The sequence below is a fragment of the Apteryx mantelli genome, chromosome 5 (genome assembly GCF_036417845.1).
Source record: "Apteryx mantelli isolate bAptMan1 chromosome 5, bAptMan1.hap1, whole genome shotgun sequence".
Classification (NCBI taxonomy): domain Eukaryota; kingdom Metazoa; phylum Chordata; class Aves; order Apterygiformes; family Apterygidae; genus Apteryx; species Apteryx mantelli.
Window position 1 is genome coordinate 25,231,670 of NC_089982.1, and position 144,179 is coordinate 25,375,848.

A 144,179-nucleotide genomic window follows, 5' to 3' on the forward strand; every position below is an offset into this window, starting at 1 on the left:
CTGTGCGCTTTATACACAGGCAAACAGATTATTTTTAACCTGAGGACAGTTTTAGTGCTATTGTTCTTAGAGGGTATTACTATTTGTGATTCCAGTAGAAGTAAGTTGACATCCCCTGAATATTATTTACTGCAGTATGTGAATACTTACTCTTCTGAGTGAAGATACCTATTTTGGGGCTGTTTACAGTTCCATCGATATCAGCGTGATTTAAAGCACGGCATAGAAACACTCTCAGTCAAAGGAGCAGTTCAAACACTTTTTAGAACAAGATTTGCCATTCCCAAAATTTACAAGGAACAAAAATATTAAACTTAGATATGGCAGGCAGATTTGAGATTTAAACACTGCAAATTACATGAGCGCCTGGCAGGTACTCAGGCACCCAAATGTATTTAAAAAGAAACTGAACAATGAAAGCAAGCCCAAAATATGGTAATTTCTATGGGGTAGATGATTTTTTTTTAATCCATTTAACTGTTCTGGGTACTAAGAAACTGGTATTTAAGTGCTAACCCCTGAATACTGAGAAGATTCATGTTTGTATAATCATTATAGGAACAGGTCTCAAGCGTGGTATCTTACAACACTGGGCAAAAAGTCTTTGAGTGCAAAATGCCGTTCTTTATGCCTATGCAGTAAAACTGAGAAACTAAAGGGGAAAAAGATCAGCAAACATCTAAATGGCTTGGCTTGGGGCATTCACCTTCTGTTTCTGCTCTCTCTCTCCAAAGATTTCCAAGGAATTGAGTTTTACCAGAAAAAATAGGCACAAAAATGAATTTCAAAGATGCATGGTAAACACTGGTGAGAACCAAATTCTTCATTCACTTGTACTTACAATCTTTTTTGTAGCTGTGGATCATTTACTCAGGGTCTGAAACTGTTTTGACTTAAGTGAGCAAATAAATATCCAAAGTTTGGAACATCTGTACTTGGTCGACAAAGACGACTGCAAACCGTCTGGGTAGCAATTGCTCTTTTTACTCTTTCACCGCACTGTGAGACCCTATTAGAATGGATAGGTGCTACCAGAAAACAAAAAGTATGTTATACATTATCGACAGAGAGAGAAGGAAATGTTTAATAAGCTATCCATGGAATAAATCTGAATAATAGATGTTTCTGAAACAAAAATGAAAATCTTCAATTGGATATTCCAAGAGCAGAAAAAGAGGGCTCATTCATCATATAAATAATTCATTGCAAATTTTAGCACCCAATCTTGCTGTGCTTTCAGTATGGAGGGCAGATGACACTGTGTGTGCATGTGTGTGTTTAACTGTGTGCATATTTAATCTTTTTCCCCAAGTCTGTGATTCTCACCGTGATGGAGATCTGCAAGTCTGTTATCAGTAATCCATTGATTAACATGTGCTGCCAGGACAGGGTGTCATTATTTATTAACCTCAGAAACAGAGGAGATGTTAAACTGGATGTGTCAATCAGTTATGTCTCATACACCATTACGGGCTTCAGCTATGCAGGGTCGCACAGGGATCCCTCTCCTAGAAGAGGAAGGAGTAGGGGAGCAGAGGCCTCAGAGGTGCATAGGACGCGTACGGCTGCCACTGCCGCCTTCGGCTTTGACGAATGAATAAACGCCCAGGTGGAGTCTGAGCAGATACTAACCTTCCAGCAAAGGCTTACGGATAAGGAATAAAACTGAAAATGTTTGTTATAAGCACAGAGATGACACTCTTAACAGCAGCAGAAATGCTGATGTTGCTTACTAGATTTTGCTCGCCTGAGGCTGAGCCATTAAGTTTTACTTGAGTAAAAGGTCAAGTTTTTCTTCCGACTGCTACACAAGCGGGTGCTGCCTGAAGCGCGGTGACTTGCGTGTGAAAGGTGACTGCCTTTCAGGGGTCGACAAAGCAAGAGTGGTTGCAATATTTTCCCTAGGTGCACTACTATTTGGACAGGCAACTCCGCGACAGAGAGCACGGAGCAGGGTGCCCTTGCACACACCCCCTAAAAACACAGCGCTTCCAAAGAGCTACTGCAACCACTAGCAGGGCGGTGAGCGTCCTAGAGACACTGTTGGCTCTCTTCTCGCTTCAGTCATGGCTTCTTGTTTTAATAAGAGACTTTTTCTTTACCCTATCTCAAGAAAAAGAAAAATGAAAAGCATATGCAGCAGTTGGAGTGCAGCCTGTGATTTAACTCAGTGTTTCCTCTGCATCACTTTAAAGTGCTGGTGTGAGAAGGATAAAACAAGACACCTCAACAGTAAACAGTGATTAACACAACTTCACAACACCCTGTTGTTTGCCCACTAGGCTTTATCCAGCTGTGGTGCAAACCAACACTGCCACTGACTCCAAGAGATTATACATTTGGGCTGCTCTTCCCTCATTACTTGCCTATTTTATCCAGTTATGTTTTATTTATTAAGCTGATCTTTAAAATCTCTTGGTGTTGACTGTTCTACACCTTCAGTTCATTTTTTTTAATCCTACTCTTTTATGAACTGATTAACAAGACTTTTTTGCTCCAACAGAAAAAAAAATCAAATCTACGATATGGTATATTGAATCAAGTTGTAAGCACTGGAGTTTACCATATCTCTATTGAAAAATACCTGGTGTTAAACACCATCGTAGCACTTGTTTTAGTGTGCCAAATTTAATTATAATATTATAAACCAGATTAAAAAGGAATGATTTTACTGTAAAACCCAAATCTCCATATGAAAAATAATGACAAGCAGATCTCTCTCATGCTCCAATCAGTTTCTTAATCATAATTTTATTCTTCTAAGAAAAAAAGATACTATTTCGTATAATTTAATCTACTTTCCAGATAAAATTGTTAATGAAACATTGATTTAATCTCAAATATTCAATAGACCCCTTAAATTCTGATACAAAATATCTAATTAAAACAAATGAATTCCTTAAAAGAGAATGGTATAATAATTAGATGTATTATAAAGTATAGGCTACTCTGGTCTAGAACACACGCTCTTTAATTCTTACGCGTCTAGGTGTTCCCATTGACACATTCCAGACCTAAATTCTTTTTATATTCCTGTCTTCAAAAAATAATTGTTTTAGACATGTCATCATGAAGTGTTTATTCAAGTCACTATTTTCAATTATAATTTCAATATTTCAATATGTTTCAATTTCAATTATATAATTTCAATGCTCACACAATGGAGCAACAAATTCCTTTCTTGGCAACAAGCATCACTTGTTCAAAAATGGTATTTAAAACTAAGCACTAACCTTTTTGCATTTAGTGCTTCATGTGTCCAAAATTTCAGCTATATGTAGAGCTTCTGCACACAACTTACATGGGCAAATACAGCATTCTGCTCACCATAAAACCTCAGTGCAAAAATAATAATTGCAACTTTGAGGGCCAATTTGAGGACTCCTTAAGCATTTCTCTGAAAAACACAAGCAATTACAACTTATTTGGCAGAAAATTAGAACAGAGTTGAAGAACTGAATTTATCTGATAACACCTGACTGAATGATTTGCTTTCATACAGGACAGGTAAGCGGATTCTGTACTGTCCTGTGCAACTCCTTCCAGGCCACGGAAAAATTCTTATCAACTTCCTCTCCTCCTCCTCCTCCTCCTTTCCTTCCTCCATCCAGGTGAGGAGCAACCTTTGCTATCCTCAGCTCCCGCTTCAAGACTGAGATTTCCCTTCTGGCTATCCAGCAATAAGAAGAAAATCTGTACAAACTATATTCAGCAGAACCACCCAAGCCCCCACTGTGACAACATTTTTCCTTTTATACTTTCCCCAGAAGATCCAGGAGCCAAAACTGAGAGTTTAATATGATGTTCAGAATTTTTAATATTTTTAAAAAACACATTTACTCCATATAACGTCATATGCCATAGGCATGAGTGTCTCTTGATAGAATAGCCCTGAATAAGCATCAAGCCACATCACTCAGTTATTTAATCAGCAGACAGCTGTGACTCCTAAGAAGTTCAAATATGCAATTTACTTAATAGGCAAAAAAACATGGAGAAAGCAATAGATAAAGAGAAATAGTCATTCAAAGGCTAGATCACTGGAAGCAGAAATACACGGCTGTTGGGAGAATTTGAAATACATCTGAGCTTGCGTTTGATCCTCAGTAGTTCCTGATGTGGACCAACAAGGAAGGGAACTCGTAACGTGAACAGACATTGGCCTATTCTCCTCTAGCGAGCCCCAGGTTCCAACTTGATCTGTGTTCAAAGTCTGCACTATGGGCTTTAACAATACAAAAAGAGATTAAGTTAAGCAGGGTACTACATCTGGCTACTATAAAACTGTAACTGGCAGCCACACAGCACTTAAAGTATACTTGCAGATACATTAACTCACACGTGCTCCTTTTCTCTTACCCAGGTACGCCCAGCAGCACCTAACAATTAGCAGCAACATTTTGTGCGCTGGCATTCGCTTACACAGAGTGGAGGAGAGCTCCAGGCAAAGGCAGGGTGGGATGGCACACCTTAAAATGGTCCTGCTAAAGGCATTATTGAAGGGAAAGTTCATCCTATGTGATTTAGAATAAAAGATCATCCGACGGGTTATTCTTTCATAAATCCTGAAATCCCATGCTACAAGGCAGTAGGTCTACTTCATATTGTCTGAAGCTAGCAGGCATTCAGTATGAATGTATTTTTTAGGTTGATTGGTGGAGTTTAAAATAAATCCATCAGCAAATGAGTCAAATTCTGCTTTACATTACCCCAGAACATGCTTAGTCCTGTCAGGACAGTTACGTTGCATTGCGGAGAATGGCATTTGGCCATAATGACTTGATGGTCTCTTTAGAAGGCAGAATTACTGGTGTCCATTCATTTCCCTTTCCCTGAAGAATGTAGCTTATTACTACATTACGCTACAGGGAGCAGGGGCCAAATCTCATTGTTACTCGTACCACCCATGTTGAAGATAAGCATAATGTCTTTGTAGGCGGAGTGTTTATGTTGGTCTGTGATATATAAGTGTAGTTGTTTGATACATGAATAACAAATGTGCTTCTAAAAATGTGTTTTTAAAAGGGTTTGAGACACAGTTCTGAGAGGTGAGGTGCATACCAAAATATCACATTCACAGTGGCAATGATGTGTAGCCAGACTTCTGAATTCATGTATTATTTCTTTCAAAAAACTTCACAGACCTAGACACACTTAAGTCTGTTTTCTTTGCCCCACTTGGAAGTTTTATTAGCTTTCTTCTGGGTAAGTGTAAGTTTGAAGTTGAATACTTTTCCTCCTCACCACTCCAATTGTACATTTTTTCCTCTAAACCATTAATCAAGTTTTCCAATGCCATGATTTTATATGGGTTTAATAGCCAAGGATTTGTAAATATTATAATTAAATATGGGAAGCATACTAAGGGACAGAAAGATTTGAGAAAGTGAATGCTAAAACAGATCTGCAAAACAAGCCAGCAAGAAGTAAATTAAAACATCAATGAAAGCTTCAAACACTTTGAGCTGCAAAAATACATTTCCTTTTTCACATCTTCAGTGCCAAACGTTGCCTGTTAAAACCAAGTGTTTGGGAAGCCAGACTTGCTCAATTCAACTCCGTTATGTGAAAAATCTAATAAAAACGAGGTCTATGTCCCATTTTCTCAGCTTTTCCAGTAGCCTGTTCGAAGAACTTTATCCCTCAAAACAACAGCTCCATCTAGTGGACTTTCACAAAATGTCAGAGCAGCCATCCAGCTGTCCTGGGGACCAAATTCAAGTTCCCCAATAATGAATGGTAATTTTTGCTGTACCATACTTCAGGGCATTGATTTTGGCCCTAGGGGTCAAATAAAACCCCAACGCCCTCCAAAGAGAACTGTGTTCCCATTCGCACGCTATGCTGCAGGATTGCTCCTTCCTTGCTCCACCCTGACTGTACGTGCAAAAGATAACTAAAAGCTCACCCTTTCCAGCTCTTTAGCTCTTGCAGAAGGAAGTCGTGAACAGAGGTACGTCAGAGACATTCTCCCACTTTCTGCACTGTGAAAATAACATATGTAGTTACTTTAAATGCATTTTGCAATGTCAAGCCTTACGATATCCCTGCACAGTTGGCATCACATTCATTATTGCTGGAGAAAACAGGGCACAGGGAGACCGAAGGTTAGTTCAGTTTCCTGGGGACGGGCACCTGCCCCCCTCTGAGAGGTGTCTGGGTGGCCTGTCAAGCCAGAGCTGCTGGTTCGGAAGGGCACAAGTCTCCCCTCATCCTGTATGAGCAGATGTTTTGGATATCCAGTGGCATCTCAGATGGCATTAGATGACTGTCTCGGACAACTGAATCAAGCCAGGTGTGAATTGTTTCGGGTCACACAGGAAACCTGCGACAAGAGTAGAAGGCAGGAGTCCCAATCACTAATCGCCTTCTCCAGCTGCTGCGTGCAGTCGCATCGATGGGAGACAGCACAGCTCACAAATTCCAAAGGTTCCAACTTTGCACCTAGGGATGTTACTATAGTTTTAATCCTGTTATTAAACACTGGATCACTATCCTGTTAAAGATATTTGGCTGAGTCTAAGTAGGACATCTATTTCAAAGATCTATAATTGCCATCTCAGGTGAACAGATGATAAAGACCAATGAAGAAGCTGAAAAGTTAATTGTAATAAATTGCATTGGCCAGGAAATCAACAACTTAAAAATATACAAGACTGAAATGATACAATTATAAAAGTATTTTTTATAATGGTTATTAAAAGTATAATTATGCAAAACTTAAATCCAACATCTTATACAACAGCAGAAGTTTGCCTGTGGTTAAAGAATACAGCATGCGGGAATTCATGTAACTTGTTTGCCTTCGGAAGCACTCACTGTGTTCTCTCTCTTCGGAGCCTCCACAAACTGGGCAGGGCAGCAGGATTCACATGGCTCTGTGAATGGCTTGCATGCATTCTGGGATGTGCATGTAGAGTCAGTAAGCTTGCCTAGTTGGCCTGGTTTTTCATAGTATTCCTATGTTGTGAAGAGCAAAAGGCACAACAAAGACACATTCTATTTACAGTTTCCTTCTAGCTAAGTACATCAGAGCTATTCAAAAGCAGTTATTTGCAACTCTTGATAAGACCAAGGATTGCTTGTTAGAAGATGGGCAATTAACAGAAAAATGCAAGAAGAGGACTGAATGTTTGTGTGTGGTCCTAAAGAAAGCCCATGGGAGAGTTTGCCTCAACACATCAAGAAATCTGTGCAGATGAGCTTACTACCAAAGCCATAAGGGCCAAGGAGGAATTGACTGGATAAATTTATTTAATCTTTCCTCTCCTTTTTACAACACCAGCTGGAAGATCACAGCGAGTCAAATGAACCAGAGATTCAGAGTGGAAAGAGCACCCTTGAACTAAGTGACTGGAAATACTTTGGGGTATTACTATTCCAAAAGGAATTGTTTGCTTAAAGATAGATTATTGCTCTCAGCACCAGCTTTAAGGGTTTTGTACAAGCCAATGAAACACTTTCCAACTCGTTTCTTCTCCCACTCCTCCATGCAGAACCAGTATTTATTGTCTGTAAACACCACTACCTGCTGTGCCAAAGGATTCTGAGGAATGTTACTAAAGTTACTTCTTAGAAAATTCCTAAACTAAATACAAGAAACATGCAGGCAAAAATTTCACAAGACTCCAGCTTCTAACTGGAATCTACAATCCTCTAGCATCCATGTATAGCTGGGTTTTTTTTGTTTTGTTTTGTTTTCTTTTGCTAAGGTTTCTAGGGATAATTAGAATCCAGCTTAGAAAAGGAAGCCCTTTTTGGCAAATGTGTACCCTCTAGGAGAGGCAAGCATTGCATCACACTACATATAGAGTATTTGCACAGTGTTAACCCCCTGCCACAAGCAGAGAGAGGGCAGAGTCATACCTGACCCCACGCCAGCACTGAATCAGATGACTGTGCAGTGGAGCACATCCATAAGAAATGCTCCTCGAACCTGGGATACATGAAACTACATACACGATTTGAAGCACCGCTGCCTGAGGGCTGCATACCATGCTGAAGCCTGAAGAGTTACCATTGGGAGTGAGGCAGGGGTTCTACTGGTTAATATGCAACATCTTAGCATATACCCAGCAACTGATGCGATCAGTTGATAGCTGCCAGTCCTAAACAAAAAATAAAAATTAAAAAAAACCTAAAGCACACACAGTCAAACATGTAAGCTGTAGCCTGTTCCAAGGACAGGTACATGTAAAATAAGGACACCCCTGTCTGGCACTATCCCCAGCATTGCTGAGAGAATGGGTTTTTCAAGGGCTTAGTGCTGCTTCCTAAGATTTGTGAAAATTTGTTCAGCAAGAAGAAAGGGAAAAATAAAAGCATTTTAAAATAAATCAAAACCCAAAGATAGAGAAAAAGGGAATGTACAGCTTAGAAGCCACTCATCTTCCCCATCACCATCATAATCCCTGAAAGCAGGAAGAGATGTGGCATATTTGTTTTCAAATGGGATGATATTCATGCTAAGGAAGAGATGGGATGATGAAGGACTAAAGGGGGAGACAGCTTTAACATCAGTCTAGCGACGGCCACTTAATATCCCTTCAGTAAAGGTCTAGCACTACACAGATAAGGCAGCATCCTTGGATGCTGCTTATTATGTTCCACTTTTTCAGAGAGGGCAGTGTGGTTTCTCTGTGAAGCCATCATGAAGATGACGACCGTGTCATGGAAACAACTTTGCAAAAATCCCCTTGCTAAATCACAGGAAGACAATCCTCAAAGCACTTCTGTCTTCACCTATGCTAACTTCAGCTTTTTCATTTTCAAAGCAAGAATTCTCATTATGTCTGGCATCAATAATCTAGATTTAACTGCCAGAACATCAATGATACCAACTCATTTATAACATTCTTCTGCTTTACTGATAACATTACAGATTTCCTCTGAATTAACCTGGATCTGAATTAGGAATGTCTCATATTTTACATGCACAGTCCCTCTGAAGTCCATAAGTTACTTCCCACAGGAAAGTTACATTCGCGATTAATTGTTTGAAGAGTTTGACAATGTTCACAGCAGAGATCAATCTGTACAGCAGTGACCCTATTTTGATATTCTTATTCAGGCAAAGTTTCCACTGATTAAAACTGAGAGATTAGACTCCATTGTTTGAACCCACAATGCATATGGCCATTACATTCTCTGTCCTTATTTTTTATGTATGAATACATGAATGCACACATATATTACTGACATTTTACATTTCTCATTTTGCTGCTCTGTCAGTATACAATTTCAGAGATGAAATGACTATCAAAAATATAAAATATGAAGTGCTAAACCCTCTAAATATGCATGGACTGGGCTTAATTTTACACATGAGATTATATTGTTTTGGTATAAATTCCCTTTGTGATATATATTCAGAGTGCTGAATAAAGATGGAGCTTTCTTTCACTGAAACACAAATCAATTGTAAATACTAGAAAATGAACCTCTCATATTACTTGCATGTAACCTTATGTAACCCTGTCTTGTGTTATACGACCATAACGGAAACAAATATTGGTCACTCTTACCCACTTCTGTGTTTTATGGCATTATCAGAGAGCCTTCTGCAAGACAACAACTGTTCCTACATGAAGTAGAAAATATGAAACATAATATTCTAATGGAAACAATACATTTATCAGAAAAATATCTATACGGTCTGCAGTAGAACCACTCGGGCAGAAGCTGGCCATATAACTAACTTTACAAGATTTAGATCACACAGACTGTAACATCAAAAAAAAATTACATTAACTTCAAAATTATCTGAATGTCCACAATGCACAGGATTTACGGCATTTGACAACACAGATGACCTGCATTTATTCTTTATGGTCTGCTGCCCTCCCTCAGAATAATTTCACCAGTCCTAGTATCTTAGGGACCAGGGACAGAGCTCAAACAAGGAGTTACCTGAGCAGTGGAAATGCTGAAGCCTGGTTTCCTATGGACTGGTCTTGTGTGGATTCTCTAATGTCTAATAAGCATTGAGTTCATGCTGAGATTTTCTTGATCTAATAGGCTCCTCTGTCTTTTACCTGTCTACCTTTAGGCAACTAAAACCCTTGAGATGTCCTGGCTTACTATCAAATTTGAGTCAAAGTGGCAAATATAAAAATTTCATAAATGTTATAAAGTTATTGGGGAAGGCCTGCTAGACACCCTCATATATGCACATAGCCAGCTGGGCCCTTTACCTCCCCATGAAAGGGTAAGGCAGGGTTGTGCCTCGCTGGGGGAACTCCTAATAACCATTCACTCCCTGGAACAAAGGGCTTGTGCCTTGCACAATGGAAATAAAGTCTGTGAGATGAGGTAATGGCCTGGGAAGCATTTGGGAAAGTCCGTTTTTATACTGTCCTTTGTCTGTCTTACTTCAAATAAAAGGTCGTTTAAATTGCCAGGAGTGTTTTTTCAGACTTGTTTGAAATTATGTAATCCTGCTGGTCCAGCCTTCCTCCTCATAGTGAGCACAGCCGTGTTACACCAGCTCTGCTAGAGAGGCATTAACCTTCTCTGTTCTGGTGAAACACCTCATGCAGTGGGGTGAAAGAGTCTAAGGAAGCAAAAGACATCCGATGGCCATGGCCCAGCACAACCTGAGCAATACTCAAAGGTACACAACAAGCCCTTCTGCAGCCTTCAGGCAAAGAGGAGACTGCTGTTTAGCTTTGGAGGCCCCTAATCCCAAAAGGAAAAACAGAAATGGAAAAACAGTACACTTTTGTAAGCAGAACAGACTGCTTTGGAGCCCAATTAAACTGTTTCAATAAACTGAAAATAGTCTTATAAACAAGTAAATAAAATAAATGGAAATGCACTTTTCCCTGACTAGTGTATAAACAGAAAACAAGCACTAAGAAAGCAAGCATGGTGGTAGCTTTCTGAAAAGCTAGGGGGAGGGAATCAGCCCACAATATAAAGCATTCTTACCACAGGTAAAGTTTCTCAAGGCTGCAAAGACTTAAAGTAGAGCCTAATGAAGCTTGAAGTTCAGGTTAAAAAGAAATCTCCATTTTCTGTTACTGCAGCACTAGCCCCTGGGTACACTGATACTTCTGTTATGAGACTAGGTTAAAAGTTTTCGTAATCCTGCTCTGTTCTTGGTTTGGGACTAACAAACAAAGATCAGCCTCTAACCAGTGCTCTTGTGTGTCCTAGGCCATGGGGGGGTAGCTGTACCTCAAAATATAAGAGGAGGAAAAACATGCTCTTAGGGGAAAGAACACGTATATATTTTGCTGTTCTAATCAAACCAGCATAAGTGAACATTTGTTCTATATGATATAAATATGCAACTATGCAAGCAAACGTGAACTGGGATGTGTTCACATGTCTATCAAGTTCAAAACTTGCATGTATAGTCTATAGACTACCCGGAAGAACCTGCAGTATCTACATGCATTTCCTTCTACAGGTCAAGGAAAACCTGTGCAATTTAACAAAGCTGGAATTAGCATGGCTTTACAGACCTCCACTGTATTTCTATGGATTGTAGAACTAAAAAGTCTGTAGAATTTCAGAGGATGATCTGTAGAAATCTAAAGTAACCTGAAGAATTTAATGGAGATTATATGCTTGCAATTGAAATGTAGTATTCTTGAAAAAGATGACAAAAATGAACAGCATCTACTTAATAGTCATGATACACTGTGTCAGTGATATGCACTATCTAGCACACACAAATCAAAGTGCAATATGTTTGTATTATTGTCTTTTCAGATGAAGAAAGGCTCGTAGTCTTCATAAAATTAAGCAGTTTTAAAACATAATTAAATACTGCTCAAAAACAATGTTTACATTGTTTTGCTACAAAAATGATGCTTACATTTAGAACTAAACAAAATTGGGCAAAACAGACTGAATGAATCAGAACAAACATGAAGGTTTTAAAGGCATGTTTCCTTCTTATTAGTATCCTCCTCCCTTGTACTAATCAAAGGTAGTTTCTTTGCTTTTCCCATGTCTCTTATTTGTGTTTTCAGATACAGATAGCCTCACATGCTATCGCTTGAATGTTATCATTCATCAAGGAAAAAACCTCTTATTAATCAGAATTCAATTATTTGGAAGTTTCCTGTTGGTACGGCACTAGTTTTACAAGTTCTCTTCAAATGGGAATTTTACTTTCCACAAACCTCACTTGACTCATAAAATGCAAATAGATGGTTTTCTGTGACTCAAAAGTAAAGGATTTCAGAGGAACGAGCATGAAAACTGGAGCCCGTCATAAGCATCTGTGGAACAGCAGGAAGTTATGGTAAGCTTGTGAATAGTAGCACTGTCTAAGGCTCTCCATAGGAATACTATTAAATTAACAGCACATTCAGATTAATTTTTTTTTCTGGAAATATTTTTTCAATTGCCCAACAGGTATCTTGCAATGCAGAATTGAGGTTCACAGAGGTCACCCTGTAATGCACTAGGTTTGATTTTGTGGTGAGGTTTTCTGTTTTTGTAGCTTTTTCTTAGCTGTGCATCAAAGACCTGAATTAATAATCTATCAGACAGAAACAGAAAAACAGCTACAGTGCTCTGACCCAGCCTCACCCAAATCCTCAGAGAAGTCAGATGTCTCTTCAGAAATTATGGATAGTGAGATATTAATATCACACTGTTTGAATTTTAATTGTTGTTATTATGGATTAGGAACAATCCCTGTGAGCAACTTCCTTTGCTGGCATGATTGGGCCAAACTCAAGCCTGGTTTAAATTAATTATAATGCAATATTCATGCCTCAGACTTGAATTTAGCTAGTTCTCTTCCTTTCTACGGTGAGGACATCACTGGAGTCTCCAAGTTTCCTTTCCGGTACCCCCATCTTTACTAACCCTTGACTACAGGGCAATTATAACAGGGAATAAAGCAATCCTTCACTTGCTACTGAGAATAAAATAGAGCAGCATCATAGCAGTTCATAAATGACAGGGTTTTTTTCTGCACAGGCATAACATTCCTTTCTAAACAGAAGCTGAAAATATGGGAAATTAATTGGTCCTCCAAAGATGTTCTGGTGTCTGAACGGGTCATTTATGCAGAAAGAGTTTACTATGAAATATCCTGCTTTTTGATTGTTGAGGACCATGTTTTTCTGGCATTATTGCTAGGCCGTCAGGTCAGCACAACAAGTACTGTTTCTTCTGGTATTTTATTCCTACAGATTCCACATTGGATCATGACTAGAAAGAACACACAGCAAATGTGATGTTGTAGAGAAAGAGGGGAAAAAATAGGAATTACAAGATGACCAGTTCATATTTCAGTCTTTAGAAACATACAGCTCTTACCCAATTCTTATCACAGCAAATAATCTGGCTGGTACTATATACCTAACCTTAAGTAGCAGTCCTAAGTGACTGCTGTATTTAGTTAAACAGCTGGTTTTCTGAATAACTTGCAGAGGACCTGCATTTGTGCCAGTTCTACACAGCGCAATGTCATTGCCTCAGATGGATTAACCTGGGATTTACACTACAAAGAGCTGAGATTTAGGATGCCTGAATACAGGGAGGCACAAAATGGAAACTTCTTCCAAGACTGTTAAAACATCTCCCTCTCTCTTCCCAACAAAACCAAATAATTGAATGAAATGAACCAAACTGATGAGGAAAATGCCAATAAAAGACCTTTACTCTTCCATCAAAGCTGTAACTTCTCTCTTAATTTATGCTATATAAGCACTGGTGGCACATATCCTGCCTTCTAATCCATGAGTTTTCCCTTCTCAAAATCTTGTCCATCAGCTATAGGAAGATTCCTGAAGCTTACTGCTCTGATACCTTTCATTAGACCAACAAATTTACAGTCTACATTCTTGGCCTTACAAGATCTTAATTCATATATGGATCAACAAATTGCACCAGTAAACATGTTTCATCACAGACCCTCTCTGTCTGCCCTCATTACCCTCAGCCTTGCTCTCCCCAAGTGCACAACTGTCACCACCAGCGTACTTCATGGTCTGTGGCTAGCATGAGCCCTTTGCTCTTGCATAAGCAGCCCTTGACAGGAAGCACCTGGGTGTTCCCCATTTATAGGGCAGGTGGAAGAGAAGCTGTTGCTGTTGTAAGTGAAAACACAGAATTAGCCAGCATCCTGGCTCCTGGTGAGAAAGTGTTTTATTAATCAAAAAAATACTTTACATCCTGTGGTGTCTTATAGACCTTTAAACTTGCATCTGCAAAAATCAGAGAGAAATTCTTCTGTCATTCTCATAACAAAGTTAAAATACAGAAACCTTTTTTAAATCTTGAGTTTGTTTTTTTTTTTTTAAACAAGAGAGAGAACTTCAATTTGAGTAGAAATACTCTCCAAGCTCAGTTGCAGGGTGGTATAGGCAAGGCAATGCTAGCAGTATTTCCAGCTCATTAGGGTAAGGCTCTGCTCCCTGTCTGTTATGGGGGGCGAAAATACAGGGAGCTGGAGCAACTGAGCTTTGCTTGACCAAAAGTTAGAGTCATATGATAACAGCTTTTTCTAAGTCTATTCTAGAATACAGAAGGGGAAAGGAAGATGAAGACGGGAAAATTTGGGCTTCTCATAATCCTAATTCCCCTAAAACGTGGTGTAAAGGAAAGTTAGATGCTGACCGAGTAATTACTGGGTGGAAGTTGGAAGTATGACAGGGATCTAATGAAGTGCAAGTCTTTGGGTGTGGGGAACCTGAGCCAAAGGGGAGAGTGCCTTCTTTCATCCACAGTATTCATGATGCATTTCTAGTTTTATTATTTATATAATTCACTTCATCTCAGAAAAAAATATTTTTGCTAATGAGGTGTTCTTGCTATAATTCATGAAATTACATATAACAACATAACACTTTGCATTGCAGAAGATAACACACTAATTCCTCTTATGGGATTTTAGAATGACATTCCTTGCAAGGAGATCTAGAAGACAAAGCCTTGAATTTCTCCAGGAGATATTCATTTAACAAAGCAAATAAGAATGGTACATCAGATTATGAAAGGCCACTGCAAACAAAGAAGTGTTTAGACATCAATCATACAGAGAAGAAGTTTGGAAGTGGGAAGAGATTTGAAGGAAGAGGAAAGTGTGTCTGATAGGTAGAACTTGAAGACTGTGCAATAGCAACATTTTATCATGCAAGATGCAATAGCTATGAAAAGAAAGGGGAAAGATAAGAAACTGTGAGGGACCAAGAGAAGTAAATACCAAGTGGGAGATAAAATGAGAGATGTAGATTGGTTATTTGGGCAAGAACTATAATACTGATGCAGTAGAAGATCAAAAACAAGTGAATGTATTAAAGGAAGAAGGTAACGTGATCCAAGATTTTGCCTGTAATCTTTCAAATCATCCTGAGTTGTGGTATCTAGCTTTCCTACTACAGGATAGGAAAATGTGTGTATTTGAGACACCCCTGTGTGCTTTGCCTGCAGTCTAATCAAGATTCCACATCCGCTTGTATCCAGAACGGAGACAATTAAAACAGCTCCCAACTTTTACTGACAATTTCAAAGTAGTAGTTCGCCTTTCCTAAAATGGATGACAGCCTGAGACTAAAGAGGGATACTATTTAGTGATTTATAATCACAGACAACTTAGTTATTATCAGTGAAACCTTAATATCATACCACACAGTACATATGTACAGAAGTAGAAAGAAATATGTATAGAAACAGAAGGTAATAAACTATGGCACTACTGTCACTAAATAGCACTTCAGGCCTTCAGAAGATAAGCACCGTTTTAAAACAACATTAATTTTTTGAGAAGCACAGAGTTTGAAATGCCTAGGAACTGAAACAGTGGTGAATCAAAACAAACAACTTATGTCAGTAAAACACTGGTGTCGCATTAGCCTAGCTCCATAAAAAAATTAAAAGATAGGACAAAGATTCCTAGCAGACCCCAAGCTTTCAACTACCACATTTGTTTTAACGACTCCATGAGTTCAAACATGTGTTCATATTTTAATGTTGGATAATTACTGTTATGGTAATCAAAACATCATTTAGTGAACCCAGCATATGATATTGGAAATAACATGAAGATAATACTGGAGGCAGATAATTTAACCTCGCATATGATTACTTGCTCTTATTTATAGAAATGAAAAATTCTCCACAAGATATTTAGTATATAATGCTGCATCCATATGGAAAAGTTCAATTTAGAAAAATAGTCAACAGAAACCCATGCCAAAATGAACATTGAATGTTCTCTCAGACTTGTTATACAGTAAAATTTCATGTATCTATTAGATATCATAACTTGTCACTCAGAATCCATATGAATTTGTATCAACACGTATGCTTTCGCCAGAAGTAACAAAGCTTTCCAAGGACAAAAAGACATTTGGGACCCCCCCCCGTCAGTTTAACACTCTGAGTAATCAGTTTCATTAAGGGTCAGTTCTTCATTATTTATTTAAAAATGTAACACCTTTTCAGCATTCTTGAAATGGCAATTGAGTTCTTATAAAAAAGTAGCACTTGGATATTATTTAAGTTCCTGTTGCATCACACCTAGTAAGAAGACTGGCCAGCACTGACATAGGGTATGTGTACATGTGCATCACATTAGGAGTTGTGCTAGACAAGCAAAAAACAGCAGCTGATATGGTAATATGCATTTATCAATTGCCTTGTGGGAGGAGGAAGGCTGGAAGTCAGAGCTCTATAGTGAACCAGGAAGTTTTAGGGCTAGTACATATCCCTTTAAAATACTGAAAGGTTTTGACATGAGACCACTCTATGCTTGTCCTGCTTCTTCAGTTCTCTCCCAAAGCATTCAGCACTGGCCACAGCGACAGACAAGGGCAACCAGGGGGTACTCACACCCCTCTGGTGTAAGCCCTTACTGCTTCAGGTATTCAAGTAAGTTCCTCGCCCAGTTAAACCAAAGTTTTACCAAGTTTTCCTTCACGAGAAGTCTCTGTGAATTGCTCCACTAGCAATTTGCCTAGTAATCCTAATATTCCCAAACCCTGAACAGTTCCTACAAAAAATGGAAGAGGAAAAAAAAAAAAAAATCTTTCACAAACATATGCCATGAGCCCTTACTGTAAAATTCATATCCTTACTCACCACTGATACACCAAAATACTGGAGAAAGCTAAACTGAAAGGCTCATATGGCCAATTTGGCAGGTGTTTGGAAAACAAAACATAAAACAAAGACTGGGAAATGCCCAGAAGATTCCTTAAAAGGTTACAGGAAGAACTGGGAGTGTTGATGCTCAGTTTCAGCAAAGCTAGGGAATGGCAAAATTCTTATTTTGAGTACTATAGTTGCTTCTAACTAACATAACTCACCCCCTCAAACTTGCCTGGGCCACTGAAGAAACCAAATCCTTTGGACTATTCGAGTCTGACAATGCTAATTCAAATAGATGACAGCACCTGCATTTGGGAAACATACATCATTATAAGAAAATTAAGAGGAAAGAGCTATAAAGACCTTTTGTATTAATTAAAAACACAAATTTTCTAGCATACTGTGCAAGCGATACCTGACAATTAGCATTATTAGGATCCGCATGAGTCCAGGTTTACAGCATTGGGCCCAAGCCAGTTAAACATTAAAAGCCTGCGACTAAACCAAGAAAACAAGATAGCCCTACAAACTCTGTTTTCTGACTGTGAATGGCTCATGTTGAATCATCTGCTCGGCCAGATAATGCTTGCACAAATTATAAGAAGATGAACTGAGCTCCGCAAATGGAAGGCAAAATCTTCACAGTTAATTGGGGAGAACAGTTGAAGGAAATGAAATGGGGGTTTGTTGCCTCTCACACCAGCTACACAGAGGCTCGTCTGTTTTGAGACTTCACTACATCTTTGAGCGTAGAGTGCTCTACCCACAACACTGGTCACGTGCTGAGAGCTTGCACTGAATTAGGTTACGTTATAACTGGATTTTCCGAAGGCACTGCATTAGCATTTTCCATGATCTCACCCTTATTAGCCAAATCACTAATCAGGAGTAGCACAGTTATATTGTTTGCTAGTTAAACTGTCTGCTGCAATAGTGTCTGCTAGCCAACTCCATATTCATGCAGAGATAAAACTTGTATCTCTAATGGTGACTTGGGAGTTTATTCTGTTGCTAATGTTGCTGTCAAATTCCAAAAAGCAATTTCTTCCTGGAGACTGGTTCACTTGGTCCTTTGCTCATGTTCTTGATTTCATGTCACATGTTAGGAGTGCTCCATTTCTGTGATCAGTGTAGGCAAAAGCAGCATTGCTGTGAAGTTTAACAGCACAAAAATTCCTTCCCATGGACTGTTCCCCACTGCGTCCAAAATAAAATGTTGAAAATGTTTAATTCTTTGAGGTTATTATTTAAATGGAGAGGCCTTTGTATGTTTATGGGAATGGAAGTACCTGTTCTAAAGGCAGAAATCGCATGTGCAGACAATCTCTGACCACTCTGTCTTTGCACAGCTCAGGTGTTTTTAATGGAACTTCAAACTCTCATTAACTACTTCGTTATCAGGAAACTACAGAGGACATCTCACGTGGCTTTCTCCTTCTGGTGCAAAAATCTCGGTTCCTTCTTTCAAGTGGGATTCCAGTTGGTTCTGGTACCTACCTTCCAATAACTGTCCTGTTAAAGCCTGAAGGGAAGAGAAAATCCTGCAAGCAGATTATCAAGCAAGGTTTACTGAGCATCCATCACCATGACTTTCTGAAAAGTTTCATAGTCTAAATACAGGTTCATTTAGAAACCCAGGTTTTATTCTCAGATTACAGGTCACACAACTGTGTTCAGATTCACTACAATCAAATTCTTTACTAGATTCATCTGGAAATATAAAGCCATTTTCACTGAGAAGTTAAACCCATGAAATATTTCTATTAACATTCTATTGATACAAATAAGTACACAGAAAAAATCTGATTATGTTTTTCATATAATTTTGGAGCCAAATCAAAAGCAGAGCTGGCCTTGACTCAAAATGGAAGTAGGCACCTTTTATCTGGCATGACATCTGTAGTACCCTGATTACAATTATACAAGTGTGTTGTAACATTAAACAGTAAAACTGTTTTCCTTTTTATCAAACAACCAAGAAAAAAAGTACAGAATTCAAGATGGTACATCAACAAATCATTCCCAGGAATCAAATAAAAAAGGCTGCAATTCTCAAACAAAAAATATCACAACACTATAGGGCTTAAAGCTCTTGAATTCAAAACAGATGTGACAGTCTCTGAATCCCCAGCAATAGCTGCATCTTTTATCATAAGGCATTTTAATAGATTCTCATAGCCAGCACAAACAGCATCTTCAGAACAAAGGGCGGTAACGCTTCCCAGCAGAGTTTAACTGGATCCTGAGGATCACTAGCCTGAATGATCTGCTTTTCTATTGTTCTCGCAAGGATTTCACCAGGCATAAATAATATGTACTGCAGAGATAAGAAGCTAGGGGCAAAAAAAAACCAGAACAAAACAGAATAATGAAGTTGCAAGACTAGTTTGCAGCCTTTGGTCTACGCTTCTCCAGGTCAGAGGTGGTCAGGGATGGGCTCCTTTCTCCAAGGATGTATCTGCAAGTAAATCAATACAAATTATTTTGGCATTAAGAAGCACAACTCTCTTATGATTAACTTCCCCCTCTTTTCTGCTTTTTTTCTCCCCCTTTTTGCAGTCAGTATTGTACATCATTGCAAGCCTGCAATCAGGGCAACACAAATTATAGTAAGTATAAAGAAGCAAGAGAGGGTAGGGATATCACACAATGAGCCAATAGTCTCCATCTATCTCTTTACTGTGATCTGTTCCTGAGGATACTTGATATGGAGCAAACAGTAGGGTCTAATAACCAAAAGTCCTCATGTAACCCTTTTAGACCTCTAAAAAGAATGGCTGACATTTGGAAGTGCTTGTTAAATATAGATTAACACTAGCTGCACCCAAGAGAGCAGATAAGGAATGACAGAGGGAAGAATTAAGTAGTACTACCTACTGTTAATTAGGTGTCTGTGGTTCAAACATGTTTTTGATAGTAACTCACTTGAGCTAGGAAAACAAAATATAATTGAAAAAAGGAAATATGCTATTGCCAATGTAACACATACTTCCTTCCTGAAGTTTCAAATGAAACTCTTGACATGCTGTAACACATCACTAATACACACACACACACCACACAAGTGCAGAGTACTTTGCTCACAAGAGAAACAGTAAGAGTAAAATATTTCCAGCAGTATTCTGAATTTGCCTAAGAGAATTGCTCTGCAGCTGCTACACAGTAACCCCATCATTCACTTCTGAATGCACCATGCTGATGATATCCAATGTTTGATATATGAAAGAAAATTTGATCCAAAACATCCACATTTGTAGCAAATAGCAGTACCACCTGAATTATTGATTTTGGTGACATCTTTTTCTTTGCAGGTAGTATCTAGAGCTATAATTCATGTTATTTGTCCATGAAAGCCAGGAAGAGCACCAATTAGCAGACCCATTCTTTGTGCATGAGTGAGATAGACAAAGTGATAGAAAGACACAGGTATTTACATACATGCATATATATATATACACACACACCCCTGAAATAGGAAGATTTTCCACAGTTCACATATCCATTGGACTACTATATGTTTACACCATGGCACACATCTCAGTCTTGATTGCCACAGAATTATTTAGAAAATAAAGCTTTTCCAAAGCAACCAATGATTTGATAGAAGTATGAACAGGTACACTTAGACCCTGTAACTCCAGTTTTGCATTTACAGAATTCCAGATAACTCTGATCATATACCTTATGAAAACTCCTTCTGTTTATTCTCAGCTTCCAAATTACAAAGCTCTGTGGTATCAGCACTGACTGCCATAAAAATGAATATGCAACAAAAATGAGCAATGGCTTTCAGGAAGCAAATAGTAAGAACAATACACTATTCTGGTCCTGATTTTCCAGCATCTTCTCTCTTTTACTTCTTTTTCAGTCCTTTCCCTGCCAGAAGGGGGTCCGTAGCATCCCACTGCAGAAATTTGAATCAGCATAACAAATGCAGAGCCAGCTTAATTTCATTTCAAATTAATAGCCCCCCATAACAGAAGACAGGGTGAAACAAAACCTTTCTAGCTAAGAACGTGTTCCAAGTTTCACACCAAATGACAGTATTCATATAACAATATAATCTGAAAAAAGTAGGGGACCTTGATTTTCAGACTCCTCAAGCAGCACTGCAGCGGGGGCAACCTGCAATTAGTTTTGTTTCTTCCCAGTCCTGAGGCCCACTGGGTTTCATACCATCTCTGGGACACACTCAAGTCACCCTTCTTATGGACCTAATTATGCCAGGATGCCACTGGCCCCAAAAGTTTTTGTCCAGCTGGTACAAACCAGCAGATACCACAACATTACAGGCATGGTCTATCACAGAGGAAGGCAAATATGAATATACCATGTAGTTCCCACAAACAATCTGTCTCACCTAAGCAAACATTAAACATTAAGATAACCTTCTGGATATTTTGCAATAGGAGATGGTTTCAGAACCTAGCACAAAGTACTTTTATTCTTAAAATATGTAAAATAGGCAAAGGAATTTGGACTCTGTATAACTAGGATAAGCAGAACTTGGCAATTACTTTAATGAACAAATGGGATGGAACTAATTTTTAAATCTCTTCCTTAGATAATCAATGAGAAACTAAAGATATTTCCAGATAGCAGATGCATGCTTCATCAAGTCAGCAGGAAAGAGAATGAGCTAATCAAAACAACCACCATGTAACCTATCACTAGAATGCCACAACTAACGTTGCCTTCATAGCAGAGAACTCCAAGTTCCCTTAAATGCCTTGATTCTTCCTTACATTTCATTCTCAAAGAAAAAAAAAAAAAACCTGCTGGTGTGTTTGAACCTTTTAGAAATCTAAACATCTACTGAAAAAATAACAAGATATAGGTAAATCCTGATACATTGTTTCATAGAAATAAAGTCATACTGTTGTTTAAATTACATATCCTGTTCCTCTTTGCCTGGTACTCTGGAAAACTACAAAATTTTCTGTGATCTTTAGCTCAACTTTATTTTTGCCTTTCAAAAAAAAAAAAAAAGGCAAGTTCTCATGCTTCTGGAATTAGAAATTGTGCGCGCTGAGTGGTCTTTTTGTTGCATTGCAGTAGCAGAAATCAAGTTGGATCAGGAAGAATCCTAAAAATAATCAAATTTTCATTCCCAGTGGGACAGTAAGCTGCTAATTAAATACCTGTCTTAACTAGCATGGAGTACAGATGATTTCTACTGTAATGTATGCAGTGAGGGCAAGCTAATACCACAAATGTTTAGGATTTCCCCCCCTGCCCCAGGAAAATTAAGATGTCAGTTTATTAAGTTTCTTCTGTCGGGTTTTCATTGAAGACCTCCATAAACCTTTTTTTTTTTTTTTTTTTGCAGCTTTTCATTCCTCCCTCTCTTCCCCCACCCCAGCCAACTATTATTATTTTCAGTGGAAAACAACACACTTCCCCCTCTTCTTTTTCCAATTAGTTCTAATTATAACAATATTAGCAGTAAAGTAGGTACCTTGAGGGCAAAAATCTGGAAAGCAGCAGAGCATGAAAGAGAACAAGAGACAATATTATAATGAAAGTAGCATCATGCTTCTTAAAGTGCTCATGTCAGCATCCCTAGGGCTTTACAGGTTGAGTGCTGCTCTTCTTAGCTGTGCCAAGATGAGCTGGTCACCAGCTGCCCTCGCCTCTCTCTCAGCCCTCCACCAGGGCTACCCCTCGAGCTGAGAGAGAATTGAAGGGCTAAGTTTTGGCTTCTCCCTGTACCTGGCATAACTGGATTCAAAGTCAAAATGTACAGTTTAGGTCAAAGAAATTCAGTAGTGATATCAAATATTCTGAAGAGATAACTATAGTTCTTGAATACATGTATTGAGATCAGTAACTGTTTCTGCTGAGAAAACAAATACAGTAAGATTAATTTTGCAAGTGAAAGAGGTAATACATGCCAGCACTTATGGCATGCAAAAAGGTTCTTGTTTTCTGTAAGCTTTGAGCAATAAACTTCTTTTCCAGATAATTTTTGATTAAAAGAATGGGTTCAGGGAAAATCTCCAAAACCCAATCTTTTTTCAACTGTCTTTTCAATTTTGCACAGTTGGATAAGGAAGGAAGTCAATACTGCTTGCCAAATAAAGTGTCATTAAGTACACTTGCTGGAATTCTTTATGCTTTGCTCCAAAGAAAGAAAGAAAGAAAAAGAAAGAAAAAGAACAAAAAGTAATTCCAGCTATGCTGAGTGATAAGAGCACAGAGGGATTGAGGAGCTGATTTCCCTCCAAGAAATAATACCAGCATAGCTGATGGAACAAGGCTAAGCTGGAAGAATTTGAGTACATCTTCAGACTAGGTTTTCTGCATAGCAAAGTATATGGGGAAAGACCAGGCCCAGAGGCAAGAAGAAAAAACTATCCTGTTGGAAATACTCTGCTGGTGCAGTGAGACAGCATCTCCCTTCTTCCTTAAACTCTATGTCTTCCATCATTTACCTTTATACATTGCCCTTCTCTCTTCATTGTGACCTTCAAAGAATGCCCTTTTTGCTTTTGAGAGCCTATAATCCTCTCTGCAGCCTGGTGGTTTCCCTATGAGGACCACCTGAATGCTCCTTCCCTGGCAGCCTGATCACTGTTGCAGTCCATCTTTGGAGCATGACTGGACATGCTTCCACACAAAATGTCCCCATCCATCTCGTTGCCTGCTTTCAGCTAGAGTATTTCATGTATGAGGAGATCAGTAAACCTGAATACAGCCCACACTCTTCAGTTTGCAACTGCCTGTTGAATATTTCTGGATTCAGTTCAGATCCCAGTGGTGGAGTGGAGAACTAACCTCTTCATTAGACTGCACTGTGAAAACACAGGGAGAGCAACAGGTAAAGAGGACGCAGGTTAATCCCTTGGCTTCCTGTGGCTATGCAAAGCATTCAGATGGCATATAACTTAATCCTGTAGTGCAGCCTGGCATGAAAGCCACCCCAGCCCATGGGCATGCCCTCAGACTGCATTTCACCGCAAATGTGCAAGGGCATGCAATATATCAACTCATTAAACACATTGTGAAGGAGAGAAATCTTCTCTTATCCTTTTTTGAAAATTATATTCTATGTGATCAGTAACTCTCCATTGTCTTGTGCAACACCTGGCAGCTCAAAGTGTCTCCAAGTTTCCATGTTTACCAATGGAGAGGCTGTGATTTTTAACCTATGGAGCCTAAGGAGCTTTGGGTTTCTGGGGTCCCAAAGCCACGTAACTGATGGATTCTTTGTTAATATTTAAGTAAACTCCCCAAAGCCATAGACATGATTTTATAAAACAAGTTGGGTGATCAATATAAAGTAGCCAAAAGATGATTACAAAAGAAAGCTTGATTTAGGCCAGCACAGATCTCTATCACAAATTCTTGCAGCAAAGGTAGCGTCATTTCATGGCAGGCTTGTGCTGTAGTCCTGTTCCACTAGGCAAGCAGCTTTTAAGGAGCCCAAAATTAAACTGGACCATCTCTTATTCTGTCCCTGTTAGGCAATGTATTCATCTTGCGTGGAGAATTAGAAGTATTATCAGCCAGGCCTCTCACTGATGCTCAAAAATGCTTTCATTTTCTGGAACTCTTTTCCAGGACATTTTGTGCCAAGAAGCTGTTCTTCCTGTTTCTGGCCTTCCTATGGGAAGTCTCACTTCTCTCATTTTAACTAAGCAAGTGCAGTTCAATTATGGTTTACTCTGCTTGAAGTTCCTCCTCCAACCCCTTATTATGATTTCACCTTAAATTCTGAGATCTCGAGTCTTTTCTTCTGCTCTCTCTTTCTCAGCTGGGAGTTCATATTTTAGTTATTTTTCTCTAAAGGTTCCCATTTTCCCTGATCCATTTCCTCCTTCAGGAGACACACATACATTGTCTTTTACTAGCTTAAGAGTTCTTTACTGCCACAATTCCAATAGGTTGAAGTATTCATTGTTTTGTATTTTGACTGCATTTGACTATATTTGATGTATTTGATATATTTGACTGTATATTCTGACTGTAATTTTCTTTGGGGAGAACTAACTTCTGGTCAAAGAAGGCATTTCAAAAAAAAAAAAGTGGGCAACTACGGACAAAAAAAAAAAAAAAAAAGATAAAGGTATTTAAATCTTAATTACCAAAACTGAATATAAAGAAAAGCCAAGCCTTACCCACAGAATCCAGTCCTGGGCCCCAGAATGTCTACAGATAGCCAGCAGTTTTTATTTTACTTATTTATGCATATGTGCAAGTAAAAATTGTAAGTAAATGCAAGCATAAAATGTGTACCAAGAAAACTAGTTGTGTTTGGACACCTGCACATATTCACACATGCACGCACACTCCTAACAGTAAATTTCCAGGCTATACTTGAATCAAGGAGGGGATAAGATACTTGAGCATGCTGTTGCGCCAAGCTCTAAACTCTGTTCAGGGACTCCCAATGCTGACATGATTTCAAGGCTGAAGACTGGTCTCCCCAGTCCCAGGTGTCAGCCTGTGGCTTCTCTGGGAGTAACTGGCTCTCTTTATAGAGTATCTTCATCCTTAAGTACTGAAAGGCCTACAGACCCTTCTTTTCATCAGGATTAAATCCTTAAATGGCCCATAGATACTTAGCTGTAAAAAACAGAGACCGATCACTAAAACCAACACTTCAGGATTAAGACCTAAAGACCCCTTTCAGCAGGAATAAATGCTTAAATGTCCTGTAGATACTTAGCTGTCGAAGACAGAGAGAGACAGGTTACTAAAACCAACAAGAAGTGTAGAGTAGCTCCAAGGTGTTTCAGTCAAAGTACCAAGGACTGCACAGTCCCTCACTGAACCTCACTTCACTGAAACACTTCTGTGAAAGGAGCTGATATAACCCTGTTTAAATAAGTAGCGATGTTCACTGTTCCAAGCTCTAAAGTTTGGGTTTTTTTGCATAAAGCCACATTTCATAGCTGTAATCTTAGCTGCTTTCTCCCTTTAGCTCCGCTTTGTTCATGAAGCTAAACTGCAAGGATTTCATTTAGACAATTACCATGTGTTGCTACTGTGGAACACTGCTTGTTCATCTTCATTTTGTAAAAAATGGCTTAACAGAAAAAAGGGTAGAGAAGGGTTTTTTTTGATTTTTTTCATTTTTCCCTCCCCCCCCCTTCTTCTCATCCTTCCTTTATGCTGAAGCCTCTCCTAGTCTAATTAGAAAGGGCTCCAAACCAGAAAAGCACCAGATCCAAACCATCACCCCACTGTAAAAGTTCAAAGCTAGAAACAACACCGTTTCTCAGGTCTATGCATAAGTGATCCTCTGCCTACTACCAAAACACAGGTATGTGGGGAAAATAAGAGACTAGAATAGAAAACTTGGAAAATAAGGAATGAAGTGGGGAGAAAAAAGTAGGATAGATCAAATTTCTGTGGCAGTTTTAAAAATATTTCAGTAATTATCCTATTTCTGTGCTAATACAGTAAAAGGTGTGTTTCTTACAGAAAACAAAGACAAAGCAGTTTGTATTTTAAACCAGGCTTCACAGAGGCAGCAGGCCTCTAAGCCTTCTTTGAACTTGGCAGCAGCTAAGAAAAGTAGTGCCAGTGACACCAAAAGTACAGAAATGGCTACATGAGAAGCAGAAAACATGAAATTACAGCTAGCAATATTAACAGAGCATTGCTTAAGGAGATGGAAGTAGCAGCAATGTGAACAGAGGCTAGATTCATAGGGTTTTTTGTTTTTTGTTGTTTAATGAGTGCATATTTATCTTTATTCTTTCCCTCTGACAGTTTCCACAGTCTTTTACCATGAAATGATCTGCCTGATATCAAGGAGGATCACACTGCATAACTTTAGGCACCTTTTTTTGATCTCTAAGAGCCTCTCACTGTAGACAGCTAAAAGATCACTCTGAGCACACAGGCCCCTAACTACACATGGACAGATCTGTCCTCCTCAGAGGAGAAAGTCCAACCCTCTGCATGCCATGAAGTAAAACAGATTTGGATTACAAAGCTGTGGCTTAAGTTTGAATGTCAGCTCAAATGCTCCGAATCGCCTCTGGACACTTCCTTCATGCCGGTTATAGGAGAACCTGAAGATCCTAAGTTAGATGCCTAAAGAATTTGGTATAAATGCATTCCTCCCATGCAAAGGTGGGGGGGGAGGAGGGGGGACAAGGTGGCCACAGACTAGGTGTGGCCACACAAAGCTGCACAAGAAAGCCATGAATCCCTCCTTGGTGACATATGACTTTGCAGTCCCAATGGCATTTACAGCAAACTAGATATTGAGTCCTTGGCCCACAGCTAACTAGAGGCAGTGTAGAGGCTCTCATAAGATTTCAGTGATCTTTAAAACAGGTTTTTATATTTCATTTGTGTTCAATTCTAATGTTACAGTTTGTGACCCATGTTTTGTAATTATTCCTTAAACAAAATACCCATCGTCAAAGGGAAATTTGTTCAGGTAAGGAAAACTAAAGGGTTTACCCTAAAAACAATCTATGGAACTAGTAATTCTAAAAGAGACTGCCTCATGCCTAAAAGTTACTCCATTGGTGTTTAGTTTTTCAGTAATGAAGCCCTGGCTCAGAAGAGAGAAGATTTAATGGTCAGTTTATCATCTAATGAGAAAATGAAAGCTGAGAAATGACACTCAGGAATGCTGCTAAGCATACTAGCTGATTTAAACCCACCATTGTAATTAACACTAGTCCAAAATAGAACAAAGAAATGGAAAAAATATTAAGAATACTTTCATCATGTATTCATGGAGTTTCTATCTTTGAAATCTTGCTCAAAATAAATGTCATAAATAAAGATTTAACATAGGTTACTATATATAATACATAACTAAATCCAGTCTAGTACATTTGAATTTATAGTAGAACTTTTCTGTGATCGATGTCTAATAAAATCATTGTTGTTTTGTTAACAAAGAAATAAAGAATATGAGCCCTGAAGATCGTAATGTAGACATACTACACGCTGCTGTATTATGGGACTACTTGAAAATTCCTCTTAATGGGGACTGAAGAAGGAAGAGAAGGGAAAAAAATCTGTGAATTTCCAACACACTATTCCATTGAGAAGGAGGTATTCACATGTTCTGGACAAGGAACAATAAGAAAAAGATAGCATATGGATTTTAAAGAGGGTGTTTTTTTTTTTTTTTTTTAGGGAGCCAGAAGTAAGGCATATAATGAAACAGGGTAAAAGAATTCTCTTTTTTTCATATCCTGTAAGTGTACTGCCCTGGACCACTGGCAACTGGCTGCTGGACTTGTTTCATGCACTGTTATAAACATCCTCTCAGTATCTTCTGGTGCAGTAAGTCACCCTGAGTTAAGTAGGAGGAACTACAAAACTGATCTTCTGCCCACTCCTCCAATCACAGCATTACTTTCCCTACAACCACATCAAAACCATCCAAACAGTTCCCATATAATTTTAGGAAGCTAGTGCTTTATTTCAAGGTGAGGTTCTACTACAGCAAACTACATTCCCACCATATCCTCTTTTCTGTGTGAATGTGGTGGACAACAAACAACTGCAAATTTTCTCTGTAGCCATTTTTTTTGTGTGGATGTTACAAGGTAGTCTCTCTACCACGCTATATGGTACCCACTCACGCTATGAAATGACACACATATGGAGTGCATACAGTCACTCATGTAGTGCACACGGTCACAGATTTTGCTGGTCCCCTTGCACAACACAGGATGGCGTATTATTCATTTGGGATGGTATCTCTATAAAAAAGGGCCATGAAACATGAGAATACAGCAAAATGCAAACCTTTAGATGCCATCATTCTTAACTCCTTTTGAGAGAAAAGGGGTGGTTTAGGGGAGTTTCTGAAGAAGACGACTGGGAGGGAAGGATTCCCACCCAGAACCACATCCCTTCTTTCTTGTTCTCTCTAGCATCTGTCTTTAGAATGGCCTGAACCAATTACTTTGAAACACCCAAGAACTTTGCAGGATTTCAAATCCAGGCGCAAGGATTAAATACTCCTGGTTTTCAACAGATAGTTTGCACTTGTCTATTTAAATGGTTTTGTTTTCAGAGCTGGCACCTGGAACTATCAGGGCAGATCAAGGCTAGCAATGGGCATTTTTTCTTTAAAGTGAAAGAACATCTTAAAGTCTGTATTTTGTTACCAAGGACTTTGTCTAAACTTTGATCCACCTTGGCTCCCAAGTTCAGCACATCATTAAATATAGCCCTAGCTAGTTCCTGTTGCTTAGGAGCAACAGATGCTCTAACGCCAACTCTGAGAATATCCTTTCCTTCAGACTCTTACTAGGTGCTTAATGAGGCATTGATTTGATCCTATAATATATAATAGGGGTATTTCAAGAATTGCAATGAAGTTTAAAGCCATAACATAGATGGCATCACATTAGAACCCTCGCTTCTGTTGCGTATATCCCAAACTAAGCTCTCTGAAGCAAAACTGTTAAGTAAACACTCAACTGAGGAATAGGACAGTTTAGTATATGTCCCTCAAAGGCCCCCATTAAAAAAAAAAAAAGTACATTTAAAATATGCTCTGTACAGCTGTTGTCTTACCATTTGCCTTGTGCTGCACATCTGGCGGAAACTGGTCAGGAACATACCACTGATAGTCTGGCTGCACAGAACAATAAAACATTATTACAGCAGTATGGACTTCATAGACACTTCAAACAAAAGAATAGTGACATGTTAAAAATATAATTGTACTGTGAAGTTTTTTTATTAGTCATACAAAAGTAGTTTACAAAAATCTTATATTTGGCTTTAAATTTCCACTGATCAAGTTTTTCAGCTTGCTTGTTTTTTTGTTTGTTTGGTTTTTTTACAACATGTGGCTTAGATGCTGCACTCAGAAATATTGGTATAAACCTTTCTATATTCCACAAATCAAAACAAACATTAACAGAAACAAATCAGATTTTAAAAGGGCTTTATAGTGTACTGTGGCTAAGGAATGAGGAGACAGGGAGAAATAAAATGCAGATACTATCAGATGTCACATTTTTAACTGGCTCCGTCCTACTTAAGAAGCCCAGAGAAACCTGGTATGCATCGATCTGACAGGTGAAGCTGTTCCAGTTTGAATGCATGTGTAACAGTTTTTTTGGTATCTCAGAAATAGTCCTTTGAATAAAGGTCTCTCTATTCCTCTCTTCCCCACAGATGAGCATTAGTGTTACAATTATATGAGCTGATATCAAGCAACTTCTTGAAAACGCTGTGGGATGGGAACATTCCCCATCTTTCTTAGAAGAGGAAGTACTGGGAAGGTTATGTCCACATAAATGTAGTTTTGTCCAGCAAAATCCTTCATGATTAGCAACAGCAAGGGAGAAAGAAATATTGCACTATAGCTTATACCACACACTGCAATAAATGAGTAGAAAATTACCCTAGAGAAAACAATTTTAGGACCAATCAATTCAGTTGAAGCTGCATTAAGTTGTCTGTCTGATTTTAAAGGTACACACAAGTTTATAAAATTACAAGTAATTACTGCTTTAAATTAAACCATGGAGAGAATTCCTGTTTTGCAGAAATTACTTTGGCAAAATCCCAAGTAATCCCAAGGAGACTCTTAAAGATTTCAAGTCATAGAGAAGAAATTTCATTGACTTCTAAAGAAGTTTTGCCTAAATTAAGATGGCAGGATGTGGCTGTAGATACAGAAAACAGATTTAAGCTTCATGCACATTGTCCTTGGTGGTTACATAACAATAATCAACATTATACACTGTCAGGAAAAAGGACTGCCCCCTTTTCACTGAAATCATACCATTCACAGGAATTAACTAATTCTGTGCTTGCAGGCAAACAAAATAGGCTTTGATACAAAACACTTAAGATTGTGCTTTGCTTTAAGCACAGGTAGTTTTTGCACTGATGGCTCAAAATACACTTACTTGCATTGCTTTTCTGAGTTTCTATTGAATCTTCTGTTCTTTAATCTATTCTTCCCTATCATACATACTTATAAAATGCAAACTTGAAAGAAATTCAAAAGACAGAAGAGATGTATTTCATGTCAGACTAAGCAAAACACTTCTATGGCAACGTAAAAAAAACTAAAAGGTGCAAGATACAAAAAGAACGAAAAAGCAAAAACACAGACTAAACACACGCGATTACATATGTTAACTCAGGACACTCATTAAATCCTAACACCTTTCTTCATTGCTGACAAATTGCTCAGGGAGTTATCAAAAGCTCAGAGCAGCAGTGCTACACTTGCACAGAAAAAGAATTTCAAAGGAAACTCTGAATGAAACTGGGAGTTACAAAGCAACCAGTCAGACTGACCCCAGTGTTCCAGCAAGAATGGCAAAGTTGTAAACCCAGTGATCTCTTGCAGAATTAGAAACCCAGATGATGAAAATTCAGGGAGAAGAGCCAGAATAATCTGGGACAGTGGCCAAACTGGAGTGATAAACGTTCTGCAATACTTCCAACTCTGACAAATAGATAGATAAGCCCACTCCTGAAGTACAGAAATGACTTGTTTGACCACAACTTCTCCATTGGATTCTTGCAGTCTGAAAGCCTAATACATGTTTTGCAAAAGCTAAGCTATTCACAAATAACGAACATCTTTGATACATGACAGCTTTACAAACATAAACAAATAACTCATTTAAAAATGAGATTCGCCATGCTTAAATTTGTCCTCTCTATATTTTAACAAATACAGCCCTTCTCTTCAGCACTTTGAATATAAAATAATCCACAGCACTTCAAAAATATCATTCCTTGAAACAGCTTGAAAGAGAGTTCAACACTCATCCTCCCATAACCTGCCCCAGGGCAAAGCATTCTCCCGCATGCTGAGGGAGAAGTAGGAAGGCAGGGCCCTGTTGTGCGCCAGGGAAAAAAAAAGGCAGATTTCCCATTTTGTTAGCCACACTCAGATGCAGCTTGCACTTCTGCTAATTTTTATTTTTGTTTTTTGTAATATACAGGCCTACTTGGGAAAGTTACAGTGCTAAAGCGAGCACAGCCAGAGTGCACCACCCTCACTCAGCAGAACCTTATTCCTCAAATTATCCCATTTCAAATCAGAGTACCAGAAGGAAGATACTACTAGAGTGGTATTGCCTGACAGCAGACAGTTATATTATCCGTGAATACAGAAACTGTAAGCAAATCAGGAAAGTCATTTTCCAAAGATAGGGCCAGAGAAAGAAATATTCAGTGTAAGACATGGATATAGGTTATATTAGTCAACAAATTTTCTTAGACCGAATGGAAGAAAGACAACACAATAATTCTGACTGCAGCTAGATCCTCATTTTTGTTACTACTGTTTCTTTTGAACACCCAGAACCGGGCTGTACAGACCAGATCCGCATTTATGAATTTGGGCTAACAATAGAGCTAGAAAGCTAGAAATGTGTGACATGGATGTAAATTAATCTAAAGAAAAAAAAACCCAGCAAGAGTCAAATCAAATATCCTTATTTTTTTTAAATTAAAGAATGACCACCAGTATCACTGAAAACCAATACACAATAATTCGCTTTTTCTTCTTAGTGGTATTACAGATAAGCTTACTTTGGCAAGTACTATTTACAACATATAAGAATATATACTTCAAGTATAACTTATCAACTGTATGTCTAAATTATTGTTATTTTTCCTCTCTATGCCTAGAAGAATAAATTGTAGAAGCATTACAAAGGGCGATGTTAACATTAATATTCACTTGGTTATGCTTCACTTGAGACACGGCAGCATTCTGTGCAATTTAGTACCAAAGACATTGGAACAGTGGGGAAGAAAAGAACATGCTTATTGAAAGAAACTTGGCATCTTTGGCCAGACAGACAGGGAAGAAAGTCTAGAGAGATCAAGAAGGCTGTTCTAGATCTAGGAGTAATTCTGAAACCAGCACACAATTTTGATCTGGAAACAAAAACAAACTGGGAGACAACAGATGTAGTTATTGGTGAGGACAGCGGTGTGATAGCACTACATTATTCTTCTGTGGTTACCATGCTGTGAGAAAATCAGTGGCCTTGGGAAATGGGAAACAGTGGGAACCTTACTGAGTGCTGTTGCTGTTCATGTGTCCCGCGAGACATTGGATGTACTCGAGGATCTTGATAGTGAAGAAGCAATCCACAGTTCCCATAACTAGTGCATGGTGAGAGAAAGAGTGGAGGGGGGAAGCTGGGCTGCTCAGTCTTTACTGGGAGGTCTTTTGTCTGCCAAAATACAAGAAAAACAAGAAATGCATTACTAGCAGGAGATGTCAACCAACAGAATATCCACATACAAGTTCACCAGTAAAAAACGGAGAAGAACCACCCCTCGCAGCATGGGCCGCAATACTTCTAAGTTAGCCCCTTCAGAGTGCTAATGATTAAAAAAATTATTTAAGAAATCTGACTTCTACCATGCCAGAATCTTGACGCTCCTTATTTGATAAAGTATTGGTTTCAATATATGGCAAGTATATTCCTGGGTGTTTTCTATAACCAACAGGCATTATCATTACACACAGTAGCATTCAATAGTTTCAAACAAAAGTACATGGATAGGCACTTGCATAACAAGAAGAATAAATAATATTGGTAAAGGAACAAATTCTAAGGTCTCAAGCTTTGGTTCTGTCTTTTCTTAGGCCTTCTGAGGCCCGGTACAGTCACTTGGAATTTGCCTAAAGACAGAGCAAGGAGGAGCAAAAGCTGAGTCAGAATTAAATAATTTGACTTAAGAAAATAAACTAATAGATATACTATATGACTCCTCTCATGTTTCAAGTCCTTCACAAGCTCTGTTTAATCAAATCACGAGGCAGGAATAGACAAACGAGATGAGCTAAAGTTAAAGTGTACACTTCCAATGCCCCAACTATTCAGCACTGGCTGTCTGTGGGTGTGTGTGTACCTCAAAATTTCCTGTGGTAAAGGCAAGGCACTGCCCAGCGTAAAAGAAGAAATTGTACAGGGGCAAACACCATGGAGCAGCTGACACTGCAAAATTGCACCTGATGCACTGCAAAATCACACCCTACCTGGTCTCTCTCATCTGCCCATAGTCACAGGTACTTCATGGAGTAAATTCAGGACAGCAATTGCAGTTGAACACACACACAGCTTAAAACCTAGTACTGAGACTCTTTATATGGACAAACTTCAGGCACAAGCTCCGGCATCCTCGATCTCCATTAGAATACACCAGTGAGTCCCAATATGTGTCCTACAGCTTATTTCCAGTTATATAAAGACCTGCTCTTCTGGTGGGGCAAGAGAGGTAGAAGGAAGGAGGGAACTTATTCTTAAAACAAAGAGCTTGAATCCTTTAGTGCCATGTCTAATGCCACTGACTTTGATGACTGATGTATAGAAGGAAAGGGCTGAGAGTTTAAGAAATGGAGATTTTACTTTACTTCAATGCATCTGTGGGCCAGTACTTCAGTTACATCCAACAACAAGGCACAGGAAAATAAAAGTATACCTGCTGCTGTAACTGCCTTTCTATTTGCTCCTTTTCTTTGAAACAGGTCTTAAACTGTGGAGAAATGAAATATTCACCCTGAAAAATCAATGGCTTGAAAGCAACATCCAAAGCTGTTCCTGTCGACAAAATGCAGGGACAGTCAAGTTCAACACACACATCATGCAGCACTTTGTACTGCCCTTAGGTCATGGATTGCAGACGACATTTCTCCTGGTCCAGAGGAGGAGCGGGAAGGAGTGGGAAAGGCTGTGAAAGGTTCTCACAGCTTACACTGACCAGCTGGGGCTGTGCAAGAAATTATTTAGTCATGGGTCGCTGAGCAAAGCAAAAATATAAAGGAAGAAAGTGCCTCTATGTACTCTGTCTCCTGCAAAAAAACATTTCTTTAACTTGTTAAAACACCCAGGACATGGCTAGGGAGCGGAGGAAAAATATCTAAAAGTTATTGCATGTAATACTAATAGATTTCTCTCAGGTACTTCTATATGCCTAGGATGCCTTGAATGGCAAATCATAACATTCCCTCCAGCACTGCTATTTCTACATTGGCACGAAATGTTTCCAGGTATCTGTAAAAACATTGACTGGTCTGGGGTCTTACTGCAGCAGTGCCCAGCATCAATCAGGATGTCCAGCCTGCTCTCCACTCCAGCTGATGGGAGCGAGGAGCACGTGACAGCATCTGCAGGGCTCTCCAGCAGCTTGCTCCTGATCCTATTGCAAGACCCTATTATGACTGATGCATTGGTTTGTTAAGAACAAGCCGATACTGCAGTTTGTTTCACAACAGAAAGTTGAGGAGTACAATAAATCATCACAGAGCATTTTGGTAATCTGCCATTCCTTTAAAACATTACACAATTTTGTCAAGACAGGAAACCTCGAAATTTCATCATTTTTAAAGAGGGTTGAGAAAGCTCAGATTTTTGCATGCTATGATTTTGCTTTGGCTTCCTGAATGTTTGTGAACTGACACTACTCTGAAGAGATAAAAAGGATGTTGCAACAAAAAATTATTGCAGAGGCTGCTCAACTTACTTGGATAGAGACTTTTTTTTTTCCTGTCAGTGATATTAATATTAATCTGTAATTCCACTGCAAAGGTCAGCATTCATTACAGAAGCTTTTTATTTCAAGCGTTGGTTTGATGTCACAACTCTTTTATCAAGTGCCAGTGAAAAAATCAACAGTTCTCTGGATTTGTTTTTGTTTTTTCCCCTCCCGTTTTAAGATATATTTGAAGAGTCTTTGCAATAACACTCCCTTCATCTACTTCATTTGGAAGAAGTCTCTAATCATTTCTGATCTTCTTACGGCATTACTTCAGAATGATTTCATCCCAGGTGGTGACCTCACATAAAATCCAATGTCAATTAATGGAAGCCAGAAAGCCTTGGGTTGTGTGAAAAGCGAGAAAATAAAAATAAAATGCACATGTGCTGGCAATAGTAACTTTCTTTTGACTCATACCTGAGAATTTAGTTTATTCAGTTGAGACTGTAAACCCTTGTTAATTTTCTGCAGTGCTTCTTTCTCCTCATTAAGTCTTTCTCTGTCAGATCTCTCCTTCCTGAAGTCTTCTTCATATATTTGTACCTGCAATCATTATCATTGAGTATTTGAATTTTGGTAAAGCCACAATAGCAATTTTCATCTACTTTTTTTGTTTGGTTACTTCTTAAACATTTGACGAGCAATGCAATGCATCCTAAAAGGATCCCTGTTCAGAATTCTGCACCCAAAGGGTTTCCTTTGTCTCTTTTTATAAAGATTATAAAGTGACAAGCAATGGCTATTTTCCAATGGTACACATCAATCAAAACAGTCCACAGCTTCAGTATTCATAGGCCTTTGTAATTTAAAAGACTGACTAAGGGATATCCATTTTTAAAGATTAAAAAGAAGATAGCAAATACTAAGGACATGAAAATTCCTAAGGGATGAACAGCGGTAGACAAAAATTTTGCCAGTAATTTTTCTAGTTTTCCCTTCAATTATGAACACTTAACTCCCACCTTGCATCTCGGATGCAAGCAGTTAGCATCCTGTAGCAGATGGGAGGTACTGGCAAAACAGGGAAAACTGACTTTTATCATGCAGTCTGACAGAATATTATCACTTCATTATCACAACCTATTGATGAGCCAGCATGATAAAATAACATTCTGCTCTTTTCACAACCCACCGAATGCCATGTGACAAGCTTGGCCTTGATGTTACTTTGCCATATGCCTTTTTGTAGTTGTCTGCAGTTGTACCTTTTTCACAGCTTCAGCTCTCCAGTGAAGGTGTGGCCCAAAGGATTAAACTGCAGAACAAGTGATAGTATTAAGAGCCATTATTAGGGATTTCTTTCTGATCACTGTTATGGCCTCAGAAGTACAGACAGGATGGCCAGAAGACTTGGACTGGTCAGGACAGTCATGGAATTTAGACCTCTGTTGGAGCATCATAGAAGAAAAAAAAAAAATCCACAGGAGGTCATCTTGCCCCAGATATTAGAAACTGTATGTGGAAAAAGTAATTGCCCACGTATCTTTTGTCTGCAGTATGGGAGTTCTGATTCACCCTCTCAAACTGCAGCCCAAAAAAATCTACCTGCCTCGGTTTGGAGGCAGAGGGGAAGATTATTTACACAGTGCAAAATGGAAATAGGGAGGTTTGATCCTGTCACTAGATGATAAGCTGCCTTTTATCACCGAGGGATGCAACGGCTTGTCTCTTGTTATGTCACCTAATACTGAAGTCATAGCACTGCATCCCATTTTAAAAAATCTGATCACCTGACACACAGTGCATGGTTTCAGAAGCAAAATACAAACCCAGAAGTTAACTGGTGGTTGGCTAAAGAACTAAGCCAGGCAACTTATGGGCAGGCATCTACCCGATCAGAACTTCAAGACTGGTGGCACTTCTACTGACAGATATAGCAAAACCCACACTGATGTGGAGATTACCATCAGAACTGGTCCTTTCAGCTGGTCACTAGAGCCTGCTGATGGGCTATTTTAAAGAATTTGCTTGCTGCTGCTCATGCATTGCCCATAGTACAGATCTAGTTTTTCTTTTGCAGGCATCAGTACTTCACAGTAAGCCTAAAGAAACGTTAATACCGCAGGAAAAGAAAATAGCCAATCCCGTGTTATATTAATTATTTTCATTACTTGCCTGTTGCAGCTAATTTTTGCAAGGTTTTTTTGCACTCGACTAGATATAATTCCCTTCCTGAATAACACTGTGTAAAAACAGAACACAGGCTTTCTGTGTGGCCGCTTGGAGACAGCTCCACAGCCTATACCTGAAGGATGCATAAGTGGTGCTGACCCTCAGAAGCAGAGGCATAGCTGTCACTCACAGAAATCTAGGTCTCTTGCACCCCTGTTCTTCTGTACGCTTCTCTCCTAGGTATTTCTTCATTTCATTTCTTCTGATTCATTCTCTGCTGTCTCACCTCCCTCCCTCTCCCCAGCTGCATGATCTGTTGAGATTGCAAGGGAACAAACTATCACATTTGTGCTGTATATTCTGTTGCCCTGAGAAAGGGGGAACACTTCCCTCCCAAGGAGTGAATGCCTTCATCACTTGTGTAGTGGCCAGGGATGGGCTGATGACAGCCAAACTATGGTGGGACTCTGTCACGTTCATGTTTGTCTCACGGGTTCCTCTTCCATACAGTTATAGCCTTCCGCTCCATTTCGTGCAGAGGGAAGTCTGGACTGACTGTATTGATTTATACAACTAGAAAAATACATTCATAAAATGGTTTCCCCATGAGAATTCTGAAAAAAATTGGTTTACTCTATTTTATTGTGTAGAATGAAATAAGTCATTACTGTAGAATCAAGTGCAGGATTTTATTCTCAAGCATGTGGCAAGCATTACATTAGAGAGCAAAATCTGGCTTTGCTGTCAAACGTGACAGAAACAAGTATTTTATTCCCACTGAATAAAATTCCCATTCGGATCACATCCATTTGTGTGTCAATAACATTAACTCTAACACTGTCCAGGATGACAGACCTAAAATGTAAAATTATCTGAAGAGTATCATGTTTTTAAACAGATTCTTTCATATGGAGAGATAGAAAGAAAGAGTGCACAAAGAACTTACATTGTTCAAAATGAAAAAAAAAAAAAAAAAAAGCTTCTCTATACTGACCGGTATGTAGGTTACAGATGCAAATGTTTTACCTCACACCTTGAACTGCAATACCAAGAAACACTGATTTTCCAAAAGTAGGATTCTTATATAATTCGCTAAACTTTCAACTTCTAAGAAATAAGGAGCAGAAGACACAAGTAACAGATTCATAGGCAACTCATGAAGTTTAGCATTCTCTCCCTGGATGAAACTTCATCCCTAACAGAGAGCTACCAGGACATCCTTGAGGGTCATGAGACCTCTGCATTCTGATGCTTCAAGATGGACACAAGGCTTTGTTCCAGTCCTTTGCAAGGACTGAATTTCACTTTATGGTGTGATGACTGCATCTTAAAAAAACAAAACAAAAACAAAAACCCACCATTTGAGTGGACTATAGCTAAACTGTTTCTTCCTTTCAAAAGCAGTATATAGCAATTCTACCAGACACAGTTCTTAGGAGAAAGGGCAAAACGACACTGCTTTAAGTTCAACCAGATTTACTTCCAGTTGTTCTCACCTGCTGTCTGAGAACTTCAAGTTGAGTTCGCATGTCCTCAAGGCTGTTCCTGTCAAACTTTTCTGAAGGAGTCTCAAGAACAGAGGAGTGTTGCTTTTTCAACATATCCAGAAGGGCCTGCAACGTAAAACAGCAAACTCATTATATTGAGATTCACCACATCAAACAAATTCTTTTTAAATCATGAAAATGTTTGCTCTTACAGATTAAAGTGAGCCAAGGATTTTTTTTTCCTTCACTTGGAATTGTTTCAATGATATAAACTGGATATAAACACTGTGAAATACAAATATACATGTCTAGGTCCAAATTTTTAAAGTGCCCGCACTACATCCATGAACTTGAGACAGTGTAGTTTAGGAGACTGTGCTTTTATTTACAGCTATAACTACATTTACGTACGAAAATTAGAGTTGCAACTCTCATTCAGAAATACCATTTCCCAGTGCACATCAGAATTTGGGGAAAACCAGGTGTCTAAACTCAGAAGAGGCCAAAAAAACCCCAAGAATTAAAGCAATATTCAGTCATGGCCTAAAAATGTGACTACAGTAAAGTTTGATTCAAACACTTTTTGTACTAAGAATACAAATTTCCACAACAGGAACCAAAGTCAAAACTCTGGCTGAAAGGAAGTTATGTAGTCTCTATAACCTACCACTAGAGGGAGTCATGTATACACAACTACACTAATATACTACAGCTACTCTCTTTTTTAGTCAAATTCTGCCACGGTTCTTCGCAGACTTCATTTATTTTTAATAGTATGCCACTGCTCTCCCTTGGACTGGAATGATTTTTAAACAATTTCTACTCCTCTCTGTCTATAAATACACATTACGCTCACACATATCTCACTCACTCTAACACAAACACCCACCATTTGGTTTTGGTACCTTTCAATGCCTCTCAAGGAAGATACGGACTGGGTTAACTTTACCCATTTAACTTTATCCCTCTTGGGAGGTCGATTCCTGCTAACTCTCCCCAGCAACCCCTGGCCGGCCATGCTCTCTTCATCTCATAAGAGAATGGGGAAAAATAATTCTCTCAGGCTGGGGGGAGCGGCAGAGCAGGAATCTGACAGCTTTTGAGAGAACCAGTACCTACGGTAACCAAAGCATTAATATCACATATTTCATCTTCCATGAAGTGTTAAAAGAAAAAACAAACAAACAAAAAACAACAACAAAGACACCTTCCATGGGGAACGCAGAAGAGAAAAGGGAGGCATTTTATCTGATGAGCAGCTGTCTGTGACAACTGAAGAAGACAGATTGGTACAATACTGGAAGAGATATGTACCATGTCAATGCATGAATAAGGTTCAACATAAACATGAAGGGATGAAGCTTTGTTCAGGTAGCTTGCTGATTAAGCCTCCTTTTGCCCCTCTGAACCATTGCTAAGTGCTTTTAAGAAATGACATTTCAGTACTCTGCACAAATAGTAAAATAAGTAACAAAAACAAGTTACAAGATGTTGTTTAGATTGGGAACAGATCGCCAACAGCAGCAAGGGTCAGTAAAGTTTAACAGGACCACAGTACATCCGAAAGTGAAATGTTCCCTGGTCAAGTCCACCTCAAATCCTTTCCCTGGCATGTGGCTTGTAAGTGTACTGCTTGGCACACATAGGGGTGAAACATGCTTTTATTCTTCTCTCTGTCTATGGGAGATACGTCTTAATCCTGCTGACAGTCACAGAATCACAAGAGCAATTTAGGTTACAGGGGAATTCTGGAGGTCATTTAGTCCAAAACCCTGCTCAAAGCAGGGCCAGTTAGATCAGGCTGCTCAGGGCCCATCAAGTTGAGTTTTGAGCATCTCCAGGGAGGGAGAGTTCACAGCCCCTCTAGGCAACCTGTTCTAATATTCGACCACCTTCATGATAAAAGAAGTGGTTCAGGTGCTCTAATTCAAAAGGTAGCAATGTCGTGGTGTCTTTGCAACATACAATTTTCCCAGTCTTCTGCTCCATCCAGTTGTGTGGGGTTTTTTTGTTTTGTTTTGTTATACACACCTCTCTCTCTGTTTAAACTTTGCCACTAGGACATGTATATTTTACCGATGATAGCAATCCTGATGTTACTAATTGGTAATGCACATTTAAAAATGAAAGCATGTGTATGTACTTTATGAGTGGTATCAATTCAAACAAGTTTTCCTCCCAGCCTCTGCTGTAGCACTAGTCTGCACATGCACAAACGGAAGGAACGTGTGAATTTTCCTCCTATAGTATAATTAGACACAGCTCTCTGTTATAATAACCTTGTGCACATTCACTACGAAAAATTCACTGCTTATTTAGGAGCCTTCCACAGTCCTCATTTCCTACAGATTTCCCTTACTTGCCCCTCCCATCCTTAGGTGCTATATGTAGTGTCAAATCTAAAACATGTGTGAATACTTCCGAAAATCTCTGGAAGAACATTTTGTCATTTGCAAAGAAATTTCTGCCTCCCTCAGTTTATTTTTCTAATTTCTGCTCATAAACTGTTGACAATTCTCCTGATTCTTGAAAAAAAAAAAAGTCACTATATTGACTATTTTTCTTGCAGCTCTCTTCCTAAAATCATATCATAATATAGAAGTATTCGGAAAGATTTTTTTTTTTTGAGGAGGAGGAGGTTCTATATCTCAGGATTATGGAGAAAAAGCTTGAAAAATCCAGAAAATAGGAACCTCAAAAGCTTAAAAATAGATAAGAAACAGATGCAGCTTTTTTTAAACCTCATTTGGAAGCAACATTGTGAAATCCTGTTTTATCAGTTCTAATAAAATAAGAAATGACAACATGAATAAAGCTGAATCGGTTTAGGGTCTAAATCTGTGAGGAAAGATTACAAAGATAGTCTAAAGAGTGCTAGGTATGTGAAAAAAGTCAAATTCAGGTCATGGTAATGTTATTATTAGATCAACAGTGACTTATTGGGAATTATGTCATTATATGAGATTTGTAGTCCCAGGTATAAAATGGAAACTAAGCACTACTAAAGCTAATGCTTTAAAAATATGCCGGAATATTTTTTTCTTAACATTCCATTCACCTCTGAAATGACAAAGGTAAGACTATTTTAGTCATTTATGTAAGAAATTAAGATATTGCAGATCTGCTGCTTATAAAAAACTGAATAAAGTGAGCATGGGACACTAAAAGGAAAACTAAGCTATTTTAAATCTGCAACTAAGATTCTTAATTTCAAATAAGCAATTTTAAGAAATGACAAAAATTCTAAATGTCATCTATAATCCGTTCTGGATGCAATTTTCACTGATCATTTGGCTATTCCTACTTAATTAAAGGCCAAAGTGCAAAAAATAATCAGAAAATCTTATCTCAGAGAAACTGAAAATATATATAAGAAAAGGCTTTGGAGACAAATAGATGAATAATCTCAAGAAGAAGAAATAAAATGCCTTTAGGGACTGGAGAAAGGATTTGATCCCCAGCAAAAGCTGCCCTTTGGAAATACAAGTGCAGGGTAAGACAGACAGTCAAACTGAGCTGTATGTCTTAAAAGAAATTAAACAATAAAAAGTTCTTTCACTATAAAAATAAAAATGAGTACAAGGAGGAAGGCACTATGCAGTGAGGCTGTAGGCAGGATTAAAGACAGTAGTTTCCAATAAGGATGATGATGCAGAGCACTGTGGCAGTGGCAGAGGATGACTAACAGTAAGGAACACATACAAATGAGAAAGAACTCGCAGCTTATTGAGTTAAACTCAGCTTAACTTAATGTAGTGTTAAATAATATTCATTCAGAAGTATTGAAAATTGGAACCTGAAATTACAAGACTAGCAGCACAAGAGTTTTCTGAGATTGTCAACATCAAAATGGAAGTGTTTGACTGAAAAATAACTAATGTGGTTCCCAAAGCTAAAAATGAGAAAATTGGTCCATGCAACTACACATCTCAATCTAACATCAAGAGCATGCAAGGCTTGAGAAGGAATTTTAAAGAGAATAGCTTTGGACATGAGAAGAGGGATGAAATGAAGCACTGGGCATATCTGTTTAACTTGGTATCCTTCATAAAAGGACAGATTTTCTTAACAGGGGATATACACTAGAGCTAATCAGCCTATGTTTTAATAACACATTTGAGATGGTGCCAAAAAAAGTTATCAATTAAGTCTGAGAGAAATGTGGCTAGTACTTAAACTATATGGTGAACAAGGAAATAGCTACAGGAAAGTCAACAAACTCGACTCATGGCACTGCAAACTATTTTGGCATTGCAATACCACTTCAATGTTGCAAACATCTAAGTAGGATCAAATCAAACATGATACTTTGGGTTCTCTGCATGAATGGATCAAAGTTAGATGAAGCTGAATGTAAAAAGTGTAATGTCCTTAAAAACAAATAGTAATACCATTCATAAACTGGGAGCTAATCAGTTTAAAAAGACTGAGATGAAAATCTGTGCATATTAGCAGGCATAGGTGTATTTTAAAAGACCAGAAGAGCTCAGCTAAAGTGACCCTACGGAAAATACGATTGCTCTGTGCACCTATAGGAAAAGAGCAAGGGTAATGCAAGGAACAGATCTATTTGAGAATAAATGAATATAATCTGGCCAGACAAACCAAAACAAATTCAGACAGAACAAAACTGATGAAAGCTTCTATCGAAAAAAGGTTTACACTTCTAGAATAGCTTTCCAGCAGAAGCACAGTAGAAGCAGTTTAGGTATTTTTAAGGTAGAAGTTGTTCGATTTATGAAAATTCACAAGAACTTCAAGTCACTGAACCTGCAATAGCAGGGAACTAGACTTAAAAGGGCAAAGAGGGTCCCCCTTCCAGTCTTACGCATACTCCTGACACTAGATTTGAAGAATGCAAATACACAGAAAATCAGTAATGCATTACGCTCATATGCAGGCTCAAGAGCGGTGCGTCCCTATGAGTAGGAAGTCAAGCAAAGGAGGCAGGAGACCTGCATGGATGAGCAAGGAGCTCCTGGCAAAACTCAACCAGAGGAAGGAAGTATACAGAAAGTGGAAAGGGGGACAGGCCACTTGGGAGGAATATAGGAACGTTGTCAGAGTATGCAGGGATGCGACGAGGAAGGCTAAGGCCCGTTTGGAATTAAATCTGGCGAGAGATGTCAAGGACAGCAAGAAGGGCTTCTTCAAATACATCAGTAGCAAGAGGAAGACTAGGGAAAATGTGGGCCCTTTGCTGAATGGGGTGGGTGCCCTGGTGACGAAGGATGCAGAGAAGGCAGAGTTACTGAATGCCTTCTTTGCTTCAGTCTTTACTGCTCAGGCCAGCCCTCAGGAACCCCAGACCCTGGAGGCAAGAGTGAAAGTCTGGAGAAAGGAAGACTTTCCCTTGGTGGAGGAGGAGTGGGTTAGAGATCATTTAAGCAAACTTGACACCCACATATCCATGGGCCCTGATGGGATGCACCCACGAGTGCTGAGGGAGCTGGCGAATGTCATTGCTAAGCCACTCTCCATCATCTTTGAAAGGTCATGGAGGACAGGAGAGGTGCCTGAGGACTGGAAGAAAGCCAATGTCACCCCAGTCTTCAAAAAGGGCAAGAAGGAGGACCCAGGGAACTACAGGCCAGTCAGCCTCACCTGCATCCCTGGAAAGGTGATGGAGCAGCTCATCCTGGAGGCCATCTCCAAGCATGTGGAGGACAAGAAGGTGATCAGGAGTAGTCAGCATGGCTTCACCAAGGGGAAATCATGCCTAACCAATCTGATAGCCTTCTATGATGGAATGACTGGCTGGGTAGATGAGGGGAGAGCAGTGGATGTTGTCTACCTAGACTTCAGCAAGGCTTTTGACACTGTCTCCCATAACATCCTCGTAGACAAACTCAGGAAGTGTGGGTTAGATGAGTGGACAGTGAGGTGGATTGAGAACTGGCTGAATGGCAGAGCTCAGAGAGTTGTGATCAGTGGCACAGAGTCTAGTTGGAGGCCTGTAGCTAGCGGTGTCCCCCAGGGGTCAGTACTGGCTCCAGTCTTGTTCAACTTCTTCATCAATGACCTGGATGAAGGGACAGAGTGCACCCTCAGCAAGTTTGCTGACGATACAAAACTGGGAGGAGTGGCGGATACGCCAGAGGGCTGTGCTGCCATTCAGAGAGACCTGGACAAGCTGGAGAGGTGGGCAGAGAGGAACCTCATGAAGTTCAACAAAGGCAAGTGCAGGGTCCTGCACCTGGGGAGGAATAACCCCATGCACCAGTACAGGTTGGGGGTTGACCTGCTGGAAAGCAGCTCTGCCGAGAAGGACCTGGGAGTGCTGGTGGACACCAAGTTAACCATGAGGCAGCAATGTGTCCTTGTGGCCAAGAAGGCCAATGGTCTCCTGGGCTGCATCAGGAAGAGTGTTGCCAGCAGGTCGAGGGAGGTGATTCTCCCCCTCTCCTCAGCCCTGGTGAGGCCACATCTGGAGTACTGTGTCCACTTCTGGGATCCCCAGTACAAGAGGGATGTGGCACTACTGGAGCAAGTCCAGCGAAGGGCTACAAAGATGATCAGGGGACTGGAGCATCTCTCTTATGAGGAAAGGCTGAGAGAGCTGGGCCTGTTTAGCTTGGAGAAGAGAAGGCTGAGAGGAGATCTTATCAATGTGTACAAGTATCTGAAGGGAGGGTGTCGAGAGGATGGGACCAGACTCTTTTCAGTGGTGCCGAGCGACAGGACGCGAGGCAACGGGCACAAACTGAAACACAGATGCTTCCATCTGAACATGAGGAAAAACTTTTTCACTGTGAGGGTGACAGAGCACTGGAACAGGTTGCCCAGAGAGGTTGTGGAGTCTCCTTCTCTGGAGATATTCAAAATGCACCTGGATGCAATCCTGTGCAATGTGCTCTAGGTGACCCTGCTTGAGCAGGGGGGTTGGACTAGATGATCTCCAGAGGTCCCTTCCAGCCTCAGCGATTCTGTGATTCTGTGGGGAACCGTGTTACATAAAATCGATATTTCATTTACAAGTGTGGTTTAATTGCCCATCTATCCTCATCCCAACAACATTATAAGGTTATAATAAAGCAAAATAAAACATTGAAGCAAGGTGTTTTACAAACAAGACCTTGAATGAAAGTCACACTAAGGTTTTGAGCAAGTCCTGCTGATGCATTTTAAAAAGAGCTATAGACCACAAATTCCGTCAGATTTTTGTATATGGCAACATTACTCTTTTTGTCTTGACTTTCACGTCATGGCGCTCTAGCTTGTGCATCACTTAAAGTTATACAGCAATGGTTACTGCAGTGCATTTCCTCAGGAAGCATTTGTGGTTCACCATGAAATACAAAATTGTTAGAAAACACCCACTGCTCTATGTGATCTTCTGATTAAACCAAGTTATGCTTATTACTTTCCCTCTGCTCAAAAAAAAAAAATCTCCTTAAGCTATTTTACAGCAATTCCCTCAATTATATATATGTATACATATATATAAAAGACAGGAGCATATTTCCTATGCAGAGAAGCCATTATTCTCAAACACAAAACATATGTAGAAGAGTTTTAAAACTGTCTGAATTTTTTTTAATCGTAGTGTTTCACTGGATGCATATGAAAGTATCTTTGTGCCATTTCTCATTTTAAGGAGGGGGAACCTAAAGAGAGCTTAGATAGGACACATAGACAAGTTTTACAGGAGAAGCCAAAGTTTTTCTCAACTTTCCTCTTCCCAATGCAAACCCTACTACCTGCAAAGAGCAACATGCACATGTATTAGCTAAATTAAGCTCTTGCTTTTTTTCCCCAGCTCTCCGAATCTGTGACCTGTGGATTAACAGATTGCAAGTTTGCTACCATGAACAGGATGTTCATCCAACTTTAAAAAGGAAAGCACTGCACAGTGCCAGTGCCTGACAACAGAGACCCTATAATAAAAGGAAGAGTTCCTAGTCAGTGGCTCACTCTTGTTCGTACCTTATTGAGACGACTTATTTCACATTCATAGCGTTCTTTCTTTCTTATCATTGAGGCATTTTTTTCCTTCAGGAGCTTGTTCTCTTCCTTCATTTCATGGAGGGCACCAGTGAGGATCTTTATGTCTTTCTGGAAAGCAAAAATATATAGAGAAGGTTGCTGAAATGCAAATGGAAACATTTTTCATGAACAGTCTTCAGAATATCTGCTGTCTGGCAGATGTGCTGCATTTTTGTTGTCTCCCTTACCAGCAATTTTGGGGACAACAGGAAGGTGGATGGTTAATCAAAGCCTGACATGATAAGGTTTGTTGAGATTGTTCTGACCGCTCACAATATGACAAGATAGAGAAAACATACCAGACTAAATCCTCACTCTCTGCAGTTGCATAAAGGCATGATAAAGCTGGCAGGCCAAGGAGATTAGGAGCATACAGATGATCATCCCAATCCTGCATTAATCGCATGTACTCATAACATAGGCAGAGTCAGAAGCCAGGGCAAGAGCCCAGAAGAGACCCAGCTGCTCCCAGTGTCATACAACATTGAAGACAACACCAGATGTCAGCATCACGTAGTCTGAGGGCTTTCTCCACTATATGAGCAACTGAGGCAGGTGTCAAGTATTGCTCAAGTGTTAGAAAGCTACAAATGCAGGCTTAAAAATCCTCCTTCCTTGACCCCATCACAGTTGTTGCTGACTTGAACTTGATACTACCTCGCATGTGCGTCTACCCTGTTTACACCCCAGCAATCTACCAGGAAGTTGTCCTTGCTTGCAAAGTATTTACACTAGTCTTTTAAGGTGGTGTTATAGGAATTAGTAGGATGGATTTGCCAAAGTTTAAATTTGATTCTCTTCTCCTATTGCTTTCAGTGCAGTATTTTCAATTTACAATGCAGGGAGCTAAGATCTGAACCAGATCCTGAAGTAAATGTCACTGTGTAAGACCCCCCTCCTTTCTCTCACAGAGTAACGCATTCATCGCTAGTCTGCTTTTGTCAGATTGTCTTAAACCAAAGCTGTTCAGACATATGTAACAGAATGGCCTGTTATAAAAAAAAAAAAAAAAAAAAAAAAAAAAAAAGTATTTCTTTCAAATATTGCTCTGCAGCTGCTTTATGTGATAAAGAAATAAGATCCAACAATCCCATGCACAGGAGACCATACGAATTAGTCTTCTGTGCAACAGGCTTACCTCTTACTAGGTATTTACTGTCTGTGCTCATGAGAAGTGAATCACAGTGTGCACACTGAACCACTGAAAAAACACCCTGGAGAAACTGTCACTTCCACACGGGGTGCCTTTATTTTCCTTTGTTCTAGGTTACTTGTTCCACTTCATTTTCTCAAAAACAGTAGACAGGATTAGCAGGGCATCTCTGCATTACTTAAGTACAGGAGCTAACTCAAGTTGATACGTGTATGTGTGTTTTCAGACATTATAAAACAAAAACAACCCTCCTCCCCCACCCCCTCACCCCACCTAAAAGCCTTATAGATGTTTAACTCTATTCTTCCCACAGCATTTGCCATCCTCTTTTCCTAGCTCCTAGCACATGTTCTCCTTCTCAGACAGAGATACCTTGGGGAACCTGGCCATTTATAACTAAGGAATTCCAGTTTGTTCAGGTTTTTGAACCATCTGAATTGTTATTATCTTATTGCCTCTTATTTGACATTCAGTCTTGGCTGTTATGGCACCTAGACATTCCAGTGAGTAGTCAGGTCTTTCCTTACAGGCCATGGGTACATGCTCATACCTAGAGAGAACAAGAGACTTTTAAACCCCCAGAACGGCCAGTTTTCCTCTGTGGGATATGGAGTACATGGGGACAGATAAAGTTAAATTTACATTATGACTCTGGGAGAGCAATACCTCCAGGCGCACCAAAACGGAAAAACAGCCCTGTAAGCAGCAGCCTGTAAACTGTCCCAGGGTTGTTCCTTGCTGTTGGTTTACCTGAATGGCTCAGCTGATCACCTGGCCAACAGCTAGCCTGAGTGAACACATTCAAAAGGTTCTGTCAGGCTGCTGGTCTAGATGAGCAATTAGAGAAGAAATATATTATTACTCTACTCTGGCAATAGCCCTGTGCAACCTATCCCAGCTCTGTGGCTATAGGGAGGCAAGTAAAACATTTAAAAGAAAAGGGGTTGTTATCATCCAAGAAAAAAATAAAGAAAAAAACATAAATGAGGGTATGAAGGATGTTAGTTGCTATAGAAAAAGTCCTACAAATTTAACCTTGGTATATCTGTCAACCTGGGCCCCTTCAGCACCTACTGAACGTTAAAGCAATAAGCCTGCTCACATGTTCTCTGGCTGAACACATCTTTAAGCATCTTGATGAATAAGCATCTGGAACTGCTTTTTCTTCAGCTAACTCCAGGGGCAGCATAGCCTAACATGAGTTTGCACAACTGCTGACATGGCTGTTGCATCCATGCTGCTCATTCAAAATTTTCCACTTTTAGCAGCTACCAGCTGCAAAGGGATAGGCCTCCTTCATCCTTGCAGGACACTCACAAATCAAAGAAATTCAGAGTAAGTAGAAACACTTGCTGGCTGAGTATATAATGTATAAATTCCTGATCCAAGGCTGAAGTTCCAAGCAGGTTACCTCATCCCCCTAAGAGATTTTTGGATTATACTGTTATTTTATTCATTATTCAGGTATGTAATAAGAATGAGCAGTACTCTTTTCAATTTTTTATCTTTCAAAAAGTAGCTACTGGTATTTTTCACAGCTGTCATACATTAAAGGGTTGGAAGTAAAAATCTCAGTAGCATGAACAAAAAAGAAAGATTGTCTTGCACTGGACTCCACACTCAAAGGGCAAACACAGGCAGTGATTCAGAAAGCTCATAATAATATGGTTTGCTCTAAAGCATGTAAACAGGCCTATTGGTTTGAAATTCAGCACATGCTTACCTAAGACCATACCATAACAGATAAGCAAATAAGATGAATGTTCTGCTTACGAAGATAAATTTTAGGGCTTTGCACTTTTTTTTTTTTTCCTGCGGCAGCTAACATGCATCTTATCTGAGCATGGAAGTGATGCATTTGCCACATTGTTTCAGGTTTGTTTCATGTCATCAAGTTTCCCATGAGAATAGAGAAGCCTGACTTCAGCTGTTAGAACTCCATCCAGAAAATGTTGTAAGAGGTTATGAAGTGTGAGGTACCACAAAATCAAATGAGATTAGCAAGCACTATACTCTGTAGTGCTTGTAAGGTAGGGCAAACACAAACTTCTGTGTATACATTTGACATATATCTGCTGATCATTTAGGTTGGTGGGTTTACTTGGGTGGGAATTCAGCTTCCAGGATGTACCTTTAGATGAAAAAGTCTACACAACAGCTGATGCCTAAGGAGTCTCGAGACATGTCTAATCAACCTCAGGATGAGTTGAACAGCTCTCTAGAATAGACAACTACAGCTGATCAGCTGAACTGCTTTCAACACTAATGACTGTACTGATTACATCTCTAATCTCTAAGGGGAGCTCGGATAGCAGCTCACATGTAAAAGCCTACACTGTCAATACCAAAATTTAGGTGTCTGGAACTGAATTTCATTCCTTCAGTATATATGTTCATGCATTTTGTATAACATTCCTATCTCATTTGAAATCACTGAAGTGTTTTCTTTCATGTGGCACAAAGTTGTTCACCCACAAACTGAACAGTTAGGAAGGAAATCTCTGCAGAATTCATATCAATCTGCTCTTTACTCCCCCACACATACTATGCTCTCGGCCAATTTCTTTGGAAATGACTGTCTCTCTATACATAGCCCTCTGATCAGAAACAAGATCAGCCACTGCCTTGGATATAATATTGAAGAGCATTCAACACCACAAGCTCATCTAACTGCCACGCTACAACCCACACTGTGTCACTCACTAGAAAAGAAAGAGAAAAAACAAGACAGCATTCAACATTAAGAACAAACAGGGTAACAGAGTGCATCCTCCTACCATTTCCTGCAACAGCCCATCTCTGTCCAGGTATCGCAGGCTCTCATTTTCTGGATGATTTTGATGCCTCTCTTCCTCCAGCTCACTGACTCTCCTCTGTGACATGTCCAGTTTTGCTTTCATTTCTGCCAGCTGAAAAGCAAACAACATACCTGGTGGGCTGACTGGGGATCCTGAATGGCACAGCATCCCTAAGGTGCCTCCAGCTCCTTCTCAGCTGTCAGCAGATTAGGGTAAAGAAACGGATCTGGGTGGGCACAAAGTTTCCAAGCACTTATTTCCCCCTCCCCACCTCCAAGCCCTACTGCTGTGTGTGCAGTGAAGATCCTTAATGATTCTGGGCAATTTCTCTGTTAGTGTTAACCCAGTTGGCTCTAGTACCAATTTTGCTGCCAAAGGACATCTGTCATGGGTCTATCCCCATTTATGAATTCTCCATTTAATGTTCTTTTTCTTTCTCTTTGCAATGGGGACTCCTTCCGCAGTGGTGAACATCCAAAGACATCTAATCAGAGGCATAATATTAAATGTGGAAGAGCCAATCAAATTCTTCTCTGTGCAAGAAATTCAAGAAAGAAATGATCCAGATCTCTGTAAAGCTTACTAAGAAATATTGGAGATAAAGTTTTCTTTCTAAGCACATGATGTCACTTTGAAAACTTCCTTTTCATAGAAAGAAGCAAGAGATGAGAAGTGTCAGCCACTGAAACAACTTGCTTTCTGGAATATCAAACAAAACTGTAAGCAGCCAGCTTCACTAAGCAGCCAATTACAATGTCTGTGACAAAGGTGCCAAACAGCAGAAGCAAGGAATGAAAGCTATGCCAATGGCATCTTGACAAAAAAGGAAATAAAAAGTATCAACTTACAACCATTTTAATAAAAAGTTTTTATACAGGGTGGTTTCTCAAGGATAAAAACCCTCTGTACACGTAGAGGGTGGCATTCACTGAGGATTTATCTGAGAGCTTCCCTATTACAGAGAGCCCTAGTGAGCTTCCAGGCTTCACAGGCCGCAGTGGAAGGCAAGAGGAAGTAGAAGAGACGAGATGAGAACCAATAGATATGTGACAATGAAGAGCAGGGCCTGGGCACACCAGACACTGCAGGCTAGTTTTTAGGGAACTGTGCTTTCCAGCGTGAGGGATTTCTATTACCTTGTGAAAGGTAGGAAGATTTCTGCTGTTATGTCCACCACCATGGTCCCTACTATTTTAGAAATGACCTGCTTCCCTGGTCATTTTGACCTACTGAAGAGTGTATACACATTAGCTTCACTTCTGTTATGAAGCTTTTTTTTCCCTGTGTGAGCTAAAGACAAAGTAAATGTGATACCTTTTTTTTCAGATACTGACTAGAGCTATGGCTTAACTAACAGCAGGTGGCGTTCATATTCCAATAGAAGTAGTCAACATTTTTACCTTTTTTTCATAGTGCTGTTTCATACTTCTAAACTGACGATCCCATTGCTTGTTCACCTCCAGAAGCTGTAATTGTCATCAGGAATCCACAGTAAGCAACCCTTGTTTCATCATTCTCAATTAATAAAGAATAAGCTGGCTTTCTAATCCTCTAGCTATGAATGTTCACAGCCTCCTCATTATCTGGCCTGCTCATATCAGGAAAAGCAAGTCTAAAGTTTGGCAAGCTTTTTGGCCCGTCTGCCAGCTCTTTGCTATTTCGGTTAAGGTGTGTGAATGTTCAGGAAGTAACATTCAGGAAACATGCAACTACACGATAAACTACAGGCGAATCATTTGTAACACTGTACAAATCACAATTCCTAAGTGGCCAGGGACTTTCTTGTTAGTTTGCTTTAAGTTACATGCATATATTTACAATTTAAAGGTCACTGACTTCAAACAAGTGAACTGAAGACTCTGATTAAATGGAATTTTTACTTTGTGCAAACCCTGCTTGCCTTTTTCAATACTACTAAGCAACTGAGCGAGCCTCAGGTGGGGAAGATTGGCCAGTACCATGCAAGTAAGCAGCAGGAGCAAAGTCAGTGTGTGTGTGTGCATTTTTATAGTTTGCATTTGGAGAAAGCCAAGCAGCTCTCTCAGAAGCATGCTGCTTTGTGGGATACAGGGTCACTTTATAGGATGTTCAACAAGAGAATAACTTTTGTTTTTCTGCTACCTGCGACTAAGGTTCCATTTGTTACTACTCACAGTGATTCCTTGGCCTTTACAATGGAGATTAATAAGAAAGTTTCTGTGTCATACAAATTTCTGCTCTTCCAAATTCATAGCCGTGTTACAATAGGGCATCATTTATTTTTAGCAACAGCTGCCCAAATATAACTCTGCCTAGCTTGGTAAATAAAAGTAGGACTATAGGAATTAATTTAAACATAAGTTTAAGTGCTTACAGGCCTGGGGCTGTTAAGAAATGCAATGCATCAAGTCTCCAGATAGAAATTTTCCCTCAATAATGCAGGACTAGATTTTCATAGATAAATCATAGGCCTTATTGGACTTGCTGGTGAAACCAATTGCAGCATATGCACAGTGTAAGTAATGGTGATAATACATTCAGTGATTTTCTGCCCTGGAATTATTACTAATATTGAAAGGTCTATCTCAGAGGTTATAATTGTGAGGGATACTTAAGATTACCTCTCCTCTCTGTCTTTCCAGTGAGAGGATCTGTTTTTCCACAGAATCAGCTGATATAGTCGTCTTTTTGGTCAGAAATGTGTGCTTTGACTGGAGAAAAAAAGTATTTAAAAATGAATACTTTCAGCATCCTCTCCCCAAGTCAAGGTTATCATATGAAACTCCCATCCACCCTGCCATGTGCCCATAAAGAAATATTAAAATAGTAATATTTTCTTACATGGCATTTATATTTCAGTTCCTTTATACCTGTTGATAGCAGATCCTGAAGTGTATACCTGCTTTAAGCCTCACTTATTCTGTGCTTTAATGCAGCCATTATGCAAACAGAAACTGAAATAAACAGAATTATGTCTATTTGCACCATCTGAGATGTAGAAAACAAAACAGGAATTCAATTATCTCACAGATGGCAGTATAAACAAGTAGCACAAGCCACAAAAATTGAACATAAGTTAAAGCAGGTATAATTAATTAGCATTAAAGTAATTAGTACTGTTGCCCCATTAAGTGTTTGCAGGGTCAAGGTCATATTTTTTAGCACAATGGGTTCAAAACAAGCAATAAAGAAAATGAATGGGCCTTTTGGAACTATTAGGAAATTGGTCCAACCTCAAATTTTTTCATCTTTTTAAACATGGGGGTTCGTCCATGCAGGACAAAACAGCTAAAGCCCTCAATTTTATAATGGTAATGAAGTAGATCATAATTTCCATGAAGTTTCTACGGATTCTCATAAAAGCAAACGTGTGATCTACTAGATATAATTTTTTATATATATACATATACACACACAGATGCATACAAACACACAAAGTGAGAGAACTGTCCTTGGAAAAAAGGTACATATTCAGGAAAGTTCACTGTGTCAGATACCTGGTCATTTGAAGAGAGATTTTTTTTTCCCCCCTCCCTAGTCTAAATTCTCAACCAATAACATGAGAAACTGAAGAATAAAGTCTGAGCACTTCTGAGGTCTTAAGTCTCCCAAAAATCAAAATTTTTTCTTCAACTAGAGAAGTTAACACCAACCACCAAAGAAGAAGAAAACAAGACTGTTCTCTATACAAAATTGACCTTGTTGGCACAAGATGCTTAACTTAAAGTATCTGAAGCAATTGAATAGCTCCACAGACTGCAGTGTATGCATTGAATTGTTTTCAACAATCAGAACCTTAGCCATATATTTAAGCGTATAAGGAGTCCTGTTATGGTCAATGGGATGGCTCACAAATAGCCGTATAAACACTCAGTACCAACTGGCCCAAATACTGCTCTCTGAAATTGCTGGGCCACTGAAATGAACCACTTTCTACCCTTTCTATAACAACAAATTAAAATGACCAGATACTTTTAGGAAAAAGAAATACTAAGGAAGATTTTCTAAGAATGCCACATCTAAAAATATTTCTGACGTTTTCTTCTACTTTCAAACAGCATAAATCATTCAGACAAATCTACTATAACTCATGTCAATCTACAAAGCGACACACATGATATATCCATTACTTTAACCCATTCCTGTTAATTAGACAGCATTTCAGAGGACAGGTGAAACATTCACTTACTTCTAACTGGTCGGGTGATGCTTCCATTTCATTCACATCTGCCCATGCACATCCAAAATGGCTTGGAGCATTCGTTTCGCTACAGGTCTTTGAAAGAGAAGAGCAATGAAACAGATAAATTTTAAGTTGCCTAAAGGAGCATGAAAAAGTACATGAAGACACAGAACATATGCTAGGGCTGTCTGGGCAAGAAAAAGGTGATGGAATTTTGATTTTAAGCTTTTCCTCCTTCCCAGCCGGGGCTTCCCAGAATGTTTAAAACTCACTGCCTATGACTAACGAACAAGGCAAGACAGTACGTGGTTTCGTGTGTATGTAAATTACAATGGACTGGCCAATTCACCCCTGAGAGAGGAAGTTGCACGTATAAGGGAAGGAAGGGTGAATTTTTTCAGTAAATAAGAGGACAGGGTTTTCTTTGCCCAGAACCAGAGAGATTTACTTCCAGTTGAAACAAAGCACTTATGCAAGTATGACAAGTATTATGGGACAGTAAGGGAGTATGAATTATCATGACAGAAAACGGAGTGAGTCATGCTTGCAAAGGAGCAATAGAAAAGTTTGTTAACAGCTATAGGGAAGAATGCACCCATACAAAACCCAAGATGTTTTGGGGAACCCCAAAATTGGAAAATTGACTTACTTTCCCTGAAGAAAAGCTGCACAAAGTTTCAGAACAGATTTTGTTATTCTTTTCTTAAGGACCTAATATTTGCAGTTATAGTCACTTATCCCATCTAAGCACGGATCCAGCTTCAAGATACTCCAGTCTGTTCTGACCACTTCAAACTTATGCTTTAGTTTCCCATTGGGAAAAAGAGGCTAACACTACCAAATCAAACTCATGGAAATGATTAACAAATAAAATGCTTCCACCAAATTTTCAGATACAAAGTCAGAAGGAAATAGAAAAGCACAAAGTATGGTCATCTTCAGTCTTAGAATTCTGAATAATAAGGGATTTGAGAAGGAAATGTTAAAAAAAAATAAAATAAAAAATTCCTTTTCCTTATTGTGGAAAGATCCCTGGGTCCGAGTTTTTTTCAGCAAGGCAGAGATTGTAGATCTGTTTCTCAAGGAAAGAAATAAAAACTAACCTGGACAATTTAACATAAAAGAATATAAATCTTTAGAAAAGCTTCCAATTTCAAAAAAAAAAAAAAAGTATATATACACATATACACACACATACACACACACAAACCACAAACTACAGTAATTCTTTGAAATGATGGAATTTAATAGCCATGTTCCAAACCTCCGGCTGGTAATGTGTGACTAAGCAACTCCTTTTCTGTAAGCTATAAAATCCAATTTGGAAGAAAGCTACTATTTAAAAATATTCGCACGTCAAATATATCCTGCCCACCCTGATGCTCCTTTTAAATTTTTCAGTTTTATGGAGCAGCTGGAAAACTTGTCAGATATAGTGAAAGAAATTAAAAGATAGATTTAATTTTAGATAGATTTACCTTTTAGATTCTACAAAGAAGTTATTCTACCCATCAAAAATAAAAGATTTCATCTATGTCTATATCAAAACTAGTCTTTGGGCAAATATCCCTTCCAGGTACAGCAATGGTTTAAAGAAAGACAGACTATCCCGTTATGATTGGTAACAACGGCAATTTCTGCAGTTGCTTTTTTTGTCATTTCTGTAGTGATTTCTATATTGTAAAAAAAAATATATGCCAGTGGCTATCAGACAACGAAAGAGAGTAAACTGCTTTACCACCTAAGCAAAGTTAACTGAAACAGGAAAGCTATTTGCCGGAAAAACAGAAATGCAATAAGGACAACTTTTAAAATGAACAATGCACCACATTAATTATTACTACTTTCTCTCATGTAAACTGTAAAATCCCCATAGTGGGGAAGAAAGAGGAAGGACCGCACATTTTAAAAATGAGACAGAGTACTGTAATACATTTGTTAAAGGTTTATGTCAAATCAAAGCCTTTCAGCTAAGGACTTCAAAGCCCTCTACAAAAGCAGACAATAATTCTATTCTACACATAGGGAAACAGATGAATTGAATGCTAAAAGTCATGCAGATGCTACTGTCGGATCAGAGAGCGAACAACATTGCGCCCTCACCCACAGCCTGCCTGTGGCTGTCAGAGGCGCTTCTGCAACGTCCTTTAGCAGGACATCACTGCACCATTTGTGCTCTCACCCCCAAGAAGGGAGAAAAAATATTTTCTGGACTAAAGTTACTGCACATGAAGCATCAAAAATTAGATCACCTGCTAAAGGAGAGGATAACGTCACTAGACACAAACAACTGGAACAGCAATTATCTGTCATTTGATTACAGCGTCCTGGTTCCTCGTGTAGTATCTGCTACAGTCCTACAGATAATAAACTCACAGAAAGAGTCTGTCTGGTCCTTACAGTAGCAACACTGAACAACTAACCAATTCATTAAAGTATAATCAAAAATTCGCAGATGCATGCTTGACACTAAGTCCTCAGTTGTTAGTAACTTAATAACCATATTAATCACTATTAAAAAAGAATGATTATCACTTGGAGCAGAGGAGTTGAAGGCTTTTGGAGACTGCCACTTTACATTATAGCACAGGGTTGTGATCTCATCGATGCCACAGTAAATCTCAGCTAATTCTCCTTCTTTCCAGTTCCTCTTCTGGCACAACTAATGAAAATCTGTCAAATGTTACTGTTTTGATGATATTGTTGTGTGAAAAATAGGGATTTCAGCTGAACAATAAACACCTCGATGAAAGGCGAAATTTATAGGGATTCACTAGCTGTGACACTATTCCTTTTTTAAGTAGTTTCAGGGAGCTTAATGAAAGGATTGCTGAAAAAGTCTCACAGTATTTTGGAAGTGAAGACAGGGTAGGCATTGGGGTCAGAGGATCTTGGGCAGTTGTATCTTCTTTGTCCTGACCAAAATCTCAGCCGTAGGGAGGGGAGCTAGTGGACTACTCTGTAGTGAGGCCAGAGCACAGAACAACTGGTGTAAAGTCCAGAATGACACTATGTCAACTCAGCAAGGTCCTTGGAGAAGGAGACCCAAGCAGCCTTTAAAGAGAGCCTGCTGCTGGAAAGAGAGCATTTTAAAAGTCCTGTTGCTGAGAGCTGCCTGAGCTTTTCTCCAATTTTATATTGCTGTTCTGCAGGAAAACAGGCCTACCCATATGAACCTGTTTGCCCAAGGTTTGGGGCAGTCACACCAGGGAGTGCTGAACACCTAGGACAAGAGGCAAAAGGGCTGCTGTGAAAGAGACCTGGGAGAGAGGGGAAAATTTTGGAACAGGAGAGGTTGAAACAGTAAGTGTTTCCATGTCTCCCCCTTTCAATGCCAAACTCATGTGCACATTAGTCCATTTTCACTCTGTATACAGCTAAGACTGTCAGAGTGACTGAACAGCAAAAGCTGTCATCTTTTCCCACAACAGAGTTATGCATAACAAACAGCAAAACTTGAAGAAAAGCCTTAAACAGCTGTTGTGTGCTGCAGTTCTTAGCATTGACAATGAACATAATTCATACCGGCTTTATTTATTGGCCAAATATTTCAAATAACATTATTATCTTGTTTGAAAAATGTATTCTTTCTGTTAACAACCAACAAGCTTTAAACTAGGGATGTCTGTATGGAAATTTCTAGCTTGGTTACTGGTATTCCATCCTACATACACATGTTAAAAACAGTGCCAAAATCTCCTTGCACCATCTTCCCCTTAGCCATCGCTCTTCACTGCAGGGATTTTAAACAAAATATGACAGAACAGAAATGACATTAAGTACTCTTCAGTATCTTAGTAGGCAAAGCTGGCATTCCTATGGATAATTCTAATGCACCTTTGCACAATACATCTCAAGGGCTAGAACATGGTGCTTAAGAAAAATGGTGTAGTTCAGCTGTGTTAGCAGCTTGATGGGAGAGATGCATCTTGTTCCTTCCCTCACAAGTGCTTTTCTGTATTGATACCACCTAAGAACAGTACCAGCTGTTGGAAAGAAAAGAGTATGTCTGAAAGCCAAAAGAGTAGAAGAAAAGCTGATGAGTAGTGACCAAAAACTCAGGCTCTTCACAAGTGCTGGAATTCTTCCAGGGAAAGCTTAGAAATGTTCAAACAAAATTGTTGTCTCTCTCTGAAATCAATTGATGACACTGAATAGAAAGATGAGAAGATATTTATTTTCTTTAGAGTTGCGGAGCCAAAAACACTATGCTTGTTCAACAATCTACTGCTATGCAAATGAAGAACAACTTAGTTTCAAGATAGCACTACAGAGATCTGAGGTATATAAAAATCCTTGAAAGAAGAACTGTTTTGAGAGCTATCAGCCTTCAAAAGTCAAAAAGGAAGAATATTTTAAGGCATTTATAATTGGTGTGAAGCTGTTGAATCAAACATGCAGTTTTAAATTACTTGTAGAATTCTAGTTCAAGACCAGACCACAAAGGTGGTTGCAAACCCAAACAGAAAAGAGAACTGTTTACAGATCCAAACTAACTTTTAGAAAGCTAATAAAATCTGCCAGTCTGCAAAACATAACCAGACCAGCGACAGATTTTGCAGGAAATTTATACCTAGTGTGGACCAAACTAGCAAGCTACAGAGTGACAGGAAGCCCAGAGATGGCAAAAATGAAAGTTAGAGAGGGTGTCCGCAAAGTGGAAATGGGTCTGCACAAAATATCATGAGAGCAAGCTTTGGATGAGAACACAGACTGGCTTCTTGTCCCGCCTTTGGACAACACTGCCATGTTTGTTAGAAGTAACACTGCTTTGCAAGTGTCTACAGAAAAGGATACAATATAGCTGAGGAGAATTAAAGTACGCCTGCTCCGCACAGTGAAAACGAGCTCAGTAGCGTTCTGCACAGAGAGGACACCAGCACCAGCAGAGGTCAATTCACTCAAGAAACTGAGCAACTGTTAACAGCTAGTGACTGAAATCACACTTCAAACGTGGACGGGACCCCTGACTACATACATGCTGGACCCTGCCATGCAAATTAGCGCCATAACTAACTCTACTGCACCTAACACTGCAGTAAATGGGTTTGCAGGATGAAAGCTAGTTGCTTTGAGTACAGACAGTTAAAAAAAAAAAGTTACTGTGATGAAATCATTCCTATTTCAGCTGCTAACATGCAAAAGTCAAGATTTGCTAAATGTGACATTACAGCAGTGACAAACTGGTCAGCAAGGGCTATAAATTCCAATCTAATGCTCGCATGAACCTTAATTTCCCTAGTTATTCATCTCTTCCTCTTTAAATGAAAAAAATAAGTCTGTATCATGGCATTTACTGGTTACACTCAAAGAAAAGAAGAAAAAAAAAAAACGGAAAACACACTGCAGGGAACAGTCTCCTAGTGGGAAAATACAAACACAAACTTGATAACCTCATACAGCATTTCCACCTCTGACTTTTCCATGAACACATGTAAAGCCACACAGAAGTCTGCAGTGGACTTTCATTTCTTTTTATAGTGCCTCCAAAACATAAAGACTTTCATCCAGTTTGGATCCCCTCCACACCTTTTAGGACAAGAGTAGTAACTTCCTTCTCTTTTTATCTGCTTCTCTTCCCTTACTTCTACGTCCAACGTCTTTTCAGAAAGTCACATTCTTTCACATGCTCCTTCTGTCCCAGACAGGAGATTAAATGTTACTACTCCTACTACTGGGCTGTGACATGCAATTGTGGCATCAGCCTCCACTGATCATAATTTAATTTCTTTTTACATTTTAGCATAATTCAAGTAAAAATGAAAAATAAAGTAGAGAACCTTGGAGTAGATTCCACTCTCCAGAAGAGTAAGTAGAGTTCTGTAACTTAAGAAAGTGAAATTCATACAAGAGTATGCTTACTTTCTTTAGAGAGCTGATCAGATCTGGCTCTTCCTAGAATATTGACTGATTTCTTTTATATTTACATGTGTTATAAAAATGCTTCCTTAATGTCCATAGGACTCATTTTGTTCCTCTACTTCCACTGTAATATCTCTATTACAAAAACTGATCAAAGTGTGATGAAATGTATTAAAAAATATATTGTAGTGAACAAGCCTGCACCCAAAGAGAGTTCAAGTAATAGTCAGAAACCTTCTGTAATGTCTGTGAATCATAATTAACATTTAAATTCTCTGAATCAGTACGAATTCTTAGTATGACCTTTACCCTTTTTTCCTCCTACTTTTGACACTTTTCCCCCACCATCCATATCCACATTTTTTAGAATACAAAGCACTATCTTTGGTATTTAGGATTTCTGTGCACGCTACAGATGATGGTGACAGAGCAGAATTGATGACACATATTTCGAAAATCATCAGGCATGCAGTTCTGATCACTGTAGCAGACAACACTTGTTTTATCTTTCATTTTTGTTGTCTTATATTAAAGACTAGGATGAAGGGAAAAACATCTTTTATGGCAAGCACTTTGAGCACACTTGGGGAAGAAAGTTTCAGATACCTCTGAGTGTGGCAACCAGAAATGGCCAGCAGCAAGCTGGGAACATGAAGCTCATGCAGAGGGATTGCTGTGAGGAGCAGAAATAAGCCAGCCTCTCAGGTATGACAGAAAAAACTTCCTAGGGAGCAAATGGGACCAGGCAGGGTTTGCTGCCCTCAGAAACTCCCTGATTTAACTCACAAGTGGCAGCCCAAAACTGTCTGCAAGGGCGAAGTGGGCAGAACTGCTTAGAAGCATTTTATTAATTTCTATTATATTCTATAATTTCCATTAGTAATAGCTTCAAAGGTTTTTTTTTTATTATTATTTTAACAGGAGAAAAGAAGAGAGAACCTCTTATGTTCCAGGAAGACCTGACTTTTCTGAGTGTAAAAGCCTTTTAGTCTTCTTTGGGAAGCTCACTATGGGAGAAAATCAATACGTCAGAGCTCTGGCCAACGCAGAATCCTCTCACAAGCACTAGTATGACAAGAAGTTAAAAGTTGTCATTTTTAGAGTGCTGGATCTTCATTCTGGGAAAGGCATCTGTTACAGTATTACAAAACAAGCACACACAAATTAAGATAATGAAAGTCACCTGTCACTTCTGAAAATCCTGGCTGTTCATTAATTCCAGTGAAACCAAGACCCATTAAAGTGCTTGATTAGAAGTAAAAGAGAATCTTTCCTTGATGATGACAAAATGGTAAAATCATCTACATTTTCTTCTTCCTAGCCTATCACATATCTGCTGCAAGATTTTTTTTTTAATTGTACGGTTCAGTAGCAGAATTGTAAAAGTCAGATTTACTCTAAGATTGCTCGAGTTAAAATTTAGTGGCTTCTGGGGAGCTTTCTGTTTGCTTACATTTTCACCAAGCTCTTGTTTTGGCTTTGGAACATTCTCAAAACTGCTCTGAGATCTTTTAATCTATTTTGAGCAGAAGTGTTTAAAATGAATGTTTTATTCCTGAAGCTGTTATTGTGCCAGCAGTTCTTGCCACAATATCCATATAAACAGCTTAAAATAGTGCTAGACTGCTAAGAAGCAGGTACTAAAGATTCAGAATGGGAGTCAGCCTGTCTTCCCCTCCTGGAGTACATTTTGAAATGGTAAAAAATGAAGAATTTTAGTTGCAGAGTAAAATCAACCTTTAAAACAGAAGAATCTAACTCTTCCTGTCTACTCTTGGTCTACATGCTTTGCCCAGTCAGAGAAATGTGTTATAAAGGGATTTTCCCTTGGTTAAGTATGTCAAACAACCTCTTGCACATTGTTCAGCTAGGTACTCACAGTTCTCTAACAGAAAAATAAGTGCAGATGTGAATGTGTACCTTAATATGTGGGAATCAGATAAAATTAGAGCAAGGTGGGGCTTCAGAGTCAGCAAAGCATAGCACAGATTTCTGTTTCAGAATTTCCTTTATCCACTGTTTTCCATCATTGGCAATGGAACTAACCATAAGTGCAGAGCTGCTCAAATATCTAAGAGTTTGCAAACTCTGGCTCAGAAGACGAAAACTCCAATTTCGTGATACAATTGCATGATACTTTGTAATCCAAAGTAGCTTGGTTCATCCAGTCAGACAACATGGTTGTTGCAAGTGCAGATAGGCCTTAAACAAAATATTTTTCTTTCTTATTTTGTACTAAAAAAAAGTTTACATGCTTGAAAGTTTATTCATTTCTCAAGCTAACAACTGATTCCATAAAATATGTTAACTCTCCCACTAATCCTTACTTTACCTTATGTTGACACACAACTAATCATTTTAATTGTTACTATTCTTTCCTATTTGATACTTTTACCTCCCTGCCCACTTCCCCCAGAAAATATTTTCCTGGTACATAAAATCTTGATTAGGTCTTAAGTACTGGAAATACTCTGCATGCAGTACAGTAGTATTTTAGTAGTATTTTTGATCCCTTTGGCCTTCAATTTCTCCATTTAAAATGAAGAATAATGAACCATTTCCTTCCTGGGGAATGTTTTGAGGACTGGCAGTTTGCACAGACTACAACCTCTGCAGAACTGGACCTTAGAATGCTTTTTGTTCATGTATATTTGCAGCAATATCTAAGTGATGTTACAGGGGGGAGGGAAAAAAAAAGGAATGGGTAAGTAGATGCAAATTAGAAATTGCATAGAACAGCACCCTGACAAGCAGAATTAAACTACTACAGGTACAGGAACTACAGAGTGAAGGAAGTGCTGAGAGTTAATTCTGCTTATCCTGCACGCCTAAATTTTCTCTCTCAGATATTATCATGGCCTTTAAAGCCACAACAACAATATATATTTTTATGAAAAAACACTGAAGAGAGAAAGCAGTAAAAGGGAATTTGTTTACAGACACTTCCAGATAAGTCTTGAAAGTGCCTTAAGCTCAGAAGAATATGTCATTTTGCAGAACACAATTCATGTTCTTCATCTCAGAATAAAAGTTACAGAATAAAACAAACTTGCTGGCTCTACCAAATAACTTCCTGATAGAGTGCCCAATACTGTAGTGAAGGGTATATATTTGTTTCAATATATCTTTCTCCTAATTCCTTAATATAGACTTTTCTCTCGTTTCAAGTCTAAATCAGCATCTCATTTCACAAACTATGACTTTTGAATGACTTTCTGATTTTTTAAATTGGTATTTTATACCCTTCATAACAGGAAGTATTTTAGCTTTTTAAAAAATACTACCCCCTTTCCCCAAAATATACAATCCAGAACACGTGCTTCTAGCTTCTTATACTGAGATTGCTGGACTGCATCACAACTGTGAATTTGTCACTTACTTAAAGTCCAAGTCAATAACCAGCTAAGGGAAAAGCTATCTGCCTTAAAAGTATAAACAAAAAATAACCATATTTCTACTGTGGAAACATCACAAACCTTCTTCTTCCTTTCAGCTATGAAATGCACATCACATGTGCACACACATACTTCTTTCAAGGGCAAACAAGTGGTAAGGATGCAAAAAACCCAAAAACACTACAGATGAAATATTGTCACAGTGTTCTATGGGAAGTATGGAAGTACACAACAAAAAGGGTTGAGGTGAGCTCACCTTTCTTCTTTCCTTCCCCCAAATCCTTTTCTATATCTCTTTCAGTTGGAGGGAGGCTAACATGTAGGGGACTGAGTGCTTCCACAGAACTTTTTTAGCTCACTGTTCTGCACAGTAACCACGTATTTTGGTGCTGCTTGATTCTGCTCTCTGTGCTGACTGCTGTTTCGCTATTCTTATTTCTCCCCCGGGGTTGGGAATCCCCGTTCCTCAGTGTGGGTTCTCTTTCACTATGTTTCTAATCCCACTGGTCTGACCCTGGGATGTCTCTTTAGGCTTAGCTCTGTTTCACGCCTCAGGGTCATGAGTCATTTTAGAAATGGCGGTTTATGTGTGAAGAGAGCTATGTGTAATTTCATTCATCATAGTCATATCTTCTTTATCTTCTCATTAACTTCCTGCATTACACTTAAGGCTACTGCCTTCAGAGATTTCCCTCCCTTCTATTAGAGTCATGTAGGCAGGTAAGTGTGTCCTTCCTCTCAGGTGGCTGGAATTCATAGTTTAAGCATTTCTCTCCTCCACACCTCTCACTCCTCCCCTTCCAGTTTGCAGAAAACAGGAATTTCCTTCCACCCTCCTACTGCATGATAAAAAGCAACTTACTATTTAAGGGAAGAGAAAAACCTAGAAAAAATTTCTATCATGCTTGTTAATCTCTGCACCACTTCAATCAATAAAGCAGCTCACCTTAGCAGGTGGATTATAATTTTCTATTTATAACACCACAGAAGCGTGGGTTTAAAATCATAGATTTTCTTCTTCAGAGCCTTGTTCTTATTTATCTAAATGCCTCCCTTTCCCTCCCGAAGATCTTTGTCCCGCACATCTCTTCTCATCCTCATTCCCTTCTGAACTGTTGAAGACAACAACCTAGAGAAATGTTTGTGTTGTCAGTGTATGCAGTTTTGTGGCTCATCATTATCCAAAAGCCAGAGCTGGCTACACAGGGTGGCACTTTGGACAAACTGCTGTTTTAGCTGGCCTTTTTAAGTATTATAAAAAGTGTCTTCTCACTCAGTCTTCCTCATAACAGAAAGTAGCTGCATCAGAAAAAAAAATCCATAATGAGTTCAGCGCATCATTTCAGAAATCAAAAAGTTTCCTGTATAATTGTTTAAGCAAGAGGGACCGTCCCCTTGATGTTATTCCTTCACAGATAAACTATTGCAAAAGAAAACTACATTTACCTTAAGGGAACGTGAAGTTCTCTGACTGTTTGGACACTCTTGGGCAATAGCATCAGGGTTCTCACACAACTGGGAAGTGTTATTCTTCTCTATCAGATTCCTTATTTCAACATCAAGCTCTTTGCTTTCACACCTGCTTAGAAAGAAATAACAACATTACACTTTGCAGTTAATAAACAAAGAAAAGGTAAATATCAGCTGTCTTAATGTGATAAAATACACAGCAGAACTAGGTGTTTACAAATCTCCGGCTACCTGCTTCCCTGCTACACAATCAGAGAAGACTAGAGCAGAGCCACACGTAAGGAATTCTTAAGTGCTTCATGATAGAAATTTATTTAAAATATTTAAACATTATTCTTTATGAATTTTACTATCTTGTGTCTAGAAAATCATAGTTAACTCTTCTGGGCTTGTATGAAAACTGTCATGCTCCTCCTTCCTTCTCCCTCCAAATTTCAAGAATGTCATATTCAATTTTAACAAAAATGCTATTTTGAACTCCAAAATTAGGTGCTCAGATAGCAAAGTTTTTTTGGTAGTGTATTTTTATGTAATATTTCATAAAATATCTAATATGCATTTTCAATTTTTTTCTGAAAATTCCTTTTAAGAACATCCATATCTTGCAACAATGGATCTGCTCTATAGCCTAAAATATTTGTTTTGTGGGAAAACTGTCAGGTATTTTTCAGTCTCTCTGCTAAGGAAACTCAGGACATAAGTCCACGTAAGGGCTTGCTAAAAATTTGCAGAACAAGCAATTAGGGACAATTAGGCCTGAAAAGGGCCCAAAATACCAGAGCAAATTGACATGATTTTCTTCTATGCAGAAACACATTTCCTCATACCAACCTTGGCTATTTCTGCCAAAATAGTAACCAGAGTGAGCTCAAAGAAACAGAGTACCCAACAGAAGAGTATTGGGCTTTTCTAGACCACTTTAGCTGGCCATAGTTCCCTTTCAAAGTTATGACAACTAAGAGAAAGATTTTCTTGATGTTCATTCTCATAAACCTCACGGAGGTGCAGTTGCCTGCAGTGGCTTAAACCTCTGTGGCAGTTTTTAAAGCACCAGCTGTGCGTGTGAGGGCAGGTGAGCCTTGACACCACCAGCTCTCTGCGGCACCTTGCAGGGCTGGGCTTACAAGCAAGGTCATTTCATCGCAGGGTCCCCACACAACCTACATCCTTTTTAACTTCCCTTTCAGTTCAACTTCGAGGAGAAAAGGAAGACCTAAGGTGTGCCCAGAACCAAGAAGGAGCCACAAGCCTCATCAGCACAAATGAGTGTTGCAAAGAAAACTACAGGAGGAAAACAAAGAAACTTGAGAAAGAAATCAGGCTTTTTTTCTGCCTTGCTATGAAGTTGCAAGATACAGCAGACCAGTGAAAGTGGCACTTTTTTAAAGGCAGTTGTGTGCTAAGGTTCTTGGACAGTAACTTCTCAGGAAGCATCATGACCAATAGCTAGGCTTAGAGGCTTCATTTTTAATCAGCTACATAATAAGAACTTTGCAACATATGTAATGAACCCTTCTCCCTCTCCTCCCCTTTCCACTCCCAACCAAGCGCACTTCCCTAGAAAACAGCAGCTTTAGCTCATTTGGACTCCTGTCCCTGCACCTAGCGAGACAGACTCAAACTGTATAACAGAATTGGGTGCATGCTGCACAGAGAATTCAGTGTGTTTGAGGATGTTTGGAAGAACGGAGAAGTTATAGCATGGCAGCAGTCATTGTGGTGCAGTCTGGGGAAAGTGAAATGACTTTGGACAAATTGCTGTTTTAGCTGGCCTTTTTAAGTATTATAAAAAGTGTCTTCTCACTCAGTCTTCCTCATAACAGAAAGTAGCTGTATCAGAAAAAAAAAAAAGCATAATGAGTTCAGTAGTCAGGGAGAAGCTATTTCAAGAACCTACTTAGAACCCCTAAAATATGGCAAAAGGAGGGGAGAGATTAAGTGGAGTGCGAGAAGTGTTACTGAGCAGCATTAAGGGATTTAGCTGTTAAAACCACAGGCCAGTAGGCTCAGAGCAAGCTTTCAGAGCTTCAGTTCTTTATCTATGCTCGGACTCCTGAACAAAGGCAGGCCAGCTGCTTTCCTTTTTCCCTGCTCCACACGCATCCTCTGCGAGGCCAGTAGAGCAGCCAGCTTACTGCTTAGTGGGGAGGGAACGCTGGCCTAGAATGGGCTTCTCATAAAGGGAGTTTTGCTCACTGCTCAGGGTTGCAGTCACCGTCCTGCTCCACCTCTGGCGATGAAGCCAGCCAAAGAGTTTGCAGACTCCACTACCACCTCTGCCACTTTTCATGTTCACTACCTCTCGATTGCAAATTACCACCCTTAACTGGTAATACAACCATCTCACCTGGCTCAGCCAAAGTAGTCAGGGTTTCTTTAAACACTTTTAATTAAAATAAAGTAGCTTAGAGTAAAACAACTGTTAAGAGAAATAAAGTAGCAATTTTGAGGTGCAGTCCTGAGGACAGAAAAAGACCAGCAGTAATATATGGCAGGAGTGCAGTAGTAAGTACTTAGGCAGGCTGCACTGATCTCCCCTGCTGGTTCAGCAACAGTGAGAAGAGATGTGTGACCACAGCCTTTTGAGCTCAGAGCATGAGCCAAGCTGGGAAATGCCCCATAAAGATGGTGGGTTGGCTTTAAATATTTCCTTTCAGCCAGGAAATGTTCATTTCTCTGCTCTGCCACCTGCAGTTTGTTTGCCACTGTAGCTGTACATAGTATTTACCTTTGGTTGCTACCTTTCAGTCTTCTCTGCTTTCTCCCTTCTGGGCCAGAGAAGGAACAAGAACCAGCTGTGCCAGTATAAAAGGAAAGGAACCACAAAAGACTCAAATCCTTACAATTCACTGCTGTTGTGTAATTTCCATGTTTCTGACATTATCGTGCAAGTCAGAAAATTATTTCCTCATCTGGATTTATGAGTACCTTTGTTTTTCCCCCTCTGTTTCTACACAAAGCTCTTTTGACCAGAAACTATCCCTCATTTTATCTGTATTTTACAGGAGTATTAGCCACTTTGAGAATTGAAAGGATATATTTACCATGAAACATGTGAAATGTTAAGTAATCAAATCTGGCACATAAATCCATTTTACAGTCCAGACTTTCAGAGCACACAGATGGAGTGCTTGAGTACTTCAAGTTGACGGTTATTAGGAGCTATCCCAGAACAAGACAGTTCTTGATGATTATCTGAGTTTCCCCCGTTGAGCTGTAGAGGGCACTCAATGGAGCTGCCACAGAAAGCAATTTTTCCCAAATTACTTTTGGTTTTGTAAAGCTCGAAGATACATTTCTGTATCATTAACATTCTTACTGTGTTACCCCTTTGCCAACATTTTCTAAAATAAAGCACTTCATTTTCACTAATGAAATGACATTTCTCAATAGGACAGCAAATAGCAGACAATTTATTTGTTAGAAATAAATAATAAATAGGAAATTCATTAAAATTTTGGAGACATTATATTTTCTTTCATTTTGTAAAGTCAACCATCAGAGAATATTAGAGGCATTTGCATCTGGTCATAAGGGGCAAAGTATACCCCTTCTATGTACAAAAGCTTTTTCAAATATATAAGCAGGAAGATGTGTGAAACACACAACCCACCTTACTTGCATAGCAAGTTATGATTAAAGTAAAGATGATAAGAGATTAGAAACTTAACTCCCCTAAATTTTGAGTTACTTAAATATTTTTGCTGGGAAAATTAAGACTTTTCACATAGAAGCAAAACATACAGATGTAACAGATGAAAGGAGCTGGCTGTTCAGCACAAGTTTTAGTAGCTTGCAGGAGAAGGAGAGAGCCCAACCTTACTCAGTTTTCATCTCATATTTGAAAAATAGCCACCAATATGGTTCTAGTCATATTCTACAAGCGTAAGAAATTCCTAAGGTCTCTTCTCTTCCTTTTGCAAGTTGCCATATTCATTCAGGATTTCATCACTGCTAGAGACCAACTGTGCACCATGCATTCACCTTGCTGCCTTTAAAATGATTTTCACTGTTCGCTCTACATTCATGCCATTTCTATTTCTAGGCTTTAATGGCTTTTTGTGGTTAATTATTTATACACTGTTACATTTTCTTTAATAAGTTAATTTCTCAGCTGGGAGCCAGAACAAAATGGTGCCCAGTCCCTGTTTTGTATATGAATGGTACTGAAATTCCTAGGCAAACCAATGCCATGCAATTAAATAAACCCTGTCCTTATAGGGTTATGCTGTGAAGTGTCAACTGTATATGCACATAGAATTTTATTAAATTATGCACATAAGGAGCCAGAGCAAAGCCTATCACTAAAACCAAAATTTGGCAGCAGCAGAAAGGAAAAGCGAGGTGTGGAAACCAACAGTTTCTAATAGAGTTAAGGGCACTTACTTCTCCTGATCAAGAGAAGAAACAGGAGACAGAACGACTCCCACTAATATAAGCTTTCATAATGAAGCAGTAACCATTTATGCACTGATGGCCTGCTCCCATGGTCTTTTGATGAGCCTAATGCTTTGGGCTTTTGGCAGCATAGACTCATGGCCAGAAAACTACATGTTTATCAAGTAGGCAGGAAAGCTCTGCAGCTTTCTCCTGGGGTAGCACTTGTGAGCTCTTGGCTCTCCCTGGTTTTCAGTGGGAATCAGCATTATTGGTTATTAATAGGAGTTAAGTGCCAACAACGGACATGTCTACAATTTGCACTTATTGCAAAACAAATTTAATATTCAATGCATATAACTCATTTGAAATAATAATTTCAGAGCTGGTGTGCTGGGGTCATTCTCATGTGATTGGTGAAAGCACAAATACACACCATAAACAATTGTGAAAGAGGTTTTAAACCAGGATTTGCAGCCAGGCTCCAACACCGCAGAGCCATATTTTGACAGGAAATTAATTCCAGAGTCTAGGGGTTGAACATATGCTTCATCCCCCTGAGTGGGCATTTTGGACACAGGATTATTTTTTGGCTAAGCCTGCTGTAAAGAAGAGATCCATGGAAAGAAATGTATTTCAGCATTTGAGTTATGGAGGATGAACTGAATCAGATGGAATTAAAAAAAAAAAAAAAAGCACAAATTTCAAGGTAAACCCTTTCAGCTTATGTTTCCCCTATTACTTATCAGTGTACATGGTAAAACACTGGCTTCCTCTCCGGAAAAGGCCTAATGTAATGCAAACATTAGGACCTTTACATTAAAAACTTACCCAGTTAAGACTAAATGACAAAGAATTTCCAGTCTAACAAGCAATGGGAAGTACAAGATCTTGCCAAGAAAACAAACAGACTTTTCTTCTGGGAAAGTTTTGCAGCCTCATGAGCCCTTATAACTTTAATAAGGATTAACAACCAGATCTTGAGCTGATGGACAATAGTTACAATGTCAGGCAGCCCCTTAAGAATAATGGAGCTATCCTAGTATTCAACACCTACAGGTTCTGCCTTCACTCACAGTTTAGGCTGTGAATTCAAGCCAGATCTCTTGAAATTGAGCTTCGCTAATTCTACATTCTGCCTCACATATAAGAGATAGTTTATTACGCATAAAGTATAGTGCACTGGTGCAAACACACAAAAAGAACACCTTTGTCAACTATGAGGATATTTTTTTTTCCTTTTTTTAAAGGGACCACTACTTTCAACACACAATTTCGTATTATTTCCAACTTAATTCACTTTTTAATTCAAGTTTCACCAAAACATACAATTTACCCAGTATTTCAAAAGCTTAGCTAGAAAGCCAGTCACCAGCTGAGATCCACCTCACAGAAGAATCTCATTTTCTTTAGAGAGAAATGGCCCAGGCTATGAAAAAGGTGCCGTCACTGTCACTTGGGAGGTAAGTATGAGATCAAAAATAATCCTGCTCCACCCCCAAGAAGAGAGTTCCATAATGTAAGGTGTATGATAGAAGTTAAACATGTACATACTGGGACTGTAGCAGAGAAACTGCTTCAACTTTCGCTCAAATCTGATCCAGCAGAAACATCTGCCTATCACCCCATAAATGTCCCTACACTTCTGTTCCCTTTATGACAAAGGAATGGAGCTTTTAAGGAACATTTAATAGCGCAGCTGTTTGGCTGTCAAATGCCACATCTGGAGAAGCTGTGTGCTGTTAATGTGAACAGAAACAATTATTCTTTAATAGTTTTGCCTAATTTTAAAAATTACACAAATCACAACAACAAAAGAGGTGCATGTTATTAATGGAAACACATATGGTTTCTTTGAGAATAAGCTAAAAAAGGCCTCAGTAATTAACTGAAGCTGGACCTATAATCTGTTCCATCTCACTGAAGAAAAAGTAAAACTGTTAGCATACAAGCGCTTGGTATTTTCCAAAATTAAATATTTCCCTGAACAAATATGCTACATCCAAGAAGAAAAAGACTAGCTAGTTCAGATTAAATAACGTGTTACTTATCTCTCAGTTCTGCTCTCCTGTGGGCCTGAGGGTTCCAGTTCTTTGAAGGGCATTTCAATATTACTGCCTCACTTCTCTATCTTATAGCTTACATGTAAAGACAGTAACATCATTCCCCTTTTACTTGGATCTTTTGCTTCATAATAGTTCCAAGACCATAATTAAATTTGTTCCTGGTGGACAGAATTTGGGCTGAATTCAAACCTCAGGAAAGCCAATGAAATGACTTTCACCAACTTTGTTGGGCTTTAAGTGACACGTAAGTGAATTATGGGTTACTATCTCTCTGGAAAAAGTAAATGGAGCACATCCACCCAGATTCATCACCCAGCACTCAGTTAGCTGCATGGGGATCACTGGTGGAAAGGGAACTGAAGTTTTGACATGAAAAAATCAATCAAATGGAAAACTCGGACAAGTAAAGCCATCAAACAGCATGTGCTTTCTGAGAAGATGAATTCTTCCACTGAAATACACACATGAAGAAAGCGGGTGGGAGATGGCAGTAAAGCGTTGAAAGATCTGAAAACTAGGAGTTATAAAGCAAATACAGGGAGACAAATCTAAAGCAGACCAAAAATTACTGGTACTTTTTTCAAGCGCCTGCTCTTTTTCTATGAAGACGAGTAGCTAGAAAAGCTTGAACCCCTTTTAGGACACTCTCCTAGCCTCAGTAAGCGCCTTTCTGAAACACACACTTCTGCAGCCCCTTCTGGACTGGCTGTTCCACGGTCGCAGTCTGAGCACAAGGTGTCTATTTCGATCTTATATGTACTCATTCCTGTGGAGAACTGTGACTCTGACATACTTGCTTGGTTTACATTTTTATCTAGCACTTTACACCACTGTTCTTTCTTTTTCCGTATCAGGCATACCAAACAGTAAGACCTATGCACTGCCTATTTTGCATTCTAGTTTACTCTTGGGCAGGAATGTGAACGCATGACCGACACCTTACCGATATGGCTTCATAGCTGTGCTGCTTCCTGAAAGAAAGCCAGTCTATGATTGATTTAAGTCAGTCTCTCCCATGCGGACCAGAGATACTTTCAGTTCTATATCAACAATGCAAACAGAATGAACAGAAGAATAGCATCTGGAAATTCAGCCAAGAAATTTAACATAAAGTAGCTGATGGAGAACAATCAGCTTTAAGTCAAGCCAACTTCTTGCCTATGGTAAATATTAGGCAGCCAAAAGGAAACACAGAGGAAACTTGCTGCACAGGCGTCTGCATCACAGATCAAGTGCTTGAGCTGCCAGTGACTGACATCTAGTTTCACCAGGGATGCTATCATCAGAAGGGAACCTAACCATTCCCTCCCTTCATGGAGGCAGGCTGTGACCAAGCCACACTGGCAATAGCACACACAAAGCCTTGAATGAATGGGAAATCCCAGCTTGTAAGGGATTTCAAACCCAGTTATTTCACAGTAAACTAAACTGAGAAAAACTGCTTCTTTCAGGAAGAAGGAAGGGTAGGGTATTGTTTCTTAAACTACCCAAAACAATCTACAGCTACCTTAAAATAATAAATTTTCCTTTTATATCTCCCTCAGATCTGCATGCTATACCTAATGCTTTTTAAAGCTACCTTTTACTCATCTCTGAGCTAGCTAGATGGTTTTCTGGGTCAGAACTTAGCTTTTTGAATATGGCAGTATTCCCTGAAATGCTCAGCACTGTTAATTTTCCTGGGACTCCTTATGGCTCACTGACAATCTTAGAAATGAGTCGCCATTGTCACAGCCTCACTGGAGGCTGTAGCAGTCTTGTAACCTCTATACATATATAGAGTAAGTCTATATCCTATAGCACAACCTCTTTTACTGCTAGCATCAGTAGAACTAGTAGTTCATGAAGAAGCAGAAGCCCAGAGAGGTTCTGAAATCTCCATCCGTGAAGATATTCAAAACTCATCTAGACAGCCCTGAGCAACCTGACCTAACTAGCCCTGCTTTGAGCAGGGGGTTGGACCAGATGACCTCCAGATGTCCCTTTCAACCCACACTATTCTACGATTCTGGTCTTCTCAGCACAGAAAACACCCATGTTTCATTTATTTAAACAGAACTAATACAGTTATCCACAGGATATATTAAAGTGGAAATAAGTATTAACTTGGGTTTCTGGAAGAAGACAAATTGATTAATAAATACAGGAAATGTTGTATTATATATTTTCAATAATATGATGTAAATGGACTTCTTAAAAAAAAGAAAAGAAAAAAGGAAAATTATAGTTTCATACCTTTCCATCTCAGCACACTGATGGGGGCACAATTCTAGAAGATTCTCTGCATCTTTATTCTTCCTTTTGAGCTGCTCACAATGAATCTATTAGAAATGGGGAGGGAAAAAAAAGTTTACTTAGAGGGGAAATGAAGTTCAAAAAACTAAGAAGTAAATTTTAGTGCACAATCACAATGAGAAGAGACACTCATGTCTTGCCTGTATTCTTGTATTCCTCTTTATATATCATATATGGCTGACAAGCAAACCAGGAATCTACTTCCCACCATCATACTCTCAAAAGTCAACCATTCTAACAGTACACCAGTCTAACAGTAACACATTTGCAAGGCTAGAAGCAATAAGAGTCTCTGCAGTGGCAAGAATCCCCAAGGAGCAAAGCTGTCAGTAGTCACAGAAACACTGAACATATTGCCAAAAAAAAAAAAAAAAAAAATTACTATTATTAAACCAAAAAAAAAAAAAGTGGTAGCACCACTATAGCTAAGGTTGAAAACTAATTGCTATTTGAAGATGAAAAGCAACTATTTTAAGTAGAGTTTGTGCATATCCTCAGACTGACCAGAAATTTTGTATGCTTCATGGAAGTATCCAGCAGAACTAGGACTCCAAATTTAAGATCATTTGACCATGGAGTCTGTTATAGATCACTTGGAGAGAGAAGAAAAGGAGCTGTGAAGTAAGTTCTCATGCACAACTGCATTGTTCAAGAACTATGCAGCCTCCTAACAAGCTTCCCCCTGGTAAGGGCCAGCTACTGTCCAGCCTTGCATTTCCAAAGAGAAAGGAGAAATGAAACAGTTATGATGACCACTTCTTGGACAACAAGTGTAGGATCGCTGTTACTAAGGTGCTGTAGCAACTCATATCTTCTGTGGATTGGCATGTATCCAGATACTCACCAGGGAACTAAGGGGTGTGGGGGGGAAATCTTCCCAAAGAAAAGGACACACATCAGGGGTAATAGTAAGTAGGTTTAGATACATTTAGACATTTAGACACATTTAGACATTTAGATAACCCCTTTCAGAAGAAAATTTCAAAGAAGATAAAAGCAAACTTTTGGAGTTTTATAAAATATCATCATCTCTACATCACAAGTGGGAGAACAGATGGTACAAAGACTGAGCCAAGGCCACCTCATCCATGAGAGTCATTCTGCTGACTGTGTTGTAGGCTGAATACAACCCTAAACAAATTTCTTCAGGATCAATAGGATATCTCTAGTTTATCAGAAAAGGAGCCCAGAAGTCTTATTCTCTTCTTTAGATCAAAATAACAAAATAATAGCATTATTATAGCTGTTGGGTTTAGAAAACTGAAAGGTTGTAGCTTATTTTGACCTGATACTCACTGTAAGGATAACAATGCAACCACTGAAATAAAGTAGGAAGTCATCAAGACTTAAACCTACTATTTATAACCAAATGAGTTTTCAATTAGAAGTCACTCTCTATTGGCAACAACAACTTAATTTGCAACCACAGCTGAACATTTTACAGAAATCATGCTGCTTCATCTAAGTACACAGCAGAAATTTAAAATAAATGGTTGCCAGGAGAAGATCCAAGGTGTTTGGCTTACCTCCCCCTCTTAATTCTCATTCTTGCAGGCATTTCACACCTTTTAAATGCACCTGGTAATCACCAATTACAAGGATCCCATTAAGAAAAAATGGCAATTCAGTTTCACATGAAACTTGATTCCAGCTTGTCAAAGTTTTAGGAGTGTCTGTTTAATCATTATGAAAACATGTTGAAGTATGGAAAGTTGTATTCATTTGATTTCAATGGAAGCTGCAGATACTTGGTACTGACAAGAATTACACCTTTGGGGGTGTCTAAACATAGCCTCAGATGTCTCACTTAAAATACAAATTTTGAGAAACGTCTGCGTAGAATGAAAACTGCCAGCCCCCACCAAAACGACAAAAAATAAAATGAAACAACTAAATCAGATCTGACCATACTTGTCTGAAGAAAAAGAAAGAGAATTCAAACTGCTATTCTATCTCTAATTCATCCCACTGGACTTAGACATTTCAGTAGCCTCAGATCAATGTGCCAAGTTAGGCACAGTAATAAAGCCCATGTGCTGAAACACAGGCCACGTTAAAGAGGTACAAGTTAGACGTTACATAGTAAAAAGGATTCTAATGTTGATAAAACTTATGCAGCGAGAAGCAAAAAAAGCTTTGAAAAACTAAGAAGGGAAAAAAAGGAGTGAAGAACATAGAAGAAGATATTTACTTGTTAGTTGTTTCACTTCCTGGTTCTGTAGTCACAGAACAGTGACCCAGATTCAGTGACCCGTATGGAAGAGGTGTTGCAGACTGCACGTTGGGGAGCGCTGTGGGATCCAGCACTGGGTACCTTGGGGGCTCCTTGTGCCCGGCTCTGGGAAGCTGAGGAAGCGAGTCAGGAGGAGCTGCTTTAGCCAGCAACTCCCAAACCACTGCTGGGCCCAGCTGTCCACCCAACTAGCATAAACAAACAGTTCTCAAGAAGTCTTGCTGCTATCCTCTGCTGGGGGGAGGACAGTGTCCCCTCCCATCGGGCTTGACATGGTCCATGGTATGCATCTCCTGACTCTTAGTCATATGCAGATTTTGCTATGGGTCCTACAGTGCTGGGCACCAATTCAACGCAGATTGCAGTGTAGCACAGCAGCAGCTAAACTAGTCCAGTTGTCAGAACACATTTCATTATCCTAGCATGGGAGTTCATCCACCCTCTTCTATCTAGCCCAAAATATGGGGACAAGAAGTAAACAGTTCTCTGCCGTGATAGCTGGCACAGCTCACACAGCTGAGATGGTTAGATGACTACCTCCAACTAAACAACACTGCAGCACAGCCATGTGCTTTGATTTGCCTCTGCTGCTTCCCATACAATTGAAGGAAGGACTGTGTTGAAGCAAAGGAGTGGTTTTGCCTTTTTCTTTTCTTTTCTTTTTTTTGGGGGGGGGGGGTAAAGCATTTCAGTTCTGAAAGACTTAATTTTTTTAAATCATTTTTGATTCTTCATAACAAAAAATTTACTGCAATAAGTCTGACCTACACTGGCAGCCCAAATTGAGCTAAATCTAGTTATGAATCTGAACAAAGATGATACACCTAGGTCATTGCAAAACATGTATATGTTTGTTATGAAAATAACTGCAATCTTTTACAACTATAATACAAAATTCAATGCTGTAGGTTTTTATTAGATTAGACAAATCAAAGCCAAGATGGATAAAAATAAGCTACTCCAAAAATTAAGGTTCTGTAGAAAATAGGGGGTCATAATAGTCATGTAAAATTGATAAATTTTCTGCTTTCTATCAAGGCTTTTAAGAACAGGAACACCCTGCAGTAAAGCAGGATCAGTTCTGCTCACAGATTTACATGTTTTAGCAATAATTGAAAATCTTTGGTAAAAAGCACATAAAATTCCTGTGGTTCTCCCTTCCCCCCTCAGAATTTATCAGTGCTTCAGTAATAATCCAAGCCCTAAATACTTCCTAAATATATCTGAATAGGCCCAGAAAGCTCTTTTTGGTCAAAGTATTATTTTGCATTAAAAATAAGGATGTTTTTCACATACAAAAAAATGCATTTGGGGAGAAGCCCTTCCCCACAAGAATAACAAGATCAACTAATTCTCTTAAAATGTTAATTATAACAATGATCACAGCCAGCCAGATGCTCATCAAGTTATAGTTTCAAAATGTTCTCCTAACTCCCTTTCACAAACATCTGTACTGTGATTGTTAAATCCTGTGCTGCTCTTGCTTTGTTTCCTCTCCCACTCTATAACTTTCTACAAGTCTAGTTCCAGCTGAAGCACACCTTATTTTTCTGAACTTTTCTCATTTTTTCCAACCCTGTTCTGTAATTCACTTATTTCTCAGTTGTGCCAAAGTAATATTTTGCAGGGAAAGAATGCAAAATGGATTTCAGAAACGAGCCAGTCTAAAGGAGGTTGTTTTGTTTAGTTTCTTTGTTCAGCTGGATCAGCTTAATAATCCAGTTTTGCAAAACACCAACCTAGACAGATGCACAGACACAATGCATAAACGGATTCACTGCCACAATGGAGGGAGCAGTAAATTATTGCACAAAGAAACAGGGAGATGTGGGAACCTCTTAAACCACTTTTGATATTATGTTTTATCTCATGGCAAACTACATCCTCTATCATTAAGGTAAGGGACTTCAAGTGAAATTATGTTCATGCTTGTCCAACAGAACTAAACAAAACACAATCTGGTGAAAGCAGCATGGAATAACAGAAAAATGATAGCATACTATTTAAATGGAAGCACCTGTTAGGAGGTTATCCACAAGAGAGAAACCCATGAACAAGTTACCTTTTCAGCAATACCCATTCCTGTACTGCAGAAGATCCAGGGCCTAACCATCACAGACTGGCTAAGTAAACTTACCTCATTTTAGTAATATCCATATTGCAAAATTGCTAAAAAACAAAGTGGAACATATATAATCATAAATACTGTTGATAAACAAGGTGGCAGGGTTACATTATCTGTGCGAGTGTGTTGGTAGGAGGAGTGGGAGGAGGAAATGGATTCTTTACTGTAAATGTGATCAAAATAGAAGACCAACCGAAGAAACAAAAAAGCATTTGATGAAAGAGATCCTAAGCAACACATACGGAAACTAATCTGAAATGGGAATAAACCTTTCAAGGTTTTTTTTTTGTCCTTCATTTCTGAAGAAGTCGATCATAAAATACAACATTTCTGTGATCTCCTCCTATCTAGATAGTCCCAGGTTTGGTACTCATAATAGTACTAGTACTTTGTGCATCTAGTCTTGAACCAGCCATTACATGTCTTGCTGGTTTTGCATCCAGCTCTCTCTGCTGAAAACATGACTTCAGCACAAACACAGCAGAACTGCCAGTGCTCTCCTCTCTCCTGCGTGCCTCCACCTAGTTATTTCCTCATAAAGCACTGAAACTCAAATATTAGACAGTGGCTGACCAAAATTTAAGATCTAAAGTAAGAATTTTGTCAAAAACAGATATTTTAAGTTCCTGAATCCTGGCTTTCCCAACTTGATTCAGATAAAATGAAACTGATACCTGCTCTGTGTGACGCAGGAAGATTTAATGTTAATTCTTTAGAACTGTTCTCGCTGTTATATACAATTTTCCTTGGTGAGGATAACAGCAGATTCAGAAGAGTAAACGCCCCCACCAAGAAAAACTTAACTCAGATTCCCCCATCACAAAGCTCTGAGATCTAAAACTTGATAAAGTCTATTTACCTCTCCTGAAATAATTTCAAACTACGCAACAATTGAAATAAATTAAAACCCAAAGCAACAGACACCCACTGAAGATGCCCAGATTGGAGGACGAGCCAATCAATTAAAGGCTGAGCATACCCATTCCTACCCACAACTAAAAGTCCAGTTTTTAGCATTGAGCAAACTTTGGAGAGGTTTTGTACTGTAAGTTGTTTGGCTCCAGTCGAGGAAAGGAAAATGCAGAGCATAATCTCTGCATTTGCTTTCTTCTACTGGATGCAGTAGGGTGACCTTGCACAGATAGAGAATGTCTGCTATAAAGCTCTCTTTGGAGGATCAGTGCTTTTAGGACCACAACAGGGTGTCTGAAAGTGCTAGCCTTAGTGTATCTGGTGGGTATAATATGCTGTTTTAAACTAAGTGACAAACTAAGTTTGTCAAAAAAAAAAAAAAAAATCACCTTTTTTCTTTACAAATTAAAACAGTTTTCAGACGTATCTCTGTTTCTTTAGAAATCGGTTCATTTAACAACTTCTAAATGTCTACAAATCAAAGATCTTGAACTACATTAAAAAGTGAGAAAAATATTCCTGGGTGAATATAAATACCATGTTCTAAACAAGCAGAAACTAGCAGCATCAGCGTTACTAATATAGCCATGGTCAGGCTTAGGGCTCTGTTGACATAGACTTCTGTACTTGTGCAGAGTCCCATTTAAGTCAATCCACATGGATATCTGCACAAATAAGTCTTAATAAGCGTGCAAGCTAATTTGAAAGGCTACAAAACATAAGGTCAGTGCCAAGAATATCATGACTATGTTTCTAATGTGTAAAAAAGTCACATTAGAAGTGAGCAGGGGAAGTCATAAATATCATCAAGCTGTCAAAGCCACATGCAGTATCCCCTCAGAATGTTCTTAGTAGTTTTCTGGAATACTATAGAGTCACCCTCTCTCTTCTTCCATGAACTGAAGCCTTACAAAATTAAAAATACTGATCTGTAATTATTATAAAGTTATGAGTTGAGGAAGGGGAGTTAAAAGATGTATTATGACATGTTTGCAGCCAAAGATACCTAAAGAAAATCGTGACATTTTTGTGTATTGAAACAAATTTTAATTTTCAAGTTATTTGAGCCTCTCTGACATTTAAATGCAGCCTATCAATGATTTTCATATATTGCACATGGGCTCCTCATTTTTAATACTTTTAGAAAAAATCATCTCTTCACTGGAAAATGTTAGTTTTAAAAATGAAGCCAATCATATACAGGTCCGGGGGCGAAGTCAGTGATACTTTGAACATATCTATTTTATGCATTTTTTATGAAGGCAAATCAATGTTAATAGAATATAAATTAGTTCAAAAAAGTATAAAACACATTGATGAAAATAAAACCCTTGACAATAAATACCTTGACAATAAATATCTTTGATGGATTTCTGATTGCTTGGTAAATGAATTTTAAATAAATTAAATACACAGCCTAAAACTTTTGAAGCACACTTGGAATACTAATTGTATTCCATCCAATAGTACTGCATGAAGCCTTTCTAATGGTATTTTTCTCATGATCTCTATCTGACTTTAATTAGCATGTCAAATTATTTTGGTGTTGGCAAGATGGGAAGGAAGTACCAAGCTGTTTGTTAAATGTCAGCTTTAAATTATGCAGGGAACAAACTGTTTCGTTACTATTATTCAGTGATAAGAGGATGGACAGGAAACATTCCAAGAGATAAAATACAGGAAAAGGAAGGGAACAAGCTGCAGGAAAAAGCATGATTAACCTAAGTATTACATCCGTTGATAGTGCCTGAGGTGTTTTTTCTGAACAATTTTAAAAGTAGATCTCACTACAGCATGACTGGGATGTTGCGATAGGAAAGTGAAAAGGTGAGACCTTCTTATGTAATCCAAGCCAAGAAAGAAAAGGTATAGGATCTCTTAACTCCAACAACTTGGGAACTGAGTCTCTGGAATACAAAGAGGTGTCTCGGTATGTTAACAGAAAGGGCATCACTCCAAGTAGGGGACCCATGCAGCTGGGAAGGAGGGGAGTTTGTGAGAAAAGAATTAAAGATACAGGCAGACCTGCCTGCAAAAAGTAGTACAACTCCAAGAACAGAACTTTAACAGCGAGAAAGGAAGAAAATTTTGATTTAGATGAGAGGCTCAGCTCTGCAAAATCCTAGGACAAAAATGAGAAAGAAAAGCCCATAGAAAGGTAGGAATGAGCTGACAAGTTGCAAAAAGCTTGGCATTGCTTGACTGGCAGGAAAACCAATTTTAAGCAGTTCTCAGAGACCTGTAAAATGTATGCTGCTTTCCATACGTTTTAGTGTGTGCACACTTCTGAAAATGTTTTAATGTCGCTGCTAGAAATTAGGATTCTGCTAGCAGTATATCATGTTCTAATAAGGATCCAGAAGCAAGTAAAGCAAAGACAGCCTTTAAGTTTTCTTTCCCTACCTTCTAACTGGTTTGCTGTGAGCGTTTTGTAATCCTCACAGTGTAGTGACAACTTTTACTTCATTTTGAGAAAGGGGAGCCAGGGTGGTCTGGAGTTCCTACAGTTATCCTAGTGCCACGTGCATTTGTGACTCCTGACAGGAAACAACACTGGTTCTGAAAACGGAAGGGTTAATTCTAACTATGACAGCTGTACTACTGACAGTGGGATATTCTAACTGTACATTTTAATCAAGTAATTAAAAGGAGGAAAAAGCATCCACAAATGTTTGATTTCTCCCTCTACACAAACCTCATCTCAACAGTGCTCACAACTCACCGTGTTTTTGCTTACTAACCCTTAAGCTTCGCCACTTCAAATTCACAATGCTGTGGCTCCAGAAGTTCCTTATTCGGGGTTGGAATGCTTCCAATTTTTTTTTTCTCCTCTCCGGAGAAACAGTGTAAATACCAATTTACAGCAACTAGGCAAGCAAGACTCACCTAGCCAAGAGTTCTGGATCACCCACAAATGCCACCTGGATTATGGAAAAAAAATTGTAGCAGACTTAGATAAAAAGCCCTCCTGCCTCCTGATCACAGGCCCACCTAAGGGAATCCCATGCCTGCTCCAGTCAGAGTCTGTAATGCCAGGAACATCCTAAACCCTACACAACAGGCAAAATTTCCCAAAGGTTTCGATAAAAGCGTTTTCCAAATAAAGAATGTTGGTCCAACTCAGTGTATAATAGGCTGTATCTTTGTATCATGTAATTTAGTTTAAAATAAATGTTTAATATAGTGTAAATGCTCCACCTGGAAATATTCCCTCAGCATTCTTATACCTTTCATTGTCTAGCTTTGTGAAAGAAAAGAGAATAAAGGGACTCTGCTATAGCTATTCTATCCATAAATTAATTTAAAAAGCTATTAAAAAAGCTATTAAAAAAGACTCTTAAAAAGTTCTAATATCAGCTTTTGGATTTGATGTCTTTCTGGTAGACAAAAAGGGAAGAGAGGCACATGATTTCATTCAGAGGCTAAGCAAAGACCCACTGATAAAAGCTTTAAATTAATGCAGAAGTTACTCACCATTTTTAGGCTAGGCGTTCATCTCCTTGTTGCTAGATTAGAATGCACTAGGCTCAGTAAAGGCTTATGAATGCTCTCTGAATCAAAAGATAACTAAGTGGTTTGGAGGCAAATATATATAGATATATCTCAAGGTTTAACCTACACCCATGCTTAGGGAAACCCCTTTCTTAAAGTCATTCTAACGTTGAGCATATATTCATAACTCACAAATAAATACAACCCACACAGATCTACTTGAAAGCACTGCTTAGAAGAGACCACAGAGGATTCCCTCTCGTTCTTCAGATTACCATGGAACAGTGACACAATAGCACGCCCACACCTACTCTCAGCAGCAAGAGCAGCTCTGTGGGAAAAGCAGCGGTCGAACACAGTGGAAAAGTTATATCAATTCAAAAAGTATATAACACAAATATTAATCTAGAAGTAGAACAGTTTACTGTAAGGAGTAGATAGGTCAGAGACCCATTTCTAGGAATGTATTTTAATTAGAATTTATTCTAAAGGTTTCCCTACAGAAATAGTACTCAGCTCTACCAGCCATATAGTCTCCTCATCAGAAGTGACATTCAGCACTCACCCCCAACAGCAAACATCACATTATTGCATTTGATTTGCTCTCTGAGGAAGAAGGCGTAAAGAGGTGGAGACTGCAGAAGCTTCTTCCCCTTCACCCAGACAAGAAGTGATGTAGCATTTTTAAGAATATACTGTTCAGTTTAGGATATAGTCCACTGCACATAGAAGTTGATTAATCAAGTCTCACAGATGGTAATAAAAAAAAATCAACACTGCCAAGCAAAAGATACGTTCAGAAAAAAGTTCATTTTTAAGCCCAATTCTTTGACTGGTTTCAGTTTCGATGACAACAAAACCTGTGCAGTTCTGCACCAAGGAGGAGAAGTTACTCTGACATTCTAGAAGACTCCTGTCATTTTCGCTGCTGAATATGCTACTGATCTAACTGCCCTGAAAGTTTGTCCATCCTCCTAGCAGGATATCACAGCTGCTCAGTAAAGCAGGGTGGATGTTTCTGTCCAGCCATTTACCCTCTGCCTCTCTCACACACACACACACACTCTAACCATCTACAAATTCATGTCCAATTCACTGCAGTTTCATTGAAACAGAACTATTCTGTAGGTATTTGCAATTAGGGCAGCAGAAACAACAGGCCAGGGTCAGAATGTGGGAGACCAAGGTTCAACTTTTTCCCCACCACCTGATGGGAGTTTAACTCCATTTGTACCTCCTGGATAAATGTCTTCACTGCTTGAATTACAGGGCGATTTCTCCAGTCTTTTGCAAGAGTAGCCTTCCGCTGCATATAAAGTATTCACCATTACTGAGTTAGAGAACACAGAAATGACTCTCTAGTTTGAGAGTTCAGACATTTACTGAGAGAGTTCAGATTTAATATCTGCCTGGTTAAAATAAGGAATAGAACCAAAATCTTTCACTTCTTGGGGCAGCGTCCTATTCACTCAGCTCCACAGTCACTACTTCTTACTCTGACCTCTAGCTAGTTATATATCAGTGTTTATAAAAAGCAGAACAGCCTCAGCAGGGAAGGTTGAAAGCAAACCACCAGAAAAAACTCAATAGCAAACTGGTAGAGCACTGTCTTGGGAGAAAAGTGACATGTATTCAAATCCTTTTAAGCAGCAGAAGAAATTGAAGCTGATACACACCTCTGAGAGGCAAATGCTTTTTCCACTGAATGACTGAGTAAGAAGGGAATAGCCTCACTTCTTCCTCAGTAATGTGTTCACAAAGGACCTGGTGAAATTAGCTTCTATTTCTGTGGCTTTCACTGCTCTGAAACAGCCTTCTGCTTTGAACTGACCAACATGCCTAATTTCTATGGGATCGGAAGTAGTTTGGGGGGGTATTATTTTGTTGTCATCTGTCAGCTCAGCAACAATGATGGAGCTAAATTATGTCTTTCCACACATGCTGTTACTGGGTTTAATATCTCGTCACCTGTTCAATTCCACCATCGTGGTTTCTGCCAGTGAGGCCAGGAATAATCAGATTTCTCATAATGCAGGACTAGGCAAGTCAGAATTGTTAGGCCTTCTTAATCAGTTGTCTTCTTGCCTGAAAGGCTGTATACCGTTCCCCAAGTTAAGAAAAAATGACCAAAGATGCCAATTTCTTCTGGGAAATGTTTCTGAAACAAAATGTAAAATGTTTACAAATATTTGAACAGAAAAGTCATTCTGAATCACAAGCACATGTATTATAGTGCTCAGCTGCTTCTACTACCTCTCAATAACCATTCCCAAAGCATGCAGGGGGAGGGAGGTGCACTGTTCTGTCCACTAAAGTAACAGCTGTTTTCTAAAAAGAATAATAGAAAACACAATCCTTGCTTCTTCCACAGAACAGGAGCTGAAAACATGTGCTTTTTTCTTTCCTGTTAAAACCAGCTCAACAACATGCTTGACTCAAACAATTATATTGTTTCATTTTGAGCTCTTGTAAATGTTAGTGATATGAAAATAATGACATTTTCATCACAGCAAAGCATGCACAACAAAACATTTTGTGGAGGCAGAGAAAAAATAGTCAATGGAAAAAACTGAAGGGGGAACCCTTTCTCTCAACCTCCAGTGGAAAGTTGTGGGGTACAGCAGAAATCACATATGCATCTTTCTACCTGACCTCCCCACTCCCCCCATTCAGAAAAGGAAAACCCCTTTAGCTATACCATAGCATGTTATAACTGAACAATAAAAATTTCATTGCCTCTTATGCATACCCAGGCTACATATCTACAGAAAATTCAGACTGGATGGCTGCCATTCAAATTATTTTATTGTCCACTGAAGAACTGTTTGTTTCGGCACTTTCCATAAGGGGAAAATAAGGAAATGAGTTAGAGAAAATTTAATATTACGCAAAGACAGCAGCTTAAAGTACTGGATCCTCTGTGACTTGTAAATGGCTTAATCGCCAGGTAAGTGTTATTGAGCAGAGCAAAGACCACTACAAGGAAGAAAGGAGACTGGAAAAAAAGCAATTTTGAGACTGCTCAGAACAGACTGGGATACTAGTCTTCTGGAGAGGAAGCTGAAGACAGACCTTCTGTCTGGGAAGTTTCTGAGTTTTAATGTGAAGAAAGTTTAAACTTCAGTAACGTACTTAGGGCATTAAGAATTAATTCTGCAGGAACTAGGCAGCCTGCTGTTCTCAGCCTAAGCGTTACACACTGGCAGTCTACAGCTGTCCTCCTCTCTTTTTGGTACACGAATGAGAACTGCTCCCACGCACTTACATTTTTGTCAAGCTAAAATATTCTCTCTGCTTCGCTCAGAAATAGGTTGTTCACTCTCCACTTGCAAAAAAAGAGATTCACATGCCCAGGATCAAGAAGCACCAATCTGAGGCAGTCAGTCCCAATTGTCATGTTTTTGAGGCAACTAAACAGTTAGTGGTGTGGGAACATCTTATCCACACTTCATACAGAATTGAAATATGTTACTGTGCTCGCAGAACTGGCTTTCCCAGGGAGAAAGATACTGCTACCCGGTTCCACTCTAAATTTTAGTGAACAGCTTTGATTTTGGTTTGGACTCAATCAGGTTTTCCTGAGAAAAGTCAAAGCACTTCCCAGCCATTTGGATCCTACTTCCTGTGTGGCTTACTGCTTAGCCATGAATGAAAGACCACCCACAAAAAATGTTTCCCTCCTATACCGAAAAAATTGGTAGTTTCACAGTTATTAAATAAGGTCTTGGATGAAGATTCAATAAATTCTTTTTAACCCGAACAGATATTTCTATGCTTTTTCACTGGATGTTCATGAAGATGTTCTATATATGACACAATGGCAAGGAAAGGAAAAACTAAGGCAACATATGTTCTCACCTCCATCCAGCCACAGACCTCTTTACTATTAAGTCAAATGCCAACTCAGATTCTGCTCAACAGAGAGTTGTCAGTGCTCCCTCCTCTCCAAGCTGTCCTCCTCCAACATCCTTCCCTTTCCCAACTTTTACTTTAAGGGGACAGCCAGGTCTTTTTGAAATCAGGTGGTATGTTCCCATTTATTTCAATGGACTTGGCCTTTCACCATCACCACTACAACAGAACAACAGCCAGCTACTAAAAACAGGCCAGGAAAAAATCCTAACAGAACCCCATTTCAGTGCCATCTGTCAATTCCATGAACTTCAAACATGCAGCTCAGTGTCAAGGAAGTTTGAATAGAAACTGTTTTTCTGACCAGCAAGTTCACCTCTTTCCCCAGTTGGCTGTGCATGCACTGGTCTCCACCAAATTCCTTTTACCGAAACATAGCAGTACTTAAATCCTGTTCTGAACTGGACTTAACTCCAGTTTCAGGCAATGTCATGAAATTGGACTTCTCTTTCTGCATAACTCCGGAAAGGTTTCTTTCCTATTCACGCATAGTTTAACCTGCTTGCCAGCTAACTAGAGAGAAAACTCAGTCCTGAAGCCATAATAAGGTTCCCACAGCATACATCAGTGAAATTTTAAAGCAGCATCTAATGCTCTGACAGAAATACCACCTTTATCCCCAGGGAGACAGTTAGGTTTTTTTGGATGAGACTGAGCATTTGCATCCAGCTTCAGGCTGAAGACTGCAAGCTGCAGCCACTTTTTTGCCATTGCTATTTCTTGGCTTGGCTACAATAATAGGACCATGCATAGAGCCTGCAGCACTTTGTACTACTTTCTAGCAGCATGAGGTACATGAGTATTTTCTCAGCAACAACATGATTAATTGCAATCACAATAAACCTTGTCTCTACTTCCTAAACTGGATTCAAGCAAAATTAAGTTCCTGATCTCTGATTCTCTTCTCAACAGCAAGGGAGTGCAGTGAGTTACTATGTTCATCTGGAGCAGTGGAAACCTCCACAGTAAAGGCCAAGGATAGATCTCTGCAGATGATCAAGACTGAGCTCAAGATCATGGAAGGAATGAAGGATTATCACAAACCTCACCACTGCCCACCCCAAATGCAAGGCACACATTCTTGGCACTGTCTTTCTGTCATAGACTGAATAAAAATGTGCATTTTAACAATACGTCAAACTACCTCACAAAAACTCAACACCTCACTACATTTGCTTCTTTCTCTGTGTAGAGGATTGTGGGATGCAGGTATGTCAGAGGTTTTACTGACATTCCATAATGCACTATTGGAAATTGATGATCTGGTATGGAAACAGTAGAAGAATATTGAATAGAGTAATACAGAATAAGAGTGAACAGAATTGTACAAAAAAAGCCCCACCCTTGAAACACAAGCTCAGCCTGCATTTGCCAGCTATCACCACTATTATAGGTTGTAAACTGTCAACTGAGCACAGGAGGTACAAGAGCCTGGGCTAAAAATGAAAGGAAACAGGAAGTAAGGCCTGACGTACCCAGTAGGAGATAGGGTTTGCTACTTGCACAAATAACTGAACAGAGGAAGATGCCTTCTCCCAGGCAACGTTTGCAGTCGACCACGGTAAACAATGGAAACGAAGAAGGCATCTCTTCTGAGGTACGCTGGCTGGTGCTAGACAGGAATAGAAGTGCTTTGTATGCAAGCAGGGTGGTGAGGGGTGACATACACGTCCACTAAATTTCAGATGAGGATTGTATTCTTTCTAGGCTTCTCTAGAGGACATGACCACCTTCAACCTTTCCTTTCATGACTCCTAATACTCAGCATAACAGGTAGTGGAAGGTTTTTCTTTTTTCACCCCCCCCCCATAAAAAAAAAGAAAAGAATGTAATTTCCCTTTTTGTGAAATCAGTAATAATATCTGCCTATACTTTGCTATATGGTTGCACAAGACACACAAGTGTGTGTGTGTGGTAAAGCCAATAACCACATTAGAGAGATGGTTCTCTTGTTGTTAGAAGCCAGATCCAAACATTTCTAATACAGCTCTGTATCATATGAGCATACAAACTAAAAAACAAAAAACACAAAAAACCCACATGTATCAAGATGAGCATTCCTATATATTGTCCTGCAAGAAAACTGCCTTAGACTTGTTTCCTGTTACCACAAGAAAGGACTATAAAAGTGGAGGAACTCCTGATCTCAGGCTGCTATTTCCACCTCACATGACCCTAATTTTATGGAAACAGTACGCTTGCGTTACTCAGCTATTCATAAAATGTAGACACAGGCAGTGTGTAAGCATTGGGGACCAATTAGGAAAAATGTAAAAATTCTTCAAAAAGAAAAAGGTTGTTAAAATGATTAATTTTTATAATTTTTTTTTTTTTTAAAAGTCATTTGTTATGGTTGAGATAAGGTTGCTCTTCTCCCCCCCTCATTTTTTCTAATTAAAAAGAAAAGAAAATACAAGTGCTTGGAGCTCTAGGAGGCTGTAGCAAACACAGTTTTACTTCCTCTATGTACTTCCCCTGCAATTCCGCAAAAAAAAAAAAAAAAACAACCCACCCACACTATATACTGGAGATTATTTTACAAACTGTGCATACATATCTGTAATTATAACTTACTCTAAACATTTACAATATCTCTCTCTGCATCACACTTAAGGAAGACTTAAACCACAGTAGAGAGCCAATTAGTCAGGTAAACATTCCATTATTACCTGCAAGTCTTCTGAATGCTAGCAAACATTTCAGTTTTCCTCAAACTAATTTCCTAAAAAAGTATATTCAGCTTTTGCAAAACACCAACTGATAGTGAAAAGAGAATGAACCTATATAAAAGGATGATTCAGACAACATATGTCTATAGCACTTAAATACCTTTGTAAAAAAAGCAATCCCAAAAGTGTTAGAAAGCTCCATCCTATGTTTATGGTCTCACATTCATCAGAGACATTCCTCACACCATTAGAAAATGAGCATCTAAGTTCACTGGTTCAGGGTAAGGTCCCTTAGAAGTATTCTTCCTAAGGAAATCCCCTCGTATTCAGTCAAGAATATTTTTAAAATATTCTTTTTCTAAAAGCATTAGTCAAAGTCTATGGGAAATTGTACATCTCTGTGGCTTTTATTAACTTATTTCCTTTGCAGCAATATGCTGTAAAACCAGTAGCAGGATTCTTTTTAAAAATCGGGGTGTTAGTGTAAGGCCTTCAGGAACCTCATGGTCCTTTGCAATGCTTAATAACCACCAGATTGTCAGTGCCTCAGTATGGAAAACACTGACACAACTTGCTTTCAGCATGGTGCCTTTGTATTTTTACATTCTTAGACAGCTTAGAATAAAATTCAAATTGCCAAGTTTCGTTTAAATGAGAGCTAAAACCAGAAGGGGGGGGGGGGGGCGGGGGGGGCAGCCAGAAGATCTTTCTGAGTCAAGAGGCAGAGAATAAGCTGTTTCATACAGCACAGAGAAATGCAGAGGTAGCTGTCACCAGCAGAACAGGGGAGTATGGATAACAGCCTGAAGAAACTCTCAAGTAAACTTTGAAAATAAGGAAGGAAATCCTGAGCTAAAAGAGGGAGCAAATTAAGTCTTCTGAGAATACACCTGGACTGTCTGTATAGCTCTGTCAGCATGAGAAGGCAAGACCCTGGGCTATTACAAACTGAAACTTCCAGTTCCCATGTGCACACATGCACACACCTAGATTACAGATCTGATTATGCTTCAGAACAACAAGGAGTTGCAGCTATCGCTCCAGAGCAAAGTGATGAGAGTTTCAGAAACCAGCAACTTCAAGCAATATGCGCCCAAACAACAGTAATGTTGACACAGGACTGATCAGATTTATGATCAAATCAATTTTGAATGCGTAACACACACAAACAAAACACTCCAAACCAGACTCTGCTTTTTGTTGAAGAAATCCTAGTAATTACTGGGAACTTTAGAGATACATAACTGCTGAGTAATATTTTCAATTTGAGATTGGTTTTGATCCATTAAACTTCTAAGCTGCTTACTTCTTACTGGAATTGGCATTATCACAAATTTAACATATAACACTAGTGACAACACTGCTTGCTTACCATACAACTCCTCCAAACCTCTGTTTTAAACTACAGCCTATGCAATGGAACAGGATTATATTTAGCAATAATACACTTTAGCAGTTAGAATCCCCTTCAGTTTGAAGCAAACAGCAGTAGTGACTCATTACGTGTCATTTAAAAGAGGGGATTTCCTACTGAAGTAAAACACCAATGAACATTACAGAAAACAAAATTCAGCTAAGCAAACAGCAAAGAGGGAGGTCAAGGATCCACTAGGGAGGCAAAACCACTACAGAAGAGAAGTAATGGCTTATTTCAGCTAGAGTTGCATGATCCAGACCGATTTGTTATTCTAAAAGTGAAACTAGAAGACACGCATAAATTTGAGCGTTTGCTCCAAAACCCCACTGAACCAACACAAGGCTGTTTTCATCAGTCACCAGTGGTTTTGTAGCTTTCGCTTCATCCTAGATTCTGGCAGAGAAAGAACAACCGCACGCTTGACCTGCGATATTATATTCTGACACAAAACTAGCCTTCCTTTCAACTATTGCACAACACAATAGGGAATCAGATTATTAAGAACCAAGCGGTTACCCAATATCTGGGGCTCCATTCCATGAGTCAGAGTGGAGCAGTCTACAGCTTTCAGTAAGCATGAAGGTCATTTTTGTAATTACTGTTTCTAGTAAAGATAAACTCCCACATACAGCAAAAGTAGGAGGATGGTTACGATCTACGTGGGACGTTTCATATGTAGGCTGTGTGAACATGGGATGCCTTCTGCCTTAAGTATGAATGCCGAGGAGTAGGATTTTTAGTAATTGGGTAACTGCCCAGTGAGTGAGCTTCTCAAGGAGCGCAGGCTCACGAGGTACATTTGCAGCACTTTCACGTAATCGGCAGGAAGGTCACTAGTGGTCAGAGGATAGAACTGGCGGTTGTTCCGCCACTGAATCACAGTGCTACCTTGCCAAGTCACACCAGCTTTGTCTACCACCGTGCAAGAAGCATAAGAAAACTGCACAGCTGAATGCTCATATTGCACTCAGTCCTCAAACAAAACATATTACTGCTGAGTACAGTTTCATTGAGGTATGACATCTGTATTGAGTTTAGCTATATATGTTCTCTTTCATCACTACAAAGGGATGGGAACTGGAGACAATACCAGAAAGTCACAGTCCTCTGCTGCTACCAGGGCTGTAAGACACAAGGAGTATGAAATTAGTTACTATTTGAAAATCTCACTTTCAAGTGGTAGGTGTAGAAAGCAAGAGATGATCAGACAATGTAAGTACAGATTCATTAAAATGAATGCAGTGTGAGGTATATCAAACAGCTTCATTTCTCCACAGCAGCTGCTGTAGAACTGTGCCAACACTTCCACCAGCTTGTTTGTGAAGTCTTAATCACTGTTAAATTAGAAGTGGTCAGACTCTTCATTTGTAGAGCTCTTTTTCATTCATACAAGATTTTGAGGATGGCTTTCTGTTGGAACATGTCACCTTGATTGACTTCCAGATACAGGTGTTATAGAGGTTCCTTATTACTTCTCTTCTCTGGCTCAGAAGGTGCAATGCCTGTTTGCATGTCTTTTCTTGAGATGCAAAGAAAGCGAGCATGGGCATCAAGGATGTTAATTAAAAGACTAATCACACAATCCCATAGGAGTGAAACAGCCTAGGTGGGTAAAGAAAGGAGGGTGAGAATGAAAGAGGCACAAGGCATGCAAGGGAAAGAAAGGGTATGTGTTTAGACAAAGTAAAAAAAAAAAAAAAAAAAAAAAAAAATCAATACAGCTGTGCTATGCTGGAAAAGAGTCCATAGCATTTTCTAGAAGGCAAGTCTTCCTCCAGTTCCTCCTTCTCAGTCAGTAAAGGACTCAGGTAATTTACATTCATGATACTTGTACACAAGCAAATAAAATACATTCTGCTGGGCAAAGAAAGGAACAGTATATCTTTATAAAGCCTCAGAGATCTACTTAGGCTTTGCTTCATCTCCCACATTACAGTCTCTCCTTATCTGCAAGCCCAGCGATAAAGCTCGTCAGAAATTTTCTAAAGAATGATCCATTGCAAAACAATGATTCATTAAAACCAAACTCTTACACAGAAACCTGAGTTACAACAGAAGTTCTTCTGTGTTCTGAATTAAGTTTTTGGAGAAAATGAAAAGGGGACAAATACTGAGTGAAAAAGACAGGAGACAGGCCTTCCACACATCTACCCAAAATACCCTCCAGTATCACCACACAAGGATCACTGGATAATGAGATGCTGATTTTTTTTTTTCTAATTACTTGTTTTTGAACAGAAAGAGTTATTTAAATTGTTTTTTTTTTCCCAACCACTTTTTCCTCAGAACAGAAAACCTTTTCCTTGACAGGACAGTGAGCTTGCACTGAGTCTATCTAAATAATGTCAGCTGTGATTTACTCTCCTCATTTCCACTTCTGAATTTTTCACTCTAAAAATCAATCTAAATGCATTTATTTAAAAAAAAAGAAAGTTGAAATTTATTTCTAAATAACACCACATAGGTATATACAGACATAAAGTGTACATCTCACTGGACTAAGGAACAGCAAAGTCTATGTTAGGAAGCATCTCTCTAGCTTATTTTTAAACACGTTTCTGGGAAGCAATGAATTCCTGTTCACACCATACTCCCCACCACTACTTGCTCTTCTCTGGGAAAAGCTGATAATCAAACCAGCAAGCCCAACTAACTAAACGCCAAGCAGACAGACATTCACTAGAAAGAGTATGAGCGAATATATTTGTTTAGTGTCCAAGTATTATATCATTCATGGTAGAAATCAATACAATTTTGTTCCCTGCATTCAGTTCAGTTAAATTAATTACCCCAGTAACGTCATAGACTGACTCAAGTGCTAGAAGGGAACTTTGCTACTCTTCAACCTCAAATAACTGGAGGGACTAATCCTTTAACAAGTTTCCTGTTTGGGGGATTTGCAGCAGTTTCTAGAACTGTACTAAAAAAATACCTATTATCCTTGAAGCACCTCAGGAAAAGAAAATTCTATAAGTTTCCTTTGCAGAAAATATTGGCATTTATTAAGGAGATAATATGTAAAAATAATCCTAGTGAGTCCATTTCATATAAGACAAGCGTGAACTAATCACTATGTTTTTTCCCAGTATAAACTATGAACCAGACACTTAGTTTTATGTCAACCAACTCAATTCCATTTTAATGAAGCTAAGTAACAAAGCTAAGCCTTGTTCTGCCAAAGGAGAAGCCAACACATTGATCATGAAGATAAATTAATTTACTACCAAATTATTCAGAAATAAATGCAAAGAGCAGAAAAATGCTGTCTTTATAGAAGAAAAAACAAATGAAGCAGAAATTTGGAAGACATGTTCACTGAAACTGGAGTATTTTTCTTATTACTTTATTAACAGTTATTCTTTAACAGAGTAATTTTTATTTTAAAGAAGGGCTGATAATAGTTATTTTTCTGCTTTATGCACATGTCACATGCATACAGGACTCTGCTATTTCTAGGGTGAAATAGCAACTTGATTCAGCAAAACATCCATTCTCTCAACTATCAGCATGCAACAAGTCCTGTTGACTTGGGTGAAACTAGTCATACATGCCAAGTTAGCACAGGCTCAGGTCTGATCCGAGTACAGAAGCACATATTCAGCTGCTACATTATGAATGGTACACTATGCTGCTTTATTTATTTAGGGATATGTCCTGAATCACACCTGTAGATGCTAAATAACCCACTATGTTCCCATTTTGATGTTGTCTGCAAAGGATGAATGACAGCTGGTTTTACCACTCACTTTGTTCCCTCTGCTGCCAGTTTGCCTCATTACCTATGCACATTTGGATTTTGGACTCCTTTTGGAATGGTCTTCTCCAGCCCTGTTCTCCTACCTTGCATCTGTCCTGTATCTACAGCACGGCCTGGAACCCACTGAACTGAAAGGTAAAGCTCACTACTGACTTCATTGGAGAAATCAAGCATCTGACTCTTATTTTTCATGGATACTTGCATGACCTGCTGAAGAAAATGGCAACTTTTAACCTTTGGCCTTCTTATAGATTTAAGACAACTAGTAGTCTTCAAGAGCTAGAAAGAACTACAGTGGCACATAGCCAATGAAGGTGAAATAATGATATCCATCATCTTAAAAGCTACTAGATTACTAGATTTCCTAGTTTAAGAAGTGAAAAGGAAGGTACTCTCTTACCTAGTGCAGTAGAAAACAAGAAAAAAGACAAACTGCTCTTTAAAGTTGAGAAAGCATGCCAAAGTGCTTTGACTAATCAAATATGTCTTCATCTACTTTTTTTTTTGATACTGTTCTGTATTGTGCTTAACGTTTCGAAGAAAAAGTACGAGCCTGAGTGACAGTCTACAGGACCTGCTTATTTCAGGTACATTATGTCAGTCTCTTTTTGCTGACAATACATCATCAGAGGAACAGACTAGTTTGAAGTCCTGTTGAGTTACTAGCTGGGTCTACACGGCAATGCTGCTTCAAATGATTTTATCCTTTTAGCTTGCAAGTGCCTTGTTACCCGAGGGAAGGGAAGAAAAAAAAAAAAAAAATGTGGCAAAAAATCAAAAGCCAGGAGGCTGTTTACAGAGTTTCCACTTTAACTGCTGTTTGTGAAAGACCAGCTGAATATTTTGGTACTTTTTTGTTCCATGGAGGCAGGACTGGAGGGCCTGATTACATAACCAGAGAATTCAGTAAGAACAGTAAGTACCTATGGCTGTTCTGTAGGAAGTATTGTGTATGCTACTGGTCTAAAAGTCCAGGGAAACAAACAGAAAATTCTCAAAAAGTAATTTTTTTTAAACCAGCCTTGCCATTAACTCTCATTTCTACCTTTTGCTGCATACAGATGCACCTTTGAAATTCATAGCAAAAAATAAGGCAATTTGAAGTTTAAATTTGAATGTAAAATTCAGTAAGTACTTACCTGCCATGAAAACTACATCTTACTAGCAGAGAGAGGAAAAAAAAAAAAAAAAAACACTTTTCCTTGTCTGATTCTTCATTGAAAAGCCACAAATTTGCAGAAATTGCCTTCCCAGTCACTTTTCTCTCAGTTATGTTTACTTCAGTTCCATATCCCGCATCCTTGATCTGGGTCCTCTGGCTTAAGCTAATCAAGCAACCCTAACAGAGTTTAAACTTATTACAGCGAGGTCTGAATTTCAAGACTATCCATGAAGCGGGGAAAAGGCTTTTTCTTGCTCATTTAGTAATATCATCTCAGCATCTCTGCAGAAGTCTCCCCAAGAGATCAGTCTATTTCTCTGGCCTAGAAGATACTGCACTTGGTCCATGTTCTGCACAGCTCACTGATGACTGTCCTCAGCAAAAAGCTGTTGCACTCAAAATGTTACAATAGGCAACAGAGAACACACCTTACATGGAGCTAAGAAATGTATTGCTAATCTAATTAAAGTCTTAATAGTCTAATCAAAATACAAGTTATTACTATCAGTAGAGTTACTTTTTCTGTTTATAACTGTTAAGATTTGGATATATACAAACTTCCTAGTACCTACCCTTTTTCTCTGGTATTATGCTCACCCCTCCAGTGTCCCTCTACATCCTGAGGGCAACAGCATCAGTCTTCCTCTGGCAAAAAAAGGAGGGGGATGTTGCAGCACATTGTCAGCTTCCTTAGTTCTTTGCTGGGAGGAGTTTAACACTGGTACTGGGGGTCCCTTTTAGGTCATATATATGTTTCCCTGACACAGTCTGCCTTCCCTTCCTTGGTTCCCAGATGAATTTTGAAGACTGACTTGAGGCCAACCAGACAAGCCCTAAGACCCTGGGTTGAGACGCCAATACAAAGCCATTTACTACTAACAGTAAAAGTCATATTTACTAGGCTACAAGGTCTCCACCCAAACTGCCTCTGCAGCAATAGCAAAATGTTTCCTACAGCACAATGAACCCAACACATTCATAGAGGGGAGTGTTCTGACAAGACCATTAGATGAACCCACTACAAGATAAGAAATCTAAGACAAAAGCAAGTTGCCTGATATCTGTACAAGCAGACCCTGGAAGCTTATAATAACTGGGCAATCATGATACCAAGGCAATTCAAATCCATTTCTGGACTGCAGAAATAAACATGAACTTTCTGATCTATCCATATAACTGTACATTTAGGAAAATGGAGAAGTCATTTTGATACTGTTTAAGGATGTCTAGAGTAGGCAGCAGCAGACTTTAGACAGAACAGGTTAGAAAATAAAAAAGCAACCTGGAAATGTCATGGTTGTTTTCATCAGAAGGTAAGTTTGTATTGCTGTCTCCTTCCAGCATACTAATTAAAGAGGTGTGAAAAGCGACTTTATGCTGGATGCAGAGCATGAATTATTCCAACAGACAACAGTAGAGTCTACCAATAACAGTAAAATTGGTTGAAACTAGTACAAATTGTATTGAATTGCAGCACATAAAGAAACAGAATTTCTACAGCAATGAAAATCTGAAGAATTGTTTGACTTCTGCTTAGCTCATTTGATTAACTCCCTATTCAATTAATTTGCTTTGATCTATCCATTCTGAAACCTCAATTATAAACCTGAAGATCTGTCACAAAAGGAGTGAGAACTACTCACAGTGGAGTAATTCTAAAAACTGTACTGAAGGAGAATCCAATCGTTGTTATAAAATCTGTCAACAGAGGTGTCACCTTTCAGTTCTCTGCTATCCTTAGTTGCCCAATAGCACCTTTGATGTTGTGTATTTCATCCTATTAACTACAAATTACAAAGACAGTCCTGAAAAGCTCTAGACTGCTGGAAAAGTTTAGCCATATTCCACGTGGATTGTTTGAATAACTTCTTTGCCAAATAAGCCTTTGAGTTTATTTCTTCCTCAAAAATAAGTTGCAAAAGAGCTATGCCTCTATAAAAAAAAGATTCTGCAAAACATCCCACGAGGTGTCACTAGAGAAGCATCAGCCAAAATCTTCTGCAAAGAGCCTCCTCTATCTTTGCTTCCCCTTCCTATGAAGTATGTTACAGACAGCTTTGATATTTTGAAAAATTTATCATCAGGTGTGATGACATGATAGTATCCTCATTTCCGATCATAGCTTAAGGTCCTTCCTATTGACTACTGTATGAACAAAGTATGAATTCCAAGACTACTGTGCTGGACAAAAATAATTATCCCCCTCCCCCCACTCAAGTTTTCCCTATCTAGAAAAATACACATTACTTCAGAGATGAAAGTTAATTAATATCCAAAAACCACCTTTGCCAGAGAACAACCAGATAGCTCTTAAGGAAAAATTACATTTCAATGCCTATTGTTAAACAGTTTAATTAAAATAACTATTGATATGATTTACAGTCTTAGCAGATGGCTCATTTGCTCACAGATGAACACTGCAGAGGTGTTTTGCTGACCTAGTCACTCACTTGAACCAAAAAGGCTCGATTACACCAGGTGTAATGACTTAACTGCTTAGTGCCAAGCAGTCAGTGCACTGGCGTTAACTGCTACAAAACTTAACCACTTCACCCCATTCCTGTGCTACATATCAGGTTCCAAAGGGTGTCCCAGGTGGTGCAAGGAGCCTAGTCCTATGCTCAACAGGGCTGTGATCTAAGTTGACTCATTTTTATCTTTTAGGGACTGTCCCTTATTTCTGATAGAATGCTTTATGATGCTCACTTCCCCCTTATTTCATTCATCACAAGGAACAGGAAGGCTGAGAAAATCTATCCCATCTCTTCAGAGTAAAATTAGGCAATATAATGGCTGGTGAACCTTGTCCTCACTGTCCAGCCTAGACAAGAACAGTCTTAAACAAAAATTAAACCACAAAAGGTTTTGGGGTTTTATTTTGTTTGTTTGCTTTTTAAAAAAAAGCTTTTTTTTTTTCCAATCATAAAACTGCACTAAATTGCACACCAAAAATAAGGGTTATGGCTGTGGATTCATACTTTAGACTTAAGCCTGCTAAAATGTTGTATTCTGATCCTTTCTGATCCTGAAAGGAAAGACCATGCAAGGAAAACATCTCTAAAGGGTCACATTTGAACAGCAAGGTTTTGCCCTCTTTGGAGACTCATATATCTCATTGCAATGTTTCAGTGAGTATTTTGTGCAAGGAAGAGTTTGGAAATATATCAGAAAGTAAGGTGCTCCTGGCATGTCTATCTCGATGTTTCTGGGTAGAAAGCTTATCAAAGCTTCCCAAAAATTTTCATCTGCATTCAGCAGCCTATACAGAGGGGAAAATTCAAATGCCCAAGGGGTTTTCTTTTGCTATACTGGCAATATGAGCAGCAGCTATGTAGAAGAAAGGAACTGGAAGAGAAATGTACTGACTGTGTGCTTAGGACGATGACTAAATGAGAGTTGGAGAGGAAAACTAGAAAACTGGCACTCCCAGAGCTTCCTTTGACTAATTTTTAAACTGAAGAGACTTTCCAAAAAGGACCAAAGAGTTCGGAGCAGCTGAGAAAATAATTTCGAGTACTCCTGCAACAGAACTGAGCTCTCTGTTGCAGATTCCATTCTGACAAATCAACATTTTTTCTGACATCAAGTCCTATATCCATGATCAAAAAGAAGCATCATTTAATTTATGCATAGCTTTTGAAATCAAATAATTTTAAATCTCATTATGCATTTTATATAGACAGGGCCTTTGCAGCTAAGGGGGTGGGGGGAACCAACGAAATATCCCCAGCCACTTAAAAGTTAGGAATATAGCCACAATGATTTCAGTAGTTTATACTCCATCTTGGGTCAAATACCAGTTTTATTAGGCATATAGTATACATATGTATACACACATATATATAGTGTATATAGTACATTGGATCTATTTACCCAGTATACAGTTAGTATTAGAGTACATAATTTAACTGTGGTCTCAGGTGGAGTTAAAGTGTTTTATCTGGTTGATTAACACATTAGAACCACCTAGACAGTAGTAGTAACAGCCTACACCAAGTCCAAATACAACTCCTAAGAAATAGTCATCTTAAATTTCCTAGAATAAGCAAAGATATTATTTTGCATGAATGAGTAAAAATAAGAATATTTGGCATAAGACTTCCTGTATTTTATGCAGAAGCTGTTTCTCAATAGTTCAAGGTAATCTGTCAGACATAAATGAAGCAGATACCACTAACTGCAGCACAGCTTCTAGGAACAAAACTCTGGGAGCATTTGTGGTTGCTAAAATATAAGAAAAAAAAAACATGAAGTGATAAGATAGCTACTGCAAAAGTAGTAGAAGCAAAACAGTATTGTCCATGACCGTTTGCACAGAACAACAAAGTTAAATTGCTTTCCAAAAACATCCAACCTAAATTTGCCCTGTGACAAACTGGTAGGACTAAAGTTTCCTTTATTGTCAGCTATATTTTGGATCCTCTTCACAGCCGTAATTAATGACTTTCTTGATACTTTTCAATCTCAAAACCACAGAATTTTACTGTGGAGTAGAAAATATCACATCCTGAAAAAAATAGCATTTCCATAATATGTTCCTTAAAATACAGTGTTTTCTCTCATTTTTCAGGTGACTGTCATCTATTTCCATTCAAAATAGCCGATTAATCTAAATTCAGCAAGTTCCTCTACCTTTTCTCTTTATTTGGTCACAAAAATTCCACCACCGCCCGCTCCGCCAAGTGTCCTACCTTTCTGTATCACACCACTTTTCTCAAGCTTTTAAACAGGCATATACTTCCCAGAGCTGAACTCAATGGTTCCTTATACCCTCGAACACATTCTTGGCTCTGCTTCTAGCCTACTAGTTCTCAGGTCCTTCTTTCCTTTGGATATATTTTACTTCCACAGAACCTCAGTCAGATTTTATTGCTACTTGGCTAACATTCTCTGCAGATCTAACTGAGCCTTAGAAACAGCCTCTAGCTGTTGCCACCTTAGAAACAGTGAGAAGATTATCCAAGTCTGCTTTGCTCTTTCGATGATCTCCGTAGACTGGTGTAAAGCCTCACCGAGAAGTGGCTATCTCACCATACGCACTTTGGAAAAGGAGGCCTCACACAGCCAAATAGAAAAACTTATTTTTGTGTGTTTTAAACTTAACTTCCCCCCCCCCCCCCACAAAAGCCTAAAGATGTCTGCTTACTTGCTTCTGCAGGGATTATCTCATCCACAGTTCAACCTGAAGGTACCATCAGCCTCATCCTTTTCTGTGACTGGAGGTGCAGGGAGCAGGCCAGCCTCATGCAGAGCCTGGACACAGAACACGAACAAGAACCTGGGGAGAGGGAAGGCTCCAGGACAGGCACAGGGCAACAACAGTCTGCAAGAGTAGAATACAGACGTACAAGCAAGGCACTCTTCTGGTTTAGGTTTCCTTCAGAACTATGGTTAAATTCACTTCTTGGCCAGGCATGCTGAGGGACATAGTTACCTGACAGAGCTGCAAAAAGGCTGCTGACCTGAAAAGATGAACCTCTATTAGCAGAACTATGCCCAGCCAAGGGTCTGAATAATGATTCTTTGCAGATCCCAGACCTGTCCAGAGGCCCAAACGCAGCCAGCAGTACTGAGGAAAGACTACTAGACATAGAGCCTATGGCCTATAATCCCAATAAAACTGTAATTAAGGATCCTCAGCAAAGTCGCTGAGAGTTTTGTTTTTTACCATATTTGGCTTCAGACCTGGAAGGTAACTAAGAGAGGGAGGAAACAAAAGGAGAGATGTGCAGGCCACCTTGCATTATACCATTGTTTCTACCACTGTCTCCAACTTAGCTGTCACATCAAGATCAACCCAGCTCCTTTTCATCTCATATCTACTCCTGACACTATTCAAGGTTTAAATACATGCCAGGAGCAGCCAAACAATTAGATACAGAGCATTATTTTACAAAGCTTTCTGCTTTTATTTACTTACATTTTTAATTGATAAGACTATCATAATAAGGAAAAACAAAGTCAAAAACAAAGTAAAGTCAAAGCACTATGCTGTGTTCCCTAAGGGTACCTTTCACATAAGGCCAGGAGCCTCAGACTCCAGAATTCTTTATACCAGCTTCTGTGCTTTTATTTCATCACCTGCTTTATTCCATTCCAGATTTTACAAATAAACATCAACAACTCTGAAGCACTTTATCAATTTATGTGCATGGTGCAAGTTATAACAGACTTCCACTTTTTCCTCATAGTTTAAGTGGCCCTGAACACCCAGGATTCTTATCATCCACTTACAGCTCTTAACAGGTTGAAGGAATAATTTATTTTACAAAAATATTCTATTTACATTCTGTAATAAAGCTTATCTTTTTCATATATATATATTTATATATATTTTAAGACTGGACACAGTTCACACCACCTCATGAAAGATATAGCTCACTCCAGCTGAGTGCCCATGGTTTAGGAGAACTTTGGGAATGCAGTTTGGGAAAGGTGGTTGTTTGCCTTAGTATTTGTGGGGCTCTAACCTATAATACTATAGGTTAAAAAAAAAAGTTGCATTTTACAGCTGATCCTGACAAACTGCTAAATTTGTTTCCCTACACAAGGGGATTTTTTGCTTTTGTAGCTTTGACAGCAATGTTCCACCACTCCATTTTGCGACTGCAGAGGCTATTTTTGTGCATAGCATGTTGTAATGAATATCTGTGAAGGCTGTAATAGAAAGAGATTGCTTTTTGAGGCTCTCTACATTTGAAGTTCACCATTTCAGAACTAAAATTTCTCCTGATTGCTAATAAATAAAATTATTTCCCCTCCCCCTTTCCCCTTTGGCTTCCCCTCACTGTGTCATCATATTTGGGAAGCAGGATGTCTACAGCTATGGATCTTTTAGTACACTCCAGGAAGTCTGGAAATGAGTTGTGTGAGGGATTTCAGAGTCCCCTCATCTCAGCCTTTTGTAGAACTGGTCACTAATTTATGTTTCAAGTGCTCATTTTCAAAAACAAAACAAACAGACCTAAGTGTGGTATTTGTCTGTTTTGCTGTGGAAAGCAGAGGTTTTCCAAAGGAAAGGGGAGGACCTTCATCTGTTCCTCTCAGAAAGGAAAACTTAAAAACATTTCAGGTAAGATTACACAAAACAATGAAAAACTTCTATTGGATTGTTTATACAGTTGATCCTTGATCAAACTCATCAGCTCTAACACCCTAGCTCAGGTTTTTGTCCTCCCACAATTTCAGACCATGACTAAGCCCAAGGGACCTCATACTGCACCTCTCCTGAAGGAATTCACTCCTAGTATAAGGGAAGACCTACTCAATTTCCTGCAAACACCCCCCTATTTTGGCAGGGCAAACACCGTTTCAAAGTTCCAGAAGTGGATTTAGATATTTAAGCTGCCAAAACCTTAAATGAGTAGGCTTTTGATTTCAGTATCATCCAAAATATATCATTGCAGTAGTAGCCTTGTTAGCAGTGTCACAAAAATATCACAGAAACCCCAAAGTTGAAAATAGGGAAATTCTTTACGGAATTCCATGTCACATGCAACTCTCACTAGGAACTGAAATAACAGACCCAGTCTTTATTACCCCCATGAGAGAGAACAAGTTGTGTAGCCAGTGTAGTTCAAAACACCATCACACACTTGAACTTTTTTTTTTTTCTCCCCAACACCTCTCTCCCTGTTTCTTCTACTACTCGATTCTAGAGAGAGGGGGGCTCAATCAAACCAAATCCTATCATCAAATGCAGGCTTTCAAAAGCTTGTAGGATAACAAGTCTCTTCGGGGTTGCAGCAATGGAAGAGTGTACCCAGGACTGCTTTTGGTGTGCAGCAATAGTGCCACCTACAGCCTGAGGCTTGCCACAACACAACCCACACGAGATTGTAGACAAGAGATTTTTCAGATATTTTTGCCATAAATATACTCTTCAAAATTCAAGTCCAAAACAAGACACAGCTTTAATATTACATTTAATAGGGCATATTTTAATACTTTGGCCAGGGAGATGCTATATATTTTCTTGCTGTTTGTTCTCAGATCGCACCTTCTTTAAAACTCTTCAGCTATGAACCAAACCCATTAATAGCTAAGCCTGGTGCTCAACAGATGTGCCTATGGAAACCATGTGTTAGAGGCAAGAGGCGAGAAGCAGAAGAACATGTGATTTCTAGTGTCAAACCCATAGAAAACACTATACAGAGTGCATTATACAGACTTGCAGAAAAAGGTTACTGAACCTTTTTATAAGCCATAGTTCAGTTCCGTCTTTACAATTAAGATGGTCCTCATCATGATTTCTCCACACTTGCTGTTTGAAGCAAGCAAATTAACTCCCCAGTGCAACAGGCACACTGAGAAGCCTCTCTGTTACTTCCTGAATATTATAAACACATAATGCCAAATTCAGAAATAATATATAGTACAGGCAACCTACCAGAATGGGAACCCTAACAAGCACCTGGAAGCTTTAGTAAGTTACTTTTTCTCCACCTACTCTGTGGACCAGGTGGAAAGGCAGAAGACATCTCTTGTTTATGCCAACAACATGAAATGGGGCAACATTAAATCTATTTTTACCACAGGGACCATGACAACTCCATCACCATTGCCTGGCCTTGCCCACATCGTGCATCACTGCACATCTCTCCATGCTGCCCCCCACCACCACCACCACCTTCACAGTCATTATGGCTGCAGCCAGGCCTGATGTCAAGTATCTGCCTGACAGCTGCATCCACTCCTCTTAGCGGCTCTCTGACTCTCATAATACATGCAAATCTTTTGTTAAATAAATGCAGATGTCTCAATAATAGCAAGCTTTCTTTCTATATGCAAGCCAAATGTAACCAATATAGTGGACAAGGTCTTCCCAAGTCTGCAGACAGCCTGAAAAAAGGACTGGAAGTGCAGTTCATACATCTGATAGTCAGCCTTGTTAGAATGTTAGTTCTAAAGCATGGGACTATTGCATTTCACCATCAAATTCATTTGCTGGTCATATTAATTTGTACAAAAGAGATAAAGGGGTCACATGGAACTCCAGAATGACAGTAGGGAAAGCAATAGAGCTGAAGAGAAAGGACTGAGACTAAGTGAAAAGGTGAGACAAACTGACAAGGAAAGAAAAGGAAAAAGCTGTACTTGGGTATCCTGGCTTCCCACAAAATACAGTTGCATGTTAAAAAAAGAGTGATCTTAAGCAACAGATAACTGCGAAGTTCAATGACCATATGAAGGCACAAGATTCCCAAGGATGTCCCTGGAATATCAAAAAGCAGTGTACAGAATGTAGCCCTCAATATGTATGAGTACTATAATTCAGCCTCTTCACTGAGTGAATCCAACCCAATACATTTAGCAGCTTTTCTACCCTTCATAGCAAAATCTGGACCTTAGCGGGGGAGCTATAAAAATAAAAGAATAAGTAATTCACAAGCTTGTTAAAGCTGATTTGCAGAGCAGAGATTTCACAGTGCAGCAGAGTTCTATTTTGTTATGTGTTTTTGTTTGTTTGTTTTTATGACCTAATTCTATGTTATCTGCCTAGACATTTCATTATGGATACACAACTTCCATGCAGGGAGACTGCCTCCATGTAGACCCCCAACTCAGTATCCATTCATTAGATTAGACATTTACCTTATCCAAGTTGTACTCACTCCTCCACCTATTTTGAAATCAAATCCACTCCACAGTGGAAAGCATATAAGCTGCAACCTAACCAATAACCTTCCCAGTATTCATACTGTTAGACTTTCACCATACCTCTGTTGAATGCTTTACCTCAGACTGTGCTGCAAATAAGTCATTCAGGTTTGCTTTAGACTGGACTTTGTTGTTCATAAACTCCACTTCTTGCTCCAAAATCAGCAGGAATCTTGGTACTGACTCTGTCCCCAAGCAGGAGCTTAGTTCTCTGGGAACTGGAAAGAAGAGACGGAGAGTTTGCAAGTTGCCTTTTCGTAAAAATTTAAGAACCCTTTCTTACTCTCCCCTCTGAAGCAAAGGCTTGTTTATGACAATCACTGCAATGAGGATTTAAATCGGTAAGTTTTTGGAGACATGAACAAACATCAAAAATACCTTCAGCTTCAGAGTATAAAGAGCTCCACTGCAGTATGACCAAGACCAACCTTGCTGGATAGACTCACTGCTTCAAGGAGTTCATCAGGAAGAGTTCTTGAACAAGTACAACCTAAAAATGTAATAAAGAAGCTAAAGCTTATGTTAAAAAACTACTGACTTGTTCTTTTATGAACAGATTTTTTTCCAAAAATTGCAGAAAGACTAGCTTGTATAGCATTAAGAATAAAGCCATCCAAAGTATTTTCTCCTCCCAATAGGATGGTTGCCTAAGTCAATGCACTTAGGCTTTATTTATTCAGGCAAGAATTCACTCTTCAGTGCTAGAAAATAAAGATTCTACAAGATTAAGCTGTGCTTGAACAAACTGTTGAATCAGAAAGTTAAATTAAAACAATGCATCCATGATATTTCTGCAAAACTATGCCTGATCCTGTAACAGTTAGATGTACATACAGTAGAACATTTATCAGGTTGGCATAAAGGCAAGTAGCCAGAACCCTATTTCAGGTGCAAAAAAGAAATGGACTTACAAATTAGCTACAAATGCAATGATGAAGCCTGTAAGCCTTGTCACATGTTTTTTCAAGATGTAACAAGAGAATTTCAGACATCTTCCCTTCTATTTTAAATAATGTAATTAAGGCATTGTTCTGAGGGAGGAAAACTAGATACAGTCTAAAAAAATATATTGTCAAGCACTTCATAGGCCTGCCTTTTGTGCTACAGCTAGGAAGTCTGTTCAGAAATGACCAGAGAGATAGATAGCAGAGAAAGGAGATAGTCTAAGTAAGAAAATGAATGTAATCAAAGCTGTAAATTTAAGATGTAGAAAAAGTCATCTGTATTCTGAAAACTAGAGTTTCTAGTTTGTAAAGATGAATACTTGCAGAAAGCACACATTTACACTCACATGTTGCTAATTTGGTACAAGGAGACAGTTAAGCATCCAAAGGCACTTGTATTCTAGCAAACACAGCAGAGATACAGCTATAGGGAAAGTCCAGTATTTGTTCCACGAGGCACTGGTAAGACCTCAGCTGTAGTGTTCCATACAATTCTAGTCACGCATGTTTTGGAAAAAATAAGAGATAGAGAAGGGCCACAAGAAAGGGAATAGCAAACTTACCTGACAAGAGGGACCATCAAGAAGCCTTGTCTCGTTTAGTTTAAAAATGACTGTTGCCCTAGGGCCTTTAGGGTCTTAGAAGGCCCTAAAGATTTCAGGCAGAAACTTAAAATCAAAATGAAATTTTCTGTCTATGAGAGGATTGATGTTCTAAAAAAGCCTTTCCATGCAAACAAAATAGTAAGTCATTTTAAGACAGAACATTATCAGTTTATGAAAGAGACTCTGAACAGACAAGTGAACCCAGTGGCCTACACTCCTTACATATGATCCCAGGCAAACATTTTAGAGGCACTATAGAAGGTTATCAAAAAAATTAGCACTTTAAAGATGATTGCTCTCCTCCTTTCCTGCGTGCTAACTTTGTATTTACCTTTGGTTTTCACTCTCACCATCCTACAAAGAGAAATACATAGAATTTCATAACAGTCAAAGAAATTCCAAGAGACAGCATTTTCAAAGTCACACAATTTCTTATTGAGAACTGGGGAAAAGCAACACACCCACAAGATACTAACTGCTAGAGAAGTGATAGTACAGATGACTAGGTTTACAGATGGAAAAGTAAGAATCATTAACAGAACTTATCAATGTCAAAGTAAATTTTACAGGGCTAACTTGGATTATACCAAATGAAACAGAAAAATCAATGAAAACTTGATAAGGCCACTGCAGAATAGGACTAAAAAGATGATAGGCCAGTAACTGCAGGGATTCATTTTTGGATGAGAAAGGAGAAGTTTTGGTCAGCGTGTGCAAGAGATGGTAAGGCTTTTTGAGTGTAAACAGCCTTTTTTTAAAAAAAAAGAAAAAAGAAACACACACACACCAAGAGAGGCAGTCTTCAGCAGTTGATCTTAAAATTACACGTTTCAATCCAGGTGTTTAATAAAAAGAACATCTTTAAAAGAATCTGGCCATGCTCAGCAAGATAAGAGAACTTCTGTTAACAATAGAATAGATGGACTGACACTGCATTGACACTTGCAGTGGAATTTAGGAACTGAATGGGATAACTATAGGTTAGCAACCGTACAGGGACAAATGCATAAGGACTGAAAAATGCAGAAGATGAATGACTTCTTCCTTCTAAAGAAGGGAAAGGACTTGAAGCAGTACCTGGATTTTTTACAACCTTATCTGAATGTGACTCTCTGGGATACTTTGCAGATGGAAGAGACTAAAGACAAACAAAAAATTAAAGTTCTGCTGAGTATTTCAAAGCCTTCCCCTTCCCACTCCCCCCCACCCCCCCCCGCAACACACACACAATGCTTCTGCTGTCCAACTACACAAGGCTGCTTGAAAAACCCACAAATACCTGTAGACATTACTGAAGCTCTGAAGTTTTTTTTCTTTTGATATGGCTTGAAACTTTTTGGGGTGGGGGGGAATATTCCAAGTTGGGGGTTTCTCTGTTTTCACCAACAAATAACAAATGGATGATGTCTGGGGCAAAGGTTTAAACAAATCATTTTTCCAAAGAACAAGAAACAAGTAGAAGTTTTTGCTTTGATGAAAAACTGGAAAATACAAGGAAGTGAGAGCTTTTCATAGGAAGTTTTGTATTCCACAAGAGGTTATTCTGTCAACAAAATTCCAGTAACATTCTTCAGGCAGCAAATGTACTTTCAAACCTTGGATTGAGCTTTAAGCATCCCACAGGGCACAGACCCAAATGTCTAGAATCTTATTTATGAACTTACATATTACCTGAAAATATTCTTAAGCCTTCTCAAAAACAATCCTGGCTTGTAGAATAGCACTTCTACAACAAAACAGATGGCATCTTGACTTCCTGGCCTTACAACAATACAGGACTGTTGGTCAATCCAAAGCAGCAAAACCCAGTTACTTTCATTCCTAGAAAAAAGACCATGTTTTTGTTGTACTCCTTGATGCATCTGGAAAATTTGGGGAGTATTAAGCTCCTACGATGGGAAGAGAGTAGCCTACTACATTCTTAATTTATTCCTCCAGCTGTTCCTATCAGACAGTTATAGTTTGGTTGCTGAATCTAAGATAAGCACTTATTTCATCATCAGTCCTGATCAATCCGAGGAAATTCACCATGGAGGTCAAGGAGTGCCTTAAACACTAATTTACTCCAACCTGACCATCATTAAATGTAGGCATCAAATATTTAAGGGGTGTTTTATTGGTTTGGGTTTTTTTTTCGTTTTTTTAAACGAGACACATTCAAGCTTCTATGGAAAGAAGAAATGAAATATGGAAGAGGCAGCTCTAATCACTGCAGCTGCTTACAGACAAGGCAGTAAGAGGAAAATAGGCACTTCTGGCAAGACAGAACAAAAAAGCAGAAATTCCAGAACAGGAAACACTAGCCATGCAAACAGCAGTGATCAGAAGCTGGTAAAGATAGCATCTTATCCTAATAGCAATACTGGGCAGACATGAAAATCAGAATCTATTACAGCGGCAGAGAAAATCTGTGTAAGTTTTGGGCAGGACTTTACCTCTCAACAATTTTCAGGAACTGGAGCCACTTGCAATAAATTGGCAAGCCACACCAACTAAATATTAATAGCACAAATTCCTTCTTGTCTTGGATCAGAGAGTTTTTAAAATAACTTCATGATCAGTCAACTTTACTGAGCTGCAGCAAAAGAAACAATGACATCTAGAAGAATTTACATTAAGACTTCTGGAAGTCAGTCAACAGTTTTGAGGTACTGAATCAGGACTTGCAGTGTAGACAAAAAAAAAAAACTTGTGCAAACGTTTCTGAAGGAGTACATACAATTTAATGTCCTGTTGTGTTTTTGCATTAAATCCCTGTTTCTCAGAAAGATAAGAGGCTTTAGAACACTGCTATTAATAATTCATCTATAACATAAAGGAAAACCTGCCTAAGCGCTTACAATATTCAATAAGAAGGTAGCTTTGAAAACCTTAAAATGAACATAACATGTAATCTGCTAACCAGGATGCAAAGTGAATTGACTCTAGTTGTCATATTTCAGCTGTTTCTTCAGAATCTCCTCCTGTTCTCACCAGTAAGCTAAACCCAAACAAACTGGGCTTCTGACGTTCCGTCCTGCACTCACCTTGTTTCTTCTAGTCGTGGTGAATGGAGTCCCACTCCATTTTCCCATTTCCATCCAGAAGAACACTGAAAGGGCATCTTTTCCATATCCCAGTCCTTTGCCTCGTGCATTTAGATGTTGATTTGCACAGATGATGTGCACTTACATGTTGTTCTCTAGAACACTTCTAAACTTTTCCAACTTTCATAACGCTCAAGTCACCTCTAATCTATATAAAAATATAGCTTCTATGATTATCTTCCTATCACATCTCTCTGACCAAATCACCAGCACTCCAAAAGGTGTATGCAGATGAAAGGATTTGTTTTCCAGGAAACGATACTCAATCTAGTCCTTACCTTCAAGGCTCTTTGCATATTCCACCCTTTTTCCAGATATCCTCTCCCCTCTACCAGATCACTTATTTTAATAGCTTCTACCATACTCAAAGTACTCAAAGCAAGCAGTATGACACACAACCACTACATATCAGCTAATGATGTAATCAACATATAGACAGGACTAACACATTACCAGGCTGAGAATTAAGACATTTGGCCCCTGATGCAGGTGATGCTTCTCTGCTGGCTTGACAGTCATGAGAGAGATGGAGCAATGCCTGCCCCCATTATTCCTTGGAACAGGCTGATACTCAATATTTTTTAATTGCTCTCCATTTTTGCCCCCTCATGGTTTATCATTTTTCTTTCTTGTGTCCACAAGTTGCTATCACTATCTTAAAAATAAAAGCAGACAAAATTATAACTTTTGGAGGTTTTTTTGTTCTAACTTTTACATACTTTCAGTTCAACAACTTTTTCAGCAAAGCTAACCAAGGTCACACATCTGTGCTTCACATAACCAAGCCTTTAATCAGACAGCTGAACCATGGGCGAGGGGTTACATCTACTTATATGCACTTTTCAACTGTGCTGGCTCTGCTTTGTCAATGATGTTAGCCTTCATTTGTCCACCTTCCCCTCCAACGTCTCCCTTATATTTAGGGCATGCTTCCTTCTAAACCCGTATCGCTACCACCATCTCCTCTGAATCCAGGCAGCACTCCTCAAAACTTAAACCATAACCCAAGGTCTTAAACAACTGATCATCTTTGGGGCTGGGATTTTACTGAGAATTTGACATAGAATATTCTGTGAATACAGTGTCAGATTGAGACACACCACCTTCTCTGCTAATATTTACTATCCTTGCTTAGGGAATGATCAAAATATACTTGGAAAAAAAAAAGATTCTTAGTTAACAAGCACTGATTCTAGCTTTTACTACACAGTTTCAAGTTGGACTGCAACATTTTCAGGAAACTTGGACACAAACCAGGAAAAGTTTGGCAACTGACTTAAGATGGGAACAGGATTTTAACCCTAGGGCTCAGGATAGGTTTCTAGATCTTCTTGACCAATAAAATCCCAATAGGGGCATTTGGACACTTCTTCAATACACATAATGCTATAAGCAGGAGTGACAGAATAATGCTGTGAAATGACTTTTTTCCATGTAGGTACTTAGTACAAATAAAACCTTATAACCACTTCATTAAATTATGTGTTAAGATGTACAGCCATGACTTATATAATCCATATCTCCAAGCATGCAGACTCTGCCCTCAGGATGCAACCACCTCTTTAACAGGAGGTAAGTACTAAACTGCCTTAAAAAAAAAAAAAAAAAAAAAAAAAAAAAAAAAAAAAAGCTGATACTTGTGAAGTTCAAAGCACTGAATCAGACGTCATTCAAAACCTGAGAACATTTCTTTTTATATTTAAATCTAGAACTGCAGCTCTGCCCAAAAGAAAGCAATCAGAAAAAAGTCACAATATCATCTTGATCAAGTCAACTAAGAACTTACAATTCTACAGATGATTAGGGTGGGTCCTAGGAAACTGAACCCCTTAAAAGGCCCCCTCCTTCTTGTTCTCCTCCCATACGCCTCAGACCCTACTGCCCCCTACTCCATTTTTAAATGCAGCTCCAATACCAAAATTTAATACAACAGTTAAATATTTAACAGCCTTCCCCATTTAAAAGTTATCTGACTAAGCTTTGAGCAAACCCAGAAGGAATAATAAATTGGAGGGTTTGATTTTCTGTGCCTTCATCATCTTAACTACACTAGGTATCCTGCTGAAAAATAAGTAATCCTTGTTTTACTGACACCCTGATCTTCCTTCTTGAAACAGTGTTACATAAATCTTCCCCATCAGCATTTTACAATTTCCCTTACCTGAACTATTGCCCCGGAGATGAACTGTCGTATGGGTGTACAGTTTCACTGAAGCTAGCAGATATAAAAAAGGTTCCATGCATATCTTTGTAGAATTAGTTCCATATATTGCAAAGTCTTCCAGAAAAGGAATACAGTTCTCTATCTATTTGTAAAGCATCAGGTAAATGAATTTAAAAAGACACTATTAAGAGTAGCTACAAGTATAAACAGTATATTGTCCTTCCTTCTCTTCCCCACAAGCTACACTTAAATTGAGGTAACAGTTATCGGCTGCTTCTTCCAGGATCTGCATCTCTCACTGCCTCTGAGTAGTGCTGGCTCTCCGGGGATCCCAAACAGTGCTACTTGACCCACACCAGTAACCTAGCATATCAGAGTCTGTTTCACGGATGAGACTCACAGCCTTGTCCAGCCAAAAAACCTCAGCTCAACACTGGATCCATTCCTCAGATTCCTCTGTTAGGATTATCTGATAGCTGACAAACACAGCTTTGCCTACTAGTGACCGAACAACATGCAATGGAGTCCAGTCATCTAGCAACCTGAATAAAAAGAATTCAAGCTATGGCTCTCCTTCGTCTACATTTAATCAGCCCCTCTAAAATAGATCACATATTCCCTTCTGCATGTACTATCCACTTAATTGGTTTGTTACTCCACACAGGTGCTAACTACACATCCAAACAATACAAGTAAGCACCATGTTCAGTTCCTCTTCCATGAAACTTTAAACAGACATCTAGTCTGCACCTAGACATCCCCTCTCTTTCAATACCACAAATGTCTTATGAAGACCTCGTTAGTGCTACAAGGGACTACAAACTCTCTGTTCAGTTGCTTGTTACGTTCAGATTCAAATTTTTTTATGCCTGCACAGCCCTGTGTTAGCCTATAATAAATTAATCTTTTCTGTTTACAGGTTAGTCTTTAACCCAGAAAATCTTCTGATCTGCTTCATCATGCAATTCTACTAGTATAAGATAGGAGCAAGCAGGCAAGTTGGGAGGAGAGCAGGACTGTTCCTTCCATAGCAGTATTAGCTTTCACTGATTTGAAGTACTCAGTAACAGCCAAACACTTGGAAACACATGAGACACTGCAAGAGACAGACTACTAGTCTGGACACACAATTGGACTGATTCAGTACAACAGGTTGTTTTGTTAGTTAAATCAAAGCCGAGGCTTTGATAAAACAAACACTCCCCCAAACACAAACCTACACAAAGGCACGCATGGGCAAAATTTTAATTCTGCTTAAGTCAATAAAGGGTCTTCTACTCCTTGCAGCTGGGACTTCTCACAAGATTATCTGGCTTTGAGACAACTATTGTGCCAAAAAATGCACTAATGATATAGTTTATTAAGATGTAAAAGAACTCTCTGAAGACGTTTGGCCTATATTTAATCTAAATCTAACCACTATGCCTTTGCTGAAACACTTACCACTTCTCTCCTACCAAGACATTGGAACTTTTGATCTTTATTACCTTCCTCTTTAACAAGTCCTCTAAATCACATCTGTAAGGATGACAGTAGAAGCTGGTACCTGTCACAGGACTGAAACTTAATCACTAAAAAAGGCACAAGTAAGCTGATCTTTAAACAAAAACATACTCAAATAATGAAGTTTATAGAATGTACTCCCAGTCTAAAACAGCACCAGAAATACCAAAATAGAGTTTTAATGGAAAATACTACACTAATCACTTGTTGACATTACATTTTATGAGACAACAGAAGAAATAAACAAAAAAACCCAAAGACATAAAACACTCATAAGTTTTACAAAGCAACTATCAACTTTGCTGTTAAAATCTGTCACTGAAATCAGCAGTACAAATAAAACAAAAATCGTAACATAATAAAGTGGTTTTCATTTACAAAATCTGTTAAAACATGCACGCCTTATCATGAGCCAGAAAACTGCATCAGCTGAGGAAAAGGATGATAACCAGCCAATGTGAGTCCCTATTCTCCATGGCAGAAACTTTACTAAAAAGACCTCTTTCTGGAAAGATGAAAGACTAAAACAAAGCAATGGACTTCAAAGGAAGCCACAGTTATAATCACAGGCAAATATTGTTGCTGTTACTTACCAGCAGTATTCCAGGGTAATGCAAAGAGGCACTTGTGCCTGAGTGTCTGAGGCAGAACCTGACCTCACTCATGCTGTTTTACCCAAATGTACCTCTTTGAAACTGGTATTTTTATCTAATACATATGCTAATGTAAATAGGAATGCTCTCAATTTCTGGCTGTCAGGACAAGTTAGGAATCTTAACATGTCATTGGGTCAGAATATATGATATAAAGTGTATATATATATATATATATATTTAAAGTAGTATATATTTAAAATAAAGAGTATATCACAAACCAGCATCAGAATACCTTATCCAAAGGATATTTATGAACATTACAGAAGGATCAGATTACTTCTAACTTCAGCAAGCGTAACTTAGACTAGATTTTCATTTACAGTTTTGCAAGTGGCAATGTGAAAGAATCTTGAAAGTTACTGCCAAGGGAGCATCAAGGTCCCTGAGGTGGAATAAGGGATGACAGAAAAGAGCACTAACAATTCACAACCTATTCTTAAAGGATCCAGCCTAATCTCAGCTGGAATCGCAAATTATTTCAGAGCCCCATTTACATGATCAGACCACAATATAACCTTCTAGATCACATTTTTTCCTCAGGCCCACATTTGTAAGAATCTTTTGATTTTATAGTCTGAGTTTTGCCCACTGACAACTTTCAGAATTTATATGATTTCAGCCTTGTAATTTGCCAGAAAGCCTAAAAATAACAGAACATCGGCCCTGTTTATCCACTTAGAAGATGAGGGAGAGAAAACAGAGGAAAAAAAATCTGTGCTTGACAGAAGCAAAGGGCTTGGTCAAAAGACCATGTATTCAATTGAAAGTCTTCTGTAGAGTCCATCAGGTTCTGGGGCTGGTCCTTATATTCCTCCAGAACATGGCAACAATACTACTTCAACCCATGAGCCATGTATCTAAAACACAACCTTAAGTAAAACTCAGAGTTTATTCTATAGAACACACCTCTAGCATCTGTAGACCCTTGATTCTTATAGCACTTTTTCAACTTCTACATTTTTCAGCAGGAACAATGCTGTTTACAGGCAGTACACTCACATTTATACTTTTATCCAGAGAATTAACCTGTAAAAACAGTACATTAATTATGCATGTATTATTAATTTCAAATATGCTTTCTGCTTAGAAAATCTGAGTATGCATGCAAAGTTTAAATCTTTATCTCTTCAAAGTCAAATTCTGGCTGGCTCTTTCGCGTACTTGGCGAAACAGAATTGCATCTCTTCTGCATTTTTCTTAAACTCAAATCTCAAGTTTCTCTATCTTCAGAGTGCAGACAGTAGATCTTATAGACAATGTTAGACCCAGGTGAGATTCTGAAGCTGTCCAAAGGAAGTGTGCATGCTTTCCATAGTTTATATCTTCTGGCAAACTACATTCCACTGTGTATGGTCCAACGGTTTGTGAGCATCCAGACAAAAAGTAAACAAACAAGCAGCAGCTGCTTGGTTTACCTAGAGCAAAGGGCACAGAAGCCCTATGTTAGCTTAGGGAGAAAAACATTTTTCTGGAAATCATGCAGTAATATTGTTTTCCAAAGTTTTATTCCTCATCTATAAAATATTACAGTTTCTGACTCATTATTCAGACATTATCATAATCCATAGAATATTTTTCCCCTCCTTGCAGCATGCAAAGTAGAAAAATATATTTTAAATGGTTTGTTCAAAGTTAGCAGATAAAGGGAATGCTTTTTCCATTCTAAAAGCCTTTGTGATGTTATTGTCCATTTCCTAATGCAGAATGCACAGTAAGATCAGAGCTGAATAAGGCAAGATGCTGTTTCAAATTCCTTTTTGAAGTAGACTGATCACAGAACTTGACTTCTATGTTGCCATCGCTGAATGCCTCCCTCCTGGCCTCATCTGAGTCAGTGGGATCTCTTCGAGAAACACTTGCCTTTTGTCGCCTCATAGTAATCCCCGAGTTCCCAAGTTGCCTCGTTGGTGATGCATTTTCTTTGACAACACAAAAGCAGATGGCAGACAGAAAATTTTTCTTGAAGTTTTCATTCATAAAAGCATACACAATAGGGTTGCAAATAGAATTGAAAAATCCTATAATTTGGACAATAGCAAAGATCATTTTGACTGTCACATCATTATACTCCTTTTCAAAGTTACCTGGAAAGGAAAAAGGAGATATGCCGTAAGCACAGAATGGTATGAATACCCATTACTAAGCCCATTTAGATCCAGTCTGGCATTAGAAGCTTTTGTCTACTACCATGAAAGCACCTTGCTGGAGGTTCTTAATTTTAGCAATAGGATTTCAGCAGCAAGCAAAGATCAAGACCTACCACACAGTCTTGCTTCTATACATGTAAGGAAGGACAGAGTAGTCTGAAAGACAACTCATGAGCCAAAAAAAAAAAAAAAAAAAAAAAAAAAAAAAACAACAACCTTGCCCAATGGCCAAGTGACAGAAAGCCTCCAGTCTGCTAAATGTAGGCTTTGTTTATTGAAGTATTCCTCTGACTCTGTGTCTCACGTTCATGAGAAACTTGTAAGCGTCTTTTCACTGAGTATACGCAGCTTCATTCTCTGTGCTGACACAGATGGGCTCACAGAATAAAAATGCACCTTCTCGGTGATATCTCACATTTTAATTACATGAGATCACGGAATACCCTGAGTTTCTTGAATTCAAATACTTGGCTAAGAAACTTTGGAAACAGCTGTACAAGGGTTTACATGGTGAGCTAAATGAGGCCTTGCAGCAGGGGAAACAATCCCTGAAAGTGACAGTGGAAAGAGAGTGAAGTGCTATATAGAACAGTTCAGGGCAATCTCAATATGGGACAATCCAGACAATTTTAAAAGTTACAGCTTAAGCATTTTTGGTTCTGTCCAGGCATAAACATGATTTGGTTCATCCGACTGGCTGTAGCACTACTGACTTATCTGCTATGATCTTATCAGCAATAGAAGAAAAAGAGACAACTGTTGCCTTTGGCAAGTGGAACACAGCTGGTACTGAACACTTCAGTGTCCCTACACATGGCCAGCTGCATAGTCCCACCTGCTATCACTACATCCATGTAGAAGGAGAGAGACCAACAGTGCCCACTCTCACTCCCTCCACAAAGTCCAGCACGGTTTACAGCAAGACACAGATCTTTTTTAGTGCTACAGCAGGGAAGAGGAGATCTGGCTGACACACAAGTATTTCTCAGATATGTTCATCTCCCAAACACTACATCTGATAAGAGGTTTCTGAAATGTACTTACATTTTCTGTGAGCACTGCAGATCTGTCTATCACTCAGACTTCAGAGAAATTCATCTCTTGTTGATTATGTATCTCTATTACAAGACAGCGATTCAGGATTTATAAGCAAAACATTAACCTTTGCTAGCAGAAGGTATTTCATAGCTGAATGCTGCAGCAGCACTAGCATTTCATAATCTGCAGTTCCATTATTGGGAAAAAAATAATAATAAAAAAACTAAAAAAGTTTTTATTGTATGACACATGGCAGATACTCACTGTACTCTATCATCATGTGAATCACATGGAAAGGGGCCCAACAGACTGCAAAGAGAAACACCACTGTCACCATCATAACAATTGCTCGCTTCTTCTTCCTGAAATTGCACCAAGACATTTTATACTGAATCATTAAGTTATGTAAGTTAACCTAAGTTTCACTGAGTTAAATCTGTAAGTATGTTCTGATGGATGCAGATGCAAATAACCTCCCGAGAGAATGCTCCAAAGTACATAATTCCTTTTGAAATAAAAAACTGTAGTATCATATACATCCAGTACATAAATTAACACCTTTTAATTTCTCTCTTTCAGGGAAAACACCACATGTGGTAGTTGCAGCAAGCAGTGACATTAGCATGTCTTGCAATGCATTTTCACTCTATTTAAGTAAATACAATTCCAGTAGTAACAGAGGGGGAAAAACACCTGAAATTCCATTATAGCTCAAAAAACAAGTGTCCCTTCCCAGAACTGGGAGCACTAACTGTACCTGCAGTACCTCATTACACAGAGAATTTGACAGAGAGCAGGTGAAGCTATGCCCCCGAAATTCAGTTTTTGTTGCTAGGTGAAGTGCTGGAATAAGGAGCAAGAGATGCGCTCCCTGCCTTAAATATCTGACAGACTCTACATATGTATGAATTCATCATTGTTTCTGAATTGATATCATCAATATAACTAGGTTTATAGATCCCAGGATGGACATCTCTCACTTGAGCTAAAGAAGTAACCGTTCACTGGCAGCAACTACAGGATCTTCTTTCTGCTATGTGAAACATTCACTAAACTGAGGACCAACACAAAGTTTAGATGAATGTCACCCTAACTGATGTGAGGTCACATCCTCCTTCAGTTTTGACCGATAACTGTCTGCTTCTTTAGGCACTTCCTCAGACATTCGTCTAAGGAATCATTTGTCTTTAAGCTGCTTGCTAGTATTTTCCTTACAGCCCATACTTAATGTGATACTCTCCTCAATGCACACAATTGTTAGAGGTTTCTAGCACGTCAGGTAACAGACAGATTTGCCAAATTAAAGTAAAAGTGTGAGGTAATATGAAAGGTAGCCTATTTACGTGTTAAATAGCAAAGTTATTATAAATGTAAATAAACTTATTTATTTCTCCAATGGATAATTATTGAGTTTATAACTTTTCAGATACAGAGTTACCATCTTGATAGTCTCACAAGGCACAACAAATCTCAAAACATTTGGATCTCTTTGGAAGCTATATCAAGTTAAACTGTATCAAAGTAGTTCTTCAAGTGAGTTCTGGTTTGTTTGGTTTTTTTCTCCCCATGTGCCAATTTAACCTATAAAGGGCTCGTAAAGCAGTGTTCACAATCTCAGAGTTATATAAAGAGCTTTCCAAAGAATATATGGAAATAATACAGCAGCATTTTCCCAAATCATTTTCTAACTCACAGCCTACATCTTTTAAAAGCAACAATTTCACAATGCATAATATGGGATTTATTGAAGTGGCTTGATTTCCAAAGTGTCTCTACTGTATACTTTGATGAAAACAATCTTTAAGTTGTCTTAAATCAGGCAGCTAAGTGATAAATAGCTAGCTAGCTTTAAAAATCTGGGCCATGCTTGCAGACCTCCCACTGGATAAGGACAGCCTTTATTGCACTGGTTCTCAAGAACTGCCAGAAGAACAAATCTGCTTTTTAAGAGTCAAAGTTCTAGCTGTACTTTATGATCCTTGATATTTTATTTACAAACCTTGATATTTTAGACATTTCGTTCCCATGAATGGTTTGAAGAACTGAAGCATCTCCCACTCGTTTCTTAATCCAGAGTTCGTAACCAATTTTAGTGTACAAGAAAAGCATCAACATCAATGGAAGAAGGAAGAGTATAACAAGAATGAAGGTGGTATATATCTTCTGATAAATAGGACTGGTCCATTCTTCCAAGCAACAAACATATACTTTTTCATATAGAAAGTCATATTTAACCTGCAACAAGTGTAAAGGAGATGAGTCACTACAGTAATTATCACAAGTGTAAAGACCAAGCACATTCAAATGTTCCTTGCTTTTAAATATAAGGACAGAAAGAGACCTTTCAAAGTGAGAAAATTCTTCCAATCACTTTCCACATGAAGTGGTGGATTTACTCAAGTTGACAGAGAGCAGTCAGGACATGCTCCAATTTGTACTCTTGCTCAAAAAAAATTTTTTATTTTTTTTTTTTAAACAGGATTTTCAAAGGAAACCTTGGCTACATACTTTGCAAGTAGAGACAAGAATGTAGACATGTCACAAAATAACCCTTTTTAATAAAATGTTCCTGTTAACATTCAGACTCACAAGCTGCAGATTCTGACAAGGCATTTTTCCAACAGTGCATAATAACTCCTTAAACTATAATGGACAGCTAATTACATTTTAAACTAGATACAGTTCTTCCACATCCTGGAGAACACTATGTCATCCTGAAACATTAATCTAAGCCCTACACTGCTGGGTGTCAGTGCACCTATAAAACAAAAGCAAGGCACAGTGCAAGTCACATTTGCAATTATTGCTCTTTGAAATAATTGGGGTACATAGGTATGACTAGTCCCTGCTGGTAGTCTCTCTTCCACAGCATGGTAGTCCTAACTATTCGTCTTTCTCATGCTGGCATACAGAACAAAAGTTTCATTTCTGTTAATCCCCTCTCACGTTTGTCAGGAAGCTTATTCAATCTTGTTGCTAACCTTGCAAAAAGATCCAGCAAGGGCTGAGTTTAAAACATAAATTTCCATTTCGCCTAACATACCTCAAGCCGCTGCACATGCCACATAGGTGACCCAACAATAACTGCCAGCAACCAGACTATGCCTGTAAACAAATACACTTTTTAATACTCTGTACAACAAGAAGTGTAAGTTTTAGCGCCAACAAGTTTAACAGCTTCATCTGTGAGAGTCAGGTGAAGTAGACAACTTACGTTAAGAACAATATTTTTGATCTAAAGCAATCAGACAACATTCACATCAACAGCATCCTCTTCAGTCATCAGTCTCCTTTCTTTCAAGCTACCTTCATTTATTGGTATCCAAGTGTAAAGAATTTAATTTACACAAGCAACATTACCTATGTTCCCTGTGTAACAATGGAAGGACCATTTACAACTGTGACATTCCTTTAGCAGTGCTTGTATATTTTGAATATTTCTTCTTAAAGAAAATGGCTATCAAAAGTCTGTCAGAGTTCTGGTCAAATAAATCTTTGACTTGGGATTCTGGATTTATTGTCAGGATTTTGGCTAGTAATCACTCCACACACAGACACTATCCTTGAGCTATTTTATAAACACTGATAGATTCAGCATTAACTCCACCTCTGTATCACTAGTTGTATCAGTGCCTTTTGCTCTTTACACCATCTACACCAGTTAGACACACAATTAATTCTCCAAACACGCAGGCAGTGCAGGATGAATACCGGAGATGCCTAAAATCTTACCAAGCATTGTGAAAGCTCTTTTATTGGTGTACTGCCACTTCATTTTCAGTGGATGCACAATTCCCTGATGTCTTTCCATAGCAATGCAGGTCATCGTGAGAATCTCAGTTACAATAGCAGTGGATTGAACAAACGGTACCATCTTGCAAGCAAAGGCACCTGCAATAGTCAGAAGGTAAATTAAGCAACTCTTGCAGTTCATGAAGAAATATTAACACCAAACTTCATTACTGAAGTGATATTGTGAAAAAAAGGCTTCTCATATTTATTTTAACAGCTACACTGCTAAGTTGCCTATTTTAAACTATTCATCAAATGGAGCTTTCAATAGTCATTCTTCTCTTGTACATCATTATACCTGCAAAAACAAGAGTTCTTGCTTTGTTCTGTATCAGTCAGACTCTGTCAAAAACAAAACAGGAATAAATCTTCAACCATCTACTTTCAAATGCCCCAAACTACAGGGATACTATCTTTTATCTCAGCAGATTATTCCTCAGTTTTATGAAGGTCTTTGTGTTTTCTGTTCTGAGTTTTGCCTTTTCTGCTGTTACCAATACATTCCTTCTTTTCATTTAAATATCTCTCTATTTCTGTACACTTTGGCACTTAAAGCACCATTCTGCCAAGTGATACATAGAAGTCCTCTAACAGGCTTAATTCAGTCTCTTCATTTTTCCATTCTCCAGCTCTCACTCTTCTCCGATTAACACATTATGCTAACGACACTGCCTGAATTAAATGCAGTTTCCTGGGTGCAGCTTCACAAGAGTCGTACAGTTTGCTACTGTGAGGTGCTGTATTTATGCACAGCCAGCCCAGATCTATGGCCTTCATTACTGCTATAGCTTCCTGAAAGCAGGTATTTAATTCTTAGCCTATTAACAGTCATTCTCCATTACTCATTCCCAAGTCTCAAACATCTTAACAGCTATGAGGCCTGCTTTCTATAACAGCCTCACATCCCTGCGCTCTCAGTCCTTATTACCTACTCTGGGAAGGTAAGCCAGTCTTCATGAACTACTTGGCTTGCTCATGTATTACTTTTACTTGACTGAAATTAGGTTTCTTCTATCAGACCTCAAAATGGTAGATTACCTGGTAAATACAATACAGAAAATTAAAAATGTAGAGAGACTTCAAAATTGAAATTCTTCTTCTGCAGGCTGCTTGTGAGCACCTCCTGCTTGAGTTAAGAAGATTTCTCATTACTTTGCGAAAAGAGGGGCTCTCAAGAATTAAATTGAGGGGGAGGGAGGCTGTTCCTTTTCAATCTTAGTCCTCATTTCCCACCTCTGGAAAAGCATGCATATTTAAAACACCACCCTGTAACTCAACAGCATTAACACTATAGATTTTAACTCAAAAGAGAAATGAGGCTAACAAGTGAAGTCAGTTTCCTTGAATACTGTTTCTCAAACCATGGAGGGGAAAAATACTGGAAAGTGATTGCAAAAACTGCTATAACCTATTCTGGTAAATTCTTTGAGAACAGACTTTTGAGAACATACCTTATATGCCAGAAAAACCTAAAATTTCCTGGTGGAGGGAAAAAAAAAAGCTAAGTTTTTAAGTATCAGCTGTCGCTAAAACAGAACTCTCATTTTAAGCACAAGAACAATTTCTGCTTAAGAGAAAGATGTGCTCTGAAGTCTATCATTTCACTCCTCAGGATATGCTCAATGCTCAAAGCACTTTTTCCTCCCTAAAAATAAAAGTTCAGAATCATGGCATAATGACAAAAAAAAAAAAACACACAAAGATGAATACAATCTCTGACTTGCTCTTGAAAAACAATAATTAGCTTGATTTGGACGAGAAGCCTGGCTAGATTTTTACTTAAGCTGAAGTTAATATTCTTAAGACCAGCTCCAAAATTTGTGCCGACATCATCAACCTGAGGCCATTCATCAACATCCAATGAGTCAAATTCAGGTTCTAGAGAGATGAAGCTCGGGAAAAAGGGTGCCACTGTCTGCTTCCCAATACAGAGCCCAAAGCCAGACCTATTCCAGGTCTTAGAGATACTTGGGAGATTTCTATGCTATGCTGCATAAAATATACAGCATCTATGTAACGACTCTGAACCCACAGATAAGCACAGCTCCAGCACATTAACCTTTCTCATGTCATTCCATGGACTGAAGCCTTCTTGTGCTAAATGGGGTAGTGGGATAACTTGAGTCTATTTCTCAGATTCCTGTATGCCATTTTCTTGGTTTTGGTAAGCTAAATCTTTCACAATAGAACTTTGTTTTAGTTCTTTTGCAATCCATTAAGTGTTTTTAGGAATCTAATACGCAGTGGAAAGATTATAGCGTTCCAAAGATTTTTAAAAGGCCATTGAAAAAAATTGATAGAAAAGTATCTTTTTGGCCTTTTCCACTTAAATCCCCTCAATACAAAAACGTGTGGCTTTTTTGAAAATTTTACAGTATATTTTACCTAGTATTTTAAGTATGTATCAAAATATTTAACTTTCTACAAGATAAGTCTTTCAGTAAATACTTCCAATAAATTGTTACTGAAAAAAAAATTGAAGCATTTAATACTGATCATTTCCAAGGGGGAAAGAAAATCACTTCCACAGGATTACTGGGAATTAAAATAGCTAATTGCTTCTCCTTTTCAAAAGGTTAAGAGATTCCCAAAAGTATTCCTTATGCATGGCTGAAAAGCGGATGGTTTATTCAATGATTAGAGTTTTCCCTAAGGATAACATATTAGAAAACTGCAAATATAAATGATGTTCCCTTAAACAATTCTTCATACCTTCATTAGCAAACATTGTCCATGGATGAGGTAGCAGTTTCATTACCCATATAAAACATCAATTTTTCTTCTTTTATTCGGGTAAAAAAAGCAAGTTTCTAAAACCATTTTGTAATAAAAGTTAAACTGCTACTGGCTCTGTTAAAATGTTATTGACCAAGCCCTTGTGCTTAACTCTGTGGAGTAAGTCTCTATCATAGTATGTAAACCAAACATAAATGTATGTTCTCTTCAGCTCACATGGTGCAATCTGTTTTCTTGTATTATGTAAGTTCAGGGGAGAAAACAAAACAGTTTCCACCATAAAACAGATGATACGCTTGAAGGTCTTACAAACTACACTGGGCAGCACATTGTTTTATATCAGTTCTTGGGTATACAGGAATTTTGTGTCCTTAGTATATAATCTGTGATGCACAAGTCCCTCATATGTTACGTACAGAGGAAAAAGAACACAATTTACATACATTTGCCCAGAAGAAGGTATGAGCGTGTGCATGATAGTAAGATCTGTGCTAGCCTAGTCTGATTTTTTATGGTCAGCTACAGCAGTTGAGATGAAATGGCACGGTATGAACCCACAATTAGACTACGTTCCTTGAAAAACCCATAATTTAGTTACCAACACATTGTAGAGTTCAGACCACTGCCTCTATGCTGTGATTTGGAAAAGGAGACCACACAGCTTGGCCTAGCTCATCAAGCTATCCCATCCCTGCACCATGCACCCTCCTTCCTCCTAGGTTCACAGGCAGCGTCTCTGGTTATGAATTTAGAGCCACTGCAACAGACACCACAGAGTCTTAAAGGCAAACTGGAATCAGCAGCAACTTATTTCAAAATGCAGCAATCAACAAGTGAAAAACGTAAACACAAACATGCAAGGATGTGGGACAGCTAAGCAGCAAAGCTTTGCTACTAGAACGTAAAACTACTGCAGAAAAGTACTAAGCAGTTGTGGCACAAACAGTACAGGTGGAGTTTTTTGGGATGGGGTAGAGATCCAGCTCTCTCCTGAAGAAAGGGACTCACTAACAGGGAGAGAAGCAGCAAATGACAAGCATAGCCCTGGTTCACTCAGTACAAGGCAAAGATCTCCAATTATTTCTACCACAGGAAGGAGGTAGTGACTGCCCCACTAAACCAACTACTGCAACAGCAAATATTTTACATCAGTCATGGTGTTTAACGCTCACATAAATCCATTAATGATGTGCACAACTTGTAGTAAAAAACAGCAAAACAAAAAAAACCCCTATGTTAAATGTGTGGGTACAATTAGTTTTGTCAGCATTGTTTGCTGCTTTTCATTTTAGTCAGGTGTCGCCCTGTCCCTCTATTATAACAAAACTAAGCCTGTTGCTTCCTTTGCTAAGGCATTCACTGTAAAACCCTTTCTCAGCCTGTCTTCATATAGAATTTTATTCCTGCCTCTGCTCATAAGCAAATGCCTGAAAATACACAGTAGCAGAACCATGGAGAATGAATGATAAGGCAGGATTTCACCCACACAGACAGGAGAAAACTAAAAAATTATCTTGTTCTTGTGGAAACAGACCAATCCCGAGACATAACCTCTTACACAGCAGGAGGCAGAAGTGTCCTTCTTACATCCCTGACTTGATTTAAAATGTTTAGACACAACTTAAATCAGAAAGTCAGAAAACCTTAAAAACAGGAGATTCAAATAGCTGAATCTCTCATGTTCTGTTTTACTGTCTAGTATAGATCAGTTGAACATATTTAACAGTATGTCAATAGAGTTTGAGATTATTTAGAAATTTTTTAGTATCAAAGAAAATTCCAGAAGTAAGTCAGAGTGAAGAAGTTTCTAATGTCATACTGAAGAACAGAAATGAAATTCTATAGAGATGTCTAAGAATATCAGACAAGAAAACAAAGAAAAAATAATGTTCATTACTAAAATTAATTTTTAATCTCACAGTGAGGGATGTTTGTACATTCTAACACGGAAAACGTCGTAAGTAGGGACGCATAACTCTTGATACAAGATGGTTGGTTAAGAACTGAGTACACGCTAAATGGAGAACTGGCTACAACATGCAACTCAGTTTTCACCCTAGCCTTTACATACCAAGGAGCTGTCATACCAAGGAGCAGCTGAGGTGCCTAAAACCAGACATCTACTGCTCCTTTAGATGCCTTCAGTAAGCAAGACACCTGTACATAACAGGGAGATATGACAGAGGATGTACAGAAGACCCCCACCTCTGCAGTAGCAGCCAGAGGCCAGGCAAGATACCCGGCGGCCTCTCAAACGGTTTGCGCATCCAGTAGTGCATCAGATGATTCACTACTCTGCAAATGGTGAGAAAAGCCACCGTCCGGCATCTGTTTTGAGAAGATTTATTTCATCTGATGAAACAGGGAATTTGTGAGAAAGACATTACCATTGCCAGCTCTACAGTAACCTGATGTTTGCCCTTATCTTTTGCCAGAGCTATTATACTACACAACATCAAGAGTTACTTTCCTGTTGCTTCAAGCAGTACTGCAGATATTGCTTTTACTCAGCTAGGTATTTTCAGAAATTAAAGCATCTCATGTAATGTTTGGCCCAACAGGAACAAAAGCCAAAATTTATCTTTAATGGTACTGCCACGAGTATGACAATGAGACCTCTACTGCTCTCTCCTGTCTATGATCATATAAGAACAAGATCTTCAACTGATCTAGTTCACACTGAGATTGCCTGTTTGCTGTATGTATTGAAGAGCATCTTATTCACTTTCCCATTTTATCCATCTTTACTAATAAATATGATCCCAGTGATCATCTATGCCAAAGCTGCAATTTTAAATTTTCTTCCACTGTATCTTCCACATAACAGAGAGATTAGTTTGCAGCACCTGCATTAAAAGGTCTTCTAGAAGTTACAGCCTTCTTAATGGCAAAGTCTAAATAAGACATTGCAACATATGCTGTCATTTTAACAGTTTCACACTCTTCTACAGATTCTTAAGTGATCAGAGAACCAAAGCTAAGACTGATTCACCTATTTTTGGTCATGATGCTGATGATCAAAATGTTTCCAGTTGCTCCCTGTGTAGAGCTAGCAGTTCTATGTTAATGCTGGATAATCACCAGGCAAAAGGAGGCATGCATTCAGCTTCTTGAAACTGCAGATGGTGAATTGTAAGTGAAGTTAAAATGTATTAAGAAATACACTAAGGAAGAAGTCATGCCAGTGCCTTAGTCTTTCCCATCTCTGTCAGAAGTGAATCAAGGTCTAATAAATGTAATGCAGTGATCATGAGAAATCTTCAGTTTCTAAAGAATTTAGACAAACACACTATCTGTCATAGAGAGGAGCCACTCTCTGCAGTTCAGTTTGCATTATTTTACATCACCAGCTACCAATGTTTTCTTTGGAGTTCTATTGTAAACTACGCACCCGGAATCCTGTGGGATTAAAGTATTACATCCTTCACTTTAGACACACCAAAATAGTAATTAGTCCTTTCCAATAGCACTCCCAAAATGCCTTAAAAATTAACAGCTGCTCAAAAAGGGTAGCTGTTCTTGTGTTTGTATGTACAATCTCAATAATCGAAGGTGTTAGCAGTTCTGCCCTCACACCTCTGTTCTGCTGTGGATTTTCTGGAAGCAAGAAGAGGAGAAAGTAGAAGGAAACAAAACACACACATACAAGCATGCAAATACAGAATCAAACCCAATTCAAAGGCCAGTACGAAACATATCTATGTCTCAGTTCACATAACCTAGTACAGGTGTTTCAGTGATGCAAGTGCAGCTAAATCAAGAAATAAAATGACCCCAAATGCTCAGCAACCTGAAGATATATCTAGTAGCAAGTGTCTCAGAATGCACCACTTTTTCCAGCAGGGATATATTATGGCAGTCAAAGTGCCTTGTTCTTAACAGGATTGGAGCTTGCACTACTTGGAGCAGAGTCTTGCACTACGGTAGATGAGAATAAGCTCTCTCAGGCTAAAAAATGGGAGGCAAAAGAAAAACTAAACCAGTAAAGCCAGCAACGGAAAGACTCCTCCTAGTCTGGTAGGCTCCAATTTGCAATATGACTGTAATCACTGTTCATGCTTCACAGTGTGAGCCTCAGGAATCAGATACCCTTGAAGAAATGCCATCTATTTATATCTCATTTGCTTCCCTGAATTTTATTTAACTCTTTTTCAACAATCAAGGGTAACATTCATCAAATATGTTACTTATTATATCCTGTCAATATTGCGTTACTGAAAGTTAATTATTTTCACAAGACCATAGAGGTTGATATCAAAGTCAATGAGACATATGAATGCACTTCTATTAAAGATGCTCTAGCACAGCAAGAGGGTAGGGAAAACACACAGCAAAACCTGCACAACAGTGTATTTTAAAATATCCAACTATTGAATATCTGAACACAAGGGTTTTGGTCGGTGGCATTTGTTGCAACTGTATCATACTTTTTACACCCACTGCTTCCAGATTTTGTCAAGCACCCCCAGTAAGAGAAGGTAAACAGAAACATTATGTTTACTTTCCCTATACTGCTCCACATGCCTCTGCCATATCTGCAGTAGTTCACCTTCAGCAGGGGCTCCATCTCACCCAACTTCTAGATGACTCTGGTCAGATGCGGGGTCTCAAGCTGACAGACTGGAGTGCCCTCTATGAGGGAGAAGAATCCCGTTTGTTATCTTTACAGTCCAGTCGTCTCCCCTTTATGTGGAATCTCTTGATACCTCCAAGAGCCTTCTATTGTATTCTGTTTAAGCAAGGAGAACTGGAACTAAAACAGTCAAAACAAGGACAGGCAGAAGTAGATACCAATGTATTCCTTTAATTTTATTGCACATGCTTATTAATTTGGGGGTTCAGCACTTGTACTGCCTTAAAACATTGGTGGCCTCCCCCAAAGACAGCTTGTGAGAAAATAAAACAGCTGCACAGAAATATTTTTTTCATTGTCTTTACTATCAGTTACCCCTGTAGTCCTCTATTCAGCATTTCTCCTACAAAGTTCCTGGCTTTGAGATAAAAAGTAAAGCTTACTTCTCATTGGGTTCAATTTTCAGCAGTCTGGTTTTCAAGTCTCCTCTGATCTGCCAATTTTCATCCCATATTTTAGCGTACTGACTGTACTGGAATTAAATCTCCATGTTTTGAAGGCAACCTTCACCAACTCTCAACAGCAAAATCACAGGAGAACTGAAACATAATGGTGCCACTGTATGAACATCCTTACAGTTACAAATATTTCAATCTGCAGAAGGACAAGATCTTGTCTGCTGCAAAACAATCCCTTATACTTTTTCCCACATATGGTTGTCAACCACCATCTTAAGATCAGGAGAAGAAAGAGAACTGCCCTTTTGCAATGTTAATTCACCTTTGTCTTTTTGTAGCTTTACTTTGGAAATACGATGCAAAAAAGTATACCTTCTGGGCATCAGTGAGACCTTACCCAAAGGTCCTTCACGTCAATGGGAGTATAACATAATTCCACAGACACAAGCAAGTCTTAAAAATAATTCATCATTCCAACATAAATGAAAATTCTGTGTAAGAGAAATAGTTGTCATGAAATTTTCTATCCTGCAATCCCAGAAAAAGCCGATCCTTTACAGTTGGTTTACAGATAAGCTTCTTTATAAACAGCCGAGCCACTGGCCAAAAACACCCAAAGAGCCTACAACCTAAGAAAACTGGATGAGTTCCTTGCGTACTACATTTGGTCAGACACCCAGATACCCAAATCTGCAGATAAGCAGCTCGTAAATTCAGAATATTCTATAACATGTTTTCTCACTGCCTCCCACCCTGTTTTTCCAAGGATGCACTTTTTTCTAGAGAAGGGTTAAAGGGTTCTAACTCCAAATCTGCTGATCTCAAAGGAATTTAAGCTGAGTAACGATGGAATGATGTTTTACCTGCCAGACAGATCTCATTACTTGGGGGGGGGGGGGGGGGGGAGAAAAAAAAAGGTCTCACCCGCACCACACAATCTGTAGTTTCTTACAAACATACTGCAACTTTTAACAACACGTGAACACGAAAGCACAAGAGGTTTAACACAACCTGAAGGGGTGGTGCAGACGTTATTTAACTCCGCTGAAAAGCGACTCGCAGTACGCCGAGGGCAAGGAATCGAACACCTAGAGATAAAGCCCTAACCCCGCAATAAAGCGTTCGAACGCCTGGGCACGGCCAGCGGCTCCCGAGAGCGCGGACGTCTCGAGTTTTGAGGAGTTTAAACGCTGTGAGAGTACGAAGAACTTCACAAGCGCGCTCAGAAGTTCACGGAAATACCACCGCCGACTACGTTGCTATTAAACGCACTAAGGGAGACCGGCAGCCCCTTCGCAGGGGTCCGGCGCGCGGAGCCCAACGGCCGCAGGACACCCGCCACCCTTCGGAGCCCCTCACGGGCGGGGGGACCGGCGGCTCCACGCGGGGTTTTGCGGCCGCAAGCGCTGCCCCCCAGCAGCCTCTCCGCCTTCCCCAGCCGCCGCCGACCCCGTAACGGCCCCCCGGCCCGCGCCGCGGCCCCCCGACACCCACCGCCGAGCCAGTTGGAGGAGATGTTTTGCAGCATGGTGAAGGGGACGCAGAAGAAGGCGATGAGGAGGTCGCTGAGCGCCAGGGAGCAGATGAAGATGTTGGTGACGGTCCTCATGGCTTTGCTGCGGGTCACCACGTAGAGCACCAGGCCGTTGCCGAAGAGCGCCAGGGCGAAGATGAGCACGCAGATGAGCACGAAGGCCACCTTAGCGCGCCCCGGCAGCTCCGGGATGTACACCAGCGGCCGCAGCCCGTAGAGGGCGATGAACTGCTCCCGCGTCACGTTGTTGTCCCGCAGGAGCTGCGCGAACTGCTCCGGGGTGATGTTCAGGGACCGCATGGCGCCGCCCGGCCCCTCAGCGCACCCGCCCGGGCCGCCGCCGGCGCCCCGCCATCGCCGGCCCGCCGCGGGGCGAAGCGCCCGGAGCCGACTGCGCGGGCGGCGCCACGCCGCGCCGCACCGCACCGCGGAGACGAGGAGGCGCGGGGAGGAAGGAAGCCAGCAGAGCCAGGGGCGCCCCCGCGCGCGGCTCCGAGCAGCCCGGCCCCGCGCGGGCGGTGCACGGTGCACGGTGGACGGAGCGGCCGGGCGACCCGCTCCGCGCGGCGCCAAACTTCGAGGCGGCCGCAGCGCCCGCGGGCACTGCCGACTGCCGCGGCCAGCGCGCGTGCCGCGGGTTTGGGGGGGGGGGGGCGGGGGGGGCTTTATGCGGGGCTGCGGCCAATCAGCGCGCGGCGCGGGGCCGCGCCCCGGTGCGGAGCGCGCGGGCGCCGCTGTCCTCCGCGTGCCCGCCAACGGCCCCGCCGCGTCCCTGAGAGGGCAGCGGGGAAGCGCGGAGGCAGCAACCCCAGCCCAGCCGCTCCGGGCTTTCCCCTCAGCCCCTCCAAGGCAAGCTGTCTCTGCCCTAGCTGCCGGCGCTTCTCGGCACGTATTTCCCCAACGGGGGCTTGAAATACCCAAGACGGCAGCTGAAACTGTGGAGTCAACCTCTTGGCATGTTTCCATTAAGTGGAACAGCAAATAAGAGAGCCAAAATCGGCCTCACCTGGTGCCCTTTGGTGCGAGGGGAGACTCCTGATGCCCCCAGCACATCACGCATTGCTGCCGGTTGCTGCCCAGCCTGAACAAAGCGACGGAGGGGTTTTAGCTGCCCTGAGCTTTCAGCCACCTGTGCCCCAACACCACTGCTGGCCCCTTGAAGGATGGTGAGCCAAAGCTTGCATCAAAAAGTGATTTTCCGAACTTTTGGCCATTGAGCTCGCAGGAGGCTCCATGGCAGTGCCTTGCCCGGGCAGCTGTTAGGCAGCCATATGCCCACCGCTGCTGCAGGAGGCACTTGACATGGTAGGACACAATCCCAGCCCTCCGTGACCTCAGAAGGGCTCCGAATATGCACGCCTTACCCCAGCTGCCTGACCCCCTGAGCTAACTGGCTACACTAGTAGTCAAGAAAATGCCACTGCATTTTAAATGTGGTTAATAATTGGCGTTAGGGCTCATGGAGAGCTACAGGTCAGTAGCTGAAGTTAAAAATCTGCATTGATTTGTCTTCCAACCTGTTTTAACTTGCCCTGTACACTTTACTCTCTAGCTCAGGCATACACCCATTGTACTGTATGATAATACATTTAATAGCAACAGCTTGTTTTTAATCAGTCACATAAGAAATTATCGAAAAATATCCAGAGAAGGCAATAACAGCACAGAAAACTGGTCTGGTAACACTTCTCCCCTCACATACTGTTAGGTGTTTTAGAAGGAAACAACATTACCTGAGAGACTCCCACAAAGTCAGTCTTTATAGAAAGGGTGCTCCTTGCCCAAGGTACCTGTCCTTACCGGTGCCAAGGAAGTATAAAACAACATGAAGAAAATTCTAGCAAGAGCTCTCTATTTATTAGGTATTAGATTGCTGGCTTACCAGGGAGAATTCGAGAGAGAAGAGTTCACCACCAAGTTGTTCCCAACAAAATGGATGTTCTCAACAAAAGCAAAGATTTTTTTTTCCTCATCTTTGAAACAAAGTATTTGAGCTAAGTGGAAACAGATGGAGTAGAGTTCCCATACCTGAGCTGTTTTGTAGGTATGCCAACCAGCAGAAGTCTGTCCTCCAAATTGCCACGAAGATCCCCCTTTAAGAGTCACCTCCATGGCAAAGAATCAAGGGTCTCTTTATTATCCCACTGCGAAAGGGCCCTGTCACCCTTCCTTGGCAACTTCCTTCATTCATTCCTGCATTTTCCTCTTGAGACCAGCGTACTCAAAACAGGATCCCTCACTGACCTGCTTTCTAAGTCTTGTTCTAGATGACAGGCACTAGAGAGACAGACATAGTTCCCAAAATTAAGATAGCCCCTTGCATCTTTTTCTAGGCCTGCCTCATTAGCCAGAAAAGCTCGCTCTTTTAGTCTTAAAATGATCCTGCTGAACTTATGCTCCATAAAGCAGTCAGGTGTCTCCTAGGGTCAGCTTTCCCAGCACCTTTTCTTGGATCAGGTGCAGCCTAAAGCCAGCTTCTTCCAGCTGGCTTTTTTTCTTTTTTCCCCTCACTGAACCATTCCAGCCTTTAGCTAGGTGAGCTTAGCAAACCATCTTATACTCTACTGATGCACCCTTTCCTACATCTCTTTTTCATTTTCTCTCTTCTTCCCCCCCTATGTTAATGACAGAAACATTATTTAGAAGCTCTTTTATTAAACAAAATTGATGCATTTCATAAATTTTCATTCCCATTGTAAATAAAGAAGTGCCAAACTTAGAGACGGTCAGTCTTTGTCATCATGGACTGCAGTGTTGTCTTACTGATCGGAAAAGTATCCAGCTCTATCAGGAACTTTACAAACAAATGAAAATCATCTCTCACCTAAATATTGTAAATAATCAGGTTGTATGGTTAAAGTGGACTTTTTTTTTTGCCTCTATCCTTTATTATATTTCTATGATTGCTCATTAGAAGTAGTACAATAGTTACGTTAAAAATATGCAACTTTGGCAGTAAATCCGAACAGTTATACTCCACCTAATATAAAGAAAGCTTGAAGCTGTAGTCTATAGGAGTATGCCATTACACTTGTTGCATGCAAAGAAAGGAATAATGCAGGTAATTTTACACATTACATTTGGCTTGAATATTTACACACATGGAGAAAATAAATGTAGGATTTACAGAAACTTTCATTCATTATGAGCATTATTGATTCTCTTGGCTGAAACAAGAACAGCATGGGCATCAAAAAAGAGATATGGCAAATCAGTAGTATTACCCAGCTCCTTGACCTGACTAAAATTATACTTTGAGTAAATATGGTTGAGTCACAAAAGGCGACCTGGTCTAAAACCTGCTGAAATTCCTGAAATGACTTCTCTGCTTCCCTGACTCCAGGGGAAAAGTGTAGGGAAAAGTGTTGCCTATTTTTCTGGGCAGACAATTTGTGTTCTCCCCTATCCAGTGTCCTGTGGTCCAGCTCTCCCAAGGGATCAGCCACTGCCTGCTTTTGCCGCTTCCTGCAGGTCACAAAGCAAAGCAATGTGCCAGTGTGACCCCAGTTTTATCCAGCTGTTAAGTAAAATAACCAGTCATGTAAATGTCTCTTCTCTAGAACTGAAAAGAAAGGGTGTACACGTGTAAGAAGACAGGACTAACTTGGTGCCTATCCAAAGATATATGAAACAGTCTTTTGAAACAAATTGATTTCTTTTTTCCTAATTACCTTTTTTACTTTGTAGAATTCAGCAACTTACCTGCTGCCTCACTTGTCAAAGATATACACATTACACTCTCCAGTATGATTTTTTTCAATTTTTAATTATGATTTTCCATACTTTTTATCACCTATCTCCAAACCCTCTTCTGTTTCCACTGAAATCTATGGAGTTTTGCTATTTACTGCAATGGGTCATAGGTCATGCCATTACATGATCTTTGTAATACTTAACCAATGAATGTCTGTAAGTACTTTGAGAAGCTGTAGGATGCTACAAAATGAAGACTGTTATTAGCAGGTACATACCTTTATATATTATAATAGTTTACAAGGTATCTTTTCATTCCTCTGATTATTATTCATGAGAGTGATATGTTCTCAAATATAAAGCAGAGTTTGAAAAAAAAGTATTCTAACAAATAATTGACTATACATAAATAGTGTATTTTTCCTTATGCCAGTTAAATGGCTAGAAGTATTTTAGTTGTGTATCTAGTACCAGGTGAAACGATCTTGCTACTTTAAAAAGGATCATGTCATGGGTTTGCCAGAAATTTATCTTTGACCTCAAAGAAGTTATTTATTCTCTTACCACAAGTCTACAGATTCATGACCATGGAAAAGTGCTGAAATACTACTTGTACCAGACCACACTCTGTCAAATACACTCATTTCTTCATATCACCATATGCAAATTTTTTTGTGTAGATGACTCATCAATATGGCACTTTTTTCTCATTCAAGAATACAGATCCACAGACAGAAATACTGCTAGTCAGTTTGTGCAAGGGTGATATCCTTTCGCCTTGCAAAGCTAAAAGAAGCTATAATTGCACTCTAGTTTTCCCCCTTTCAATAGCAAGCAAAAAGCTCAGGGTATGGCTGCTGTGAAAAGAAACAACAACAAAAAAATTTGCAGATGTAGTTTTGCAAAAGTTTTGTAAACTGAACATGAACCTTGTAAAAACTGTAATCAACAGACATTCTGAACCCAGAAAATAAATATGTATTCTGTGTAATCCTATCATAGAAATTTTAAAACAATTTTTTTCTTCCAAATCTCTAGTCACATACTCCAGTACAGGGAAAAGAAGCAGATGACAAAACTACTATCAGAAAAAATTTTCTTCTCTCCTCTTCTTCCCCTCCCTTGACATTTCCAAAGACTTCACAAAAGATAATTTGCTTCAGATGCATATTACCAGTTTTTAAACAGCCACTGCAACTAATGGCTAGCAAACTTCTTTGGCCTGGGAGTCTTTGGTAAATATGTTGGGGACACACTCACCTCTAGTCTAGATTAGTACCACAACTTTTAGGATCATTCTTCAAAGTCTCACACTGTGACCCTGCTGATAAACACTGCTGGCTGAAGATCCTTATTCTTGTGCTGCCTTATCTCTCCATGTTGTGTTCATGAACACCTTTAGATTTAGGGATCCCTACTTAGTTTTATAACCCAGACCCATCTTTCTGTGACATTAATGTGTAGTGCATATGTGTGTGAGATTGCGTGTGAGAGAGAGAGAGAGAGAGAGAGAGAGAGAGAGAGAAAAGCACATTAAGCCTCATGCAACTTGCTAGTAATATTTGATCGAGTGACCTAACACGAATTAGTACATGCAGGAGATGATCATCTTTGTTTAAGCGAGGGAAGCGTGGCCTCACTAACCTTGACCTTGAAGAGCAATCACAGACCCCACCGTGTCTCTCACTGAGGCTTGTTGCACGGCCCGCATTTCCAGAATGCAGGCTGTTTGGTCAGGCAGCTGTTGCGCCTCTGGCACAACTCTTCTGCGTACTCCATTCAGGACTGAAGATATGCCAATGATTCGCCGTGGACCCATGTAACCTTTGCATCTAAAAATTAACATGAACAAATTTTTTATCTTATAGAAAATATTAGCAACTTCTCCCAGTGCAGTTTCTCATTCACCCAAGCCGAGACTTGGTTGCTAAAGCTGTTTCGATGTTATTTGCATCATGGGTTTTATCCTCTGCAGTCTACCCCAGCCCCTCCATGTGTACAGCTGGCACAAAAATCTGTTCACTGAGCCTTTTAAAATCACCCTGAGAAACTGATCTCTTCACTCACAAGAACACATTTCTAATAGGTCCCAACATGTATGAAACTTATCTCCATTTATTTTTCGCCCCGCTTTCTGACAATTTTCCCTTTGGCTCCTTTCTGGTTTTTCTTCCTGCTGCAAATGAGCACTTTTCCAACAGTGTCAGTGCTGAGCTAGGACTAATTCTTTTAGACACTTTGATTTCTCCTGTCCTCCTTCCCTTGTCATCCAGAAATGTTTAATGAGGAACTTGTGGAATCTAAAATAAGCTGCAGCAAGTGGCACTCTCAAAGAAAGGAGTTAAAATGGATTTTTTTTCCTTCTACTTTCCCTCCTTTCCTTCTCTATCCTCTCTTGTCATACAAATGTAACCAAAATAAAGAAAAAGACAGTCAACAGCTCCACAACTTTAAAAGATATACTCTTAAAACTGTTTTTTTTTCCTTTGAAGATTGGCTTTAACTATATTATCTAAAAATTAAGTAGCTATTATTTCCACATGTGCAAGTATTATTCATATACATGCCATATATTGATTAGTTTCCTGAGTAGTCATCTCACTTTCCACCTTCCCATATAGTGTTCCTGTTCTTCCCTTCCTGCATACCACCACGTACATTTCTCCGGTTCGTTCCACATGTTTGTGCTGACAAGCAGTTCATCAGTCTCTTAAAACTCTAAATCTCTTCCCTTTCTAATGACAATTTCAATCAGCTTTCCCCTTTATTCACATAGACAGAAAACCAGCTACTTTTTGCGGTCACAACTGTCACAGTTTCCCCTATGTAAAATTAAATTTCCTCATGTGATTCAAAATCAGGTCTTTGTCTCAGTTGCTGATATTCTCAGGCAAAAACTCTCAGTCACCTCCCACTGGAAATCAACTCGTCTTGTAATTTAGCCAAGACTACTTTCGCCATTAATGGAAGACTATTAAACCCATAGGAATGCTCTGTGGAAGATGCAGGCTGCTCCAAATTAACTCCAATGGCATTGAAAAGAGGTATCAACTGTACTGTTTAGACTTCAAATACTTGCAGATTCATGCTAATCATGCCTCCTTTGCTGACTGAGCTATGCAAAAAGTCAAAGTCCATCAAAAGTATTACATAAGACCAAGTCCTCAAAATTACATGTACACCAACTTGAGAGGAAATCTTATTTCCTTGTGTCACTCCAGGTATCTGTGGCCAAATGGCAGTCTCTGAAAGTACAAACATGGAGCAACCCTCCTTCTTGTTGAGGCCATTCAGGTTATCAAAGAAGAGCTCAGAGAGGTAATTAAAGAAGGCCCTGTAGCCTTCCTTGAACACTTTGGTCATTTCTATCGCTACCGCAGCAACCGTGTTCTCCAGGCACGGGGTGTTCCAGCAGAGGTACTGGGTAAAACGTGAAGACCTGCCCTCTGACAGCTCCAGTGAGAGTGCTGATTTACAAACGACTCAAAATCTGCCTTCTCTTCCATGGAACACATCATTCCTCCTTTATAGCATAAACCCTGCCAACTGCAATGGACAAGGAAGAAAATAGTAACACATTTATTTTCTCTCCCTCAGCCCTTCTTCACCCTGCTCCTGTAAAGTATTAGCAGAGCTAGTGAAGGCAATACTAGACACAGTTCATAGAACTCAGCCTACAGAAACTGCCTCATACCAGCCATCACAAGACAAATACTGGAAATGGCCGTCCATACGTAGCCCCTCCAACATCTGCCCTCTCCAAGGGAATTGTTCGATGAGAGCCAACTGCAAACAAAAAAGTTTTCGTTGTTTCCTTTGGAACAAAGCGGAACGAGCTTCTATTCCCCATCATTCAATAATTTCAAGAGAGAAAGAGAGTCTGTCCTATTCCAGATATGGAAGGACTGAATTGATGATACAGCACCTCAGGTTCAAGATGACATTTATTTCCATTATTTCTCATTCAAAAGCTCAAGCCAACAGCTTCTGGTTTCTAAAAGGCCATGCAATATATTGCAATATATATACATTCAGCTCACCGAAAGGGCTTGAGGTCTGCAGCAGGGCTCAATAATTAGCAGATAAGTCTGCCTTTTGTACTCTTAATACTGGGAATAGTTACCAAACACCATGCAACACTGACAATGGCCTCTAGGAAACAGGCCACCCATACTCATCCACAGGAAGGCAACATTTTCATTGTTCCCAGAACGAGTTCAAAAAAATTCACTTGTCTTAGGTCATTGCAACGATCTGTACTTTGCTTTAGGACAGTGGATTTCATATTTTAATAGTAAACATAAGATTGAAAAAAAGGGAGTTACAAATATCACTGCTACATCTTGTAGAATGGCATTTGCTGTCTGGAAAAGATTCTGCAAAACTTGTTAAGGCTGATGTTCTACAAGCTTTAAAGGGCGGATATTCCATACTCTGGAACAAAGCAATAGAATCATTCCCTTATTGCCCTCAATTTTTTGCAAAAACACTTATCAAATGCTCATTCCCCTTTTAAAAAACACAGTTTCTGTTAGATCAAACGCAAGCAGTTACAATTAAACAAAGAATACCATATTGAATTCTATTTGCTGATTCTTTTTCTATATAAAACATTAATATTTACAATCCTTTTAAAATCCTTGCACAAATAACAAAGGATTTGCAAAGTCAAAAAATCACTTCAAATGCAAGACAGTGTCCCTGAGAAATTACTTGGAAAAAAAGCTGATGAACAAATTAATAGGAAAGATAGAACGAAACAGAAATAACTAGGGGACATCAATATAAAAGTATGAACAAAATTTGGTAGATTGTTTGGCTCCATAGTTCCCTTCCCCCAAAAGGATTTGCAGAGCAAATCCACAGATGGAGTGAAATGAAGGTTGCCCACCTCCAGATAAAATATTTCTCAACCTTTTTGGTGAAATTAAAATTGAACACTCAGGCTTTTTTCATTTAAGAGCGTCCCTACTGTGATTAATCTACACTTTCTTTGAGAAGGTAATTAAAACAATCACACTTCTTCTATGAACACCATGGACTAGATTGTCAAAAAACATCTGACAATTTAACAAGTAATAGCCTCAGTGAAAGTCAGTGCACAGCACCACTTTCAAAAATCTCATCAAAGGGCTAATCCTACCCTTTTTGATCTGGGTGTTTGCTACTTTGCCATGATTTCCATAGCAGCTGGATCAGTTCCTCTAAACTTCAGAAGGTTTCATCACAGCAAACCATGTTCTAAGCCCTAGATATTTGGTCTGACAGGCAGCAGTTTCATAACTTAAAGATGATCACAATATTTCAGAAAAGGAGAAAACTCATTTATCAAATCCCCTGTACACCACTTTCCTTTAAACCATTCAGACAGTATTCAGTAGGGATCATAGGCCCCTTAATACAGTCAGGCACAGGCAATGTGGGGTTCATGTGAATGATAATCAGGCTCTTTGGCTACAATCTGGCTATCTTTTAAGTATTCGGTAATACTATCATGAGTGGGGACCCTGCTAAGATGCTACTGCACCATGATTTAGTTAGATGTGATTAATTTCACCTAGCCTATGTTATGGTAAATTAGATCAGCTGACTCTGAATGAGTGATTTCTATTAGAATATTAAAACATTATTCTTCCTTTTTAATGATTTGCATAACTCCAGCTAGAAAGGGTAGCACAATGTGCTAAGCAGTAAGAGACTCATTCTAGCACACTTCTGCTGCTTATATTCATGTTACCACCTGCTGTCCCCAAAAATAAAATTTACAGAAGGGGATACATCTGCAAAAGCACAGACTCCAAGGTACAGGCAAATTGCAGGAGCTTTTGTCTCCTGAAGCAATCATATATAATATATAATCCTTATGAAGAAATTGTTTTAGGACATTTAACCAAATGCATATTAAAAGTGCCAGGATGAACAGCATACAGACACAACTGAATTTTGTGCTTTTAAGGTTTAAGGGCTTTTTCTTTTGGACGGGGATAAAAGATGATAATTGCTTCTGTGACAGGTTGGCTAATTTACTGGCTAATTTACTTTCAGTTAATGTATCTCCATAAATTGAGTGTCACAGCACATAATGTCAGCACATAACATGTCATTGCTACACAATGACGTAGGAACCAAGATGTGTCTGAATGCATTGTGCAAGCACACACATTAATCTGTGGAGTATGGGTTAATCTCCAAGCAGAAGTTCGTTAGCATCCTAAGGGTTATGAATCAGTAGGGCAGAAAAGAAAGGATGCCCAAACATTAAAAGAGAGGGCTACCAAGTTCTCACCCCCTTTAGGCAACAGGCATAGAAGAGGAATAGCTACAATTTCTCACGCGGAGTCATGTCAGACTAACGAGATGCTCACCGGGCTGGCAAAACCAGCTGCAAGAATGAGGATGAGAGAAAATAACAGGAGCTGGGAGAGACTGATTCTCACTCTCAAAGCTCAGATGGGCAAGAATGGGTTTATTGCCCTCACCCTTCAAGCACCCCCTCAGCATAAGGTTATAGCTTGCTTTGAATAATAGTTGAAAAGTGAGTTCCAGCAGTTCTGCAGTCCCAGTAAAATTAAAAATACTATTAAATGGTTAAAAAAAAAAAGTCATAAACAACTAGAAAAAAAAATGTAAGATTTTCAGTCAGTTATAGAATTCCAGCCTAAGGCTGAATAACAACAAACTGTCATTGGTAGATGCAATCGCCAAAGACCAGTTTTTTTGACTATTTTATGCACTAGGATGGAGTTATGCAACAGAAGGATTTTAGAGAAACCTGAACTCCACTGATATCCGTGGGAATAGTGAGATTTCCAGAAGTAACTAGGCATCCAGTTGCCATCTCTTTCAATTTTTTCAAGAATCTAAAGAGACATCAATATCTCTATGTTGGTACAGCAATACTTTTGAAAATTTGGCCCGAAGAGCCTTAGGATGCAAAAGAAAACTCGTTGGTGTAATCCAAGGATCCAAAGGACCAATAAACTGGGAAAAAGCTATTAAAGTTCATTTTAAAAAGTGCAGGCATTTTCCAGAACAAATCTGGAGATTAAAGTTTGAATTATGTAAGAAATTCTGGGACTTTTCAGTTAACTGAAGTGCACTGAAGTGCAATGGAAGTGCAATCTGATTTTTAAATGGTGTCTATACCAATAATCATTTTTCACATTATAGAATGGCCACTGTGATCTTTCTTTTTTCATATGAGCATGAGTGGTTTACAAAGTAAACACCATAAAATGAATCTAAGTAGTTCTTCCCTGATTGTAATAGAAACATGAAAAATAGAGCTATGAATCAAATCTTCACCATTTAATATTCCACAGCTGCCATTATATTGTACACTGTCCACCATAAACTTTACTCAGATAGAATTCAGACCTTATTTCAGACATGCAGGCCTCTCAACATCTGACCCAGAAGAAATAATAAGAGTAGACATAGAGACTCGCACCTACACACTAGTATCTCACAGTCCCCCCAAAATTATCTCCGACAGACAAAGTAAGGTTTTATATATAATAAAAAAATACATATTCAGAAAATATTCAGTCCATTAACCAATCTGTGGCAGAGTATTTTGCAATTTTTCAAAGGGTGATTGGAGCATGGCTCCATGCACTATTCCAATACTTTATTTGGTAAATGAAGTGTTTAGTTCAAATAGGCAAAGAAATTCTGCCAAAAATTTCAGTAAATCAGAAAGTCTCATGCCTGAACACAAGTTGGAGGGTTCCCAAATCCTCAAGATTTAAAGACAAAACATTTAGGTATTAAGCACCTCATCCATCTCTCCTTGCCAGTGCAAAGAGTTTGCTAGAAAAGCTTTATTTGTTTAACAGCCTTGGATAAACTTGTATTTGATCCTGTATATTCCCCCAGGACAGGGAGGAGAAGGAAGATGTGTAGAAAAATAGCTCTGCCTGCACTGGAAGTGCACGCACGGGACTCCAGGAAAACTCATTATGTTAATTTTTTTTTCCTCTAAGTGTTTCCACATTTTCATACTCACATTCAAGCAAATTAAATCTCTGATCAGTATTTAGGAGCATGACACAAATAAGAGCTTGTTTGACCACTCATCAATCCATTTTAATCAAGATAAATACACTGGACCATAGGTGGGAAACCACATCCTTTCTTGTGGCTGAAAAGAATTTCCAAATACCTTTTTGGGGTTACTTAACACTTCAGGTCCAGCTACACAAGTACAGCTTTATGACTTTCAGAATAGATTAATTTACCTAGGTATGGCTTGGAGCATGGACGAAAGGTGCGTGGAGTAGTCTGACTGCACGAGCCCCAACATCAATCTTAGTCCACGTGGGAATTTCAGAAACTCTGTCTTCAGAAAAGCGTGGAGGGGAAAGAGAGAAAAGACCCTGGCTAACAACACAGTTTCTATCCCCGAACACCATTTTCATGTAGGGACAAGAGCCTATGTTCACAGTGCCAACAGCAATCCCATCCGGTCTCTACCTCCATGGCCATCAGCTAAAGAGAGACTGGTTGCAAGGACATGCCACAGTCAGGCACCTCGACAAGGCAGAGGAGGGCAGCACAGGGTCTCAGGGGTTAGCAGGGCACTTGCTATCAAGCCTGAAGATCACCATCCTTTTCAAGCTCAATTCAAACAGTTTGATCAAACCACCTGCCCATTGCAGGCAGACACAAGTCAGCTCTCTCTACGCTGGGAGCAAGCCAGGCACCATTCAAGAGACACAGCCACGTCAGTGTAGCACCAAGTCTAAGCTAATATGGCCTTTTGCTAATTAGCTTGAACGCAGCTCTACAGCTTCCCAGTCAGAGCTGACTCCAGCCATATGGCTCCAAAGGCAGGCAGAGTTTGTTCAGAGCTGCCCAAGAAGATCCTGTAGGACAATGCCAGGAGATGAACCTTGCAGAGCTCCTTTGAAATATTCCTGCCTGTTCTGAGGGCATTGGGACAAAAGATGAGGCAAGAATAAAACTTCTTTCCCTCACTAAATTCCCCCAAAAGTTATCTTGAGGTCTGAGGTTTCTTTAATATCCAGTACAAACCACTGGCTACCTTCCCAAGCATAACATTGGTGAACAAATGTAACCACAGTTATCTTCTGTGTTTGGACTGGCTTTAATAACGTACCCTTCTTTAAGTCAGAAAGAACAGAATAGCAACAGCAGTTAAAATTCCGCCATGCAAGTGCTTATGATGCCTCTGGAAAGCAATACAGCATAGCCCAGACACTG

The 144,179-nt window shown here is 39.2% G+C and overlaps 2 protein-coding genes across 5 annotated transcripts; both read right to left on the reverse strand.

The window, feature by feature from the left end:
* Positions 1-18,698: 18,698 nt before the first annotated feature.
* TNIP3 (TNFAIP3 interacting protein 3) lies at positions 18,699-74,656 on the reverse strand. Its single transcript, XM_067297094.1, has 12 exons — positions 74,627-74,656; positions 65,925-66,057; positions 55,228-55,314; positions 53,660-53,749; positions 52,460-52,525; positions 51,039-51,170; positions 47,049-47,177; positions 39,132-39,248; positions 35,941-36,066; positions 33,054-33,212; positions 29,566-29,626; positions 18,699-19,516 (listed from the first exon to the last, which is right to left on the reverse strand). Exons 1-12 carry the CDS (start codon positions 74,632-74,634, stop codon positions 19,485-19,487), a joined length of 1,140 nt encoding a protein of 379 aa, XP_067153195.1. The 5' UTR covers positions 74,635-74,656; the 3' UTR covers positions 18,699-19,484.
* A 39,875-nt stretch (positions 74,657-114,531) lies between these two features.
* On the reverse strand, positions 114,532-131,561 carry QRFPR (pyroglutamylated RFamide peptide receptor). 4 transcript variants are annotated; one of them, XM_067297096.1, is made up of 7 exons: positions 131,222-131,561; positions 121,901-122,059; positions 121,212-121,273; positions 120,168-120,403; positions 118,433-118,530; positions 118,175-118,248; positions 117,031-117,067 (listed from the first exon to the last, which is right to left on the reverse strand). In XM_067297096.1, the coding sequence occupies exons 1-6, from the start codon at positions 131,559-131,561 to the stop codon at positions 118,208-118,210; spliced, it is 936 nt and encodes a 311-aa protein (XP_067153197.1). In that variant the 3' UTR covers positions 117,031-117,067; positions 118,175-118,207. The 4 variants fall into 4 exon arrangements, 3 of the variants coding, with proteins under 3 accessions (XP_067153196.1, XP_067153198.1, XP_067153197.1); XR_010884251.1 differs by having other exon boundaries at positions 117,049-117,067; positions 118,433-118,477; XM_067297095.1 differs by lacking the exon at positions 118,175-118,248 and having other exon boundaries at positions 114,532-117,067.
* Positions 131,562-144,179: the final 12,618 nt, after the last annotated feature.

What these genes read in the sequence shown, in the direction of transcription:
- QRFPR (XM_067297095.1), bottom strand. Translation starts at nt 131,561, where the DNA reads ATGCGGTCCCTGAACATCACCCCGGAGCAGTTCGCGCAGCTCCTGCGG. An exon ending in CTCCTCCAACTGGCTCGGCG is followed by an intron (nt 122,060 to 131,221) that starts GTGGGTGTCGGG and finishes TGACTATTGCAG; the next exon opens with GTGCCTTTGCTTGCAAGATG. An exon ending in AAGAGCTTTCACAATGCTTG is followed by an intron (nt 121,274 to 121,900) that starts GTAAGATTTTAG and finishes ATTTGTTTACAG; the next exon opens with GCATAGTCTGGTTGCTGGCA.
- TNIP3 (XM_067297094.1), bottom strand. An exon ending in AAATAAGTCGTCTCAATAAG is followed by an intron (nt 39,249 to 47,048) that starts GTACGAACAAGA and finishes TTTACGTTGCAG; the next exon opens with GCCCTTCTGGATATGTTGAA. An exon ending in TGTGCAGCACAAGGCAAATG is followed by an intron (nt 19,517 to 29,565) that starts GTAAGACAACAG and finishes ATTTACTTGCAG; the next exon opens with ATACATCCTTGGAGAAAGGA.